General features: G+C 51.3%; 6 protein-coding genes and 1 long non-coding RNA gene across 22 annotated transcripts; 4 read left to right on the top strand and 3 right to left on the bottom strand.

Annotated features, from left to right (window-relative positions):
• The first annotated feature begins 12,069 nt into the window (after positions 1-12,069).
• On the top strand, positions 12,070-18,555 carry Pdrg1 (p53 and DNA damage regulated 1). 2 transcript variants are annotated; one of them, XM_046433894.2, is made up of 5 exons: positions 12,070-12,261; positions 13,715-13,790; positions 14,811-14,882; positions 16,895-16,975; positions 17,704-18,555. In XM_046433894.2, the coding sequence occupies exons 1-5, from the start codon at positions 12,175-12,177 to the stop codon at positions 17,784-17,786; spliced, it is 399 nt and encodes a 132-aa protein (XP_046289850.1). In that variant the 5' UTR covers positions 12,070-12,174; the 3' UTR covers positions 17,787-18,555. The 2 variants fall into 2 exon arrangements, with proteins under 2 accessions (XP_046289850.1, XP_046289849.1); XM_046433893.2 differs by having other exon boundaries at positions 12,074-12,261; positions 14,808-14,882.
• Positions 18,556-20,655: 2,100 nt separating this feature from the next.
• On the bottom strand, positions 20,656-77,170 carry Ttll9 (tubulin tyrosine ligase like 9). Of its 6 annotated transcripts, none has more exons than XM_058575698.1 (16): positions 76,879-77,169; positions 62,852-67,974; positions 62,513-62,742; positions 62,313-62,356; positions 60,263-60,355; positions 54,417-54,528; positions 53,313-53,498; positions 42,630-42,698; positions 42,175-42,249; positions 41,294-41,384; positions 39,980-40,020; positions 38,876-38,963; positions 28,993-29,051; positions 28,004-28,200; positions 26,501-26,614; positions 20,656-21,065 (listed from the first exon to the last, which is right to left on the bottom strand). In XM_058575698.1, the coding sequence occupies exons 5-16, from the start codon at positions 60,316-60,318 to the stop codon at positions 20,735-20,737; spliced, it is 1,419 nt and encodes a 472-aa protein (XP_058431681.1). In that variant the 5' UTR covers positions 60,319-60,355; positions 62,313-62,356; positions 62,513-62,742; positions 62,852-67,974; positions 76,879-77,169; the 3' UTR covers positions 20,656-20,734. The 6 variants fall into 6 exon arrangements, with proteins under 6 accessions (XP_058431681.1, XP_058431679.1, XP_058431680.1 ...); XM_058575699.1 differs by adding an exon at positions 25,272-25,396 and having other exon boundaries at positions 20,860-21,065; positions 62,313-62,742; positions 76,879-77,170; XM_046433972.2 differs by lacking the exon at positions 62,513-62,742 and adding an exon at positions 25,272-25,396 and having other exon boundaries at positions 20,860-21,065; positions 65,732-67,974.
• Positions 76,469-88,675, top strand: LOC124085924 (dual specificity protein phosphatase 15). Of its 10 annotated transcripts, none has more exons than XM_046433981.2 (8): positions 76,469-76,848; positions 77,511-77,544; positions 79,191-79,289; positions 79,384-79,477; positions 82,356-82,405; positions 83,317-83,391; positions 84,517-84,688; positions 85,481-88,675. In XM_046433981.2, exons 3-8 carry the CDS (start codon positions 79,207-79,209, stop codon positions 85,769-85,771), a joined length of 765 nt encoding a protein of 254 aa, XP_046289937.1. In that variant the 5' UTR covers positions 76,469-76,848; positions 77,511-77,544; positions 79,191-79,206; the 3' UTR covers positions 85,772-88,675. The 10 variants fall into 10 exon arrangements, with proteins under 10 accessions (XP_046289937.1, XP_046289932.1, XP_058431685.1 ...); XM_046433976.2 differs by having other exon boundaries at positions 76,469-76,922; positions 79,207-79,289; XM_058575702.1 differs by having other exon boundaries at positions 76,469-76,922.
• On the bottom strand, positions 80,488-85,407 carry LOC124085926 (uncharacterized). Its single transcript, XR_006849632.2, has 3 exons — positions 84,487-85,407; positions 84,209-84,266; positions 80,488-83,576 (listed from the first exon to the last, which is right to left on the bottom strand). It is a non-coding gene; the product is annotated as an uncharacterized LOC124085926 (long non-coding RNA).
• A 288-nt stretch (positions 88,676-88,963) lies between the features above and the next one.
• Positions 88,964-98,309, top strand: LOC124085923 (interferon regulatory factor 4). The gene is made up of 8 exons (XM_046433974.2): positions 88,964-89,363; positions 93,249-93,438; positions 94,026-94,123; positions 94,789-94,900; positions 95,013-95,078; positions 95,815-96,189; positions 96,804-96,922; positions 97,171-98,309. Exons 1-8 carry the CDS (start codon positions 89,133-89,135, stop codon positions 97,267-97,269), a joined length of 1,290 nt encoding a protein of 429 aa, XP_046289930.1. The 5' UTR covers positions 88,964-89,132; the 3' UTR covers positions 97,270-98,309.
• Positions 98,310-98,696: 387 nt separating this feature from the next.
• On the top strand, positions 98,697-101,358 carry Foxs1 (forkhead box S1). The gene has a single exon (XM_046433969.2). It carries the CDS (start codon positions 100,109-100,111, stop codon positions 101,111-101,113), a length of 1,005 nt encoding a protein of 334 aa, XP_046289925.1. The 5' UTR covers positions 98,697-100,108; the 3' UTR covers positions 101,114-101,358.
• A 7,777-nt stretch (positions 101,359-109,135) lies between these two features.
• On the bottom strand, positions 109,136-122,053 carry Mylk2 (myosin light chain kinase 2). Its single transcript, XM_046433968.1, has 12 exons — positions 122,002-122,053; positions 121,095-121,515; positions 119,807-120,105; positions 118,287-118,392; positions 117,606-117,699; positions 115,728-115,837; positions 115,506-115,647; positions 112,058-112,128; positions 111,816-111,944; positions 111,142-111,294; positions 110,935-111,067; positions 109,136-110,056 (listed from the first exon to the last, which is right to left on the bottom strand). Exons 1-12 carry the CDS (start codon positions 122,051-122,053, stop codon positions 109,976-109,978), a joined length of 1,791 nt encoding a protein of 596 aa, XP_046289924.1. The 3' UTR covers positions 109,136-109,975.
• Between the last annotated feature and the right edge of the window lie 254 nt (positions 122,054-122,307).

Below are 122,307 nucleotides of genomic sequence, written 5' to 3'. Positions count from 1 at the left end.
AGGAGGGGATAATAAATTCCTATTTTTATGTGTTTGTATATGCATAAAGAAACTTTCGAAATTTACATAAGAAAATAAGAGATTATGGGCGAGCAGGGTGTGGTGACACATGCCTGTCATCCTAGTACTTAGGAGACCAAGGAAGGAGGATCCCAAGGTTGAGGCCAGGCTGGGCAAGCCATCAAAAACCTGTCTCAAGGGGCTGGGGATGTGGCTCAAGCGGTAGCGCGCTCGCCTGGCATGCATGTGACCCAGGTTCGATCCTCAGCACCACATACAAACAAAGATGTTGTGTCCGCCAAAAACTAAAAAATAAAATTAAAAAAAAAAACCTGTCTCAAAATTTATAAAAATTTTTTAAAATGGTTGGGGTTATAGCTCTAGGGTAGAGCACCCCTGGTTTCAATCCCCAATGCCACAAATAAAAAGAAAATATATTACTGAAGGCGGTACTAGGTGCAGGGGAGGGGGAGGGAGAGGATGGGAAAGGGACTTCATTATTTGCCTACTTATAAATATTTTTGCAATCCTGTGAATGTATTTGCCTATTAATAAAATAATAATGGAGACAGCTGCTCTTGAGCTCCTGCAGGATATTGTAATCCAGGAACGGTAATCAGTGTGGACAGAGTTCCTAATTATTCAAGAGAAGTCAGAAATCTCAATTTTACTGTAGAATTTATTGAATATGATACATTGACTCCAATCTTTATCAGACACTTTTCAGGCCAGTAAATAAGTCAGTGGGTCAGACGTGGCCTGAGGGCCACTGGTTTTCGGCCCCAGCCCTGCTTCATGGCTTCCTGCTCCCAGCGCAGGGGTTCTCAGCATCCCAGGTCTCTGTCCTTGTGCAGGCAGCTGCAGGGCTGAGCAGCTTCTCGCCCTGTCCCTCTTTTGGCACCTTCCAACCCCTGCCCCTTGGGGCTGTGACATTTGGGGCTTTTAACTCAAGATCTGGAAGGCAGAGAGGGGTTATGAACTCTCCGATAATTCCCTCCCCTGGGGCACGGCAGGCATCAAAGCCCAGCTGCCTCCTGCTGCCCACCCATCTGTCCCTGGGAGATGGGGACAGGAGCTGGGCTGGCAGTGATGGGGGTGGGCAGGAGTTTCTGATTTGAGCTGCAAATTGCTGGGCTCTGTTCAGACCCAGAATCCAAGAAGACACATCTAGAGACTATTGGAAAAGGAATCCGTGGCAGGGGGAACCTAGTTGGTATATGCTGAGGAAATTCCCCAGGTTACCAAATTCCAAAACTGGAGAGGCCCTGAAAGACCATGTGGCTCAACTCCCTTGAACAGATAGGGACCAACCTCTGTGCTTCACTGTAGTGTCCCAGGCCAAGGGCTTGCCACCTCTCTCCGGGTACCTGGACTGCCCCGTCTCCTCACTGGACTCTCTGCAGCCCCCTCCCCCCTCCTATTATCTTATGTCCACCCTCAGCCAGAGGGCCTTTTAAAAAGGGAAAGCTGATCATGTCTGCTTAGAACCTTCTGACTGCTTCCAGCCTCACTCTGACCAAGTCTTCAGCCTCACCTGTCATCTCTCCTGCCCTCCTCTTTGACCTCATCTCCTGCTCTTTCCTTTGCTTACTCTATTCCAGCCACTAGGGCTGTTTGCTGTTTCTTTTTATTTTTATTGCTGTTGTTTGGTACTCAGGATTGAACCCAGGGGTGCTTAACCAGTGAGCAACATTGCCAGCCCTTTTTTGTATTTTACTTAGAGACAGGGTCTCACTGAGTTGCTCAGGACCTTACTAAGTTGCTGAGGCTGGCTTTGAACTCACGATCCTCCTGCCTCAGCCTCCCGAGCTGCTGGGATTATAGGCGCCCACCACAATGGCCTTGCCGTTTCTTTAACAAGCCAACCTTCTTCCTTCTGTGGGGCTTTTGTTCCTGCTGTTCCCCGCAAAGCCTCCAGCTTTCTCTTCTCTAAAATGTTGCCTCTTCAGAGGGATTTTTCTTGATCAGACCTTCCCCACAAATATGCACCCTCTTTATCCCCTCTCCTGCCTTCCCCCCCACCCCCCTTGGGATGCTGGGGATCCAACCCCAGGGCCTTGCACATTCAGGCAAGTCCTGAGATGCATCCCTAAGCTCCTGCCTTATTTTTTATTCGTGACATTTATTTCTCTCTGACATAGAAATGCATCTTCATTTGTTTCTTGTCTAGAATGTAAGGTCTGTGAAGGCACCAATCATGCCTGGATTGTACCCCATTGTCCAGCCAGTGCTCCGTGGAGCCTGGCACAGAGCAGGCACACAGTGATCCTGTCCCAGCTGCCACAGAAAAGGTGCAGGTCTGCAGTCCAGGTGACGGCCAGTCATGACTCTGCCATTGCCTGTTGGGTAGCCTTAATTAAGCAAGTGGCCCCGTCTCTTCAGGCCTGTTTCCTCTCTTGTCAGACCAGGGAATCACTAAGGCACTTTCAACTTAGAATCCTGGGGTCCTCTCCCTGCTTCTGTTTTTTTTTTTTCTTCCTTAAAGAATATGAAAGTCATTTAAATAAACACAGTTGTCTTTATTTATTTATTGAAGAGATAATGCACTCACAAGGTTAAAAACTTAAAAGTACAAAGTGGCACATTGAAAATCTCTCCTCTACCCTGTCTTCACCAGCTCCCTTCCAGAGGCAACCAATGGGATGAAGTATTTTTGTGTCTTTCTTTCCCCCTCTGCTGGTCTCTTTTCTCTCATTTATCCACCCCGTATCCCCACCATTTTAAAACAAATGATAGCTCAATTACATACAGTTAAGTGCTTGGCCCTTAAAAAAACATACCTTTGTTTTCAGAGATTAGTCTGTATCTGTGCACCAAGAGTGCTTTGTTCAGCAGGGCACGGTGGTGCACACTGTCATCCCAGAGGCTTGGGAGGCTGAGGCAGGAGGATCACAACTTCAAAGCCAGCCTCAGCAACTTCCTCCACTCCCCGAGACCTGTCTCAAAATAAAAACAAAAAGACCCTGTCTCAAAATAAAAAACAAAAAGGGCTGGGGATCAGGCTCCATGTTTAAGTGCCCCTGGATTCAATCCCCAGTACCAAAAAGAAAAAAGAAAAGAGAAGGAGAGTACTTTGTTCTCCTTCATGTCTCTATAGCATTTCATTGCATGCCTATACCATCATCCACTTCCCAAGTCCTCTAAATGACAGGCAGTTAGGTTGTCTTCAGCCTGTGACAGCAAGATTTCAGTGAGTCACTTTGTGGATCCACTGTTTGGATATCTGCAGAATAAATTCCTAACAATGGACTTGCTCGTTGAATAGTAGATGTGTTTATAATTTTGATGGATGCTTTCCCTAGGGACTGCACCAGTTTATCTTCCAGACATCAGCATTGAGAGTGGAGGTATGTGTCAATGGTGAGGTACTTTTTTGGGGGTGTATCAGGGATTGAACTCAGGGGTGCTCCAGCACTGAGCCACATCCCCAGCCCTGTTTTGTATTTTATTTAGACACAGGGTCTCACTGAGTTGCTTAAGGCCTCACTTTTTGCTGAGCTGGCTTTGAACCCACCATCCTTCTGTCTCAGCCTCCCAAACCGCTGGGATTCCAGGCATGTGCCACCGTGCGGGGGAGGAGAGGTACATTTAAAATGGGCTGTGGTAAGTCTTCCAGACTTCTTAAAGACGGGTATATCTGCCTTGCTAAGCCTTGGTTTTCTCTTCAGTGACATGGGTGTCCTATTTCAGAAGGGGAAATGAAATCATGCATTGAAGGTTCCTGGACACAGCAGGGCTTCCATAAATGTTTGTTAATCTTCCCCAGCTTAAAGTCATTATGTGCCACAGTAGCTCCGTGGGAAGAGGGACCTGGTCTGTCTGGGTTACTGCTATAACTCCCGGTTAATTCAAGGTTCCGATAATTGAGGATTGAGTGAACTGAGTCCTCTTTCTGCTTTTGCTCTGCCCTCGGGGGTTTGTGACCTACCCTGCCTACCCATTCAGCCTCTTCTACTGTTTCTCCCTTCTCCTGTGGCTCCAGGTACTCTGCTGCCACAGGCCTTTGCACCTTGCTGCTTATTCTAGATGACAGACTTTCCCCACTCTGCCCCCACCCTTGGTGCCTGTCTACTTGCTCGCTTTGTTTTTAGTCATCCTTGAGTCACTTTATCCAGAAAGCTTCCTCCACTCCCTGATTGAGCCTAGGATCACCCTCTATACAATCTCACTGGACTGAGTTTTTCTTTCAAGCCTTATCACAGAGAGGAGTAGTAAGGTCATAAATGCTGATCACATCCTTGTGGCTGAAAGCCCAGGAGACCCAAGATTGGTCCTGTCCTGTTCATCACTAGGTCCCCAGGGCCAGGCACTAAGTCGGCACTCAGTAACCCTTGCCCTGAGTAAATAAGTGGATGCAGACACCCATGACATAGAGGGGTTGAGCTGCCCATCTCCACCCGAGACAGGGGAAGCCCTGACTCCATGGCCCATCCTCTTTCCAGGGGAATAAGCTGCTCAGGAGGTTCTGGATGGCAAAGACCTGGAGGGAAGAGAGGGTGGAGAAGGAGCAGGAGAGAATTAAGGGACCCTCAATTTCCCTGCAGTTAGATTAGGGCCTTACTCAACCATTCAGCAGACTTCTCTTGGCACCCTCTGAGGGTCCTTGTCCTCAGTGGATTCCTGGACTTGCAAGAAATCCAAAGGCATTAAAAAAAAATTCTGGTCCAAAGCAGGAAAGTGATTAATGCCAGAAGAAAATGAGAATCAAATTCCTTTGGAAGACCTGCAGGAGAGCAAAGGGTATCCAGGTGCCTGCCCCAGGTCTTCTAGGAGGAGGGTCCTTGAGGAAGAGTGAGCACTCAACAAGTAGAGAAGGAACCAAAGGGCACGTGGGGGGAGGGCGCAGCCTGAGCAAGGCAGAGAGTTGGGAAAGCCGGGTACTTTTGGGAACTAGAGGTTAAGAGCAGAGGAAGACAAAGTGGGAAAGAATGGATCTCAGAGTCAAGGACACAGAGGTGAGTTCCTGAAAGACCCTGCAGCCAGTGCTTCTTAAGATCCACAAAGATGGAAGAGAACTTAAATGCCTGTCTGCATGAGACAGCAATATAATACGTACAGCGGTGACACTGGCCAGCCATAGGAAGCTGACTACACCCAATAGTGGTGAGGATGAGCCTCACAGAGAGGAGAGAGTTGTGAAGGAGAACAGCTGCTCCAAAGGGGAAGGGGGAAAAAGTGTGCATGTGCCCCATGACAGGAGACACCGCACCAGGATGTTTGGTGTGGTGCTGGGGGGGTTGATGGGAAGAGGCGAAGCAGTCCCCGAGTCATTCAGAGCTGCAGGAGCAAGGAACTGAGTGGGACAGATCTGAGAAACATCAAGAGAAGCTTTAAAAAAAAAAAGTAGGAAAAGTTCACAAACAGTACACTCATGGCTGGGTGCGGTGGCGCACCCCTCTAATCCCAGTGGCTCAGGAGGCTGAGGCAGGAGGATCACATGTTCAAAGGCAGCCTCAGCCATTTAGCAACCCGGTGAGATGCTATCTCAAATTTTTAAAAAATAATAAGAAGAAAAAGGGCTTGGGATGTGGCTCAGTGGCTAAGTGCCCTTGGATTCAATTTTCAGTACCCAAACAAATAACATTACACTTAGGTATGCTCCTTCCTTCCTTCCTTCCTTCCTTCTTCTCCTTCTCCTTCTCCTTCTTCTTCTTCTTCTTCTTCCAGAGATTGAACCCAGGGGTGCTTAATCACTGAGACACATTCTCAGCCCTTTTTATATTTTGTATTGAGACAGGGTTTTGCTGAGTTGATTAGGGCTTTTTTAAGTTGCTGAGGCTGGTTTTGAACTCGTGATCCTCCTACCTCAGGCTCCAGAATCTCTGGGATTACAAGCATGCATCACCACACCTGGCTTCCCTCTGTGTATTATATTACTATAAGAATTTTAAAAATACAGAAACACATAAAACAACACTATGTATTTTGCAAGATATCTTAAATATGTGAGGATGCACATCAAACACAGTAGAGAGGGTTTCCATGAGGTCAGAACTGAGTGGGGGTGGGGGACAAGGAGAAAATTATATACAGAAAGGGTCCTAGCAGGTCTAAAATGATTATCTGTTAAGAGTTGAGGGATGCAATGAATTCAACCCTCTGTACTTTGGTGCATAAAAAAAAATAAATGTAAAAATTAGATGAGAAAAATCAAGCAATGAACTATAGTTCCTTTACACTATAGAATGTTTCTAAATGCTTTTTTAGTTGTAGATGGATATAATACCTTTGCCTTATGTATTTATATTTATTTTTATTTTTATTTTTTGGTACCAGGGATTGAACTCAGGGACACTCGACCATTGAGCCACATCCCCAGCCTTATTTTGTATTTTATTTAAAGACAGGGTCTCACTGAGTTGCTTAGTGCCTTACTTTTGCTAAGGCTGGCTCTGAACTCATTATCCTCCTACCTCAGCCTCGGGAGCCCCTGGGATTATAGGTCTGCGCCACCGCGCCTGGCTCTTGTTTATTTATTTTTTTATGTTGCTGAGGATTGAGCCTAGTGCCTCACACATGCGAGGCAAGTGCTCTACCACTGCACTGTAACCCCAGCCCTATACACCATACAATATTTTGCAGCTGTTAAAGAATAAGAGAAAACTCTGAATGCACCAATCAATGACGGCTAAGAGCAACAGGTTTGGGACTAGGCCCTCCAACCTGCCTCCCTGCCCTCCACACACACTCAGCCCCTTTCTCTGGATCCATGAGTAGGTCTTTAAAGGCATATCACAGTTCTGAAAAGATACAACCAAACTAGGACTCTCCAGGGAACTGAGATGCAGTGTCAAAAAGTAGCTTTGATCTTCTCAGTAATATTGTCATTTATTTTTCCCCCAGTTCTAGAGATTGAACCTAGGAGTGCTCTATTACTGAGCCACATTCCCAGCCCTCTTTTTTTTTTATTTTAAAATTTTAAAACAGGGTCTGGCTAAGTTGAGGCTGCTGTCAAACTTGTAATCCTCCTGCCTCCACTCCCCAGTCTCGGGGACTACAGGCTTGCACTACCACCCCCAGCAATATTGATAAGAAGAACCTATTCATGGAATTTAACATGAATGAAAGCAGGTAGTAGTGAAGAGCAGCTCAGGGAGGCATGGACTGTTCTGGGCCTGCACCAAATCAAGCCATAGGTTCATCTGTTGCCTGGTGAAAAATCTAGGCGTGGGAAATTGGCAGACCTGTCCCCACCTGGTGTCCCCATCTGGCTGCATGACCTCAGGAAGGTCCCAGCCTCTTTCCTGGCCTCAGTGTCCGCATCTGCCCAATGGGAATCAGATTTCTGCATCACCCAGGGATGTGGGAGGATAAAGGGAGGGCACAAAGGGGAATCCCATGAATGTAAGAGATTATTCTCTGGGTCAGGGGAGGAGAGGAAGCGGAGGCTTCCCGTCCACCTGCCAAGCCCTCAAAGGCACAAAGGAAGGGGAGGGCGGGGCCAGGACCACCCAGGCAAGCACACAGCCATCTGCTGGACAGGCCGGTGTGTGTGGGGAGAGGCTGGGTCTCTTGGATCTCTCAAGGGCTGGAGCTGGCAGAGCCGCCACCCAGGCTGCCTGGAGAATTGGGATGTCCAGCTGGTTTCTCACACTGAGCCCTCTTAGCCTAGTCACCCTTTCAAGCCCCCAGCGTCCCCTCCCACCCCGACACACATACACACAACCCAGAGGACTGTACCACAGCAGCCCCTGTTAGCCCATCCTCCCACCAGAGCCAGAGGGGCTTCACCAGGCAAACCCAGTGATGCCCGTGCTTGCTCAAACCCTCTGACAGCTTCTCGTTGCTCTGAGAACAAACTCCAGAACCTTATTTTCAAGAAGACTTGGCCTGAGCTGCCACTTCCCTCTTCAGCATCTGCCATCCGTGTTAAGAGCCTGGACTCAGAAAGAATCCATTTTGGTGAGGATTTGGGCTCATCTCTTCACTCTTTTATTAAAAAATGTATATTGAGCACCTACTATGGGCCAGGTACTGTTCTAGGCATTTAAGACAAACATTCCTGTCTTCATAGCGTGTCCTTTACAGCAGAGGGAGGTCGACACTAAACTTAATCAGTAAGGAAATTACATAGCCTGCTGGAAGGTGACAGGCTACAGAAAAGAAGAAAAATCAGAACAGAGGAAGCTGATCAGAAGTACTGGGAGGGTGTAGGTTGCATTTATGATTAAGGTGGTCAGGGTGGGTCTCATTATGAAAGTGACACTTAAGCAAAAACTTATAGGAGGTGAGAAAGAGTCATGTAGGTAGCAGAGATAAGAGTAGGCAGAGGGGGCAGCCAGTGCAAAGGCCCTGGGGTAGGACCAAGTCTGACTTTTTTGAGAATCGCCAGGAAGTAGGAGAGAACTCAAGGAGGGAGGGTAGGTCATGTAGGGTCCTGTGGGCCTCGGTGAGGAGTGAAATGGGAGCCTTAGAGGGTTTTGACCATGAAGGTTTGGGGGAGACAGGACAGGGAAGAAGAGGAAACAGAGCAGGGTTGTGATCTCAGAAAAAGTTCTATGGGGGGACTGCTTTAGCCAGATCCTGCAGAGCAGCTCCAGGATGTAAGCTCCACCTCATTGCCACCCACCCCACCCCTGCCTTGTCACAGGCCAGGAAGATGGCTGAGATGTTAGGCTATGCTTGAAGGTTCCTCCAAGAGGCTCCAGCAGCCCGAGGGCAGTCCTCCCCAAGGAGAGATGGGGGTGGCTGGTCACTGAACCTACAGAAGTGGCTAAAAAAAAAGACTTAAGGAGAATAAATGGGCATTGTTCCTGTTGGCTCCAGTCCTCACACACCAAAGCCCCGGAAGCCACCTCCCTGGATTGGGATGGCTAAATCTGGGGACACACTCCAGAATTATGCTATGGAGGTTCTGGGTTAGAAAAGACCACCCTGCCCAGACCTTGAGCTCCTCTGCACTCTCCGGGCACCTGGTGGTCCAGCCGTGACTCCCCTGCTTGCCTCCTGTGATGGTGAGCTGGTTGCCCTGAGTTGGCTCTGTTCGTCTTCATATAGTTTGGATTTTAGGAAGTTCATTCATTCATTCCATAAACAGTGCACGAGTGAGTGCCTACTGTGTGCCCTACTGTGTACCCGGCTGCATCCTTGCATCTGGAGATACACAGTAAACATGAGAGACTCACTTCCCATCCTGAGGAGCTCATGGACAAAGGGAGAGATCCAGAGAAACAAAACAAAACAAAACAAAACAATCCATCTGATAAATGCAGAGATGGGAGAACCCAGGAAGCTGCAGGGGTCAGAAGAGATGCTGGCCTAGTGGGGGATTTGAAGAAGTTGTGCAGGTGAAAGAAAATCCATCCAGGCTGGTGGTGGAGTGTGTGCAAAGGCCCCACCATGGGTCACTGCCCCACTGTCCCTGGGTTCAGCAACCGTCCTCCTCTGGATGGTTGCAGCCACAATCCACAGGACAAAGACACCGGGAGGCCATCATTAATTCCTCTGACTTCTTGGTGGGGTTCCTTCCTGCAGGTGTTAACTCACCCGCATTCCCTACTTAACCTGCATCAGCAAGCAGAGACCAGCCACAGTCACAGGCTTGCGGTCCAGGGAGGAGTTTGTGGTTTGGGGCGGGACACTGACAATGCTGTCTCCAGCCTGGTATTCTCAACACCTCCATTCCCCCTCAGACCCCATCTCCTGCTCTCTCCCTCTCTTTCTGGCACTGGTCTCTCTGTTCTTCCAAAGGCTCATCTCAGGGCCTTTGCACTTGCTGTTCCTTCTACAGCAATGCTGTTCCCCCAGATAGCCACCTGGCCCACCATCACCTCCTCAGAGAAGCCCTCCTGAACCACGTGCAAAGTTCCCTCTCTACCTTGCTCAGTTCTGTTTTCCCCTCTAGCACTTATCACCACCTAATTTGAGGAACATTTACATGCTCCTTTGTGGATTATCTGTCTCACCCAGTGACTGGGAGCTCCTTGAGGGCAGGGACCATGTCTGGTTTTGCTCATGGCAGATTCCCTATCACAAGGCTGGGAAGTCAATACACATTTTTGAAATAAATGGATCTGAAACGTTAAGTGATCTCCAAGAGCCTTTCCGGGTCTAATCATCTTGAAGTTTTGGTTATGACAATGACTCACTTCCCCAAATTCCAGCGGCCAGGGGTGGCCTCTAAGAAACTGCTGATGTGGGAGCCTCCATCCACCCCTCTCCATGCAGACCCATCTGGCAAGGGTCAGGGGTCACCCTGTCCAGCCCTCATTCAGCCCCAAGGTGGGAGACACCTGGTGCTAGGGTACAGGCATCTCTGAGGCCCGGAAGTAAGGCTCGGCTCTCCTTGGCAAATGCCCTGCTTCCTTCCCAGGCCTGCGTCTGCATTTCTGAACCAGAAGGTGTTTACACAAAACACCCTGGGTTTGACGACAGATTCACCCTCGATGAAGAATCCTTAATGAACCTCCCTTCTTCCCCTCACCAGGCGGCTTCAGGGAGAATTAGCTGTGTCTCTGGTAGTTACAGGCAGCAGAAGGCCAGGCAAACAAGAGGTGCTACTGCGTTTCTGGGGCCACAATTTTGGCAAGAGTCCAGAGACAGCTGTGGAGTGGAGACAGCGCACTTCCAGACCCAGTCTGAGCCTGATTGGCTGTGTGACAAGGCGTTGCCCTTCTTGTCTTTTCTTTCTCTTTTCTTTTGTAACTAGGGATTGAACCCAGGGGTGCTTTACCACTGAGCCTCAACCCCAGTCCTTTACTTTTCACTTCTTATTTTGAGACAGGATTTTGCCAAGTTGCTGAGACTGGTCTCGAACTGGTGATCCTCCTGCCTCAGCCTCCCAAATCATTGGGATTACAAGTGTGCACCACCATGCCTGGTGAGGCATTGTCCTTCTGGCCTCAGTCTGCAACTATAAAATGGGGCAATAAGAATCCTGTCTAGGCGGGCATGGTGGCGCAGGCCTGTAATCCCAGCAGTTTGGGGCGGGAGGTGAGGTAGGATGATCGTGAGTTCAAAGCCAGCCTCAGCGAAGGTGAGGTGCTAAGCAACTCAGGGAGACCCTGGATCTAAATAAAATACAAAATAGGGCTAGATGAAAGAAACTCTTGCTTTCTCACTTTCCTTTCATTGGGGATGTGGCTCAGTGGTCGAGTACCCTTGAGTTCAATCCCTGGTACCAAACAAACAAACAAACAAACAAATCCTGTCTATACAAATGTTGCTGTGATTAAGTAAGACAAGAATGTGAAAGGGCGATGCTGCCAGGAGCCAAAAGAGGAGAATAAAAAGCTGGAATCAGGGAGGCAGGAGGTCAGAGTCTTCTCCTCTCTCTGAGCCTTGGATGTGGCTGCTATACTAATAAGGGGTTTAGGCATGGAGATCTTTAGGGGACTTCTATTATTTTGTATGTTTTGTTTTTGTTTTTTACAATAACAAAATGTTTATTTGGTAAAGCAAACAGACGCAGACCAAATACAAATGGCAGGAATACCAAAAGTTTAATTGACCATTTTATGTTTAAGTTCTAGATGTAACAGTGTAGCCGAAAGCCTCTGTCCTCCTCTTCTTCAATCCAATAACGAAGACAAGGTCTTGAGAAAAAGGGAGAAGAAGGTTTATTGCTTTGCTAGCAAAAGAGAAACAGAGGGCTGGGGATTAGCTCAGCTGGTAGAGTGCTTGACTTTCAAGGGTGGGGACAAAGAGATCATGAAACTGACATCTCATTAAAAGTCACATGATTCTGAAGACAAGAGAACATCATCTTTCAAGTGCTTTAAAAAAAAAAAAAAGTCAACCTACAATTCTAAACCCAATAAATTTCACTTAAAGAAAGAAAGTGGGCTAGTGGGCAGTGGCACACATATGTAATCCCAGCAATTTAGCGAGGCGCTAAGCAACTTGGTGAGACCCTGTCTCAAAAAAAGAAAGGGAAAAAAAAAAGAGCTGGGGATGCGGCTCCGTGGTTAAGCGCCCCTGGGTTCAATCCCTGGTACCGGCAACAGCGGCAGCTGGGAGAGTCGTGCCGTCCCGGCCTGCAGAGGGCGCTTCAGACCTACCCCACGCTAGGCCCCGCCTCTCGGCCCCGTGCGTGAAGTTTGCGCGTCACCGTTCTTTGAATTGCGCAGGCGCGCCGGAAGCCCTCTCCAGCGGCGCTTGCGCGGACGGGGCCTCGGTGCGGCTTGAGTGGAGCTTGGGGCCTGATCGGATCCGTGACCGGAGCTGTCAGGAGCCATGCTGTCACCGGAGGCGGAGCGGATCCTGAAGTACCTGGTGGAGGTGGAGGAACTCGCCGAGGAGGTGCTGGCGGATAAGCAGCAGGTGGGAGGCCATCCGCGGCCCTGGGCCCAGCGGCGAGGCCGTGCGGAAGTGCGCGGGGGGCAGTGAGTTGGCCTGGGCTGTGCTGTGGCCCAGCGGCTGCGCCGACGTGGGTCCGTCGCTCGGCCTGAGCCCTTTTTTGGCGGGCGTTGGTTAAGAGGGCATTCCCGTTCTTGTCCCTCTCTGGCCCCGCGGGCTCCCCAGCATCCCTTTCAAAACGCAGTTCTGAACCCCTTGGTGGATTTCAGTGCTGCACCCGATCAGGGCTCCGAGGGGACAAGACGAACACGGAAGAGGCCCGAGGGGCCTTGTGATTCGGCTCGAGAGGAAACGTTAGGGCCTGGTAGACCCGCACAGGGAAGTTTGGGTGGGTCTGGTTCATAATTTTAATGCTTGAAGGTAGTTCATAGGTTGGGGGTCTGGTAGGTTTTAAAGGATCCCTGTGACTGCTGCGTGCAGTGCACAGTATAGTGGGGGCGGAGACAAGGGTGGAGGCAGGGAGACCTGCAAGGGGCCGTCGTCCTAGCCCAGACTCGAGATGGATCTAGACCAGGTGGTGGTGGTGATGTTAAAAAGGGAATGGATCAGAAACATATTTTGGAGACGGACTCAGTAGGCTGTGATAATGTCTAGATAAAGGAGTGACTGAGCCATTGGAATCAAGTATGGTTCCTGAATTCCTCACATCTCCAGTGAGAACACATGAGAGGGGGTCAGGTATTCACTGAGAAGAAGAGGGGCTTGGGAAGAGCCTGTCAAATTACTGTTTAAAGGTCTGCCAAATGAGAATCAAAATAGCAGCTAAAGTTTATCATGCACTGTGTGCTAGGTACTGTGTTAGCTTATTCAATTTCTTGTTCAGGTACCTACAAGGTAGGTTCTGTTCATAGCTCCATTTGGTGGGGTGGTGCACCAGGGATTGAACTTTGGGGCACTCAATCACTGAGCCACATCCCCAGCCCTAATTTGTATTTTATTTAGAAACAGGGTCTCACTGAGTTGCTTAGCGACTCACAGTTACTGAGGCTGGCTTTGAACTGGTGATCCTCCTGTCTTAGTCTCAGGTGCTGCTGGGATTACAGGCTTGTGCCACGGTGCCCAGCTCTTTTATTATTGGGTTTCTTATAATACTAGATCAGAATTAACAAGAAGAGCTTTTCCGAAAACAGAGCTTCTTAGGTCTGCTTAATTACAATGTCTGGGGAAAAGGTTTCCACTCCATGGTAATTCTGATATATCCACAAGTGTGAGTGGATAATATAAAATCACCCACTTAGTCAGTGAATGTTTTCTTAGCACCTTCTGTGGGGACTAGATACCTGCACAAGGCCTCATCTTTAAAGACCTGGAAGTTGAATCCAGTTTAGGCAGGATGTTATCTTCGCAGCCCCTCATCTGTTGAGAAGAGACAGGTTGGGGCAAGAGACAGCTAAGTTTTAGTCTGCTCCTGTTTCAGATTGTGGACCTGGACACCAAAAGGAATCAGAACCGAGAGGGCCTGAGGGCCCTACAAAAGGATCTCAGCCTCTCTGGTAAGTTGAGACTTCCTTACCTGGAGATCTATTCAGTCTTTGAAGTCGTTCACCTTGTCCTTGTTAGATATGGGGCAGGAGGCCACAAATGTGTGTGATTCAGTCTCATGGGAAATTAAAACAAGTCTGTGGAGGTGAAGGAGCATATGTCACTGTTCGATAGGCCATTATTAGCTCTTGTCTCACTGATGATGGTAGACATTGAGACGGGGGATATATATAAAAATGACGGTTTAGGCCCTTGAGTTGTACAGATAAGAAAAACAACATAAGATATATAACTGGAAATTTTGCAAAAGCTAAAGACAAGATTGGATGTGGGTAGGTATTGAGACTATCCAGGAGGAAGGGAGGGGGTGATATTCTTTGGATAAGGCCAGATGGCTGTGGCAGAGTAAGTAAGAGGGGCAAGGTGTGAGATAAGCTTGGAGATGGGCAGCAATCAGGTCATAATGAAAGGCCTTGGGGCCAATGGATACATTTGCATTTTGTTTAAAGTTTAGTAGCATGTACAAAACCTTCCAGTTGCTTTCTATCTCACCAGAGTACCAGAGTTGTCCCTACAAGACTCCATGCAACCCAGCCCCCATAAACATTCCCCCCACCCCCACTCATTGACTCACACTGTCTTTGTTGTTCCTAACACCAAGCACACTACAGATCTTTGCTGTTCCTGTTTCCTCTGCCTGACTCTCTCTTCCCCAGATGTCTGCCAGGCTTACACCCTCACTTTCTTCAGTTCTTTGTCAGATATCACATCATCAGTGAGGCCTGTACCACCTGGTATGAGTAATGCATCCTCTCCCTAGTATTCCTCTTAACTGGCTTTCTTTTCACACCAGCTCTTATCAGGCTCTAACAAATCATAGTTATTCCCTGCCATCTACTATAACACGAGCTCCATGATGGTAGGAGCCCTGTCTTCTTTTGCTGTGTTCTCAGCATCTGAAACAATGCAGCAGATAATAGGTGCTAAAAATAAATACTTGTTAAAAAAATGACTCTTTTTTATTTCAGAAGATGTGATAGTTTGCTTTGGGAACATGTTTATCAAGATGTCTCACCCTCAGACGAAGGAAATGATTGAGAAAGGTAAGGCCACCAGAGGATAGGGATGTGGCTGCCTTTCACATCAGCTGAGCTTTAACCCAGGCAGTGTGATGGAGGGCAGCTCTGCTACAGGGTTCAGACTGATGTGTGTTTTCATCCCTGCTCTGTCACTATGGGCTATTTCCTCATCTGTAAAAGGGGACACATCCAAATAGCACAGTTAAAAAGTTGAGATGAAATAGCATATGTATAGCATAGTGCTTGTTTATAAGCTGGGTTACAAAATACAGAAGACCCAACAAATTGAGGCTTAAGGAACTGTGATTCTATTTTTCCCATGTAGGAAGTTGCCCAGAAGACTGCCACAGCTGCCCAGCAGTGGCACTTTAGTATATTCTCATGTCACCGTTATGGGCCTCATATCCCATAATGTGCCAGACTGAAGGAAAGGCAGATGACCCTCTACATATGGCCTTGCATTCTGTTTGGAAGTAAGGCCATCCTCCCCAGGGACTTCCTGACAATACCTCATTGGCCGAGGCCATCCATAGCTAAGTCACAAGCCTACTCATAGTTGCAAGTGAGCTTTGTGTTTACGTCCCCTGCAGTAGAGACTGGTTGAAAACAGAAGTTTGGGGAGAGCAAACCTCTAGTGTCTGCCACAGCCTGGGCACCTAACGTGTTGTTTCCCAAACCATGAAAATTCTGAAAACTCTGGAGAAACATCATAGAAGCCAAAAGGCTTTGTAAACATGGGTTCTTGACTGGGAAAACATTACACATATTTCTCCTTATCTTTGAAATCATATGGACCAACAGGATCAGCAAGGTTGCCTCGGTTCCTGAAGACAGAGTGTCTTCTTTATACATACCCTTTGAAACCAAAATTCTCAGGAAACTAGATCAAGTCTATAAGAGTTTCCAGCTTTTGTTTGAAAAACACAGTCACAGTGTGGTTAGATAAAGAGTTCCTGTGCTTGGTGGTGGGCCGGAAGCTGCTCAGGCTGAGCTTTCAGCAGGGCCACTTATCTGGGTTTAGGATCTAATTCTGGGTTCTGTTGGCCCACAGATGTGATCTAGTCACTGTACCTAGAGAGGTTCTAGGACATATCAATGTTCTCAGGGATATACACTGACTAGACGGACTCAGGAGACACTATTTCCTATTTACAATGAGAAACAGAACCATTGAACCAGATGCAGCGGTGCTCACTTGTAATTGCAGTGACTTGGGAGGCTGAGGCAAGAGGGTCTGAAGTTCAAGATTGGCTCAACAACTTAGTGATACCTTGTCTTAAAATTTTAAAAAAGGGCTGGGGATGGAGCTCCGTAGTAAGTCACCCCTGGGTTCTATCCCTAATACTGGGGGTAGGGGAAAGAATAAAGAGGATCATTGTCTAGAGCCTGAAGCTTGGCTGTCCAGGGCTTCTCCCCAGCCAAAAGATCGAAAGTCTGAGGGAAGACAGATTAGCCAGAAAGTTACCCATAGCAGGTGGGATTTCATAACATTTGATAGATGGTTAAAATTTGAGAGCTGCTTCTGTCATGTACAACTTCTTAGGTTCATGTCACCTAAGAAGTGAGTTGGGATCACTTTCTCTGTCCTCAAGGTTAATTATATTAAGCTGAAGCATTAGAGTTGCCCATTGATTGTTCAGGTCACACATTTTCTAAGAATCCCTAACCTTGATGGAATCGGGTTTGTAAAATTCGTCAGTCATCTATTTTCCAGCCATCAAGGTTGGCTAGATCCCTCATTTTGTTTCTCACATTTAAATCTTCCCTTGCTCACTGAGGGCCGGTGGCCTGCCGTGCTGAGGTGGCCTAGCCATCCACTGGCCACCTCAGTGTTCTTTGCATAACGAAAAAAAGATGATTAAACCAGGAGTCGGGGAACTGGATGCCTAAGCCTCGTCATGGGCAGGTCATGTTCGTCTTGCCTTTAGCCCTTCCTCAGTTGGTTTCTGAGGTCCCTTTTTCTTTCCCAAATTCTCCCATCTTGAGGGGGTTAGGGGGAGGCTGGGTTTCTCTCTAATACAGCCTCATTTTTTCAGATCAGGACCGCCTGGATAAAGAAATAGAAAAACTCCGGAAACAACTTAAAGTGAAGGTCAACCGCCTCTTTGAGGCCCAAGGTATTGCCCTAGGGGACCTGGAACCAGGAGGGGAGGGAACCATCAGTCACACTTGGAAGGACAGGATGGACAGTGATGGGAGCTTCATGTGCTGAAGTAGTGGTTGTAGCCACCCAGAGATAAAATGGATAGGGAGGTTTGTGGGTCTTTTAACTCCTGTCTTAGCTTCTTTTCCAGGCACCAGAAACTGCCTGGGGTGATGTAATATCATATGCCAGCACTTGATGTAGGGACCATGATAATTCTGACCCAGATAACTCAGGTGGTAGGCTGGGGCTGGGGGGTCAGTGGTAGAGCGCTTACCTGGCACATGTGACACACTGGATTCGATCCTCAGCACCACATAAAAATAAGTAAACAAAATAAAGGCCTGTGTTCATGTACAACTAAAAAGTCAATTAAAATTAATTTTTTTTTTTTTTTTTTTGAAGCTCAGGTGGTGAAGGTCAGAACTAAAATCCTAGGTAAACCTAAGCTTTTCTGTGATGGGGTCTGGCATAAATCTGTAGTTCTGTAGGCAGCAGCTGTGACTTTGCAGGTTCTTGAGGCCCTGGAGCTGTGTTGCTGTGCATCCTCTAGTGCGCTGCAGAACCCGAGGCCCATCCTGTCAGACAGGCTGTTTGGCAGCATTAATGCAGAGTTAGCCGCTTTCCTGGGCCTGACTCCAGAGCCAGCAGTAGGTTGGGCAGCAGGAAGCACAACTTGCTCATGAATTCTTCTCCCCCCAGGCAAACCGGAGCTGAAGGGTTTTAATCTGAATCCTCTCAACCGGGATGAGCTTAAAGCTCTCAAGGTCATCTTGAAAGGATAAGACTCAAGTACCAAGATGGGGGACCTATGGACCAGCATCCAACCCTCCAACCTTGAAACCTGCAAGGACAGGATCAGCCCTGTAAGGGCACGGGTGTCAGAAATATGGCTATGGCTCCTCTATGAAGCCTCTGTCTGCAGCACTTGGCTGCTGTGGGATCCCTCAGCTTGTCCCTCTCTACTGTCTGACCACTGAGGCTTGGTGGACACAAGACCTATTGACAGGCCCTTCTGCTACCAGTAGGTGTGTGGGGGTGTTGAATGACCGCAGCAGGCACTTCTCAACAATGGCCTGCTGTCCAGATGGGCCCTGGGTAGGGAGAAGGGAGAGGTGGAGCGCAAGCTCCTGCCAGCATTCCTCTAGAAGGGGGGAGGCCTTTTCAGGCAGCATGTGTAACAATGGAAGGAAAGCAGGAGGCTGGGCTGGCAGGTGGCTTCTGAATGAAGCTCGGACTCTGTTCATCACCGCCATCCATGAGGCAGACCCATGTTTCCCCCACCTCCAGTTTTGTCCTTCCTGCTGGCTTTCTGGAGCAGGTGCTGCTTATCAAGCCCCACAGCTGCTCTCAGTGGGGCCTTGCAGAATGCATTAGGGAGAGCTTACCTCCTAGCTCATGTTCATATCTAGTGCCTCTGAAAGCTTTTAAAGGCAGTGGTGCTGCTCAGACTTGGCTTCTTCCTGGCCTGAGATGTTAGGATAGCTGTGCTGTGAGGACAGAACTGTCCTTTGTGTTTATTGAAGGATCAATAAATGTTAGCTGTACAAACAAGTAGTTTCTAGTTGTCACTTCATTCAGTCTTTCACTGAGGACATAGCATTCCTTTTAAAATATAGTTTATGAAGGGAGGAGGCCCTTCCCTTAAAATGATACCAGGCTCAAACAGGTAAAAAGTAACAAATGAGGTGTTGCACTTCACACGGTCCCCTCGCTCCACTTGGCCCCAAGTGATGGAAGAACATGGGCCAGTATGGCCAGATCATAAGACTTCCAAGAGGAGCTAGAAATCAGGTGATTAGGTTGAATCTCCTGTTTTTTAAATATTGCTGATCAAATGTTTAGAAACTTGAGTTTCAGTCAGGTAAAACACCTTATGGAAGCCAAATCTGACCCAGACCTGCAATTCGCATCTCTGTGTAGAAATCCCTGTTTTCCCTGTAATAACCCTGAGACGTAAAAGGTGGAGTCGAACAAGCTCCACGTCTGTTCGCAGGGGACTAGTTAGAGGAGTGAGTAGTTCCAGAGTGGATAGCCACATGGCTGTGAGCAAGGAGAGGGAACTTGGACCCCAAGGTAGAACAAGTAGCAAGCTACACTAAGAAAAGCAAGAGGCAGAACAGGTGTGTCCGGCTGTGTGTCGACACTATGTGGTTCCCTCAAGGAGAAACTAGGGTGGGCACAAGGGTGGGAGGGAAGGTGTCACTGTTTACCCTTTTTTGTAGATTTTGAACTTTATGTAAATATATTGCATATTTTAAAATAGAAATGTAAAGGTAGGAGTTGCAGAATTAACTTTGGTATATGCCGTCTGGTATGACTATCTGGCTTACAGTGTCCCCTTTGGAACATTGCTCCTGCTTGCCTGGTGGGTGGGTGCCCCAAAAAGCCAATCAGATTCTTTTTCCTGGAAACAGGAAACCTGGAGCCCATGCCTTGAGTTACACAGCCTTGCCACTCAGGGATGAAGGGAAGTTCCCCTCCTCTGGAGGCAGAAGGTCCAAAGCTGGGTTCTTGGCCTTTCCAAGACCAGTTGGCTCACTTTTTGAATTGCTGTTATTTTTCTTCCCCACATTTGCAGCCAAAACAACCCAGAAATGGAGAGTTAGAGGGAGCCACCTGGATCCCTGGGTAGGTAGGTCCCCATGGAGCAGTTAGCCGACCAGTCAAGGTTGTTGTAACCCCTCTGAAACCAAGAATAGAATTTGGACTGGAATGTCGAAGGCGGGGGTGGGTAGGGATGCAGAATATTTTACTTGTACCCAGTTCCCCAGGCAATCTTGTTTACCAGCCCAAGGATTTCTGGTTTTCAAAACTCAGCTCCCAACTCAAATAGGAAGCCCCAGATAGGTGCCTAAGGCACCTAGATGACAGACAAAAGCATTTTGGGGTGAAGGGGTGCTGGAGATTGAACCCAGGGGTGCTTGATCACTGAGATGCATCCCCAGCCCTTTTTATTTTGAGGTGGTCTTGGATAAGTTGCTTATGGCCTCACTTAGTTGCCGAGGCTGGCTTTGAACTCAAAATCCTCCTGCCGAGCTTCCTGAGCCACTGGGATTACAGGCATGTGTCACCACTCCCAGCCACAAATGCATTTTTGAAGAGGCACTAAGCAGCTTTACCTTCCCAACCCTCATCTTTTCCATCTGAAAAATGGGCATACTGGCTTTCAGATGGTGACCAGGGAAATCCATGGGTTCCACTGAGAAGCAAGGTCACTGTGTTGCAAAAAGGAGGGCTCAGCACTTCCCCAGACACCTAGTAAACACAATCTAATAATTGCTTGCTTTGCAAGAACAGTTTAAAGAAATTCCCTGGAGCCTGAACTCTTGATCCAAGGGACCCTTCCAGCATGATCTGAGAGGCACCAAAATGCCAAAGCCAGCCAAGCCTGGTGGTGCACACCTGTAATGCCAGCTACTTGGAAAATGGAGGCAGGAGCATTGCAAGTTCAAGGCCAACTTTGGCAACTTAAATAGACCCTGTCTCAAAATTAGAAAAAAAGGACTGGGGATGTGCTCAGTGATAGAGCACCCCAGGTTCAAGCCCCAGTACTGCCACATTAAAAAAAAAAAAAAAGCCAAAGTTCAATGAACCTGGCTGCAACCAACAGCCTCCCCTGAGCCAGACCCAGTACCCAGTGACTTTCCTCCAAGTAAGGCCTGTGCTCATTTATTAGATGTGATCTCTCTGGGGTAGCAGAACTTGCTGCACTTGTCTTCTTTGGGTCCATTCACCAAGCCAGTCTGTCAAGGTTAAAGCCCCTCCAGTCCCAGGGATTGGCTGTCTCCTGGTGCAAAGAAGCCGCAGGGTTGGGGTAGGGATCCAAGGGGCCCATCCAAGCAGCAAGCAGAGGCTGCTTAGCCAGCAAAGCTGCTGCCAAGCTGGAGGGAGGGAGAGAGGGAGGGGGAAGGCCGCAAGGTACCACTGTGCTGGAATCTGGGGTGGCACCTTGCAGGGCCTCTTGGCTCCCCATGGCAGCTGGGGTCAGCTGGATGCTTTCTTCTGGGCTTGGAGGGAGCGGAACAGCTGCCTCAGCTGTTTTTTCCGATCGTTGACGCAGCCTGGAAGGGAAGTGAGATGTTGGCTGGGATGCTGTTCTTGCGGGGAGTGGAGGGCCCCATGCACCCATTAGGAGGGAAGAGGGGACAGCAGGAGTTGTGCAGCCACACGTGGCCAGGGTTTGCATCCTGGCTCCACTCCTGAGCTGCCAGGGCCCTCAAGCAGTCATTTACCTCTGTGAACGTCAGTTTCCTCAGTCAGGACAATACCACCCACCTTGCAGAGAGAACATAAGGACCCGGCAGCAAGAGCTGAAGCTGGCTGGCCTCCAGCCAGGTGCTGCAGGTGTCACACACGCATAAACATCTTAAACCCTCACAGAGCCATATGCAGACAAGAAAGTGGAAGCACAGAGAGGCCATGTGCCCCAGCTCACACAAGCGGCCCCGTGGGGACTTGAACCCGGGCTCTCTGGTGCTGGAACGAAGCTCATAACCACTGTCCCACCCACACTCACTTTAGTCCTGCTGTAGCTCAGTGAAGATGCATAAGGCTAGCACAGCATCTGAAGCCCAGGAAATGCCAGCTTTCTTGCCCTACCCAGCCTGTGTGCCAGGCACAATTGGCTAAGAGATGCGTTGTCCCCCACAAGTGGCCCCTGGCTCACCAGAATGTGTCCCTGGGCAGTCCATGTCGAGGCCACCTCCCAGCATGTTCACGGCGTGGCCTGTTTCTGCCTGCTTTCACAGCTGATCCTTAAGGCACCTCCACACTCATTTAATCTGTGCCAGGCATATTGATGGCACTCATCAGTGCTGCCTGAATGACTTGGCCACAGTACTGACCTGGAGGTACCTGCCATCTTAGCACTCAAACCCCTGCCGGTCATCAAGGCCTCCCTGAGCTGAGAGCCCACTATGTCTATCTGGCCTTAGGATTTTCCAAAGTGAGTCCCCTGGAACCCTACCTTAACTGTCTATCATTGGCTCATTCATCATGCCAAATCTTCCTGCCAGTGCAAACCCCTTTTTACAAGTTGCAGACTGATCTCTTATCTGCTGACCTTGTCATCCAGATATCCCTGAGCATATCCCTAACTCAGTCCTCAATTATCTTCCTCCTGCCCCCAACCCCCACCTCCTGTGTTTACCACCACCCACCCAAATACTCAACTGGAAACTTGGAATAATTCTAGAGACTTTTAAAACAGTGGCTCTCTACCTGCACTGAGTCATTGGGAGGTTTTTAAAATGTCAATGCCCAGTCCAACCATATCTTTATTTCTGATAGGCATATATTTTTTAAAGTTCCCAAGTGGTTCTGATGTGCCACTCAGGTGAAGAACTACTGTGCCCTCCCTGGGCTACCCAAACAGGTGCCCAGGAGCCAGCAGCACTGGTATTGGGAGTGTTTTGCCCACAGAGATGGCTGCGATTTTCCCCATTGCTACACATACCTCTGTGAGGTGACTGCCACTCCTCTCATCAAGAGGGGGTCTATTTCCTCACTCTGCAATTCTGGGATGGCAGAGCAAATTGAATTGAGCAATGGATGGCAGCAGAATGCCAGTGTGAGATGTCCAAGCCTCGTCTCAAGAGGCTTTACCTTGTCTTCTCTTGGAACCCTGGGACTACCAGGGGAAGAAGCCAGGGACAGGCTGTTGGCCACATGAAAGAGGCCCAGCTGACAGCTAGTATCAACCCTCAATTGGGATAATAAGATTCTCCTGGCTCATTGTGTCCCAATAAAGCTGCCAGGGGCCTGCAACCCATGAGTTACCCCAGGAGAGACTTGAAGAATCATGAAGAAATAGTCATTTGAAGCCGCTGGGTTTGGGGAGGGCTGGTGACAGCATAGTTAACAGAGCATCACCTGAGAGCCTTTCAAAAATGCAGCTCTCAGGCCCCAGTCCTTACTGAATCCTAATACATATTTTAACAAGATTCCCAGGCATTACAGTCTCCACCAACAAGGCAGCACGGCAGACACTGGGGCTCCATGTGGAAAGGCTGATCACAAGCCCCCTCATCTTTGCCTTCATCAAAGCAAACTGTTTGTTCCAAACTTGTAGCTGGGGTGGCCATGTGACCCAGTTCTGGCCATTAAGATGCCTTACAGGTCCCTGGAAGGGCTTCCCTTTTGGAATAAGAAGTTGATGCCTTTAGGACTTTTCTGTCTTCCCTCCTGGGACAAGGCACACAGTGTCTGGAGTTGGTGCAGCCATTTTTGCAACCATAAGACAATAACTATGAACACCAGACCAACTGGTTAGTATGGCAAGGCAGAAAGAAGAAAGAGCTGGATCCTCAGGGTATCACACAGCCATGTGTCAGCCCTGTGTGGCCTACCCAAGACTTCTGTGGCTCAGACAAGCCAGCCCCTCTCTATTAGTTGGCTTTTTAGTTGCATGCAGCCAAACCTGATCCTAAGTCCTACCTACCTAAGTCCTAAAAAAGATAAAAAGTTTCATCAAAAAAGAAAAAAAGTCACCATGAAACAAAACTTTAAAACAAATGACAAACCCAGGGAAATCTTTACAGTAAGTTTGACACAGGGGTAATGTCTCCAACACATTAATATCCAAAGCTTTTATAAATTGAAAAAAAAAAAAAGCTATAAGCAACCCATAGAAAAATAAAGAGCATGGATAGCTTACAAAAGAAGAACTGCAAATTTAAGAAACTGAAACCTCACCGGGATCAATGGAGTGCACATAAAACAATAATGTGCCACTGCTTTTTACCTATCAATTGGGTTGGCGGAGACTTCTAAATTACAAACTGGCAAATTGGCGTGATCTTTCTGGAAAGCAGTTCGGTTGTAATACGTTCATTCCTTTGGCCCTGTAAGTCTGCTTCTAGGAATCTGCCCTAAGGTAATAGCCAGAATTTCAGTTGGGTTATGGGAGAGGAGTCCATTATGATATTATAAAAGTAAAAAGTTAGACTTGTGCCAAATGGCCAATCAGAAGAGACTGGCTTGGTGAATTTGGGCACACACGCAAACTCAAGTATTTCGCAGCTGTATGGGAGTTTTAACTAAGAGGTCAGGAGAGTCCAGCAGTGAATGTTCGGGCCTTGGGGTCACTAGAGTTCAAGTCTGACTCATCACTTAAGACTGAGGCCTCCAGCAACCCATGACCCATCTGGAGACCATTTCCTCATCTGTAGAACGGTAACAAAACTCACCTAAAGATACAAGATAATGTGTGTAAAGGGTTTAGTCCAGACCTAGCCAAAAAATTCTTCCAAATGGGAGGCTTAATATTCTTGAATGGGAGATGCTGGACTCAAAATTCCAGCCCAATGCCAATTTTATAGAAGAAAAAGTATGAATATATGCATTTTTTGTAAAACTCAAAGGAAACACGCCAGATTGTTAAAGATGGTTATGTCTGCATGTTTTTTTTTAATTTCCTTCTTTAGTTTTCAAATATTCTACAATGAGTGTGAATATATATGTGTGTGTATGTGTGTGTGTGTGTGTGTGTGTGTATTTTTTTTCCCCAGTACTAAGGATTGAGTCAGGGGTATCCTAACCACTAAGCTACACCCCTAGCCCTTTTTATATTTAATTTCAAAGCAGGGTCTAAGTTTCCCCCACTGGCCTTGAACTTGCAATCCTTTTGTCTCAGCCTCTCAAGTCACTAGGATTATAGAGGTGCACCTGGCTGTGTGAATAATTTTTGGTCTTTTTTTTTGGGATTGAACTCAGGGGCACTCAACCACTGAGCCACATCCCCAGGCCTATTTTGTATTTTATTTGAGACAGGGTCTCAAATAGTTACTTAGCGCCTCTCCGTTGATGAGGCTGGCTTTGAACTCAGGATCCTCCGGTCTCAGCCTCTTGAATCACTGGAATTGCAGGTGTGTGCCACCATACCTGGCTGTGTGAATAATTTTTATAATCAAGAAAAAAATTTCACTTTTTAGAAACTAGCTTAAAGCCAAGGCCTGAGGCCCTTAATTTCTCTTAATGACATTATGCATTTTTTCCATTGGTTTTCCACTTAAGCCTTTTGAGATCCGCCTCCTGACAGATTAACAATGTCTCGCTGTGTGCCAGACAGTGTTCCAGGCATACACGGGAACTGTTCCTCTTAATTCCACAGATGAGGACCAGGCAGGTTGACTCCCTTGCCTGGGGTCACAGAGCTGGTGAGGAGCAGACTGATTCAGACATTCCAACTGCTCCTTGAGGCTGCCTCTAGACAACCCACCACCTCCTGGCACAGCCCTGGTGCCCACGCCCCACCTGGCACGACATACCGAGGTGTGTGTTGGTCACAGAGTTTCCCATCCCTGACAGGTCAGCAGCCCCCTCCTCTCTGCTGACAGGGCCATCATTCCACATAAGGTCAAAGCCTCCGACTCGCTTTTCCCTTCCTGTGAGCCTGCACAGGCAGAGACACGAAGGTTAAAGAGGCCAGGACCCAGCCCTCTCTCAACCCCACTGGTGTCCACCCTGTCAGAAGCCCTTTTTTTGGTCCAACCATTCACTGTCTGTTCCCTGGACCCCACAGTCTCTAAGAGGTTGAACTCTATTTTTATGCTGAGGTCCCCACACTTGCCCTCAGGAAGATGCACCCAGTTGTGATTTTCAGTTTAAAGTCTGTTTTCCTCCCCAGACCATAAACACCACAAAGCCAGGGGCCAGGTCTGCCATCTTCATTACCGTATTCCTAGTGTGTGGCCCAGGGTCTGGCACACAATAGAGTCTCAAATGTTTATTGAATGAATAAGTAATGGTAGGTTTAGTGGATGCCTGAGGTTTTCTCTGCTCAGCATCCATTTCACTTTCTTTCAGTCCAGTGGTGCCTCTGCTTTTCTTGAAGAGTCACCCCTCTCTCCCTCACCCCTAGGCCTCAGGTGGGTTGCTCCTACCCCCTGGTCTATCAGAGTTACAGTGATTGGTTCAGGAATGGGCATTCTCACTTCCAGCATTGAGAGTTGGCCCTCCAACTTTTGCTGGAATAATTGGGAGAAAGCTGATACAGAAGAGTGGAGGTGGGCAGAGAACAAGTGTGTGAGTGTGTTTGTGCAAGAGAGGGAGGGAGACCAACCAACTAACATTGACTAAGTACCTGATGCACCCATTCCTGAAGCTAACCCTGGGTCCTTCCCATTACATAAACATTGTTATAACAATAAATAGTCTCTTATTGGGGCAGTTACTGTGAGCTAAGCATCTTGCAATAAATGATCTTAGTAAATTAAAATAACCCTGAGGGACAGTCATTTCCCATTTTACCTCTGAGGAAACTGAGGCTCAGAGAGGTGAAGTGATTGGTCCAGGGTCCCATAGTTAGGAAATTTTGAATAAATCCTGCTAGACTGAGTCTCAGAAAGCTGCGGATGGCCTTGCTCCCTTCTGGAGAGGCCGAGTCCTTGGGCCAGGACCTGACCCTGTGTGGACATCCATAAAATGTGGGGCCATCCAAGGGCCTGAGTTCTCTTCCCTGGTGGAGCGCCGGCTGCCTCGGCCAGGGCTGCCTCACCTGGCCTCCATGTCCACCACGTGCAGTGTGTCCTGCAGGAGTCGGGTCTTGAGCTCATAGTCCTCCTGGCTGCTGGCCGTGAGTGACGGGGATGCGTTGACCTCCAGGAGCCACCTGGGGAGGAACGGGAGGGAGAATCTGAGGATTTCCCTGAGGCTAGATGCGGTGCCTGGGACCCACTGTCACTCCACCCAGGCTGCTCCGTCTTTCCCTCTGAAGAAAGGGAGCTTAGAGCAGCGGAGCCGGCCCTGGGCGAGGGGGACCGTGGGGCCCTCCTGCTGGTGATGCTTTTCCTTTTCCAGTGGAGACGTGAGTGCAGGAAGATCCCTTCGAGAGGGAAAATTTGCCAAGGCTGGCAACTGACCTGCCGGGTCAGGGGCTAGGCAGGCGGGGATGGGGGTGGGAGGTGGCGGGAGACGGCATCTAAAGGGAGAGCTGTGGGCAGCTGCAGGACAGCGTTGCCCCAGGGGAGCGTGAGCCCAGAATTATGAGATCATCTGATTTTTCTAGAAAAGCCCCAAATCCTGATTTTTAGGTAAACATCTCCCAGATTTTGTCAAAAAAATTAAACACAGAAACATTCTGAAGATCAAACCTAAAATACCTGTATCTGCAGGTCCCAAACAGCCCAGGACCTCCAGTTCCCTGGAGCCCACATGGGTCCGGAGGTTTTGTGCAGCCTGGTCATTTTACAGACAGGAAGCTGGGGCACAGGAAGAGCAAAGGGCTCCCCCCCTCCCAGCTTGTTCCCGCCTCAGTCTACCCTAATGATGCAGCCAGAGCTCGCTGCCAGGGGCAAAGGAGAGAGACCGCTGGGTGCTGGGACTCAGTGTCCCTTTAGCCAGGAGCTGACTCAGGTGTCACTACTCCTGGCTCTGAAAGCCCACAGCACCTCTGGAGTGACCTTGGGCAGGGGAGTGGCCTCCTGCATCCAGCAGTGCTGGTGGGGAGCAGCCCAGCCCGGGCACTTGATCCTGAGCTTCATTTTGCCCTTGACTCGCCGCTGACCTCCCCCTCCCCCAAGCCGACAACCCACGGGTTCCCATGTCCTGTCGTGTCATGTGAGGCCATCGCTCTGGTCCCTGCCAGCTCTAGCTTGTTCTCCTCGCCAGCTCAACCCCCTCCATGGGCAAGAATGCACCACATTCTTGGCAGGAACAGCCACCGTGACAATATTCCCTTACGTGGCACTTCACATCCTCCAAGTGCCAAGACTTCCAGAGGGGAAGTGTTTTGCCGGGTATGAGGGGAGCACCCCTCACTCTGCCCACCAACAGGACAGGCTTCCCAGAGCCAGCACCAAGCCCCGTGTCCCACAGACAGCTCATTTGTCCCTCCTAGAGGCACAGCAAGGTGACCAACCCTGTTTTACAGACTGGCAAACTGAGGCACAGAAAAAAAGAAGTGTGTCCAAGGTCACACAGCCAGGAAGTGGCCGAGCTGGGCTCCCAGACCAGGGTGCCCGCGTGTAAAGCCAGACCCCAGGCCCGGCCGCCCACTTACGGCTTGAGGTCCTGGTCGATGAGGATGTCGTAGCCGTACAGCTCGAAGCAGTGCTTGTCGCTGATGATCACCTTCTGCACACTCTGCAGGCTCTTGATGAAGATGTTGTCCATGTCGTGGAAGAGCGCCTCCACCGCCTCGGGCCCGTGCCTGGACGCCAGGTACTGCCGGAAGCGCTGCAGCATCCACTTGCAGCCCTGGGACCCGGGCAGTGGGGTTGGCAGAGGAACTTGAGCCACCGGGATCCGCCTGCCACGACCCTCCTGCGAGCCCATCGGCACTACCCTAGGCCTGGGCAAGGGGGGCCTAGCCCTGAGTCCCAGGATTAGAACAGCTAGAGTGTACCCCCCTCGTGGGTGGAGATTCTGATCACCCATAACTGGCTACCCAGGCCCCCAGAGGCCCCTGCCCTGATGGCCGGCACAGGCCCTCTCCCTGGGCCTGCTTTTGAGGGCATCTCAAGGCCTAGGATGGTCAATGGGCTGCTGGTCACAGGGTCGTGTGTGTGTGCAGTCCCCCTGTGTGGGATGGAGGCACAGGACAGAAAAGAAGGGAGCAGGTGTGAGCTGAGGCTCACTCTCCCGTGGCCCTAGATCAGGCCCTTCACTCCCAGAAGCCTGAGCTTTCAGCATTTCAACCTGGCTCTGCAGGTTACTATATAGATGACAGATAGATAGATAATAGATTGACAAAAAGAATGTCTATATGATACACCAATCAATGGATTGATCAATAGGAGGTCTCTGTCGGATGGAGCACATTTTCTTTAGGGGTGCATTTTTTTGACCCGAACTTTTAAATATTGAGGTACATGGTCCATGGACCTCTGTTGTACCTTGTCCTGGGCTCTGCAAATGGCAAGGGTGGGCCTGTCCTCGCTGGTGAGCTATGAGCCCAAGACAGGCCTGTCCTGGGTGCCCTGCCTCTGCCCTTCCCTCCCAACCTCATCCCAGAAGGCTGCCAGGGAGGGTAGAAGCCCAGCTTCTCACCTTCTTTGGGTGGTAGTCCGGAGATGTCTTTTGCACAGCGACATTGGTGAGGTGAACATCTGGCAGAGGTTGGTGGTCAAGGACAAGTGTGGACAGGAAGGACAAGACACCCTCCATAGTACCCCCAGGACTGAACTGAGACCGTTTGGGAATTGATGAGGAAAACTACAAAACAGCTTAAAGTTCACATATGTGGGCTGTGGAGCCAGATGGGCCAGGATTCAAATTCGCCTGCCTCTTTACTACCCGTGAGCCCCTGAGCCTGGGGCCCTTGCCCTCTCTGAGCCTTTCTGCCCACCTATTATAGTATGTTGGCTTCACAGGATTATTTGAAGGATCAGATAAAACACTGTATAAAAATGCCTCTTAGCCAGGTGTGGTGGCCCACGCCTGTAATCCCAGGTACTTGGAAAGCTGAGGCAGGAGAATTGCAAGTTCAAGGCCAGCCTGGGCTACTTAATAAGACTCTGTTTCAAAATAAAATTCTAAAAAGGGTTGAGGATGTAGCTCAGAGGAAGAACACTCCTGGGTCCAGTCCCCGGTCCCCACTCCCAACAATCACAAGTGCCTCTCACAGGGCCTGGCAGAGCTGATATTATGATGATTTTTTTTTTCAACTCAAGAGAGTTTTTTAACAAGTAGAGACACCAAATGTAGCACAGTCATCTCAGGACACACTGAGCTCCCTGTCACCAAAGGAGTTTGGACTGGGTGGCCACTAGTAGGAATACTAGAGAAGGGATTCAGCATTGGGATGGGGTCAGGTGGCCTTAAAAGGCCCAGCCCTGAGAGTCTGCTTTTGGTATAATCACTGTTGTTACCTTCAAATGACATCAGTGACATGGTGCAGCTCAGAGTTCACACACATCATCTCATTTGTTCCCAGATACTTCCCATCTAACACATGAGACTTTGGAAGCTCACAGAAGGCAGTGACAGCCATTTGAGATACCCCTTCCTCAGCACCCTCCCCCAGGGAGCAGGACGGACACCTGAACCTCATGAAATGACCACTATATGCAGCTTCCTCCAGGACTTCATTGGGAAGGTAGAGGCTCTAGGTCGCTGGCTCAAGTCTAGTTCCCCTAAAGCATGCTTCTCCCTGTCTGTCACATATGGGACAGGGCAGGGTGGCTTCCACCTCTTTGAGAAGGTGGGTTTCCTTGTTAGTGTCTTTTTCCTAGAATGTCATCTTCAGAACTTTTCAAAGACATTTTTCCTTTCATATTTGAAAATTTTCCTGCCTCCACTTCTAAAGAAGGAGCACACAGACAATCACTCCATAGGATGGAGCCCTCAAGCCTGTGTCCAGGTCATTTTCCAAAAGGTGCTGGGGCGATTCAATAGGGTGTGTGGGGGGGTGTCTTTTGAACAAATGACAAATGGAGCAGGAACTCCTGGATATCCAGGTGCAACAGAATAAAACAGAACCCCTTTCTCATACCTTAGACCTACATATAAGAGACAAAACTAAAAATTCTTAGAAGTATACATAGGAGTAAGTTGTACATTGGCCTAGGCAGAGTTTCTTAGATATGACACCAAAAGCACAAGCAATAAAAGAAAAAATAGATAAAATGGGCTTTACCAGAATTAAAAATGTTTGTGCTTTAAGGGACATTATCAAGACAGTGCTAAGACACCCCACAGATGGGAGAAAGTATTTGCAAATCACATATCTGATGTGGGACCAGCATCCAGAAAACATAAAGCATTTTTACAAATCAACAATAAAGAGACCAACCCATTTTTAAAAGAGCGAAATTTGAATAGACAGATCTACAAATGGCCAACAAACCCATATGTGTCATGAGGGAAATGCAAGGTAAAACTACTTCACAACCACGGGGGCTGCTGTAATAAAGTGGTTAGACGATATTGTGTGTTGGTAGGAGGTGGGGAAATCGGATTCCTTCACAAAATGCTAGTGGAAATGAGAGATTGTGCAGCACTTTGGAAAACAATTTATCAGTTCTTCAAAGGGTTCAACAGAATTACCACATGGCCAGCAATTCCATTCATAGCCATGTGCTCAAGAGAAAGAGAATAGCCCATAAAAAAGTTTGTACCTCTCTCTCTACTCTTTTAGTACTGAGGATGCAACACAGGGCCTTGCACCTGCTAGGTCAGGGCTCTGCCACTGAGCTACACACCAGCCCTTTTGCACAACAAGTTCTCAAAGCAGCATTTTTTCCATAATAACCCCAAAGGGGTAACAACACCCAGTGTCTATCAATAGGCAAATAAGTATCATGCCCCCTTTATTGGAATAGAATATTATTTGGCATCAAAGAGATAGGAAGCTTAATCCCAGCTACTTGGGAGGCTGAGGCAGGAGGATGGCAACGTTCAATTCAGCCTGGGCAACTTAGACCCTGTGTCAAAATAAAATAAAAAGGGCTGGGAGGCAGCTCAGTGGTACAGCACTTGCTTAGCGTTTGTGAGGCCTGGTTCAATCCATCTCCAGTACCAGAGAGAGAGAGGGGAGGGTATTGGTACATGTTACAATAAGAAAAATCTTGAAATCATCATGCCCAGTGAAAAAAAGGTGGACACCAAAGACCACACACGATTGATCCCACTTACATTAAACGTCCAGGACCTTGCACATTCTGGGCAAGCGCTCTGCCACTGAGCTACATCCCTGGGTCTAGGAAGATGCCTGGAGACAGAAAGTGTTAGGGTCTGTAAACAAGTCAAGATGGCACCTGGCATTTTGCCAGAGGGAGTGGTTTGTGAAGTAATGCCAGTGAGCCATTAAGTGTGGAGATTCCTTATTGGTTGACTGCTGTATCTAGTTTATGTTAATTAAGATAAGCTGTGTGGAATGTATATATACCCCTCCTGTCCTACAATAAAGGGCTCCCACTCCAGCTGTATCAAGTTGTTCATCACACCCACCCCCCCCCCTCCACCCCCCCCCCCCAGGTTATTTTGCTGCAGCCGGACTGCGGCAAGAAAGCAGTTACAAAGGGCCGGGAGGGGAGTCAAGGGGGCATGGAGAGTGCTGGCTAGTGCGTGTGCGATTTCTTTTGGGGGAAGATGGAAATATTCTTACTGACTGTGCTGATAGCAGTTTGATTATGATACACACCATTCCTTTGCTTGCTTTATCTGGGTGAATTTCACGCTGTACAAATTATATCTCAATGCTAGATATAGATCTCAGTATATAAATAAGTTGTAAATAAAGCTCAATTATATCCCAATAAAGCTGTTATTAAAAAAAAATAGGAACAAGAGGAAGCTCAGGAAAAACAAGTTCCTGACGACGATGCAGGGGAAGAAAGCTTGGCTCCCAGCTAGACCCGCTTCCCTCTGCTCCTTCCTGCAGGGGGGAGGAAGCAGGGCTGAGGGAGGAGAGCCAGTGGGCCAGCCTCAGCCCTCGCCTCCACCGGCATCCCCAGATCAAGTCCTGACGGACCCAAGAGACAAGTAGCAAGGAGCAAACAAGCCATCAAAATCAATCTGTGAGAGGTGCAGCTGTTGTAAAGTCTTTAGGGGAAGAGAACTTCCCTCGCCTAACGATGACAGTAGAGATGACAGCGGATCTCAATGGACAGCGACGGAATCAGCAGAGTGCAAATGGAAACAATCACATCAGGACAAAAATTAAGGGGCAAACCCAATGAGAGACTATGGCAAATGTGACAGCCTAACGTTTCTGCCACATGAAAATCTCCATAAATTGTCAACAGTAAAACGCTATGTCCCTAATAAATAAAGGCTGTGAAAACATAAAAGAGAAACTGTCCCTGGTAGAAGGCCATCTGGGAAAATGCTCAAAGTTTCTAGTAATAAAGGATACACAATGTAAAAGGAATGTAAATGAGGGGCACGGAAATTGATGAGATCCTGAGGCAGAAACCTCCTTCCTCATCAAGGCAGTTAGTTACACCTTTGTGCTTTTTCATTCTGGAAAATTTATAATTCAGAATAGTTGCAGGATAGCGTCACGAAGGCCTGGGGATTCTTCACCCAGTCATGCCCATTGTCTTAGAAATGGCTTTTTAAAATAACTGTCCCCAACAGTGGGGACCGGAGATGAAATGAGTGTGTTGGGGTTGGGGACATAGAGAGCTCCTCTGGAAAGAACCCGGTCAGATGCCCTTGACCCAGTATTTACTCCTTTGTCACATCATCCGAAGGGAAAAAAATGCAGTAAAATTGTTGACCAACAAAGTTGTCCCTTTCTCCTAGAAGACAATGTACGGTCGACACTACAATGTGTAGGTGCAGGTGCGACTTTCTCAATAGGACCCTAAAGCTCAGGAAGTAATGCCAAGAGTTAATAAATGGGATGGTATCAAATTAAAAAGCTTCTTCACAGCAAAGGAAACAATTAAGAATGTGAAGAGAGCCAGGAACAGTGGTACACACCTGTAATCCTAGCAGCATGGGAGGCTGAGGTAGGAGGATCGCAAGTTCAAAGCCAGCCTCAGTAACTTAGAGAGGCCCCAAGCAATTTAGTGAAAGCTTGTCTCAAAATAAGATATTTTGGGGCTGGGGATATGGCTCAGTTGGTAGAGTGCATGTCCCACATGCACAAGGCCCTGGGTTCAAACTGTGGCACCACCACACACAGAGAATATATATATATATATATATATATATATATATATATAATTTTTTTTTAAAGGGCTAGGGATATGGCTCAGTGGTTAAGCACTGCTAGATTCAATCCCTGGCAACAAACAAACAAACAAAAAAATAATGTAAAGAGAACCCATAGAATAGGAGAAAAATTTCCCTAGCTACTCTTCTGATAGAGAATTAATATCCAGGACATAGGGGCTGGGGCTGTAGCTCAGTGGTAGAGCACTTGCCTAGCATGCATGAGGCACTGGGTTCGATCCTCAGCACCACATTAATAAAATAAAATAAAGGCATTCTGTCCATCTAAAACTACAAAAAATTTTTTTTAAAAATCCAGAATATATAAAGAACTAAAAAAAAAAAACTAACACCGAGGAAAACAAATAACCTAATTAATAAACGGGCAAATGAGTTAAACAGACGATTCTTAAAAGAAGAAATACAAATGGCCAACAAATATATGAACAAATGTTCAACATCATTAACAACTGGGAAATGCAAATCAAAACTAGACTGAGATTTCATCTCACAGCCAGAACATGAACATGAACATGAACATGAACATGAACATGAATAAGCTGGGCATGGTGGCGCACGACTGTAATCCCAGCAGCTGGGGAGGCTGAGGCACGAGTATCAGCCAGCCTCAGCAAAAAGCCAAGGTGCTAAGCAACTCAGGGAGACCCTGTCTCTAAATAAGTACAAAATAGGGCTGAGGATGTGGCTCAGTGGTTGAGTGCCCCTGAGTTCAATCACCCGCATCCAAAAAAAAAAAGGAAAAGGAAAATAAAAAGAACACGAATAATAATAAATGCTGGAGAGGATGTGGAGAAAAAGGGACACTTACACTGTTGTGAGATTGTAAATCAGCACAACCATTACAGAAATCAGTATGGAGGTTCCTCAAAAACCTAGGCATGAAACCACCATATGACCCAGCCATACCATGCCTCGGAATTTATCCTAAAGAACTGAAGTCATCATACTATAGCTATGCATGCACACCCGAGTTTCCAGCAGCACAATTCACAATAGCAAACTAGGGAGCCAGCCTAGGTGTCTATCAACAGGTGAATGGATAAAGAAAATGTATCTATATACACAATGGAGTTTTATTCAGCCACAAGGAAAAGTGAAATCATGTCATTTGCAGGAAAATGGATGGAACCTGAGGATGTTAAGTGAAATGAGCCAAACTCCCAAGGTCAAGGGTTGCATGTTTGCTCTCATATGTGGAAACCAGAGAGAAAAAAGGAAAAGAAGGTGTGGGGGTGGGCAGGCAACTCATAAATATGGAAGGGAGGTCAGTAGAGTAGAGGAAGGGGACCAGGGGGAGAGGGGAAGAAAGAGAAAGGGGAAATATCAGGGAATGATATTGGCCAAAGTATATTGCATGTACAAATGTGTATCAAGTCCCACCATGTGTACAACTATAACACACCAACAAAAATATAGGAAAAAAGTTCCCTTGGAGCTTTGTATGTTATGACAGTAAGGAATTGAACAGTTCCCAAGTGCCCACGGCATGGAAGATTAGTACACCAGTACGTCCACTCAGTGGGATGTTTTATAATTTAAAAAATGTGCACAAGGAAAATACTGATGATAATGTTTAGTGAAGAAAAATTTATATTTATACACATGGGATCACTCATATATAAAATGTAAATGACAGCAAGATTTTTAAAATGTTCTACAAATGAGCCTGGAAGAAAATACACCAAATGCCAAGTAGTTTGTTTCTAGGAAAGGACACTAGAGAAGGTTTTTTCCTCTCTCTCTCTCTCTTTCTCTCTCTCTCTCTCTCTCTCTTTGTACTTTCTTGAATTTCCTGATTTGTCTTTAACAAGCTATACTACTTTTAGGATGAAACCCATATTATTGTTTTTATTATTAGAGTAAAACGTGTCAGTTGCAGACACAATTCATACTGTAGAGAAATGTATGAAGCTGAAAGTCAACGTGTCTTTGCCTGATTCTCATCCTCTGTAGTGTTCAGAGTTCCTAGATCAGTAACGATGAACTTCCTTTCATACATGTTTCCTAAACAGGAACACACATTTTTAAAAGCAAAAATAGGATTGCAAACAAACGGGCACTACAGCTTGCACTTCTTTCCACTTAGGAGTCTGTCTTGCACACCTTTCCATGTCATGACATTTCTACTATAGACTTTTTTTTTTTTGTACTAGGAATTGAACCCAGTGGTGCTTAACCACTGAGCCACAACCCCAGCCCTTTTTATTTTTATTTTATTTTGAGACAAGGTCTCACCAATTTACTTAAGACCTTGCTAAGAATCTTTGAACTCTCAATCCTCTTGCCTCCGTCTCCTGAGTCGCTGGGGTTACAGGAGTACGACACCACACCTGGCCTTTGACTATAAACTTTATTGTTCTTAACAGATGCACAACATTAGTAGGTGCTTTATAATTCAGTTCACCATCCCTCGAGGATGATTTAGATTGTTTTTACTTGATCATTATTATATACAATGGTTCAGTTAATATTTTTATAATTTGTGTATGTTTGCATAGGTGTGTATTTGAATAACTGTGTGTAAACTATATGTAAATATAATACATATGTTAAAATCAGGTTAAAGATATTTCCTGTTATTTTGTGATCCAAAAATTTATCTGCTTTTTTTTATATTATTTTTTAGTGATGGACACAACCTCTTTATTTATTTATTTTTATGTGGTGCTGAGGATTGAACCCAGGGCCTTGAATGTGCTGGGCGAGCGCTCTACCACTGAGTCACAACCCTGGCCCCTTATTTGCTATTTTAAAGTTGGCATTGTGGGAGCTGAAGCAAATGGGTAAAATATTAGAGTAAAATATGATAAATCTGGAGGGTAGATACATAGGACCCTGCTATAGTCTTTTCTGCAGTTTCTACACATTTTAATATTTTTTTCCAGATTTAAAAATCAAAAACAATTTAAAAGAAGGGGTGGAAAATAATGCGTATTCACTCCATTCACTCACTGTGAATGTTTAATGAGCACAGGCTCATTAAATAGAAACTGGCCCCGGGAGAGGGCTCAGTTTGCTTAATAATCCCTGAGATGCCTGGAAATGTACAAACACTCATGAATGTGGTGGTGCGGGGGTGGGGAACCCTGAGTTTACCCAGGGTCACTCCGGCAGGCACAGTTCTGTGTGCTTTGTACCCATTATTTAATTTTAATAACAAAAGAGGTGGCAGTAAAACTAAACTAAATTTGATGACTTGCATGTGATAAATGTGTGTTAAAATTATACAATAAACATGCAGAAAATGAGGTCAGCAAAGTAGGAAAAAAACAATTTGTGAAAAGTACTCAGAAGGGCCTGAGGTGGGTCCCTTGTTGAGGCAATGCCAATGCATGACCCTAGACAACCTCAAGTTAAGTGACAGAACCAAGGCAGAGAGGTGGGTTCTGAGATGTTTGGGGGGGCACTGGAGGTTGAGCAGGGGACACTACAGCTGAGCTATACCCCAGCCCTTTTGATTTTTCATTTTGAGACAGGGTCTAATTGCCCTGCCTCCGCCTCCTGAGAAGGAGAGATGAACTGACTAAAAACATTGCCTGGGGTTCCCAAGCAGGAAACTAGGCTGCATCGTTCTCTGTTTCCAAACACAGATTGTCTTCCACATGCAGGTAATCTAGCTTCTAGACCTTTCTGAATTGACTCTCCATTTTCTTCTAATCTCAGGCCTGGAAATCTTAAAAAGTTTCTCCTTTTTTGGCACCTGGGATTGAATCTAGGGGTGCTTAACCACTGAGCCACATCCCCAGCCCTTTTTATTTTTTAGAGACAGGATCTTGTTCAATTGCTTAGGGCTAAATTTCTGAGGCTGGCCTTGAACTTGTGATCCTCCTGACTTGGTCTCCTGAGTTGCTGAGATTACAGGCATCAGTTGTGCAGTACTGTAACTGGCTAAAAGCTTTTCTTGATGTGTATCATTTTATAGCTAATACATTCACATGACCCAAAAGTCAAAAAGTGCAAAATATATAGAAGAAAAAAAAATCTCCTTTTCACCTGTCCCTATCTACACATTTCTTCTCCCAGAGACAACTTTTCTTCCTTTTCTCTCTCTCTCTCTTTTTTTGTGGTGCTAGGATAGAACCCAGGGCCTTGTGTGTGCTAAGCAAGTGCTCTCCTGATGAGCTACACCATTAGCCCTGTTTCCAGTTTCTTGTCTGGCCTTCAGAGATATCTACGCACAGATAAACAGACATATATAGATATATAATTTTTAAACATAATTGGGAACATGATTTTTGCTATTCTATACTTTGCACCCCACCCCAGGCACCTATCAGTACATAAAGCACTCTCCCCTTTCCATTTTAATGGTTGCATAGTACTCCGCAGTATGAGTACACCATTTGCTTCATTGTTGCCTTCTTTTTTGCTCTCACAAGTGAGGCTGCAAAGTGCCTGACCTTTAAGCCTGTCTTTCTCTATATTGTGAGTATACCTGTAGGATGGAATTTCAGAGGGAAATTGCAGGATCAGGAGGCGTGAGAATCTGGCCTTCATAGATTTACCAGATTGCCTTCTAAGGGTTTGTGCTAATTTAAGCTCCCACCAGCAACAGAGGGATTCCCCCAGCCTTGCCAAGTCAGCGTGTTTTCAAAGTTTTGGTCCCTGACAATCAGATGGATGAAAATTGAGTTGTATTTGAGCCAACCACCAGGCATTAAAGAAAAAGGCATGCGCGCGCACACACACCCAGAATGCAAACATTTTCGGGGGTGATGGGGTGCTAAGCTGTCTGCTATTTTGCATATGAATAACATAAATCTTAGGCATCAGTCAAAACCTGCCTCAAGCCTGGCGCAGCGGCACGTGCCTGTCATCCCAGCGGCTCTGGAGGCTGAGACAGGAGGATCAAAGCCAGTTCAAAGCCAGCCTCAGCAACAGGGAGGCACTAAGCCACTCAGTGAGACCCTGTCTCTAAATAAAATACAGAATAGGGCTGGGGATGTGGCTCGTTGGTCGAGTGTCCCTGAGATCAATCCCCGGTACCAGAAAAGAAAAGAAAAGAAAAAAGAAATGCACCTGCCTTAAGCAAAGCAGTCTGCTCTGAGCTGCTTTGCGCCGCTCCCTCCCGTCCCCCCCAGCCCGGGATGCCCCGATGGAGAGGCCCGCGCCGGTCCTGTGCCTGTTCACGCTGGTCCCCCCCGCCCCCCCAGGCACCCAGCAAACATCGATGGGGTGAAGAGGCGCGGGGGCTGGCCCCTGGGTGGGACCCCAGGCTGTGGGCGGTGGCTGCTGGGACCCAGGATACACTGGTCGTCGATGCTGTTCAGCGTGAAGCGGGTGTTGGAGAACCGGGCGAAGCCGTCGCGGTAGAGCCAGGCCCGCAGCGGGATGTACTGAGGCGGGGGCGGGGGCGGAGGTGACCCGGGTGCCCGCTGGCACCCGGCACACCTCGAGCGTTGGCGCCTTGGGGTCCTCCACCTGGAACCGCCCCCTCTTCCTTTCTACCTCCTCCGCGAGCGCCGCGCTAACGTCACCCCTTGACTCCACCCCGTCCTTCCCTGGGGCGGTGGCATGCAGGAGGGAACCAAGGTGCTGGCCACCACGTATGACACCCCGCCAGAGTGAGAGGTTCAGGAGGAAAGGGGCCAATCCTGTCCCAATCCGTCTGTGGCCTTGTGCCCAGGGAGGAGTGGCACACCGAGGGCTTCGGCGTTTGCTGAATGAATGAATGAGTGAGGGGCGGGGGTGGAGCGAGGTCAGCGACTCCCTAGTTAAGAGAGCAGCCTGGAGCCAGGCTGTCTGGATTTGAACCCCAGTTCTGCCATTCACTCGCTGTGTGCCTTTGGGCAAGTCACTAAACCTCTCTGTATCTGTAAAATGAGGATAATAATAGAACCTACTTCACTGTGTTATTGGAAGGACTGAAGAGATACAACCTGCTGGGTACTAACTAGGGCCTGGTACTTAGTAGGTGCTCACTACATGTTCACTGTGGTTACCAGGGATGACTGAATGATAAAGAAGGACAGGCAAGCAGGGCATGGTGGCTCAGGCCTGAAATCCCAGTGACTCCGGAGAAAGGATCATGAGTTCAAAGCCAGCCTCAGCAACGGCAAGGCGCTAAGCAACTCGGTGAGACCCTGTCTCTAAATAAAATTCAAAATAGGGCTGGGGATGGGGCTCAGTGGTCCAGTGCCCCTGAGTTCAATCCCTGGTACCCCCCCCGCCACCCACCCCCCAAAAAGGACTGGCAAATCCAGATGTTGGAACACCTAGGATAGTGAAACTGAGGTGTATCTGGTGGCCCACTCCAGCCCTAGATGTCCCCTCTGAGCTCTCCTGGGCAGAGAGAGAGGCTCATACAAGCTGCTCTCAGGCTGGCGCCCTGTCCCCTGCCCTGGTGACTCACCGACATCACCAGCACATAGACACGCAGGTCAAACTTGCGTCCTGTCAGGCAAAGAAAGAATTAATCAGTGGAGCGAATACTGGTTACCAGATGTTGGGGTGCAGCAGTGCACAGACGGAGCTCCCCACAAAACACATGAGGTGCCAGGAGAGAGGAACTGGGGGTCCCTGTTGGGGAAAAACTTGTGACTTAGTGGCCAAGGAAAGCCCCTTGGGAAGCGGTGGCCTGCCAGTGAAGAAGGGGCCCACCTGACCCAGAGGGGCACAGGGCCTTCGGGCAGGACAGAGGCCCTGAGGGGGCAGAACCGGGCCGAGGGAGAGACAGGAAGGGGATGAGGGGCGTACGGTTGGTGGGGTCCCCACGATCTCTGGGGTTTATTCTACAAACCGCAGGAAGCTGCTGGAGGGTGTCTGATGCCTCTGGCTATTGGTGCCGCTGTCCAGGGAGAGGACAGTGGCCAGGATCGAGATGGAGGCAAGAGGGACAGAGTGAGAGGGGTGGCAGACAGCTGTGTGGGGGCTGGGGGTGCTGCTCAGTGGTAGAGCACTTGCCTAGCATGCATGAGGCCTGGGTTCCACCCCCAACATGCAAAACCAAAACCAAAAAATCAGACAGGATGGGGGGGGGGGGCGGGAGGGGAGGAGAGACCCAGGGGCTGCCCCCTGGGGAGGGTCATTGGCCCAGGAGATAGGGGAGGGGAGGGGCACTAACTCTGTTGCAATGAAGTGCCACCTACAAGAGCCCCCAGACCCTGTCCCTTCTCCCCTGTGTGGGCAAAGGGAAGAGGCTCCCTGGGCCTCAGAGAGGAAGCCGGCTCCACCAGGAGCCTTTGTCCTTGCCATTCCCTCTTCCTGTTTTCTCCCTCCAGTTCTACCTACAGATGACTCCCAGGTGTCACTGAGTCCCCTGACCCTGCCTGATTTACTTCGAAATGGCTGCAGCTGCTTGGATTCTTGTATTTCTTTGCTCTCTGGCTTAAGGCTGTCCCCTCACCTAGGGTAAAAATAGACTCCACAGGAGCAGAGCCACAGCGGGCACCCAGGCCAGCGGCTGGCACTGAGGAGGGGCGTCATACTTGTTGGGTAAAAGCATACGTGAAAGAATTGGTTCTCAAAGGAGAGTTTTCATGAATCCAGAGCGGGAGGGAAGGCACGTCAACCACAGGGAATCTATGGGCAGCAGCCAGGACAGATCTTTCCTGTGCATCCCCCTGCCCTGAATGTGAGCCTGGGCCCTCAGTCACAGCTAGTCAAGGTTTGCTGAGTGAGTGAGTGACTGGTCAGAAGGGCAGGGAGCTGGGCACAGCCATCTCACCTCCAATCAGGTATGGATTTTCGATGTAACGCTGAGCTACGTAGTTCTCCACAGGGATCTCATCCCTTTGGTCATCAGAATTTCTTGGGTCCTAGTTGCAATAATATTATTAACATTTATTGAGCACTCTTGTGTACAAGGAATTACGTTAGGCACTCTACTTGGGATATCTTTTTTTTTCTTTTTCTTTTTGGTGCTGGGGATTGAACTCGGGGCCCTTAACCACTGAGCCACGTCCCCAGAGCCCTATTTTGTATTTTATTTAGAGACAGGGTCTCACGGAGTTGCTTAGGGCCTCATTAAATTGCTGAGGCTGGGTTTGAACTCTCGATCCTCCTGCCTCAGCCTCCCGAGCCACTGGGATTACAGGTGTGTGTGTCTCTCCGTGCCCGGCCCTTTCACAATTTTTTGAAAGGAAACAAACAAAAACTTTAGTCCTTCAGTATCAGTGGCCACGGGACAAGTGCTCGATATGATGTCCACATGTGGCCAGTGGTCAGATACTAGACAGCTCAGATATGCTCTGTTGCCATCACTGCAGAAAGTCCTGTCAAGGTGCTGCCACAGGGCATCAGCAGCCCCTGAGGCCCGGAGGCCATCCCTGGCCCTTCTCCACTTGCCCACTCAGCTGGGGACGATGCCATGCTCTCACACAGGTGCACAGCCCTCCAGGTCTGCAAACTTTTTTACCCATTGTCCCCTTCACAGTCACCTGATGAGGAGCCCAGGCTCAAAGACAAGGGTCACATACTTCCTGGGCTCACACAGTGGCCCTGTGCTGGGAACGCTCTCCTGAGCAGACTCCCCGCAGACCCCCACACTGCTCCCCACCCCGACAGCCAGACTTCCCTCCAGGGACCTCGGCCACCCCCTCTACTCACATGGCTTCCAGAGGAATTGATGGAGTAGCAGGAAGGCTGGGCCTCGAAGCCCTGGAACTTCTTGCAGGCAGTGCCCTGACAGGTGCCCAGGGAAGAATGGGGACGCAGGCAGCAGGGGGAAGTGCATTAATTGAGCACCTGCTGTGAGCCCACAGGAGTCAGGTCCTCCAGCTCCCCCCACCCACCCATCATCTCACTGCCACGGTTCAGAGGGCTTCAGTGATTTCCCCAGGGACACATGTCTGTTGAGAGGCCGAGGCAGGATTTGACCCAGGATTTCTACTTGCCCAAGGTCACACAGCTATTGTTTGCAAGGTCAGAATTTGAACCCAAACAATCTGGTTCCAATAACCCTGCTCTGTGGGCAGGCCTGTGCTGGCTCTCTGAACTTGGAAGGGAGAGGAGGCGAGAGGGCAGAGGACATGTGGAGAGCAAAGGGAAAGAGGCAGACTCACCTTCCTCCAGTCCATGATGTCCTTCAGTCTCCGGAAGAGGAAGATGCCCTTGCCCTGGGACCGGGCTACCTGAGGGAAGGGGTGGGGGACACGGAAAGGCCACTGTCAGCTTGGTAGTTTCTTGTTGACCTCAGTACCTGGGAGCCCTCCCCAGCGTTTCTCTATGTCCTTCCCCCACCCCAAACCCCTCAGGCCCAGAAAAATGGTCCAGGACCCCCCCCCCAAGGCCTGGGAGAGCAAAGATGCTAAACACAGGAGGGAGCTCAGACAGGAGGGGGAGGAGAGACTCCTCTGCGCACAAAGACGCGCATTTGCATGAATAATGCAGAAGAGGAGACAATTAAAAAGCCATTCCTACAGTCCTGGGAACATATCATCCAATTCTTTTTTTGGAAATCAATTTGCCTTCCTAATTAGGTTTTGCTTCTGCTAATACCGCAATCAGTGTGCCTGTGCTGAGCTTCAGCATGGAGAATTCACAGCTCACAGGGGCTGGGGCCCAAGGATCTTGACTGCGCTGCAGAGTGGTCCTCCTGTGTGTAAGGGGGCCCCAGCGGCCCTTCCACCCTGGTCACCTGTCAGATCTTGCACATCCACAGTGCCCAGCAGCTCAGTCACCCTCTCCTCACCCCCAAACACAGCCCATCTGTTACAGGATAGCTTTGCAAAGTGTTCATCCAAAATGTATATATTGGGTGCCTACTGTGTGCTGGATGTTACGCAATAGCTGTGACAGACGGCAGGAAGTGTTCCCAGTCTAACCTGTTTTGAACTGAAATTTGCCAGCCAGGCCTGGCTTCTAGGGCCTCCTGGAGCAGGTCTGATTCCTGGAACCACCCTATGGTTATCTGTGGCTACTGAGCCTGTCCCCAGAGTCACCTTTATTTCAGCACAAATGCAACCAGCAAGTGCAAATTCTCATCTCTCTCTGTTCTCCTCTGAGCATGGGCCACCTGGACCGCCAAGGCCTTCTCTATAAACTCGGGGTTGGCAGAGCTGCCACAGGGCTGTAGGTTGCCCGTCGGTCGTGCTGAGGCCCCCTGCCCTGCCTGCCCTCTGTGCACCCGGGTTCAGGGTTATGTGTGCCCAGAAAACAAGGTGGACACAGTGAACAGGTCCTGGGCTTCCCTAGCCACCAGGGAGACGCAAACGAAAATCACACTCCCTGAGCAACAGCAAGTGCTGGTGACACTGGAGAAGCAGGAACTCCCACATGCTGGACAGACAGGCACATCCCTAGGAGGGTCACAGGGCGGGTCTTCCGGGAAACTGAGGCAGTGTGAAGACCCCCCTTCAAACCCTGATTCTGCGATCGAGTCAGAAAGATTTCAGACATGTCACTCGGAGTAACAGGCGGGAGTTTATTAAAGGGATAGGGAAAGGGATACTCCCGCGGAGAGAGTGGGTCCTCTCTGAGAGGAACAACGTGGCTCCCCTGCACTGGTTTTCCTGAGATCCCAGAGAAGTTTCCAGAGAGTCCCGCCCAGGTCCACCTCTTGGCTTTTGACTAACAGCAGCATGACATCACACTTTCAAGTCCCCACTGCCATGACAACCCTAGGCACTTTGTCCCATGCTGATGGGTTCTGGTTTGTTTTTTTTTAAATATTTTTTAGTTGTAGATGGACACAATGCTTTCTTTTGTTTATTTATTTTATGTTATGCGAAGGCTCGAACCCAGGGCCTCACACATACTAGGGAAGCGCTCTGCCACTGAGCTACAATCCCAGCCCCCTAATTGGATTCTTAGCCATATATTCTTACAGGTTTTATGATCAGGAGGAATTATGCTTATCTCCCTGAGTTTCGGGATCTGGTCTGTGGAAAGGGTTACAAAAATCCCCCCCTCAGGGAATTTGGTTCCTTTATTCAACATTATTTCGGGCCTGCATTTCTCCTGCAGACAACAGGTAGTTTGCTGAGGAATGTGACAGAGCCTGTCCACCTAAGCCAGGCAGGGCTGCAGGGAAATTGCTTCTTGGAAAAGAAAGCATGTGGGGGTCAGCACAGCGGGGCTGTCTTATATAATTATTCCCTTAACCTTGTGTTCCCACCAGCCTCATCTGTCTGTTACATGTCAACAGCACCATTCATAAAAGTGCCAACCTTGGAAATACTTTCTCAGTGGAACAGTATACAGCAATGACAGTTAGCAATTCCCAATTACTTACACCCGTAGGGTGAATCACATGACTAAACTGTTGAGGGAAAGAACTAGAAACTGTGGAAATATTCGTATTCTGAGTATATCGAGTACAGAATCAGAGAGAACAAATCTGTGCCGTCAGTGGCTTAGGGGGTCGTGAATGGAGGAGGTCAGAGGGGAAACGCTGAGGGGCTGGTAGGGTTCTGTTTATGACTTGGGTGCTGGTTACTTGGATGTGTTTACTTTGTCAAAATTCATAGCAGACCCCTATAACGTGGGCACCTTTAAATGTTTATCTTCAATTAAAAAGTGTCTTTTAGGGGCTGGGGTTGTGGTTCAGTGTGAGGCACTGGGATAGACCTCAGCAACACATAAAAATAAATAAATAAAATAAAGATATTGTGTCCATCTGCAACGAAAAAAAAATCTTTAAAAAAATGTGTCTTTTAAGGCATCTATGTACCCTTTGATCTCAGAGCCCCTGTCTCACCCCGGAAGCCATTCTCCCTCTCTTTCCTTGCAGGCAAAGTCCCTCTCTCTGTGATGGGGCTAGAAAGGCTTCCTGCTGGTTTTCCCAGCTTCCCTTGCAATTAGCATGAGCCAGTGTTGGGCTAATGAGACCTAAGGAGACATCTTCTTATCCATTCTGGGGAGATTTTCCTCTGTGTTAAAAATATAAAGAGAGAGGGAGGGGCCAGGTGCAGAGGCTCACATCTGTAATCCCAACTACTGTGGAGGCTGAGGCAGGAGGATCGCAAGTTCAAGGCCAGCCTCGGCAACTTAGCAAGACTCTGTCTCAAAATAAAAAAAAATAAAAATAAAAGAGCTGGGGATTTAGCTCAGTGGTTAACTAACCCTGGCACCAAAGGAAAAAAAAAAAAAGAAAGATAAAAGAAAAAAATTAAGAGAGAGAGCAGAAAGGGAACACAGGGAGGGAGAGGGGGCGTCAGAGAGACAGGGAGAGAGACGAGAAGAAATGTCTGGCCCTTCCTTCTTTTTTGCTTTTTTCCGAGGAGGTGAGGTCTGCAGTCACAGCAGCCATCTCATAGACATGAGGTGACAGATCTGATGACTAAACACAGGGAGGAAGCAGAGTGGACAGGGAGAAGACCCAGGGGGCCCTCAAGGCATCGCCATGCACATGCCCCAACCTGGAATGGCCGACCTCCAGCTCTCTTGTTGTGTGAGATGATGAAATGTCCTTATCGGTTAAATCACTGTAGTAACTTGACAAACCTGTTCCAAGAGATGCCCCCCCCCCAAGGGAATAATCTAAAAGTGAAAATAAACTTCCTGCACAGTAATAGATCAGGGTTGTTAAGACTGGAAGTCACCTAGAGCTCCGGCAGATGGTGTTTCCAAAACCAATCACAACATCTCCAGTCCCGTATGTTCTCTAGAACCCCACCAAGAGGTAAAGTCAATGTCCCCTCCCCTTGAGTGGGGGCAGGGCTTCAGTACGGTCACAGTTAATGGTGTGTGGAAGAAGTGGCAGGGTGAGAATTCTAATGAGGATCAGGAAAGACAATGTGGTTTCTACCCAGCCATGATGCAGAGCCCAGATGCCATGCTGTGAGGAAGCCCAAGTCACATGAGGGGCCCACAGGGAGGACAGCTGAGTCTTCTAGCCCTTACCCTGGCTGGGCTCCCAGCCAGCAGCCAGCACCATCTTGCCAACCCAGCGAGTGAGGCCAAATTGGAAGCATCCTCCAGCCTCAGCAGAGCTGCCCCAGAGGATGCTGGTGCACAGATGAGCCTTCCCTGTCAAGCTCCAGTTGGAGGCTCATGAGCTAAAAACAAGAGGTTATTATTGTTTCAGGGCCTTCCATTGGGGTGGTTTGTTACTCAGCAATAGGTAACCAGACTTATTACAATGATTATGTTCATGGCTGATACTTACCAGTTTACCTTGTGCCAGGCTTCTATGACATGGGCATTGATAGTATTCCCATTTTCAACCAAGGAAACCAAAGAACAGAGAGGCCAAGCATATTGCCCCAAGTCATCCAGCCAGCAGGTCATAAATCCAGGATAGTGAAATCTGTGCTACACAATTCCGGGACTCATGTACCTCTTGCAGAGTGCCATGGGATACACAGAATCACACAGCAAGCATGGGGTAGCTTCTGGGAATATTACTTGATAACTTGGGAGAAAATATTTTTACATATAAAGATACATTTATGATTGGAAAACATTTAAATGGATCATTAGAATGAAACATAACTTTGGTTTTGTACCAAATGTGGCCATTCACAGTCCTTGTCCCCTTGCCAAGAACCACATTTGGGTCACCCTGTGGGTTGTCCAGCCCTCTGGAGAGGTCTGAGCCCTCATGCTACTGCCATGGGATTGGATCAGGCGTTAATCTACAGCACGGGAAGTCTGCTGCTGAGACTTCTGGGAAGAGTTTGTGACTTCTTCAAAAGTGACACAAAACCAGGGCGTTCCTGTATTCCCATGGCATGTAGAGGTATAAGGAGGTGAAGGTAGAGCTGTGGCAACCACATTGTGCCCAAGAGGAACCATCTGCCTGTTGGGCTAGGAATTGATGGGGTTGTCGAGCTGCCCAAAACCATCCCCTGTCCAGCTATTCTTCATTAAAGGAAATTCCCCTGGACCTCTGAATTTGAATGAGAAAAACAACATCTTCCCTTTGACACCCTGCCATGTACCCTGTGTTCCCTTCTATGATGAGTGTGGTCAACACATCATAGGAGTATCTGCCATCAGAAGCAATCACAGCTATTTTTATGTATCACATTACAATTGTTGCTGATATCTCAAGATGCTGTTTATGCACCTGTGGTTTTGAAATTATGATAGTGCGGGGGTCTGCTGTTAATGAAGAGCACGTATATTCTATAGCACAGAGGGTCTTTTAATAATGTGTGTGGCAGCCCTGAGAACACACCTCACAGACCTTCAGCTGCAGGAGAGCAAGGCCCTGAGGGCGCCAGCTGCCGCCTGCTGACAGGCGCTGTATCCTGACCTCCTGTCCAGAGGCTGCTCCCAACCAATGACTGGCTGGTTCCTGAGGCACAGGGGACTTCTCTGACAGCATGAAGCCTCCCAGGTCTGGCTGGACTTTGCTCAGGCTGCTCATTGCTAGGAAGTTCCACTCAACCTCCCTCCTCCCTCCCCTCAGCCCTTCCTTCCTTCCTTGCCTCCCCCTTCACTGAGGTCCCACAACTCCCCCAGCCTCTCCCAGCTCCTCCCCCATTTTCTCTCACAGGCTAAGCTCTGGCAGGTAGAGTCTTGTTTGTCATCTATTTCTTGGGGGACCCCCAACTAACACACATACCTAGTTTTCAACATAGTTGTTTTTTTTTAATATTTATTTTTAAATTGTAGGTGGTGGACACAATGTCTTTATTTCATTCTTATGTGGTGCTGAGGATGGAACCCAGTGCCTCACGTGTGCTAGGCAAGTGCTCTACCACTGAGCCCCGGCCCCAGCCCTAGTTGTGTTATTTTGTAATCAAACATGTTTAGATTATGCCTGTAATCCCAGTCACTCAGGGAGGCTGAGGCAGGAGGGTCCCATGTTCAAGGCCCCTCTGGGCAACTTAGTGAGACAGAGTCTCACTAAAAAAATCAAAAGGGCTGGGGATGTAGCTCAGTGGTAGAGCACCCCAGGGTTCCATTCCCAGTACCTTAAAAAACAAAACAAACTAGTCTTTCATGGATATGTACTGTACATACTCAGGTTCGAGCTCATTCAACTATGTACATCAAATGTGTGCAGATTTTATGTTGATCAGATCTCAATAGTGTGATTTATTTTTTTTTTAGTTGTAGATGGACACAATACCTTTATTTTGTTTGTTTATTTTTATGTGGTGCTAAGGATGGAACCCAGTGCCTCACATGTGCTAGGTAAGTGCTCTACCACTGAGCCACACCCCAGCCCCTCACTAATGCCATTTTACATAGGAACACTGTTCTTATATTTCACCAAATGTCAAAAGGTCCGAGGCATTAAAACAGTTCAGAAGCCCCACCCTCTTGTTCCAGGAAGCCATATTGGTTGGGTTTTCTACTATTTGCTGACCAAAGCATCCCAACTCTGAGAGGGTTTGGCGGAACAGTTTGAGATGCTCTGTTTGGTGCACACAGTGTAACTGTATGTTCAAATGCGGCTCTTCCTGCTGGTGGGTTGAGAAAAAAACAGCCCAGGGTCACCAAGGATACCCACAGCCCTGTGAAAAGGGCTAGACTGGCTTGGTGGACACACAGACTGATGGACAGGCTGGTCCCTGACCACCGAGCACCACAGAAAGGTGGGAGCAGTGGGAGTGGGCCATGTGGTCTGCGCCCTGCCACCTCCCACACCCCACAGGCCAAAGCTGCAGGGAGAGCAGAGTGCTCAGGTGGGAAAAAGGATGTTCATGCATGTGCTTTTTACACTAGACTGGACATTTTTTCCCCCTTTGCTCTGAATCAAACCTGGGGCCTTGCAGGTGCTCAGCAAGAGGTGGCCACTGAGCCACACCCTAACCCCTAAGCTGGACTTTAATGGTCAGATCTGTTTATTCTTATTCTCTCCAAGATTGACAGCAAAGCTGGGAGATGGTTTGGGCTCCAGCCCCATAGGAAGAGGGTCCCTGAACAGCGGCAATGGGGGACAATGCTGTCTCTGCCTTTCTGATCCAATCTGCCCTCTCCCTGGCTGTTCTGCCACCCCTCCCTGCAGAGGAAAATGAAGGGTCACAGGCTCCAGGGAAACTTCAGGGAAGACTTGGAAGGACAGGGCTGCCAGAGACTGGCCTGGCCACAGCAACCCCCTGAGAACTTCTGCCTGTGAGTGGACAAGGACCAACTAGGTCACAACAACAGGCCTTATGGGAAGAGCAGAGGGAACCAGGGGACGTCTGTTTCCCAAATTTAAAGTAGTGTTCTACCTTTTAACATTCCCTTCTCCCCAGTAGTATCCAAATAATAAGATCCAGAACTAACACTCCAGGCCTCTGGTTCTCAGAGTGCCGCTGGAGCAGAAGAGCCCTCAGACCTGGTGTGACCTTTCATCTTACGCATCAGCCAGGTGAGTCTCTGCTGCCTAGTTGTTTGGTCAAACACTAGTCTAGGTGTTGCTCTGAAGATTTTTTTTTTTTTTGCAGATGTGAGTAACATCTGTAATTAGTAACTTTAAGTAGAGGTAGTGCCCTCCATGTGGGCCGGGCTCAACCAGCCCTTGAAGGCTTATTAAGAGCAAAAACCGAGGCTCCTTGGAGAAGAAGAGATTCTGCCTAAGACTGTAACAAAGAAATCCTGCCTGAGCTGCCAGTCTGCTGGCCTGGACTGTACATGTTGGACTAGTGGCCCTCACAGTATTGCAGAAGTCAGTTCCTTAAGCGCCGGCACACACCCTGCGGGCTTCGGTTTCTGCAGACTGCACAGGCTGATGGGGTCCGGGGGTACTTGACAGGCAGCACATATTTGCTCACAGGTTTGCCCAGGCCTCCGGGGTCAGCCACTCAGGTGGACGCGATGTACGGCCTCTGCCAGAGTCTGTCGTGCCCCAGTTTGGGAACGGCTTCTTTCCAACCTCACCAAAGTATCACCTGGGGACCAGGGACCAGCAGTGATGGCATCCCCTGGACACAGCTTCTCAGGCCCCACCTAGATCTGCTGAGTTGGGCTCTGCATGTTAGCTAGATCCCTAGGGGGTGCGGGGACACAGAAAGTTTGAGAAACACTGCCCTAGTGCTTCCCAGCGGCAAGAAGAAGAGGGGTGTTTCCTGGACTCTTGGAAAGAACAAGAAAAGTGAGCCAATTATTGGGCACCTAACGCCAAGCCCTTGATAGAATTTGGGCGATGTATGGGTATAACATGCACAGCTTCTTTGAATTCTCCACTACCCCGTCGGGCACGTCCGCTCAGTCCCGGTTTACAGACAAGGAAGTGGACTGGCTGGGGCTGAAACCTGCTGGGGTCACGCAGGGGGAAGGGGTGGATCAGAATTTGGCCCCCGGCCACGCCCACTAGCCCTGCTACTCTCCCCGGCCACGCCCACCAGCGTGCACCCTCCAGCCGCCCAGTCGCTACTCCCCGCCAGCCACATCCCACCGCTCTTCCCCCACAGACAGTGCAGTGCGCCTCTTCTCTTCAGGGCGGAAGACGCACAACCAAGATGCCACCCCTTAATTACAGCTGTCTTGTGTCTGCCGCTAACAAAGGCCGTGGGCCGGGAAAGGAATCAACCTAATATGCAATTGCTCATTCCCAATTAGCACAAATTATCATTTGTCTGAGAGGATAATGCTGGGAGCCCGACTCTGTCCCTGGTGGGTGTCACTGTTCATCTGCCTAATCCCTACTCCTCCAGCCCCAGCCGCCTCACCGTGCCTCCCAGGACGCAGAGGTGGTGAGAGGGTCTGGGTACATCAGGCATCCCTTGTGCCCTGCACTGGGTCCCCCTCCAGGCACCCATGCCAGCTGACTCCGTCCACGCCAGCCAACACTGAGCCACGCTCTTCTGCTCCACGGGAAGGCTGCTCACTCCTCCTCACACCCAGCTCCTTTCCCGAAGCCTGGCCTTCTCAAGGGGCTTTGATGATGCCCTTTGAGGCTTTGGTGGTGTCATGGTTTGGATCTGGAATGTCCCCCAAAAATCTCTGCAGCAATGTCCAGAGGTGGGGCTTTGGGAAACCATTGGATCATGAGGGATCTGGTCTCATCAGTGGATTAATCCATTTGATGGATTAGTATTTTGAATGGACTACGGAGAGGTGGTAGTAACTACAGGCATATTGAAGGAAGTAGGTCACTGGTGCAGGCCCTTGGGGATGATACCTTGTCCCTTGCCTCCTCTCCTCTCTCTCCTTTCTCCTTCCTGACTGCCATGAGCTAGGCAGCTTTCCTCTGACACAGCCTTCATTCACACACACACACACACACACACACACACACACACACACACACACACATTTTTAATGCAAGTGCAGTAGAACTATACCACCAAGCCACATCCTTATACCTTTTTATTTTTATTTTTTATTTTATTTATTTATTTATTTATTTTGAGAAAGGGTCTTGCTCAGTTGTTGAGGCTGGCCTTAAACTTGGGAACCTCCTGCCTCAGCCTCCAGTGCTGCTGGAATTACAGGTGTGAGCCACTGCATCTGACCAGTGTGATAGTCTGATTCTGCCTCACCTCAGGCTCAGAGCGATAGGGCTGCTGACCACAGACTGAAATCTCTGAAACCATGAGCCATAATAAACCTTTCTTCCTCCAAGTCACATCAGGTAATCTGGTCACAACAATGAAAAAGCGGACTAACAGGTGGCATGTGGCCGAGAGGGTAGCCCGGGCACAAGGAAGGGCTGAGCGCCATCTTGCCCTGTTTCTTGACCCTGGAAGGGTTGTCCAGAGCAAGGCTTCACACATGCAGTCCCCTCTGCTGGAATGTTCTTCCCTACCTCCGCCTTTCTCCAGGCTGACTCCCAGGCATCCTTCAGCTCAGAGATCAGGACTAATTCTTATAGTCTCAATAATGACTATCATTTATAGAGCAGGTACTATATGCATTAACTTGTCTACTGCACAATACTATGCAATAGGTACCACAGTTCTTCTCACTCTGCAGACGAGGAACTGGGGCGCAGCAAAGTTGAGTAATCTGCCTGAGGCCACACAGTAAGTGGGATGGTTAGTGTTTGAACCAAATTTGACCTCAGATCTCAGTCTCTCACTTCTGAGTAGCTGCCTGGCTGGGGAGGTCCCTCCCCCACTTGTTCCCTCTCCTGACACCATTCTCCTTTTTTTTTTTTTTTTTTTTTGGTACTGGGGTTTGAACTCAGGGGCACTTGGCCACTGAGCCACATCCCCAGCCTTATTTTGTATTTTATTTAGAGACAGGGTCTCACTGAGTTGCTTAGCACCTCACCGTTGCTGAGGCTGGCTTTGAACTCACGATCCTCCTGCCTCAGCCTCCCAAGCCACTGGGATTACAGACGTGTGCGCCACCGCACCCAGCACCATTCTCCTTAAGGACACTCAGCACACCGTAACCATGCAACACATGTATCCTCTGCTGGCTTATTGTCCATCCTCAAAGACAGCAGAGACCACGTCTGACTTGCTGAGAGCTGAATTCCCTGGGCCTAGGTCTGTGCCTGGCACATGGCAAAGGCCCAGTGAGCATTTGTGGGATGCTTGAATAAATAGGCCCCAGGCCTCTCCATCCTTAAAATGGGGCTGGTGAGGCCCACCCCAAGGCTGATGGGCAGTAAAGCACTTGGCTGGTTCACCCACTGTTTTCTTCCACGTTAGGAAGAAGGGCTCTGGACCCCTGCCTTGTCCTGATGACCACTTGTGCATTCAATAAACGCTTATTGAGCACCTACTACGTGCCAGCAGTCACAGCCACTGGCTCTACACACTGCCAAGAAAAGGAACTCAAGTGGCCCTTTAGGGACGGCAGTCAGTGCTTCTAGCAGATCACCCAGGCAGAGCCAGTCCCTGTTCGGGTGCCTAGGGCTTCCCAGGATCCCCACTGACTCCCTCCCCCAGGCCCCTGCACCAGGCACTCACAGGCTTCATGATCCAGGTGATCCCCGGGTTTTTGCGAAACTCCTCCACAAACAGGTGGTACTCGCAGGGCATCTCAAAGGTCTTCGGGAAGAAGTCGCACTTGGCCGCCTCCAGCTTCCCTCCGTCGCGCTCCAGCTGCTTCCGGAAGCGCTTCAGGTTCTTCACCATGTAGTTCTTGCGGGTCAGCTGGCAGCGGTGGGCAGGCTGGGTGAGCCTTCAGCTCCTGCCCGGCCCCAGCTCCTGACCCCAGCCCTGCCACCCAGCACACCCCCAGCCTCCTCTCTCTGGCCACAAAATAGCAGGAACAGTCAGAGCAACCCAGACCGAGAGCCTCTAGTCTATGATTGTCCCACGTCCCAGGCCGGGACACGGAGGCAGGGCAGAATGCAGCCGGTTGCCCAGAGCGCCAACGAACAAGTGGCACATCCAGAGTTTGATCCGGCCTTTTCTGACTTGGAAGTTTATATTTATTAACCATTAAGCCACACTAACATTTTATTTTTTATTTATTTTTGGTACTAGGGATTAAATCCAGGGGCGCCCAACCACTGAGACCTATCCCCAGCCCTTTTTATTTTTTATTTTGAGACAGGGTCATGCTAAGCTGCTTTGGGCCTAAATTGCTGAGGCTGGCCTTGAACTTGCGATCTTCCTGCCTCAGCCTCCCAAGTCTCTGGGATTACAGGTGCGCGCCAGCTACGCTAACATTTTAAATCCCTCACCACTGGTCCTCCAGGTCTCTTTGAGGTCAGGTTCCCTCCAGATCTCCAATCTATCTCCAGACCCAAACTTCTCAGCTTGCCTGCACCCTGAAGTCCCTCAAGACTCATGCTCCTTGCACCCCCAAACCAGCCTGCCCCCCATAGCCTGTGTCCTTAATTCTGCATCCTCAAACAGGCTGCTCCTCAGGCTTTAGATCCGCACAACCTCTAACCATTGAGCTTGCCAGATACCTAGGCCACATGTCCCCCACCTGGCATATACCCCATCATCCCCTTATATTTTTCTCTTCTGGTCCTTGTCCCTCCCAAACAAGCTCCTACTCGTCACCACACCCAGTAACTTGAGTTGCGGGCTGGGTCCCCTCTGACCGGCCCGGCTCACCTCATAGTGGTTCCGAAAGTGACAGATCCGCACATGCTCGTCCATGTAGGTGTGGTCAAAGTTCTCCCGGAGCCAGCTGACGTCACACCAGTAGAAGTCCCACTCCCCTTCACTGGGGTGAAGAGGCAAAGGTCATGACCTGAGGGCCTCAGCACTGCTGGGGTCTGGGGCCCCGGGACATGCAGCTGAGGGGCCCAGGGAAGGGCGCGTGGCAGTGCGTCCACCAGGAGTCCCTTAGAGGCCATGGGCACCACCGTCGGCAGATTGTGCCTTCCCTGAGCCCTTAGCACATGTGGGCACACTGAGCTCAGGTACCAAGTGGCCGCAGCTTTAGGCAGGGCCTGCCTGTCCAGTCACAATCCACACCAGGCCCTGCAACACGGGGCATAGCTGTCCACACCACCTGCCTTCCTCCTCCACAGCCCACGGTATGAAGTGATGGAACGGCTCACGCCTGAAAGGTCTTCCCAGTTCACAAAGACCCCTCTTGCTAAGCCTCAGAGTGGCCCTAAGAGGTGACAACGATCATTCCCTCAATTCCAGGACAGGACAGCCTTGTTCACCAAAGACACGGCACCCCCAGAACTCCACCGGGCTCCACCAGGTGCCACGTTCTGACCCTGTTCTTCACCACCATGCCAGAGAGGGGGACAGGAAATCAAGTGATGGACTAAATCCAGGGACTGGAGCCAGGTGCTGGGAGCTGGGGTGCTCAAAAGAGGCATCAGGAAATAAAATAGTGCTGCCATGATTATGCCACTTTTTTTTTAAGTACGTATAACTGAAGGTCCCTGTATATCCCTGCATCTATCTCCTCTTTCTGCCCCAGAGGAAAACCAGCCTGGGTTTGGTGGCTTGTCATCTCTTCACAGTGTCTGGATGGCTTTCCTCTGTCTGGACATGGCCTGTGACATTGTCTGGCGTGTTTTTTCCCAACTTCCTTCTTGCTAATCCTTATGGCTCACCACCCTCCCGGCGCTGTTCTAAGTACTGTGCAAATATGAACTCATTGATCCCCACAGCAACTCCAAGTTCTGTCGTTATGCCCATTTTACAGATGAGGGAACTGAGGCCCACCCAGAGAGGTTAAGGAGCTCACTGAACAGAGGCCACTGGGCTCTGGCCAGAACCACTGCAATCTGCTTCCTTATTTGACACATGGGGTCTAATTCAGTCATCTTAACCACCACGTTCCACTTCCTTGAGTGAACACACTACAGTGTATCCATTTTCAAACTAAGAGGTGTTTGAATTGCTCCCTGCTTTTTTTTTTCCCCTACTATGGATAAATGGACTGAGTTTTGAAAAAAAAAAATCTTGGGGAACTTTGAGGCAGAAACTGAACAAGAAGTGGGCAGCTACAAGAAGGGTGACCCATGACCTTGGCCTGAACATGACCAACTGTGGGAGAATTCTGTGGTGGACTGCAATTCTAAGAGATGCCAACATGAGCCAGGAGTGGTGGCACATGCCTGTCATCCCATTGGCTTGGGAGGCTGAGGCAGGAGGATCATGAGTTCAAAGCCAACCTCAGCAACTTAGCAAGGCCCTAAGCAACTAAGCAACACCCTGTCTCTAAATAAAATATGTGTGTGTGTGTGTGTGTGTGTGTATATATATATATATATATATATATATATATATATATATGAATGAATGTTGCTCAGTGGTTAAGCACCCCTGGGTTCAATCCGTAGTACTGGGGTCAGGAGGAGTTTAAGAGCCATGTCCCTGCTTTAATGTCAAATGGGGGGAAAATAAATCAATAGCAAGACAAATGCATAATTCCACAGATGCTTTCATAGCGATATAAAAGTTCCTTTACTTAAGTAAAAGGAGTGAGTCAGCTTGAGGACAATCCTAAGCAAACACCACATGCCTGCACAGGTGGTGACACAGGTGGTGGCAGCAATGGAGCGACATGAGTCAGGAATCACCCTTTTCCAATTCCATCCTGAGTTATGAATGAAAACCTGGGCCTGGGCCTCCTCCAAAGCTTCTCTCAGGCTGTTGCTGCACACACAGCAGTCGTGAGCAATGGCTTCCGTAGCGGATGGAAACCCCCTGGGGACATGGCCATCTGCCCTCCAAACCCTTGGTCACCAGACAGCCCCATTCCAGGCTGGCCGCCCGGGCCTCATCCAGCTCCCTGTCCCTCTCTACTCTGATGCTTGCACTGGGCCACATCATGCAGGAGAGAGAGCCCCTATTCTGGTTCTGCCACAGGCAATGACTCTTACGTGACCTTGCCCTCTTCTCTGGGCCTCAGTTTCCCTACTAGAGAATCAAGGAGTGGATATTTCTGCTCAAGATGATGGATATCAATGAGCCAGACCAATACTAAATAAGTAAGAAGCAGGAGAGAAAAACTATTTCCTTACAGAAGAACCCTACCCAGCCGGGTGCGGTAGCACATGCCTGTAATCCCAGCGGATGAGGAGGCTGAGGCAGGAGGATCGTGAGTTCAAAGTTCATAGCCTCAGCAATGTCCAGGTGCTAAATTATTTAGAGACCCTCTCTCTAAATAAAATACAAAATAGGGCTGGGGGTGTGGCTCAGTGGTTGAGTGCCTCTGAGTTCAATCCCCAGTACCCCCCCCATAAAAGCTGATCTTCACTGGAGAAACACCACCTCAACTTAGCGACCCAGGTAACACCAGTGTAAGACCGGCTGGGCCCATGAGCCCCCTGATGCAGTTCATTGGGGAGGACACCGCATCACTTTGTGGTGTTCAGCCCTGTCAGACAAATCCCAACCCAGGGACATTCTGTAAAATAAAGAGTCCTCTTTGAATGTATCAAGGGCACATTTGTGGATATAAAGATCAATTAAATGCAATGTGGACCTGGAATGGATTATGAGGCAGAAAGAGAATATTAGTAAAAAATACTGGTGGAATTCCAACGATGCCCGCTGCTTGCTTCATAGTGTCTGTTCACTTCCAGGCGTGGACAGACGTACTGGTCACATCAGCAGCTAGAGGAGGAAACTGGGTGAAGCTGCTAAAAGAAGGAGCTGTGTCCTGAAACCAATCCCCCTCGTCACCAAGGGACAACTGTATTTTGAAGCTTTCAGTTTAAAATGATTTCAAATAAAAAGTTTAAAAATTACATTGAAAAAGTTAAAGTTGGATTCCTAACTCACACCATATTCAAAATCAAATCAAAGACCTACACGTAAGAGTTAAAAATATAAAAAAAAATCTTAGAAGAAAACATAAGAGGGCTGGGGTTGTGGCTCAGTGGCAGAGCGCTTGCTTGGCATGTGTGAGGCCCTGGGTTCAATTCTCGGCACCACATATATAAAGGTATTGTGTCTATCTACAACTGAAAAGGTTTTTTTAAAAAAGAAAGAAAATATAAGAGTAAAATTTTGTGATCTTGGATCAGGCAATGCTTTCTTAAATATGATACCCAGAGTACAAGCAACCAAGAAAAAAATAGATAAATTAGACTTTGTCAAAAATTAATTTTGTGCCTCCAAAGTCACAATGAAGAAAGTCCACAACATGAGGGGAAATGTTTGCAAATCATGTGTCTGATAAGGGTATAAAGAATACTTACAACTCGACAATAAATCGACAAAGAACTGGGTTTTTCAATGTGCGATAGGTTGTAATAGTCACTTCTCCAAAGATTTACAAATGGCCAACAAGCAAATGAAAATATGTCAAGCATCATTGGCCACAAGGGAAAAGCAAATCAGAATGAGATGCCACTTCACACCGACTTGGGATGGCTAAAATTTTAAAAATATCAATGAGTACTGGTGAGAATGCCTAAAAACTGACATTTTATACAGTCCTGTTGGAAATGGAAAATAGAGTCCAGCGGTTCATCAAAAAGTTAAATATAGAGTTACCATATGACCTAGCAATTCTACTTCTAGATGGAGTTTCTCCCAAGAGAAAAGAAAACACGTTCCACTCAGAGTTCATACATGCATTTTCATAGCAGCATTGTTAGCCCCAAAGTGGAAGCAATCCAAGTGCCCCTTCACTAATGAATAGATAAAGCATGGTATGTCCATACAGTGGAATAGTATACAGCAAATGAAGGGAGTTGGGGGTCTAGCTCAGTAGTAAGGGTGTGTGTTTAGCATGTGGGAGGCCCTGGGTTAAGAACCAAAGGAAAAAAAAAGAAAAAGGAAATTCAAAGAGGGCAAATCCGTGGTAGCTGCCATCATCAGCGTCATTATCCTTGCTGTAACAGTCCCCAAAGTCCCAAGGAGAGTGCTCTGTATTCACTACCTGTACCACAGCTTGCCACCGACAGCTGACTCCTAATTTCTTGTGGGTTATTTTAAGTCAGTCTCGCTGCTGACTGCAGCATCAGGATCCGGAATATTCACTCATCTTTCCTTCCCTCTCTGAGAGCCTACTGAGGGGGGCGGGGACAAGCCTGTGACTCTGCAGACGTGCACACCAGCTGCAAATCCTAGCCTTACAAGCGAGGGACCTCTGAAACATGGCATTTTCGTTACTCTGTGCCCAGGTTTCTTATTGGTAAAGTGGGATTGACAGTAGCACCTACCCAGATTTTGGGGGGATGGCTAAAAGAGATCATGGATACCAAGGACTACAGTGTCTAGCAGGGCTTTTTTTTTTTTTTGGTACCAGGGATTAAATCCAGGGGCGCTTAACCACTGAGCCACATCCAGGGGGGAGGAGCATGCCTTTTTTTGGAGGGGAGTATTGAGAATTGAGCCCAGGGCGCTTTACCCCTGAGCTACTTCTCCAGCCCTTTTTATCTTTCATTTTGTGACAGGGCCTCGTTAAATTGCTGAGGGTCTTATTAAGTTGCCGAGGCTGACCTCAAACTTGCGATCCTCCTGCCTCAACCTCCCGAGTTGCTGGGGTTACAGGCGAGTGCCTCTGTGCCTGTCTGGCATGGCTTCCCTGCCTCCTTCCGGCCTCCTGCTGTGTGGAACGTGAAGGTGGGCTGGAGCTCCACTTGGCACTGAGGACGAGGGACTTGCTCAAGGCAAAGCAAAACAAAGAGCCGGAACTAGCCAGGCCCCTCATTTCTCTCAGCCTCCTGGCCATCCTGGAATTTCCTATTTACGAACCTCAGTGGAGGGGCGGGGGCCAGATAGACGGGCTTCTAGCCCATCAGAGCCTCTTTGCTTCAGGTCCCTGGCACATGCATGCCAACCTCACCCCTCCCTCACGCAGCCGGGGTCGTATATTTATTTTCCTCCCTCGGCAGCCCCAGGGCCCAGCACCAAGGCAGAAACGTAGGCCTACAGGTCAAGTCACTTGTTCTAGGCCACAGAACTAGTAAGTGACCAGCTAGGTTAGTCCTTGACCTGGGCCCATCCCGGGAGGACTCAAGCCAGCAGGTCTGTGCTGCCAGCATCCCTCTGTTTCTCCAGAGAGCCACAGGACACCCCCGGCATCAGTCAAATAGACTGGGCACCTACGTGCTGTGTGACCTTAAGCAGTTGGCTTAACACCCCTGAACACTGTCATACCTGATTGGATGGTTGTAAGGCTTAAATTAGAGACAGAGACGGTGTGAGTGATTTGGCCACCACAGTGTGGGTGCTAAATAAATGTCAGCGCTACTTTAGGGCAAGTCCTAGTGGCTACTGGGCTGGGGGGCTGGGAGAAAAACCAAGGCAGGCAGGAGGGGGTGAGGAGAGGGAGGGGGTGAGGAGGGGGAGGGGGTGAGGAGGGGGAGGGGGTGAGGAGGGGGAGGGGGCGAGGAGGGGGAGGGGGCGAGGAGGGGGAGGGGGCGAGGAGGGGGAGGGGGCGAGGAGGGGGAGGGGGCGAGGAGGGGGAGGGGGGCGAGGAGAGGGAGGGGGGCGAGGAGAGGGAGGGGGTGAGGAGAGGGAGGGGGTCTTACTCTTTCACTTCTACCCATCCCGGCCTGTGGCGCAGGACATCCATCAGAGTGTTCATAAGGGTAGTCTTGAACCGGATCAATGCTCTCTGTTCTCTGCAAGACAAGGCAACAAAACACTTGCTGGAATCCAACTTTCCTAGCACGCTCCAGGGATAGGATAAAGGGGGAGGAAGAAAGATCAAAGCCACAGCTAGAAATGCCGAAAACAGAATCCCCGAATTTCAGAGTTTAGCATCAGAGCGTGACAATCCCTGAAATAATCAAATTGAGCATTACAGAAACTTTGAATCATCAAAAAACAGCAAGCGTTTTGTCCAGAGCCTACTATGTGCTGGGCACGACCGGGCTGCTCCACGTGCACCATGACTAGCTCTCACACTCCATGCAACACTCCCCTTCCTGACATCCATCTGGGAAGATGGAGCAGATGTCATTTCCCCTATTCCTCCTACGAGGGCACTGAAACCCACTGTATAAAACAAACATATGGTGGGGAATTCCCTGGGTTTTCTTTGGGCTTCCATATCCCAGGTGTGGAGATTAAAAAGCCAGCCAAGGGCTGGGGCTGGGGCTGAGCGGTGGAGCGCTTGCCTGGCATGGGTGAGGCCCTGGGTTCCATCCTCAGCAGCACATAAGGATAAATACACAAAATAAAGGTATTGTGTCCACCTGTAACTAAGAAAAAAAAAGCCAGCCAATGGCCACCCAGACATGCCAATGGGCACAGTCTTAAATAAAGCCCCAGCAGAAGCCTGCTCTCTTTAGCCACAAGAGCAGAGCCCCCCAGCAGGACGCAGGGCAGAGAACAACTGCTCCATCAGCCAAAGCCCGCAGAAAACATCTGCGTCCCCCACTTGTGCCAGCAAAGGCCAGGGAGTCTAGAAGCGATGCCTCTGCCCCTGTGGTGTCAGAGAAGGCCCGGGACAAGGCTGGGGCTTCCTCCCCACCCGGGAGACCCCGTGGAGAGCCTGGACCTCCTCTCCCACCCCCTCAGTGACCAGCTGCCCTCTCGCTCTGGGGTGATGTCATAGGAGGCCTGGTGGAGAGGAAGAGATCAATACAATTGAAAACAGGAAAAAAAATCAATAAAATAAAAGGCTAATTCTTGGGGAAGATCAAATCAACAAAACCATTTGTCAGCAAGATGACGAGAGAGAGAGAGAGAGAGAGAGAGAGAGAGAGAGAGAGAGAAGATACAATTACCTAGGAAGGAGTGACACAGGCCCTGCTGATGGGAAAAGTACAGTTAGGAGCAGGCCAAGGCCCCCGCACACCTGCATGTGACGACCCACACAGGGTGAGCCCCGAAAAGCACTCGGCACCATACACACCTAATGTGAGACAGGTCATTTAAATAGCTCTGTGACTATCGAGGAAATAGAATACATAATTTTAAAACTCCCAAAAAAGACATCTTCAGGACCAGATGGTTTCACTGGAGAATTCCCCCAAACATATAAAGAAACATTAACCCCAGTTCCACACAATCTCTTCCAGAAAAGGGAAAAGGAGGGAGAGCTTCCAAATTTACTTTGTGAATTTAGTGTTCACCTGCTATTAAAGTCTGGTGAAGAAGCTGGGTGTGGTATCACATGCCTGTAATCCCAGCGGCTCAGGAGGCTGAGACAGGAGGATCACAAGTTCAAAGCCAGCCTCAGGAATTTAGTGAGGCTGTAAGCAACCTAGTGAGACCCTGTCTCTAAATAAAACACAAAAAAGGGCTGGGAATGTGGCTCAGTGGTTAAGCACCTGATACCCACTCCCAGAATAAAAAACATACCAAAGTAAAGCACAGTCAGGTTGCTGGAGGCCAGGAAGAGTTACTGCCAGGGGTGGAGTGGGGAGACAGAGACTGACTTCTGACTTCTAAGAAATAATGTCAGTCTGAAGACAAGGGAATGTCATCTTTCAAGTATGTAAAGAAAAAAGTCAACCTAGAATTCTATTCCCAGTGATATGGAAGGGAAGAGGAGAGGGAAGGGAAGGGAAGGGAGGAAGGAGGAAGGGAAGGAAATTCGTTCCAATAATTGGACGGAGAGGAACCACTCACCGCTCTTTTCCTTTTGAAAATCCATGGCCCTTGTAATTTTGATTCTGTAAGGAGAAAAGGAAAATGATGTCACTGGTTTTGTACATCCACCTGCCTTCCCAGCCCACACTCAACCATGCCTCCGTCCTGAGACAGGAAGGTGCAACCTGGTCAGGTTCTCATCCACCATCAGGTGCCCAGAAAATCAGTGCAGAACTTACCTGGTACCCTTAGGGTGAATTCCCAAGCAGCCCACTGCACTGGAGGCTTGTTCCATGAGCAACACCCGCAGAGTGAATGCCTGTTTTATTGGCGCTCCAAAATTCGACCCTGAACCCCAGTTTTGAGAGCTCAGTTTATCAGGCTCTGAGTCTATCCTAATTTGGGGGGTGTGTCTCAGCGGTAGAGTGCCTGCTAAGCACATGTGGAGCACTGAGTTTGATACCCAGCTCTAAAAAAAAAAAAAAAAAAAATTAACTTTGCATGTTTGATTGGACCTAGAATCCAGGAAAGGGCTGTATCAGACTCAGCAACATGAATTCCTTTCACCCAAAACAGACCTTTCAAATCCTCAATGTGTGTGTGGCTGGTGGAGAGGGGTGTATTTCAGCTCCAACCATATCCAAAACAGCTTGTCCCCTCAGTCCTGGTAAGACTGATCCCTAAGGCATGTATGAAAGAGAAACTGATATTGGCCCCGTGCAGCCAACCTTTACAGTTGGGACAGAGCTGTGATCCGCATTCATTTTCCGCGACTGTGTAATAAATTGCTATAAATTGAGTGGTTTAAAATAATGCACATTCACTATCTCATCGTTTCTGTGGGTTTGGAATATGTGCACAGCTTAGCCAGAATGTCTGCCCTGGTCTCCTAAGGCTACGTTCAAGGTGATGGCTGGAGTTATGGTTCTCATCGGGGCTCATCTTCAAGCTCATTCACATGTTGGCAGAATTTGGTTGCTTGGGGTTGTAGGACTGCTGCCCACTGGGTCTGCTCCCAGTGTCTAGGGGCTGCTTGCTATTCCTTGCAAAGTAGCTCCGTAGGCAGTTCACCACACGGATGTTCTTCCTGTATGCCACCCTTAGCATGTCCCTTGGACTTCCAACCCACTGCCTCCAAGTCAGCTATGATGGTTTCATATAACATAATGTCATCATGGCAACAGCGATGCCATCAAATTCACCCACACTCAAGGGGAGGGAATTATTATTATTTTTTAAATAATTTTTATTTATTTTTATTGTTTAATTTTCGGCCGACACAACCTCTTTGTGTGTATGTGGTGCTGAGGATCGAACCCGGGCCGCACGCATACCAGGCGAGCGCGCTACCGCTTGAGCCACATCCCCAGCCCCAAGGGGAGGGAATTATGCATGGCATGTACACCAGGCATGGGGACCTTGGGGGCCATCTCAGAATTCTGCTTACCACATTATCATACCCCTCAAAGAGCCTGTGGAAGGGACCGTGAGATAGCGCTTTCCAAAACAAGTGGTTAATTCCCCCGCAAAAGAAAATGAAATTGTGTCCTTCCTCCACCCAAGCCCTGCCTACTCGCCCAGCACTAGTCAGCTCACCCTATATATCTTTTTGAAAATCAGATCTTTAATCCTCTCTCTTTTCAATTCCACTTTTCATGGGTTTATCCAGTTGCTCCAGAGTCCTTGGTTGCAAATCGTTTCCTTTCCTTACCAAATTGCACCGGCATGTTTGTCAAAATTCAGTCGACCATGACCACGTGGGTCTGCCTCTGGACCATATTGGGCTCTATTTACTTGTCTATTCCTATGCCACCATCACATGTTCTTAGGTACTGTAGTTTTCTAGTAAATCGTGAAATCAGGCAGTGTAAGTCCTCTGGCTTTGATTTTTAACATTGTCTTTGCAATGAGGTGCCATTTGCACTTGGATATAAGTTCTTCTATCTATCTATCTATTTATTTGTTTGTTTGTTTATTTATTTATTATTTATTTATTTTTGGTGCTGGGAATAGAAGCCAGATAAGCATGGCTAAGTGTGCTGTACCACTGAGTTATACTCAACCCAACAATACAAATTTTAGAATCAACTTGCTGATTTCTACTAAAAGACATGCTGGGATTTTGAGAGGAGCACATTGACTCTAAGATCATTTGGGGAAGAAATGGCATCATAAAGCATTGACTCTTCTAATCCATAAAATGTGCTTGTTTCTCTCTCTCTCTCTCTCTCTCTCTCTCTCTCTCTCTCTCTCCCCATTAATTTAAGTCCTCTTTATTTTTTTCTCAATGGTTCTGGTTTTTAGTAGAGAAGTCTTGCACATTTTTGTGAGGGTACACACAATTTATTCTGTCCTTCTCTCTTAAGAAGTTCATATACCCAATTTCTTGGGTCATTTAAAAGAAAGCATAGTCCTACACCAGGTCTCTTGCCTAAATCTAGAAAGTTAAAGGCAGAAGCCTTAACTTAAATCCAGGCAAGAGGCCCTGGATTTGATCCAAACACCAAAAATAGGGGGGACCTTCTTGGATGTGGGAGGTGAATGGGGAGGAGTCAAGACAGAGCCCCGGGGTTTGTCCTGAGCAGCTACCGGAGTCCTCCACCAGTAGCCATTCAACAGTGATCAGCGTATGTCTGCTCCCTGCAGGAGCCGGCGTTAAGGCAGGGAAGATGGACCTCGAATAACCATCAACGGGAATTATGACTCCTGACAAAAAAAGCGAAGTTCATGACACTCTGAAAGCAGATAAAGTTGTTTTTTGTTGTGAAAGGGAATTTTAAAAAATGGAGATGCCCTTCTTGAGAGGTTGGAACCTGAGATAAGAAGCAGGTTGGGGCAGAGGAGCTGGACTCTTCAGTAATTCATTTCCCTTTTTGCGCCTCATCTTTCCTAGTCTTAAAATGAGAGTTGGCTGGTCGGTCTTAGAGAGCAGGGTTTTGCCTGATTCACCTCTGTGTCCCTTGGTCAGGACTGGGTTCGGCTTGGAAAAGGCACTAATTAGAGTTTTACTGTTGTTTGTTTGTTTGTTTTAATGGGCCACGGGGAAATCTGAACCCTTGAGCTTCCCACGGGTCACAGAATGTCTATTTTTATTTGTTTGTTTGTTTGTTTTGTAACAAGGATTGAACCAGGGGCGCTGAGCCGCATCCCCAGCCCTTCATATTTTTTAGAACATGGTCTAACTAAATTGCTTAGGGCCTCGCTAAGCTGCTGAGGCTGTGCTTGAACGTGAGATCCTCCTGCCTCAGCCTCCTAAACAGCAATCTTGGTACAGCTTAGAACCCGGTCCTGTAACTTTCCTGCCAGAGGGTCTGCGAGCAGCCGTCGGGCCTCCTAGTCTTGGGTCCCATTTGGACCTTTCCTTCCTGGGTCCCAACGCCCCGTGATGACTCGCCCCCGGGCTCTGAACCCCGTGGCTTCCCTCCCTCTGAAAGCCTCTGGCTCGGTGCCACTCCTACCTTCGGTCGCGACATGACGCGATTCCCGGGGCCAGATCCAAGCCGCCACTACGTCCGGCTAGAGCCTGTCCGTCCCGTTGCCAAGGTGACGAAGGGACGCCCGGATCCGCCGCTCTGATTGGACGAGCCAAAGGCGCGCCTCCCGGTGGAGTGTCCCCGCTCCCGCCCACCGAGGCCCGGCGCTCCCAGGGCGTCCCGCACCCAGGTCCTCGACCTTCTCGACCTTTCCCTCCCAGTCCCACCGTTCTGCGACCTTGGGCACACGCGGCCAGAGGATGGCTGCCCGCCGCGGGCACTTACTGCCCAGCACCGCCTCCAGCCAAGCTTCCTTGATCTAAAAATGCTGCTTCTGAGAAGTTGTCACTTTTTGATAAATGCAATGGTACTGCTTCCTTACTCAACCACCACTAAGACACCTGGTCAGTTGGTAACGTCACCAGTTCCCTCTGCTCTGGCTTCGATCCTCAGCACCTCATAAAAATACATAAAACAAAGGTTCATCGACAATTAAAAATTTTTAAAATTAGTGAAAAAGTGGAAATATCACAAATGTCCAACAAGTTGCAGTACATTCATACTATTCAGCCATAAAGAAGAATGAAAGAATGAAGTATTGATACATGCTGATATTTGGACTATTTTTAAAAATACTTATTTTTTAGTTATAGGTGGACACAATATTTTATTATTATGTGCTGTTGAGGATTGAACCCAGTGCCTCATGCATGCCAGGCGTACCTAAAGAACTACAAACCTCAAGGAACAGAAATGTCCTTTGCAACTCTCTTTATAATGGTGGAAACTATTACACACAATCTAAATGTCCATTGGGAGGATGGTAGATGAATAAAATGGGGTATATTCTAATAATAAAATATAGCATTGTAGGGCACTGGTTCAATTCTCAGCACCACATAAAAATAAATAAATAATACAATAAAGGTATTCTGTCCATCTACAGCTAAAAAAATTTTTTTAAATACTATACAGTGATTAAAATGATTCAGATGTCCCCCAAATTTATTGTTCAGTGAATAAAAGTTACAGAATGATACATTTTATAAGGTTATAATTTGTGTTAACTATAAACATACATATGAAAGTATGTTTCATATTCTTATGGGTACATAGGTGTGACAAGCTTTAAAACATGTCTCAAAAGATACACATCAAGCACATAAGAATTGTTATATCTGGGGAGAGAGGAAAGGAATTGGGGAGAGGAAAGACAACTTCAACTACTCAAGTTTATTTGGAAAGTTCTATTTAAACACCACAGTTGAAGCCAGTAGGTCAAGCAGTTCCTTATCTGGATTTTAGATTTTTTTTTTTCTTAAATGAAAAAAACCCTCAAGTCCTAGTAATAATATGATAGAGGAGTTTAGGATGTTTGGGAAATGTATAACAGTGTAGTCTAAACAAGTCGACATGGGGTCAGTAAAGACTTTCAGGAAGAAATAAGAGTTAGCCTGATAAAGGGGATGGGAAGAGCATTGCAGGCAGAAGGAACAGTATGTGCTAACTCAGAGAGTATGGAGTATGTCACAGGAAGAAAATGCAGATGAGGACCAGGAAAGGGTGTCAAGGAGGGGAGAGAGGAGGCCATTAAGCTTGAATGCTTTTGTTGGTTTCCTTTTTTACAGATTTGGTAACACATTTTTTTAGAGACAGGGTCTAACTAAATTGCTTAGGGCCTCACTGACTTACCTAGCTATTCAATATGTCGTCTCATTTAATCACATAAAGATCCATGGGCCTTTCCCCTCCCCCTCTCCTTATTTATTGATGATAAAACTGAAAAGCTAAGCAACTTGCTGAAGATGCTCCCGGCAGAAGACGGGGCCCCTGAGGTCATGCTAAGCAGCCTGAACTTTTTTCTAAGGGCACTGGGGAGCTCACAAGTTTCCAATTGCTGCTTGACATTATCAAAAAATTAGTGACTTGAAATCACCCAACGGTATTATCTTACAATGCTGGAGGTTAGGAATCTGACACGGGTCTCACTGAGCTAGCAGGGCAGAGTTCCTTCTGGAAGCTCCAGAAGACAATCAGTTGCCTTGAGGTTTCCACCTGCATTCCTTGGCTGGTGGCCCCCTTCCATCTTCCAAACCGGAAGTCACAGCGCCCCACCCTCTACAGTCGCATCCCTCTGACCCTCACTCTATCCCTCTTTCGCTGAAAGGACCCTTGTGATGAATCCAGGTTCTCTCCCCATCTCAAAATCAGCTGATCTTGGATTCCATCTGCAGGAAAAAACAGACATAATTTCATCCATGGTATTACGTCCCCCTTCCCAGGCAGCATAACGTTCAGCGTTTCCGGAACCTAATATATGGACATCTTTAGAGAACCATCATTTTTAACAATAAAAATTTAAAAAAAAAAAAGAGAGAACCATCATTTTTGCCTACCACGGTGAACCATTGAAGGGTTGGAAGCCAGGGAATGAGAGGGTGAGACCTGCAATTTTAGCATCTTCATATACCTGGCTTGTAAAACAGTCACTTCATGACTGAAGAAAAACTGGGTTTTACAATAAGAAACATTTTCAAAGGCTGAATAATACACAGCTAATGAAATATTAAGTCTAATAATGATATCTCTCCTTTCTTTGGGGCTTTGAACAACAGTTCTTTCATACATGTGTCTAGATCATTCCCCCTAGTGACCAAGTGAGGGTGCACAGGACTTATAATTGTCCCTGTAGGGATGAGAAAAGAGACCCAAGGACACTCACCTGCCTAGGTTCACAGAGCTGCTACAGCCAGGACTGGGATGGGGACCTAATCATCAGGGTCCCTTATCATTCCCCTCCCCCTCCTTCCCTCCTTTCTTTCTGTCCTTCCTCTTCCCACCACCCCCCGCCCCCCATACTGGGGCTTGAACCCAAGGCCTCACACACGCAAGGTGAGCACTCTACCTCTAAGTACAACCCCAGCCCTTTTAAAAGTTTTATTCTGAAACACGTTCTCATTGCGTGACCTAGACTGGCCTTGAACCTGTGATCCTCCCACCTCAGCCTCCCAAGTAGACAGGTGCTGGGAGCCATTAGCCAAGTAGGTATGACAATTTCCTTGCCAGCATACCCCATGTTGCAGTGACATTGAATGTACGTGACCTTGCTCAAGGACCAAGGCAGATTAGGGTGTTCCCGGTTTTAAGATAATCGTGTTTAGGGCGTTCCCAGTTTAGGTTCCAGGTTTAAGGTTTAAGATTATTCCTGCTGGGGATAGGGCATATCCTGCTGCCTGAGTTCCCCTTGAGTTCTCACGGATTCAGACAATATATTTTGGAGATAGAAGCCCAGTGGAGGTGGATTTGGGCAGAGAACGTGGATTTGGGCAGAGAACGTGGATTTCCCCAGAACGTGATTGTAGAAGGCTGGTGTGAGTTCGGGAATAAAGAGTTGCTGTTTGAATCTACAAGCTGTGTGGTGGCTCGTGATTGTGTGCCCAGCCAGACTGCGGCATTTGTGCCCAGCCAGACTGCGGCATTTGGTGGCCCGTGCGGGGAACTTCTGAAGCTTGGAGGTAAGTGAAATTGCTCGCCCTGAGGAAGAGCGAAAGAATGGGTGACCAACTCAAAAAACAATGTGTTATTGTTTTGATTTATCTTGTTTTTGTTTCAAGCTGCCTATCCCTAGAAATTTCTCAGGCAAACTGGAAAAAATGGTTGACTAAAGGTTTGAAGTTTGTCGGCCCTGAGGAAGAGAAAATTGATACAACGATTTTTTATTCCGTTTTTGTTTCATTCAGTTTCGGCTTTGTTTTGTGCTATCTTATTGGGTTGCGTTATCTTTATAGTAGATTAGAAATTAGTAAAATACAAACCGAAAAGATGTTAAGTAAATTGTTAGAGGTTCAGACCATGGAGAAAGACATTTTAGATCAAACAAAAGAGAAGGTCTCTCGAGCTAGTCAGACAGAGGAAGAAAATTTAAAGGAAAAGGGGTTATTAGGAAAAAGGCCACAACAGGAGGCTGTTACTAACTCCATTTTATCACAAGAGGGCGTAATTCAACCAACAGCCCCACCGATGGAGACAGCTGAGTGGCCCTCAAACCCCGTAGTTGATAAATGGGATCCTGAGACAGGACCTCAAAGATTAGCATGCCCTGTACTTGAACAGGCAGGAGGGCAGCGAATTCACCGTGCTTTAGATTTTAAAACAGTGAAGCAGTTAAAGGAGGCTGTAACAACCTATGGTCCCCAAGCTCCCTTCACGGTAAGCATGGTTGAGTCCATTACTAACTTGGACATGACGCCAGCAGATTGGGCTAGCATGTGTAAATCTGTACTAAATGGAAGACAATATTTGTTATGGAAGGTTGCCAATGAGGAATTTTGCGCGGAGACAGCTAGGCGAAATGCAGCAGCCGGTTACCCTCAAAGAAATCTAGATATGTTGTTAGGAAAAGGACCTTATGAGGGTCAACGGCAACAAATTGAATATGATCCTGCTATATATGCACAAATTGCTGCAGACGCAGTTAGGGCATGGAAGACTTTACAAGGACATGGAGATTTACAAGGTCAGCTATCTAAGGTAATACAGAGAGCTAATGAACCTTACGCTGACTTTGTAGATAGGCTAATTCAAACAGCTGCCAAAATTTTTGGGGATACAGAACAAGCAATGCCATTAATAAAACAACTGGCTTATGACCAAGCAAATCGTTGCTGCAGAGAGGTTATTAGACCATGGAGACATGAAGATTTAAACACATATATTAAATTATGTAGAGATATTAATGAACAAGGGCAAGTCTTGGCAGCTGCAGTACAACAGGCTTTAGATGCCAGGCCAAAAACATGCTATGATTGTGAACAAACAGGACATTTTAAAAGGAATTGCCCCATAGGAGGAGGGTTTAACAAAAGTAGGTATCAAAGGAATAGAATACCGGGTATTTGCCCACGATGCCGTAGAGGGAGACATTGGGCTAATGAATGCCGTTCTCAAACCACCATAGAAGGTACTCCCTTATCAAAAAACGGACAAAGACCAAGTATTTATCCAAGATATCGTGGAGAAAGGCATCAGGCTCCATTGCCAAAAAACGGACAGGGGGGCCCAATGCTCCGGGGCCCACAACCACAAATATACGGGGCAGTGGAGGATCCCAGCAACACCATCAGGGTAGTGCCCAGGACACATTGTCCATTAAATCCCTCATCAGACAAACCCGAGGGAGCGCAGGGTTGGACATCTGTGCCTCTGCCAGAGCAGTATTAACTCCAGAGATGGGAGTTCAAATCATTCCCACAGGAGTAAAAGGACCTCTTCCCCAAGGAACAGTAGGCTTATTATTGGGACGTAGTTCATCTACATTAAAAGGACTTATGATAAGTCCTGAGGTAATTGATCCCGATTATGTAGGTGAAATAAAAATTATAGCTAGTTCTCCAAGAGGTATATCAGTAATTTCACCTGGAGATAGAATAGCACAGTTGTTAATAATACCCAGCCTACATAATAAATTTCCTAGTCATAGTGTAGAAAGAGGTTCCAGGGGATTAGGCTCCACAGGTGTAGATTGGGCTATGTTGTCTTTAAATTTAGATTCTCGCCCAATGCTAAAACTAAATATTCAAGGTCATGAGTTTAATGGACTACTGGACACAGGAGCTGACCTTAGCATCATATCTCGTCAAGAATGGCCAAAACATTGGCCATTACAACAAGCCACTCAAACGCTTCGGCCTAGGAGTGGCGACTAATCCCCATAGAAGTTCTATGATATTAGATTGGACATATTGCTGGAATGTTATGCCACACTTACAAACTTATTAAAAAATTATAATCTAGAGATAGCAATAGATAAAGTACAATTGAATTTTCCAATTAATTATTTAGGAGTTCTACTATCCTCAACCATGGTCCGTCCACCAAAAATTCAAATACGAGTAGATCAACTCAAATCACTTAACGACTTTCAAAAGTTATTGGGAGACATAAATTGGATAAGGCCTTATCTAGGTATACCAACAGGAGAATTGGGACCTTTATTTGATATTCTAAAAGGTCCATCAGATCCAAATTCACCCCGCATGTTACTCAAATCCATAACAGCTGATATCCAGAACTCCAGCTTGGCCATTCTTACATCTGTGACAGTGATTAACCAGGATGCTTTTTTCAATAGCTATTTTATTATTGCATTTTTCCACATCATAAGGTTCTATTTTTATTTTTTGAGCTCATACAAACCTAGGTTAATGTTTTTCTGATCAGTTTTATTTTTTGACTGTGGAGTTTTTAAACATTGCAATGGAGATTTCACCCAGGTAAAGCTACAAGGCCTTTACTATTTTCTTATGTGTTGTACGTTTGTGTACACTCTTGTGTTTTGTGTTATATGTCTGTATGTGCGTATGTCCATATTTCTTATATGAGGAGCGCTCATGAAAAAATGGATCCGAATTATTATTTTTTATTCACGTGATTTAAATGGTTTAATTTAAATTAGGTAAACAGCTGTTAAGGATTGTTTTTAAAGGTGGTTAACAGATCTGTTTGTTTACTAATTTAAATTAGGTAAAAAGCTGTTAAGGATTGTTTCTAAAGTAGGTTAACAGATCTGTTTGTTTACTTTCACCTTTCCTTTTCATTATATTTAATAATTCTTTTCAGGATAATGTCTCTTTAGCATCATTGCCAGAATTCCTATCTCCATCCCAGTGCCGGTGAAGAACTCAACAAGTAATGCTCAATCAAAGAGTCAACTTACTTTGGGAGGAAACGGATTTGGGGAGGAAATGGACATATTGATAGATTCCTCTGCTTTGAACTGCTTGCAGAACTTGCCTGGACTATGTAACTATCGTTTGGTGCAGCGAATTGTGGTAATGCTGGCATATCTTTGCTGATGGTGTCACTAGTGATGCAATTTTTCCCAAGGAGCCGTCAATTGGCTTGGTGTCGTGGCATTTCTGTATCCTCCTCCCTTCTGCTAGTGATGGTCTAAAATTTGGGGGCCAATGGCTTATGCTGGACCGGTAGTCAGTGACGGGTATGATCCAATTGCAGTGGTATCAACCTAAGACAGGAGGCTGACGCCTAAAGGTCAGTTTTCCGATGACGGGTAAGAACCATATGTTGAATTGGACAACCTACCAGGCACGGTCCATAAGCCACATTAACCTCACTCCCCCACTGGCACCAAGGCCAAATTTGGGGGCCAACAGAGGTGAGGCAAAGAACCTCACCCCCCCACTGGTGCATAGACCTATCCACAAGTATGGCTGTATGCTGGACCGGTAGTCAGTGACGGGTATGATTCAATTGCAGTGGTATCAACCTAAGACAGGAGGCTGACGCCTAAAGGTCAGTTTTCCGATGACGGGTAAGAACCATATGTTGAATTGGACAACCTACCAGGCACGGTCCTTAAGCCACATTGCTTGTTGTTTAATTAATCAGAAGGGGGGAGATGCTGGGAGCCATTAGCCAAGTAGGTATGACAATTTCCTTGCCAGCATACCCCATGTTGCAGTGACATTGAATGTACGTGACCTTGCTCAAGGACCAAGGCAGATTAGGGTGTTCCCGGTTTTAAGATAATCGTGTTTAGGGCGTTCCCAGTTTAGGTTCCAGGTTTAAGGTTTAAGATTATTCCTGCTGGGAATAGGGCGTATCTTGCTGCCTGAGTTCCCCTTGATTTCTCACGGATTCAGACAATATATTTTGGAGATAGAAGCCCAGTGGAGGGGGATTTGGGCAGAGAACGTGGATTTCCCCAGAACGTGATTGTAGACGGCTGGTGTGAGTTCGGAAATAAAGAGTTGCTGTTTGAATCTACAAGCTGTGTGGTGGCTCGTGATTGTGTGCCCAGCCAGACTGCGGCATTTGTGCCCAGCCAGACTGCGGCAGACAGGATCACAGGCGAGCGCCACCTCACCCAGCTGTCAGCATCTCTTTATTCCATTTGGAGTGGGGCATTCTGGGAAACTCAGTGTCAGCGCATCTTGGGAACAAATTTCCAAGCGTAGTTGGGCACCGGATAAACATGTGTGGAGCTGGTGAAGAGCCTGCTTTTATTCCTGCGGCTCAGATAGTGACTGTCAAGGCAGGGCGCCTGAAGCCATCCTAGCATTCCTTCCTTCCCCCGGAATATCAGCTGCACTCTCCAAACCGTCATCTATGCTGAGTACCCACCTCCTTCTTCCCAGCTTCTTCGTCCACTCAGGGCACCATCCTCTCTTGCCTGGGTGGCCACAGTCGACTTCTCACCAACTTCCCAAAGGGAAGAGTTAGTAAGGGTAAGAGAGGGACTTAAAATTTAAACCAGATGACCTGGCCTCCTGGGGTAAAGTGTCCTATGCTTTCTGTCACATGGCAGAGAAAACAATGTCAAGGCCCAGTCATGGTCATTGATGGTCCTGCGTGCTGGGCCCCCACTCCACTCTCTAGCCCCATCTCTTACCACCTCCCTCGGCTTCCTCTGCTCTAGCTCTTGACAAAGGCCACATTCTTGTCACCATGGGTCCTTTGCAGTGCTGTCCCTTCTGTTGGAAATACTCTCTCCACTCTTGTATCCTTATATCCCAGCTCTCCTGTCCCCCCTTCAGAGAGGTTCTCCCTGCCTCCCTTTGTGCCTTTCATAGAAAACTTCCCCTTTTGTGAATGTATTATTTGCTCTTTGCTTGTTTCGTTTGCCTTCTCTCCTAGATCTGAGATGCTCCCTGTGCACCTCCTAGCCACACTTGGCCCCTTAAACATTTGACATGTAGTTTGTCTGAATTGAGATGAACTCTATGCGTAAAACATATACCAGATTTTGGAGACAATACAATAAAAGTGATATAAAGTACATGAATAATCCTAAATATTCTGTGCTGAAATTATAATATTGTAGAAATAGTATGTTGAATAAAATCATTAACAATTAATTTCCTTTTACTTTTTAAATGTGGCTACTAGAAACCTAAATGACACATGCGGCTGGCGTCCTCTTGGGCAGTGCTGGTCTAGATTGTTAGCTAATGAAGAGAGGAACCATCTCCACCTTGTCCACAGATGTGTGGTACCTAGTACCTCGTACTCAGCAAGTACTTGCTGAATAATTGGGTTTGTATGAGGAAACTCAGTGCAGAGAGAACTGAGGCAGGCAGCCTGATGTGTGCTGTGAACTTGAGAAAGAAAGAAAACATGAAGAAAAGGTTTTTATCTCCAGTCACCGCATTTCAAGTGGACTATGTCCTCTCTTTGTCCTGCTGTGTGCTGACACTTCCCCACAGTCACCTAGTACTACAAGATGGAGAGACAGGGTGATCCCTGGAGGATGCTTTAGCTGCTTCTATGTCAGTCCCATAAATGATGTCTGGTCTCAATTATGGTATATACTGGGACCTAGATGACAGAGTTAGCTGGGACCCCATGGGGATTTCCCCAGGGTTGCTCATTCACAAGTCAGAGGTGAACAGGGTCTTGAACCTTGGTCTTCCAGGACTCTTGCCTCTAATTAGATCCTATTTTAGTTTCCTAACCCAGAACCCAGGTGATTTGAATACTCCCACATCTCCCTTCCCCTGATTTTATCTCTAATTTTTGGGATCCCCAAAGTAATTATGCCTGGTCCCAGGAGAGCTTGCCCAGCTGGCACCATCTTCAGAGGGGTCAGAGTGGATGAAAGGAAGGGACGGGAGGATGGATGGATGGATGAATGGGAGAAGGGATGGATGGATGGATGGATGGGATGATGAATGCATAAGTGGGTGGGTGGATGGATAGTAGGATGAAAGGATAGATGGATGGATATGTGGGTAAATGGAAGGATGGATGGATGGATGGATGGATGGGAGGATGGATGGATGGACAGGAGGAAGGAGGATGATGGGAGGTGGATGGATGGACAGGAGGAAGGAGGATGGATGGGAGGATGGATGGACATGAGGAAGGAGGAAGGATGGGAGGATAGATGGATGGACAGGAGGAAGGAGGATGGATGGGAGGATGGATGGATGGACAGGAGGAAGGAGGATGGATGGGAGGATGGATGGATGGACAGGAGGAAGGAGGAGGGATGTGAGGATGGATGGATGGACAGGAGGAAGGAGGAGGGATGTGAGGATGGATGGACAGGAGGAAGGAGGATGGATGGGAGGATGGATGGATGGATGGATGGACAGGAGAAAGGAGGATGGATGGGAGGATGGATGGATGGACAGGAGGAAGGAGGATGGATGGAGAATGGATGGATGGACAGGAGGAAGGAGGAAGGATGGGAGGATGGATGGATGGACAGGAGGAAGGAGGATGGATGGAGAATGGATGGATGGACAGGAGGAAGGATGGGAGGATGGATGGATGGATGGACAGGAGGAAGGAGGATGGATGGGAGGAAGGAGGATGGATGGGAGGAAGGATGAGAGTGCAGAAGGGCTAATGGGTGAGAAGGAGGGTGGGGACGCGGATGAATGAAGAGTGAGAAAGGCAGAGGGCTAGCGGAGGCTGCTCGGACCGGGTGATGTAGCAGAAGGAAATCACCCACTTTTCTCGTCGCGCACACAAACTGAAGAGCTGGGAGCCCTTCGCGACCCAAGTCCAGGCGCCTCGCGTTTGGCTGGAGACCCGGGGCGGGGGAGCGGGTGCTCTGCCCAGGGGCGCAGGGCGGTAGGGCGCCGCGGGAGCCCGATCTCCGGTGGACCCTCCGGGGGCTCCCTGGACACCCCTCCCCGCCCGCGCCTGACGGTGCCAGGGTGGGGGGAGCGCCCCGCCCCCACCTCCGGAGGTGGCGCCCCACGCGGCCGCAACAAGCTGCCGTTGTCCCGCGGGCCGTGGGCCCAGCACACTGGGGCTTTGTCCGGCCCCCGCCACGACCCACGGGGGGCCCCACATGACCGAGGGGGTAGGAGGAGCCTGCGGCGGCGGCGGCGGCGGCGGCGGCGGCGGCGGCTCCTTCGTTTCCCTCCAGGGCCGGGGGTCGGCGGGCGGTGGCCGCGGCGGCGGGACCAGGTTGGGTAGGGCCGCGGACGCCAGGCCCCCGGTTCCCCGTCAGGCTGCAGGCTCCGGGTCTGGGCCAGCAGGGCAGCTGTGACCCGAGCGCTTTCCGGGCGGCGAGCTGGGGGTGCGCCCCGACCCCCGCCCCCAGGATCATGGGAAATGGCATGACCAAGGTAGGGGGGCGGCGACCGCGCATCCCTCACCTGGCTGTCTCCAGCCCTTCCGGCAGGCCACCGGCTGCGACTAGGTCGGTCTGCCCGCCTCTGACCTTCTGGTCCCTCTCTGAGCCCTGTGTGTCCACACCTCTGTGTCCCTGAGGTTCCGAGGCCGCGGTGTGTTCTCTCTTTGCCTGTGTCTGTCCTCTGTGCGACTCTGTGTCTTGCTGTATCTCTGTGGCTCTTACTCGGGGATACCTTGCCCTGGCTTGCTGTGTCCCTCTCCCAGACTCCCCAGACTCTGGTGCTGTTTTTCCGACCCTCCCCACTCCGCCCCTGCATGCCCTACACCTGCACTGGCCTTGGTCCTCCAGCTCCCAGCCCACTCCTCGGCTGCTCCTCCCATTCCCCCTGGGTCCTTTGTCCCCTCCCTCTCTGTCCCCTAAGCCTCCCTCCTCTTCCCTCTCGCTGGTCCCCAAGCCTGACTCTCCCTTGGTTAACTTGCTGGCCTGCTCCCCCAACCTCCCCAGAGCCCCAGACTCTCTCACAGAGGGCCCAAGCCTCAGCGATTGCTCCTGTGGAACCCTCATGGGACAGAGGGGGGCTGTGAGTCTCCCAGCCACCAGAGGTGGGAAGTGGTACGGCCCTGCCCTGCTGACCCCTGCCTCTTCTTTCTCTAGGTACTTCCTGGACTCTACCTCGGAAACTTCATTGGTGAGCACTGCCCACTCTGTCCCAAGCCTGAGTCCACCATCATACTCTGGCCCACACACCAGAGACAGGATGGGGCTAGAGGTGGGGAAGCCACACCAGGCTGGGAGGAGGAAAGGGGTCCTGGGGGTTGAGGGGGTGCTGGGGGGAGGGGGAAGGGGCAGCCATGGAGCGCTGGGGTCTGATGCTGACATCTTCCCCATGCCAACCTCCACCCCTATTTCACCACAAGGCCAAAGGGCAAGGTTCATGATCTGAGCTGGGACCATGTGGCAAGTCTGCTCTGCACCTCTGCCACCTCCTTGGCTCAAGGCCCACCAGCCTCTTCAGGGCCCTTCTGGCCCTGAGGTTCTGAGCTGAGGTCTGCTTGAGGGTGTGTTTCCACCTGGGAATCCAGGAACCTTCCCCCATCCCCTTCTCTCCCGAGGAGGCGTCTTGGGCCCTCCTGTAAGCACAGACCCATCATCCAGCTGAGGCCAGGGTGGCGAGTCTATAAGCTTCTGCCCTCCCTGTTCTCTCATCCAACATTTCCCAACTTTCAATGGGAGATGGGGACAAAGAGACAGCACACACACCCCCATCCCCCTCCTCAGGGGCTTCCAGGTGGCAGCAGGGAAGCAAATCTAAACAGAGACGATCTTTGACTGTGAGGGAGGAAACAGGCTGAGGCAGGTGGTCCAGGGCTTGGGGGATTCAGAATAGAAAAGTCACTTCAGTCTACAGTGTTGAAAGGGAGGAGCTCAGATGTTCTACCCTCATAAGCCCTGGTCCCTTTTTTCCTGGGACCCCTGTAGCTCCTGCCACATTGATTTCCATATTTGGGTAGATTAAGGTCTGAATCCTCTTTAAGTATATAAGTCCCATGAGGATAGGAGCCAGGGAGTTGACCCCCAGACCCCAACGGCTGCATACCATATGCACTCCCAAGATGATTGTTGAGTAAGGCATGGCCTTGTGGAGATGAGGGCCATGTGCTATTTATTCTGATCCTAGAAGGTCTGCATGGGCTAAACATCCAGTCCCTAGAAATGGCTACTGTGGGACCTACCCCTGAGTAGTTTTCCATATATCTTTGTAGATAAAAGATATAATATTTCAAACAAAATGGAAACCTATCCTGCACACTGTTCTGGAATCTGAACTTCCCACTTCAAAGTCTATTGTGTGCATTCTTGCACATCAGCACAGAGATCGTTTTAATGTCTGCACAGTGTTCCAAAATATGAGTATGTCACTATTTACCCAGTCCCTTTCTGATGGACATGTGGTGGTTGTAATTGTTTAACTATTCCTGATATGAACCGCGTTGCAGAGAACACTGTCTGCCACACAACAGCTTTCTGTGTGTACAAATGCTTCTGTCCCCAGATTCCTAGAGGTAGAACTGCTGGGTCAAAGAATGTGCTGGGCAAGGGTGTTTGGGATGGAAAGAACAGCGTGAGCAAGGGCAGGGAGAGGCTGGGCTGTGTCCTCTGGGTGCCCCAGAGGCCATTCTGAGCCTCAGGGTGTACAGGACCTGGGGAAGAAGCCGCAGCCAGGGGAGGAGGGGCCCAGCGGGAGCGAAGTGGTGATGTGCAGAGCTGGGGTGGCGGCTCTCGCTGTACTTAGCCTCAGTACCCAATAAGTCATACTTGCCATATTGGCGCAAGCACCTGTTTCTTTCAGATGCCAAAGACCCGGATCAGCTGGGCCGGAATAAGATCACACACATCATCTCTATTCATGAGTCACCCCAGCCTCTTCTGCAGGTATTCTGAATCCCCATCCCAGGGCTGTGCATAGGTGGGGGATGGGCTCTAGATCCCCATAGCACCCATTTATCAACTACCTACCATATGCCAGGTCCTGTCTTGTCTTCTTGACTCGTGCTTATGCCTTCTTCACCATTGGATTGGTTTATATTATCATCTTTATTTGGCAACTGAGGCCCAGAGAGGTAAATTAACTTACCTAAGGTCACACATCTAAGAAACTTACCAGCTGGGATTTGAGCACAGGCCATCTGGCCCAAGAAGTCTCTCCTTGATGCTTAAAAAGGCCCTCACAAAGCCACAAAGGCCCACACAAAGGCCCTCACAGTGGCGCATGCCTGCAATTTCAGCTACTCAGGAGGCTGAGGCAGGGATATTGCAAATTTTCTTTTTTAGAGAGAGAATTTTTAATATTTATTTTTTAGTTTTTGGCGGACGCAACATCTTTATTTGTATGTGGTGCTGAGGATCGAACCCAGGCCGCATGCATGCCAGGCGAGCGCGCTACCGCTTGAGCCACATCCCCAGCCCAGGGATATTGCAAATTTGAGGCCAGCCTCAGCAACTTAGCAAGACCCTGTTTCAAGACTGAAATAATTAAAAGGGCTGGCGACATAGCTCAGTGGTCAAGATTCCTGTGTTCAATTCCCAGTACTGGACAGGGGAGGGAGGACAAGATCTTCCCATTACCTTACTGAATGGATGATTCCAAACAGATGATTCTGGGCTGTGTCTTGCTATGCAACCTTGGACTGTGACTTCACCTCTTTGGGCCTTTGATTCCCAACCCTGACTGCCCCCAGAGGGCTGTTGTGAAGATGCAAAGAGAATGCAGGGTGGTGAATCTGCTTCCAACACTGCAAAGTGTGGTCCCCACTGCAGGGGCTACATTGACATGGAATCCTGGGAGACAGGAGGTGAGGATGTCAGGACTGAGGTGAGAAGCAGTCAGTCCAGACCAAAGGCCCCGCAGTAGGAGACCTGGGTTCTCATCTTCATCACTTATTCTCTTGCTGACCTTGGGCACAAGACTTCCTACCTCGGAGCCTCAGTTACCTGACCTACTAAATGGAATTTTTTATATCAGTACCTACCTTGCTGAGTGGCTGACAGCCACATAATAGATGCTCAACAAATTAAAACTGATATAATACCAAAGTTTAAAATATTCTTTTTTTTTAAAGAGAGAGAGAGAGAATTTTTAATATTTATTTTTTAGTTTTTGGCAGATACAACAACTTTGTATGTGGTGCTGAGGATCGCACCCGGGCCGCACGCATGCCAGGCGAGCGCGCTACCACTTGAGCCACATCCCCAGCCCCCAAAAATATTCCTATCACATAAACAGAGCCTCCTCCTCTGTTTATAAGTCTGTGTCACCAGGCGTGGTGGCACATGCCTGTAATCCCAGCGGCTTGGGAGGCTGAGGCAGGGAGATCTCAAGTTCAAAACTAGCCTCAGCAACTTAGCCAAGCCCTAAGCAACATAGTGAGACCCTGTCTCAAAATAAAACATAAAAAAGGAGAGCTGGAGGGGCTGGGGGTATAGCTCAGTTGGTGGAGTGCTTGCCTTGCATGCACAAGGCCCTGGGTTCAATCCCCAGCACCACCACCACCACAACAACAACAAAATGCTGGGGAGCTGGGGACGTGACTCAGTGGTAAAGCGGCCTGGATTCCATCCCTATTACCAAAAAAGAAAATCTGTTCTGCCACAGATGTGCTATGTGGGGTAGGGTCCTTTCCCTCTCTGGGCTCAGTTTATTCAATTTGGGGTCCTTTTTTGAGGTGCTGGGGGTCAAGCCCAGGGCCCAGACATACTATGCAAGTGCTCTTCTCCTGACCTACACCCCAGCCCCAGGCCTCCAGGTTTTCATGTGACAGATTTGATAGTCTCTAAGGGCAACCTCCAATAATCTATGACTTTCAGTGTCAAAGAAGAAATTTCCAGGCCATTGGGAGTGTGAGTTTGCTGGATAGGGCAGCCTCGTTTTAGAGTATTGAGAATATGCAGTCTAAATAGACTGCACAGGGAGGGTTGTCAGGTCATTAATTTATTTACCTGTGAGGTGACTGCTTACAAAAATTAGCCTGTGCCCCAGCGGCCCTCCCTCCTGTCACTAGCCTGTCTCCATCCCAGGCACCAGTGAATTGAGCAGAGTTTGATAATACCATGCAAACCCAAGGCCAAATGTTTTGCAAAGTGAAATTGCAAACCTTGCAAAAGATGCAGGGTTTCACGACCTTGGGGAATGTGAGCTGGGTAGAGAAGGGCTAAGACTTCACACAAAGCCCTGGGCAAATGAGGGCCTAGTGGTGGGCCACTTAAACATCAAAGTATCAAAGGAGGTCCTCAAGAAAAGCAATGAGGTCCTCAGGATGTGAGCAGAAATAATCTTGACAAAATTATGTGGAAATTAATAAGCATGAAGCAAAGGGCATCACAGCAAATGTGTTGGAAAAATTACCCACAGTTTATTCCTTGACTATTATGTAAATTTGGTTTTATAATTTTTACGTCTTTTCAAGATAAACAAATCTGCTTTGCCCTTTTTACTATGTCATTTTGCAATCTCCACTTGCAGGGGAGACACTTTCCCAGGCTATTGGATAAAAGATTTGCCAAGTCCTTCTTATCAAGTCCTCATGTCCAAGTCACCTATGAAGTTAGGGCACTGTCTGCTCAGAAAGCTCTGAATCACAGACAGAGTTGGGAGGCTCACAGAAATGGTATCTACTTTCTTTGGACAGAAAGAGAAGAGTGGCCCAGAGAGAGGCAGGAACTGGGCTGGGGTCACACAGCACTTGGGTTGCTCAGGCCAAGGAAAGGGGGTGCAGGCAAGGTCCCCACTCCCTTAGTGTGGGTTTTTGCTTGTTTATGTGCTATTGGGGATTGAACCTAGGGGGACTCTGCCAATGAGGTACACCCCCAGCCCTTTAAAACAAACAAAAAAACCTATACTGAGAAAGAGCCTTGCTAAATAGCCCAGGCTGGCCTCAAACTTGTGTTTCTGCACCTCAGCTTCAGAGTCGCTGGGATTCCAGGTGTGCTTTGTCTTTGCAGGATATCACCTACCTTCGCATCCCGGTGGCTGACACCCCTGAAGTACCCATGTAAGTTTCCCTGAATGGACCAACAGAGCTACCTCCTGCAGTGGGGGAGGGAGGCCTGAGGAAGGACAGAGAATATTCAAGCCAGATAGCTGTCACAGGGCACCTCTACCCAAGTTTGACTCTGTCTCAACCATGCTCTTGTGGTAGGTCCCCATCCCTCTTTCCTGAGCCTCAGTCTCCTCAGCAATGAGATGGGGACAGTTCCCTGCCTCTAGGGATCAGGTGCACCAGTAGATTCCAGAAGGTGAGGCTCAGCCTGTTCTTGGCCTTGGAGTTAAGACATCTGGGTTCCAGCCAGCCTTTGCCATTTACTGCTGTGTGACCTTGGACAAATCATTTCCCATCTCTGAGCCTCATCTGTAAAACAGGGTTCTGACCAGAGGCAAGGAGGCTTTCAAAGGTCTGATGACATGCCTTAAGGATCTAGGACAGGACCTATTGTGTAGTGGGGGCTCAGGAAAACAGACATTTTGCTGGGGTTTTTCGCATCCGTGCCCTTCAACTCGGGATGGACCCAGGCTAAACTTCTGCCCCATGGGGAATTCTGCTCCCAGCCCACGGCTGACTGTCATTGTTCCTAGATGTTCTTATGTGTGGCCTTTCAAGGACATAGGTAGGAGGAGACCCCAAGGTCCCACTCTTGAAAGACCCCTGAGAAGTGGGACCCCAGGGTCTCCTCCTATTTCCTTGAAAGGCCAAAACCCGACCCCAGGACCCTGCAGGGATGCTCTGCGGGATGGCGGCCCCTCCCAGCCTGGCCTGCCACCACGGCTGCCTCCCACACCTCCCCCTGCTCCCTGCAAACGCTGGCTGCCCTGAGCGCCCAGGGCTCCTTGTCCCTTGCTAGTCCCATGAGGAAAGGGCTCCCGGGGAAACGCCCCATACTGGCTCCTCTGTCCTCTCTTCTCCAGCAAAAAGCACTTCAAAGAATGTATCAGCTTCATCCACTGTTGCCGGCTCAATGGGGGGAACTGCCTTGTGCACTGGTGAGTTGAGGGGGAGCTGGTGGCTGTCCTCCATCCCCAACACACAGCCATCCCATGGGCCACAACACCCACAGTCCGCCATTCATCCAGAGGAGCCACCACAGGCTCAAGTCAGGGTCCTGTTCTTTACCAGCCCTGTGGTCGTAGCCCAGCAGTTGTTTCTCCCTGAGATTCAGTTTTGACATCTGTAAGATGGGGAAAAGGTTATTGAGCTGACAGGGCTGTTGAGCTGTTGAGAGAGAGAGAGAGATGACCCAGAGAGGGGCAGGAACTGGGCTGGGGTCACACAGCACTTGGGCAGTCCATTCCTCCTGGCTCCCCCTCTCCTCCCTCCCAGGCTTGTGAGGTGGGGAATCCAGGCTAGGAGAAGAGACTTTTGATCTACTCGTTTACCCCAGGCCTTGCCTATGTCATTCATTCCATAACTTCTCAACAAGCACCTGTCCTGTGCCTGGATGGGGCTCTGGCAGAACCAGACTGAGCCTGGCCGGCACTTCTGGAGCCTCCATGAGACCACTCTCTCAAGCCTTGCCTTCTCTCTCCCTCCTTCCCCTGTTCCAGTTGCACTAGACTCCCATATTTCAAATCCACCAGACTTCCACCTTATGGTCTTGGTGCACGCTGCCTAGAAACATGGTTGGCTGACCCTTACCTATCTCTCAAGACCTCTGAAACCTCTTCCCTGACCCTTCCTCATCATCCCCACTAGATCAACACCTCTTCCTCTATGGAACTCCTAGGCCCCAGACTCATCTTCAACACAGTTACAACCACCTGAAATCATGTCTCTGGTTAGTGTCTGTCTCCCCCAACTTACTGAGCTCCAGGACAGCAGAGACCATTGCTCTTTTATTCCCTCCCTGTATCCCCAGGACCTGAAAAAGGAAAAGATGATGAGGAAATATTTTTTGAATGAATGAATGAGGTTTCGCCCAGGCCCTTGATGTGGGAGAGAATGCCAGGCAGAGGGAATCTCCTGGGCAAAGACCTGGAGCTAGGAGGAGAGGTCCTGGCCACTTGCTTGTGGTTGGAGGCAAGGGCAGGGGCACTGCAGGGGGCAGGTGCCTGGGAGGTATGGGGGAGATGGAACCTTACCTGAAGCCTGGGGGCTGCTGGGGACCCCAGCTTTGCAGGCATCTCCCGCAGTACCACCATTGTGACAGCATATGTGATGACGGTGACGGGGCTGGGCTGGAGGGAAGTGCTTGAAGCCATCAAGGCCACCCGGCCCATCGCCAACCCCAACCCAGGCTTCAGGCAGCAGCTGGAGGAGTTTGGCTGGGGAAACTCCCGGAAGGTAAGGGCTGGTAGGAGTCGCTTGGACTGGGGGGGTCCGGGACCCTTCTTTCCCCTTGAACCTGGGCAGGATTGGGAGGAATTCAGCCCAGGCTTCAGATCTGGCAGATTATCCTGGGGTCTTGAACTAATCCAGCTCCTAAATTTAGTTTGTGTTAACAGCCAGGTGGGTTATGGGGTTCATTGGTTTGCTTTTAAACTTAGAGTCTGGCTGCCCCTAGACCAGTCTGTAGGCCCTTCAGTCTGGCCAGGTGCCCAGATGCCCTCAGGCCCCATCTATCTGCCTGCCACCTAAAGCTCTGAGGGTTTAACCTCTTGGGGGAAAACTGGCCTTGCCACACCCCAACGTTGGATCTTTCTGAGGTCAAAGCAATCCGCTTCCTTATCTCTCCCAGAATTTCAGGAATTGAGGTCACCCCGGGCACAAAGGGTGAGAGAGGAGGGAAGAAAGAGGAGAGAGCTGGAGACAGCCTGAAAGCTCCCAGCAGGGTGACAGAAGGGTCCCCAGAGGCTTATCTACAGGGCTGTGCTAGAAAGAAGCCCTGGTGAGCGCAGTTGCTGAGACCACCGATGTGGTCAGAGGCCAGAGGGAGGGGTTCATGCGCTCCCCGCTGTGTAGGTGGGGGTCACTTTAGCAAATCTGGAAAATGGAGGGAGTTGCAGAGGGAGAGGGACCCTCGGCGGCGCCCTGGAACTCCAAGAAGGGAGGCCAAGGGATGCTCGCGGGGGCGGGCGGGGTGGGCAGCGGGCCGAGGGCGGCGGACCTGGGGCGGGACAGACCCTGACTCCGCAGCGGCCACCCCAGCTTCGCCGGCAGCTGGAGGAGCGCTTCGGGGAGAGCCCGTTCCGCGACGAGGAGGACGTGCGCGCGCTGCTGCCGCTGTGCAAGCGCTGCCGCCAGGGCTCTGCCACCTCGGCCGCCTCGGCCGCCCCGACCGCGCCGCACTCAGCCTCGGAAGGGACCCTGCAGCGCCTGGTGCCGCGCACGACGCGGGACGCCCACAGGTCGCTGCCGCTGCTGGCGCGCGTCAAGCAGACTTTCTCTTGCCTCCCGCGGTGTCTGTCCCGCAAGGGCAGCAAGTGAGGACCCCGCCCCGAGCGGCTCCCCTCGGCCTCCCGCTCCGCCCCTTCGGGGGCTATCTGGGCCCCCCACAGTCAGGACGGGCCCAGAGGCTGTGGGAGCCCCGCAGAGGCCCGATCCCTGCCCCCATGCCCACCTCGCTTGTCTGCGTCCGCGGTCAGTGTGTCCTCCCTCTGTGCGTCTGTGTCCGGGCCGGCCAGCTGCAGCCACCTGGTGCCTTAGTCCTTGGGCTGGGGGAGGGGCCCCGGCTCCACCCGTAGGGGCGGCGGGAGAGGGAAGTGGGTAGGGTAGGGGTGGACGGGGCTGGAGGGATATTAAAGAGACACGAAAGCTGCCTGACCCCGGGCCTGTCATTCAACAAAGGCCAGACCCTGGTGTCTGGGAAAACAGGGCCAGGTGTGCGGTGTGCAGCCGTCGGGGCGGAGGGGCCTAACCTCCTCAACTGCGGTCTGCAGAGCTGGATTCTGGGACCGCGAACTCCTTGACACCGCCCCTCATCTCTCCCAGAGCCCTGATCTCCCTCCTGAGAAGTTCCTAAGTGCTTCCTTCCATCTCTCGAAGCCCCCCACCTCTTCTCCATACAGGCACTGGCCAGTAAGGTCCAGTAGTGCCTCCCCAACACCTGACCTCTCACTGCTTAAGTTTACTTTATCCTAGGGGAAGATGTAAGCTTCAGAAAGGTCAGGCAGCTTGCTCAAGAACACACAGCTAGAACTGGGGAGCCTAAGTCTCATGACAGTTGGTAGGAAGTAGCTCCTGATTTGGCAGGTTTCTGGTGGGGAGAACCCACCTCCAGCTAGTGGGAATCATCCTTCCCAGCTAGAGTTTAAAAGCAAGAGCAAGCAGGGACTGACCCCAAGAATGAATAGAGGTCATCAGAGCTGAGGAGTTTGAAGTAGCAATAACCCAACAGCCACTGCTATGGGCTTCTAACTTTGTACCAAGCCCTGGGTGTAGGGGGCCTGAATGAAATGACCTTCCTGTCATCCCAACCTTCTATTTCTCCTTCATTTACCAAATGTTCATTGAGCACCTACTATATGTCAGGAACTGTGTTGGGCACTGGATTTACAGCAGTGGGTAAGACCTCTGCCCTCACCTTGCTGATGTTCTGGTAAGATACCAGGTAAGCAAAAGGAAACATACCAGGTGGTGGGGGAGTGGACCATTTTGCTACTGGGGAGTGTAGGGAGCCTGTGTCTTCTTGGATGGTTTATGGTACTACCGTCCAACTGGTTTAAAACATTCAGATGGTGTCTTTCCCTATTTAAAAACCTCCACAGGCCCCATCACCTGGAGGACAAAACAAAGCCCCCTGATCTGGTGTTCTGTGTCCTTCAACATGCTCCCTCCCCTTCTAGCACTCCTCCACTGCCTTGGACTCACAGCACACCACTCCTTTGTGTTTGCGCTCACTCAGGCTGTATGCTAAACTTTCTACCTGCATCTCAGGCTATTCAACAGATGAGGAAACTGAGGCTGGTGCCCAAGGCCATCAGGTAGCAGGTGGTGGGGAAGTCTGTCTGTAGACCCCACCCTCTAGACACCACCCTCTGCAACCTAGAAAAATGAAGGGGTGGCCCAATACACTGAGGACTCCTGCTTAGTTGTACAGCCTGCCTCAGACTCTGAAAATTTAACCAAACTTGGGCAAAAAGTGTCTGAAAAAAAATCGCATCTGTATTGAACATACACAAACTTTTAATTTTCTTGTCATCGTTCCCTAAACAATACAGTTTAACAACTATTTACACAGCATTTACATGAGAGGTGATTTAAAGTCTAGGATATACGTAGGTTATATGCAAATACTACATTATTTTATATAGGAGACTTGAGCATCCATGGATTTCAGTATCCAGAGGGGTCCTGGAACCCATCCCCCACAAATACTGAGGGTGACTGTCATTATTCTTGTAGCTAATCATATGAAATAATTTGTGCTCTGCTCCACTGGAGTCTAAACCCAGACTGTGGCTACGGAAGTGCTGCTGGCACATGGAAGGGGACACAGGTGCACATGAGGGACAGTGCTTGGGTCTCTGGTCAGTGCTGGCTGGAGCCCCGCTCTCTGCCTGCTTCCGGAGAGGATGTTATTCTCTCCACCCTGTTTCACCAGGGGCTGGAGCAATCTGAACTTCTTAAAATCTTTCAGGTCAGGAATCCCCTTTTGACAATTGAATGAAAGAAACGTAAAATGCATAGATGTGACAAAATTTATGTACTATTTCACAGGATCACAGACCTCACCAGGAATCCATAAATCCCAAGTATAGCTGCCAGGAGGTAGGCTGCAGCACCATTTAGGTCTCTGGAGTCTCCCCAGTCAGCTTTGAATGCTGACTCTCCCACCAGGCTCTGGGACTTTGTTACAGGGCTTCAAACTTTCTGAGCCTTGGTCATCTTCATGTTAAAATAGGTAATGAGGCTGGGTTGAAGCTCAGTGGTAGACGGCTTGCCTAGCTTGTTTGAGACCCCAGGTTCAACCCCAGCACCACAAAATAAGCAATTAGACTTGTCTCCTGTGCTCTTGTGAGAACCAATGTAGGCACCATAGGGAAGGGTTCAGGCGCAGCACCACAGTGAGCAGTGGGTAAATGGGGATTCTCAATATCTGAAGAAAGAACTGTGGTCTCTGGGCCACCTGCATCAGAATCCTTCCTTCAGATTCAGGTTCCTGGGCTTTTGGGGTTTTGGGGTCGGGAGTGGGCACCAGAAATCGGTTACTGCCTCCCAGTAGGGACAGGAAACAGTTTGAGAAGCACTGGCCTTTCCAACCTAACCAGTCCAGGTTCTGAAAAGAGACTGAAAGCCAGGGGAGGTGTGGTCCCGGCCACTGGGGAGGTTGATCCAGGAGAATCCCTTAAGCCCAGGAGTTCAGGGGCCAGCCTGGGCAATTTAGGGACACTCAAGGGGTGGGGGGCATGGGAAGAGAGGGAGAGAGAGAAGGAGGGAGGAAGGGAGGGCGGGCAGAAGGAAGGAAAATCAGAGACCAACAAGGGTCCAGGGGGGCTAGGCAGAGCAGACCACGGGCGCAGGAGTGGGGCAGGGTTTGTTCCCTGGGTAGCAGTCGAGCACCTTCCTCCCAGACCCAGAGCCCAGGCCACCCACCGGAGCGCTCCTTGGGTCTTGGCAGTCCGGGGCGCCTCTCTCCAGCCACCACGTGAGGCCCATCGCCCTCGGGCCAATCTGTCGCGGGGAGGGGCAAAAGGAAAGCGAGAGGGGACGTAACAGAAAGCGAAACCCTCGCTCAGACTTTCACTTCCTTGGGCTCCGCGCGCCATCCAGGGGCGCGGTGATCCCTTAACCTGTGCGGGTCCCCTTCTATGCCTCGGGATCCAGCCCTCACTTCACTGAGCTCCAGATGGCCAACGGCCCCTGGCGGAAAGAGGAAGAGAGGGTCCCGATCAGCAATGGACCTGTGTTGAGAACTGGGGGTCCCCTGCGTCTCCGCGACTGGCTAGTGGCACAGATCGAGAGCGGACTCTACGCCGGGTTGCGCTGGGAAGACCCGGACAAGACCCTCTTCCGCATCCCCTGGAAGCACGCAGCCAAGCAGGGCTACCAGGCGCAGCAGGACGCAGCGCTCTTCAGGGTAAGGGTCAGGAGCCTACAGATCCCAGCCCGGGGGACGGCTCTTGCAGCACACGGTGGCAGCGGACCAACCCATGAGCTCTGTGACCTTGGGCCACTCGCTTGGCCTGGAGAACTAAGGGTAGTGTCCTCCATATGGGAGAACCTCAGACACCTCCTAAAACAGAATCAGTCAGGCTGGCGGTGGACCTGCACCATCCCCATCTCCTCCCATCCCATCTCCCAATGAGATGCCTCTCATTCCAAACCCACCAGACCTTGGGCTGGGATGTAGCTCAGTGGCAAAGCGTCTGCCTTGCATTCGCAAAGCCCTGGGTTCGACCCCCAGTTCCAAAAAAGACAAAAAAAAAAAAAGAACCCCACCAAAAAAAATAAATAAATAAGACTAAAAAAAAAAAAAAAAAAAAAAAAACCAAACCCACCAGACCCTGCAGCTTGGGAGCCTTCTCCGTGCTCCCAATATTGGACCTTTTCAAGGCCCCTGCAGGAAGAACTCCTTCCGCTTGGCCATCCTTAACTTTCTCCAAGTTGACTCCTTTCCATGCACACTTAAACTCTGAAATCTCTCCCCAAGCAATAAGTAACCAACTGCACACCAGGCCATTGTCACCACTCCAAACACCCAGGTCACCTCCAGCTCCTCCTTCTTTAGCTTCACCTCTCCCTTCACACCAAGAAGCACATGCAATGTTCTCTTCATTTATCTCCTCCTTCCTAGTTCCCCCACCATGCCCCAGCACCCCCATCTGCTTTCTGTCCCTCCTGCTAATGTCTCTAGTTGCCAAATCCTGAGATACATCCCAGCCTTCACCTCCTTGACTTCTGTCACCTGGTGGACTCTCCCTTCTCCCAGAATCACTCTCACTTGTATTCCAGAATCTACCCCTCTTGTCCCGACCCCTGCTGCTGCCATTTTCCTCCCACCTCCCAGGCCCCTGTTGCTCAGCCTCATATCTCCTCCCCTCCTCTGTGGGGGCTCCCAGCACTCCCTCTGGATCTCCCTCCTCAGCCTCAGCATGGAGGCTCCAGGCCTCCCCTCCGAACCTCAAGCCTGCTGATCTTGCAGTCTCCCAGATGCTGTCTCCTGGGTGGCCCCCAGGCCCCTCAGATTCTGCCTATGACTGTACCACACTTGTCAGCTCACCCCCCACAAAATTCTGCCACCTGGGCACCTGAACCCTAGCTGCTCTGCAACTTCCAACCTCATAGTATCCAATTAGCGAGGCCTGCTGGCTCTTCCTGCAAAATATCTTAAACCCATTTCTACCCTCTCTCCCAGGACAACTGCAGTGACCTCCCTGAGCTCCCCCCTCCCCCACCCCCGGCCCTCAGCCATCCCCTCAGTCCTTTCTAAGTGCAAAGATGTCCTCCTCAGAATCCTTCCAAGGCTCCTATTGCCCCTCACCCTGTCCTCAAAACCCTGCAGAACTGCCCTTCCCGGGCCTCCTCTCTGGCCACTCCCTTCCCTCCCTAGCTTGGGTTCTTTCACTTTCTAAATACTTTGTGTGTTGCCTTAGGACTTTGTACATGCTGTTCCCTCTTCCCCCTTGCCTGGCCAGCTCCTGTCAGCCTCAGCTCAAACATCTCTTCCTCAAGAGAGTCTTCCCTGGTGCACTCATTAATTTAATGCATTTATTAAGCACCAACTCAGTGGTCTCCCAAGTCATCCCCATGGGAGCCAGTATGAGTTCCCCATGAGTTTTCCTGCCTGAGATGACTGTCTCCTTACAGCAGACTATGAGCTGCACAGTGCCTGGCATACAGTAAGTAGGTGCTCAATAAGTGTTGAACAGGTAGATGCATGGCTTATCCCTTAAGCTTTATTCACTGTAGTTCAAAAGAGGGGGATTCTGGGGGCTGGCCCTCCCTATCCCTCAACCCACCACTAATATACATATGTGACTCCGTGGCCCCAACAATATGTGACTTCTGGTGCCCTGTACCCATGGGATAAAGCTTGGCCTTCAAGGACATTCATAATCTCTCTTCAACCCGTATCTTCTTCCTTAATTCCTCTCCCCTTTCCCCCAGCACATACAGTCAAATATGAATTCCATATTTGCAAATTCTCCTGCTTGCCAAAATGTATTTGTATTCCCCAAATCAATACTTGAGGCACTTTTGCAACCACTCATAGATATGCACAGAATGACCAAAATGTCAGTTGCCCAGTGGGGACATCTGAAGCTGAAAGCACTGCCTTCTGTCTTCAGTTCCCACACGGTGAACATTGTCCCTTCCATAGTCTATGTAGTGCCATATGTTTAATATTTTGTGAGTGATGTTCCTATTTAGAATGACCCCCAAGCATAATGCTGAAGCGCTGTCTAGTGTTCCCTAGTGCAAAAGGCCACCATGTGCCTTAGAGAGAAAATTCATGTTAGATAAGCATTGTTCAAGCATGAGCGATAGTGCTCTTGGCCATGAGTTGAATGTTAATGAATCCAGCGTATATTAAAGAGTGTCCTTCAACAGAAACACATTAAACAATGTTATGGACTGGTCAGTTGAAGAAAATGCTGTGACCAGAGAATTGCAGAAACTTAGCCCTGTATTTCCCCATGTGTGTGCCTTAGAGAGAAAATTCATGTTAGATAAGCTAATAATGGTGTCATATTGGCTAATTCAGTGTTTGTGAAGACTTAACAGAACATAACTAACTTGCATAACAAGAATCTGCACTGAGGCATACATGCCCAACCCCTTGCTGATGTCAGACATTGCACTGTTTTTGCCATTGGTGTCTATTATTTTTGTTTTCGTGCTGGGCATTGAACCCAGGGGTGCTCTATCCCTGAACTACATCCTCAGCCCTTTGTATTTTGTATTTTGAAACAGGGTCTTGCTAAGTTGCTGAGGCTGGTCTCAACTTGCCCTCACCCTGCCTCAGCCTCATGAGTCACTGAGATTACAGGTGTGCATCACCATGCCTGGCTTCATGCCTATTAAGTTTTGCTTTTGATGTGTTCTCTGGACTGTCTCATCTCAATATCCTTAGTTCAAAGATAGGTGTACAATAAAAGAGTAACAGAGAAGAATGCAGCAGATATAATGCAAACTGATGTCTCTGGTTCCATATTTTGCCTCAAGAATCTCTCATCTGGGGGCTGGGGCTGTAGCCCCAATGGTGGAGAGCTTGCCTAACATGTGAGAGGCACTGGGTTTGATCCTCAGTTTCACATATAAATAAGTAAATAAATAAAGCAAGCTAAAAAAATACTCTCTCATCTGAAAAGTAGGAGGCTAATTAGAACCAAGTTTATTTATATTATTAGTATTTATATAATGTGACTCATTTAATCTTTTGGATCTAAATTCCCTTTTATAAAAGGAAAGAAGATTAATTCTTAAAGTCCACTTAATTCAATAATTCCATGGTTCTACAATGGACTCATATACTTGTAATAAAGATTTGTTAATATTTTAAAAAGAGATATTCTCTGCCTCTGGAAGATTTCTCCTGTTTTATTGTCTATTAATCTTATAGTTTTATCTCCTACCCATGTTTTTTTAAATTATCTGGAGTCCACTTTGTTGGTGGCAACAGGTAGGGACTTAGTTTCATGATGATCCGGATAGCAAACTATTGCCATTATTGATATGCCATCACTTTATTTATTTATTGTTATTTATCACAATCCATAATTTGGGACATGACGATTTCTGATCAGCTGATCACAGCTGCCCTCTGACAGGATTGAGTTCCTTGAGACCCAGGCTCATATGTCTTGCTTCCCATCAAATCCACAGCTCTTGCTAGAATATAGTAGGAACCCAAAGACTATGGGAGGGGGAAAGGGAGAGCCCCAGAGAAGGATTCAGAGCCAGGACAGTCTCTCATCCCTCCGCACGGCCCCCCAAGTGCCCCCGCCCTGCTCTCCTTCAGGCCTGGGCTGTGTACAAGGGCAAGCACTTGGAGGGTACTGACAAGGAGGACCCCTCCACCTGGAAGACGAGGCTCCGCTGTGCCCTCAACAAGAGCATCGACTTCCGCGAGGTGCGCGAGCGCAGCCAACTGGACACCTCCCACCCCTACAAGGTCTACCGGCTGGTGTCTGACCACACCTCCCGCCCAGGTACCACCCTGCCCCTAAGGGTAGTAGCCGAGGGTGGCTCTCTGGGCAATGATGGACCTGTTGAGCTTGAACTCTGGGGAATTTAGAAGGCGTTTAGATCTCCCAGTTTCCCTGTTAGAAAAGGGGGAAGGGCTGGGGTTGTGGCTCAGCGGGAGTGCTTGCCTAGCATGCGTGAGGCACGGTTCCATTCTCAGCACCGCATACAAATAAGTAAAAATAAAAGTCCATTAACAGCTAATATATATATATATATATATATATATATATAGAGAGAGAGAGAGAGAGAGAGAGAGAGAGAGAGAAGGGGGAAGCAGGGGCTGGGACTGTAGCTTGATGGTAGAGCGCTTGCCTAGCACACGTGAAGCATGGGGTTCAATCCTCAGCACTCCATAAAAATAAACCAATAAAATAAGGCATACTGTCCATCTACAACTACCAAAAAAAAAGAAAGAAAGAAAGAGAAAAAGAAAAAGAGAAAGAAAAGGGGCAGGTCCCGCAGTGAGCTGCTGTGCTCTTGACTGGGGTGACCTTAATTGAGGGGTCCTTTTGGGGCCCTGGGAACAACAAGCTGTTCTTGCTCCATTCAGTTTCCAAGGTCCATGCTTCTCCTGCAAAAGAGGGCACTCCCTCAAGTCAACAGCAACCCCCTGGAGAAGCAACTGGGCCTCCCTGCAGGGGACATCAGGTCAGTGTGGCCTTTGAGCCCCTGAAGACTTGTGGGCTCAGTCACTGCTCAGCGAAGCCACCCCGTGGCCTTCTCTCTCTCTGTGATCTCCAGCAATATCATTCACCTCATCCCTCCACGAACCCCACCCATCCCCCCACCAGCTCTGCTTTCTTGGTACCTGTGGCCCCCCTCCCCCACCAGCCCCAGCCCCATCACCCTTTGACCTCCCCACCTCTAGTGTGCCCACTGTCCCCCCCCACTCCATCTCCATCATTCTGTCTGATCACCTCTGTTATCTCCTCCCCATCACCTCTCCCCATCATCTATGGGTCATTGCTCTGTCCCCATTCCCCTGTCAGCTCTGACCCTTTCTGTGTCCTTAACGTCCCCATCAGCCCCTGTTCTGTGGCTCTACCTCCCCATCTCCTTCATCTCTAGCTCCTTCACCTCCATGTTCACCTCCAGCACTTCTCTCCCCAGCTCTGATACTATCACCTCCAACACCCCTATCTGCTCTTTGGAGTGGGGAGGGTCTTGAGTTCTGAAACTCTAAAGTTCCCATCAGCCAGAGCTGGCCTTCAGTCTGCCAGACCTCCCCCTCTCCAGGTGGCATCAATCTAGCAACCTTGGGGCCTTGGGTCTCCTCTCTACTTTCATGGCCAGCCCTTTCTTCCAATGCTCAGGATGGCTCCAGATTAGCCACAGAGGATGAGGACAAGGAGCAGCCCCCAAGGCTGGCCCAGGAGGGCTCCTTGCCACCAGCCGCCCTCCTCCCAGACCCTTTGGCTGACCACAGTAAGGACTGGGTCTCCTCACCCGCCCCAGCCTCCTCCCTGGCCTCCCCCTGGATCTCCAGGTCCAGGAAGTCAGGGTGAGGTTGTGTCTGACTGCTCCCCTCCTTCCCCAGGGTACCAGGCACAGGACCTTGGACACCCCTGGAGCCCAGTGCCCTGTGAAGACTTCAACAGCCCTGGTAAGGAATCTAAAGTCCCTCTCCTAAAATAAATAAATAAATATCCTCTCCTCTGACCAGTGTGCAGAACTGGGGAGGTCTGGGGATAGGGCCAGCTAGCTGTGTCTCCTCCCCCACCGGGACTCCCCAAACAGCCACAACACCTAGCATTCAAGGACTTAAGTTTGTGTCAGGCGTCTTTCTAAGTTCTCCCTATAGACCTGCAATATAGAGGCTGCCATTGTCCCCATTTTACATATGCAGACGCTCGACCTTGCTCAAGGTCACACAGCTAGTTACTAAAAGGTCACAGCTCCTAAGGGGCAGTGGGAGAATCGAATCCAAGGGCTGCAGAGCCCGCAGCCCGAACTAATATTGAACTGTACTCCTGCTCCTCCTACCGCTGTGTTATTGCCGTTGCTGTTATTATTTCAACCAGTAATAAATCTTTGCTGGGAGATCCTAGAATCCCGAGATCTGGGCTAGGAGAGCCTCAAGGCCATACCCTCCTGTACAGGCGGTCCCAGACCCTGTGCTTTAACCACAGAGCTCGACTACCGGTTCGTCTCCACTGGAAGCTATCATTTTACTATCACCACTGCTAGAATATTATTGTGACTGATTGGGAGGGAGTGACAAATTCCCGAAGTGGGAGCCAGAAGGACCTCCCGGTGCGCCGACCGGCTGTGTAGGCTGGTGGCAGGGGAAGAGGTGGCCTGCCAACGCTCCGCCCGCGCCCTCTCCCTGGTGCCCGCAGATTACTGGCTGCACGTGCGTCTTTTCTATGGTCCGGCGCTGGTGCGCGAAGCCACCGCGCGCACCGCGGAGGGCTGCCATCTGAGCCCCGGGACAGCCGCCTCCGCCGCCGCCCAGCGCCTGCTGGGACCGCCCGCACGCTTGGCGCAGGTTCACTTCCCCGAGCCGCCGCCGGGCGCCCGCGTGCTGCGGCGCCTGCTGCCGCACCTCGAGCGCGGCGTGCTGCTGTGGGTGGCGCCCGAGGGCGTGTTCGCCAAGCGTCTGTGCCAGGGCCGCGTGTACTGGCGCGGCCAGCTAGCCCCGCACCTCGCGCAGCCCAACAAGCTGGAGCGCCAGCACACCTGCCAGCTGCTCGACACGCGCCGCTTCCTGGAAGGTAAGCGCGCTGTAGCTCCGCCCTGGACGCGGGACAGAGGGCTGGGCCGGGGGCGTGGTCACGCGGTAGCCAAAGGAGAGTGGGCATCCGAGAGGAGGATGCCGGATCTGGGCCCAAGCGTCCTGGGCTTGGGGTGAGCATCGAAACAAAGGTCACACAGCTCAGAAGCGCCAGGGATGGGAAAGAACATGGACATCAAGAGGGCTGGCCACAGATCCCTATCTAGGTCTATAAGGGGCGTAGGCGCCGGCATACTGAGGCCCTTAGATCTGTGACATAAGCCTAGGACTCAGGTACGTTTATTGGCATAAGAGCGCGGGGCATGGGGTGGGCATCAGAGCACTGGGCAGACATAGGTGAATAACAATAAGCATGGAGTAGGCCTAAAGACCTGAGAGTGGGCATAGGGACACCAGGGAAGGGACATGAACGCAGAAAGTGGGTGCAAATGTGGGACATAGCACAGGCACAAAAAAGCTGGCCTAGGACATGGGCACCCAATGGGGATGTGAGCTTACAGAACCTGGGCTCAGGATACAAGCACAAGGTGGGCACCGGGTGGGACGCCTGCTCGGCCAGCCACAGTCCCAGCCCCACAGTCCTGGTGCTTGCAGAGCTGCACGCCCACCTGCAGGATGGACGTCCCGAGCCGGAATACCAGATCCGCCTGTGCTTTGGCGAGGAGTATCCGGGTCCCCCAGACCAGCCGGAGGAGAGGCTTGTCATGGCTCACGTGAGTCACTCCCTCCATCCCAGGGAAGAACCACACCCTCCAGGCCCTCCTGTCCCTCTCCATACCCAGCCCCACCCCACCCAGACCTGTATGGCCCTCTGAGATATATATATATATATATATATATATATATATATATATATATATATATATATATATATATATATAAATGGGTGTGGGGACAAGGCTGTCACTAGGGCTGTGACTTCCCATGGAAACAGAGAGTTGACTGCCTCCGGTCCCCACAGGTGGAGCCGTTCTTCGCCCGTGATCTGCTCCTGCATGCCAGGCGCCTTTGCCCTGGCACCCCGCGGGGACCCCAGCAGGGCATCCCGGATGGCCTTTGACAGTCAACCCTAATCGGGATGCTTCCCCCTCTCCCACACACTAAAGGAAGCCCCACCACGGGGTGAGACACCCCAACCCTGCCCTCACTGAACCAGTGGACTTGGGGCCTCCCCCACCTATTGCCCTGATAGCGGACAGCTTAGGCGATGGTGGCCTTAACTCTCCCTGAAGGGAATGGATCCTGGAACGCCCAGCGGGGCGGAGGCCCGGCTGCTGGGCGCGCAGCATCAGCGGGAAATAGAATTCGACCTTGAGGCCCCAGGAAAAACAGTAATGGGGTTAGAAATAGGACTAAATCGCCTGTTGAAAGTCCAACACGTCAACAGCTGCTTAGAGCTAGTCTTATGGTGCCATTGGGTTCATTTGCTTAAAGCCTAGTTGACCTCAGGGTGGTTCAGAGTGGGAACAACCAGTAGCAGTTGCTTGGCCTCTGAGGGACTCTGGGCTTCCAGATCCTTCCTCCCAACTGCTGCTAGTCTCATTCCTTTATCTGAGGGACAATGAGGGGGAATCCCGAAACAGAGGATTTGAACCCTGGGTTTCAGATGCTAACCACTGAACCACCAGCACAGTCTTTAGAGAGTGAGGCAGGATCCCAAACATAACCCTAAGGCAGAGGCCACAGTGGCAATCCAGTCCCTCCCCCAGCCCCACTCATCTTCACAAACTGTGAGTCGTGGAGAGGACTGGGAGGATTCCCAACTGGAAGACTTAACCTAGATGTTAAATCCCCCCGCCTCATGGGTAAAGCAACATTTTTCTTCCTTTTCTGATTTCTGACTTTATTTATAGGAATCCTCTTACAGATGCCAACATAATAAATCTTTTAGTGATGCATTAATAAGTGCCTGTGTGTGTGTTGCTTCGGATTTTGCCCAGAGCCTCATACATGCTAAGAATGGACCGTATCAGAGCTAAACCCCCAGCCAGTAAGTTACTTTCATGGGAATAAAACTGTAAGATTTAACAAGGACAAAAGTCAATTAATAGCTGGCACAGTGGTGCATGCCTATAATCTCAGCAGCTTGGGAGGCTGAGGCAGAAGGATCATGAGTTCAAGGTCAGCTTCAACAATTTAGCAAGGCCCTAAGCAACTCAGTAAGACCCTGTCTCAAAATAAAATATTAAAACAGCTGGGAATGTGGTTCAGTGGTTAAATACCCCTGGGTTCAATCCCTGGTATTTAAAAAAAAAAAAAAAGTCAATTGTTGCTGGTTTTTCAGTCACTAAACAGACTTTTTCTTTTTTTTTTTTCTTTTCTTTTTAGTTTTCTCTGTCTTTTTTTTAGTTGTTGATTATATGCGGTGCTGAGAATCAAACCCAGTGCCTCACACATGCTAGGCAAGCACGTACCACTGAGCTACAGCCCCTCAACAGACATTTTTTTGAACACCTATTCTGTTCCAGGCCTCTTTCCAGTGTCCAGTGCTGAATACTAGGGATAGAGCAAAAATAGCACAATCCCTACTGTCTTGGGGTTCACAGCCTATATTCCTGTGACTGTCCCCTAATCTCAGGAGAGGCAGCCCTCTCAGAAAGGGTAGTGTTAAGGAGTTAAAGAATCCTGAATTCAAATCCTAGTATTATCATTCACTAACTGCGTAACCTCAGAAAAGTCACTTAACTTCTCTGAGCCTTAGATCCCTCTTCTATTCAAAATAAGCTATGAAGACCTCCAGATCAGAGTTGGTCCAAGGAGTAAACATAGTGAGGGGAGTGAGCTGGCCTGACACAGAGTAGGTGACCACTGTCTTGGCAGTGGGCAAGAGGGAGGATACTGACCCATCCTCAGAAGAGCTGTCCTCTGGGCCTGAATGGTGTCTGTCCTCCTGGACCCCAGCTAGAGGCTGCAGCTGGGGTGCCTTGGTGCTGCCTTCTGTGTAAGAGAGCCTGATGACCCCTCACTGTGGCCCAGATTGCTGAAAAGTTGCCAGCTCCATTTTAGAGATGGAGAAACTGAGGTTTGACCAGCATTTTCCTGATGCCTCCTGGGAGGATCTCTCTGCTCAAATGTCTGTCCTCCCCACACCTGGCACTAGAGGGCGCCAGGGCTCACAGAACTGGGCTCTGCCTCTGCTGGACGCCCTCCCCCAGGGCTGGCCGACAGGGTATGTGTGGCCTCCGGGGCTCTGGGTGGCGGGAAGGAGGTGATAGAGGAGGAGAGGAGAAGCTGGACCAGCGGTGGGGACTCAGGGACCCCTGTGGCTTCTCTCTGTCACCCTCTACCTGTCTCTGGTGGTCTCAGCAGCGCATACCCTACCCGACCTGGCATCTCTACCTGTCACTGTAGTCCCTGCTTCCTCTCTGTCTCTGAGGGTCTCTTCGTTTCTCTTGGTATCTGGCTGATTCCAACCCACCCTGTTGGCCACTTGCCTCTGTGTAGCCCGGGTCTCTCCCTGGAGGTGTGTCTGTGCATTTTGTCTGTCTGTACCTCCATCTCTGCCTGCTTCTCTCTCCCCCTCTCTCCCTCTCTCTGCTTCTCTGTTTCTGCCACTCTCTCTTTTTCTCTGTCTCGCTCCATCTCACATCCTGTCCCTCCCTAGCTGCTACCACCCAGCACATGTGGGCTGAGGGTCTCCGTCCCTTCCCTCCCACCTCCTCACCCCTGGCAGCTGCTCACAGGCCTCTCCTGCCAGCCCCTCCTGGGGCTTGCAGGGGGCGGTGAGGGAGGAGGGCCCGGTAGGCTGCTGGGCCCACCCCTTTTTGCCTTCCCAGGCCAGGAGGCTGGGCCAGTGGGCCTTTTAACCAGCCCGCACAGGCTGCTCCCGACGCCAGCCCTGGAGGCCGTGCCTGGCCTCTGTGGTCTCTGCAGCCACCAACCCAGCCAGCCTGGCCAGCATGCAGCAGCCGCCGCCACCACCACAGCCTGGGCCCTTGGCCCCGGCCACCGAGCCCACCAAGCCCCCCTACAGCTACATTGCCCTGATCGCCATGGCCATCCAGAGCTCACCGGGGCAGAGGGCCACGCTCAGTGGCATCTACCGCTACATCATGGGCCGCTTTGCCTTCTACCGTCACAACCGGCCCGGCTGGCAGAACAGCATCCGCCACAACCTGTCTCTCAACGAGTGCTTTGTCAAGGTGCCCCGCGATGACCGCAAGCCAGGCAAGGGCAGCTACTGGACCCTGGACCCCGACTGCCATGACATGTTCCAGCACGGCAGCTTCCTCCGTCGCCGCCGCCGCTTCACCCGTCGGGCAGGTGCAGAGGGCACCAGGAGCCCTGTCAAGGCACGCCGGGGACCCGTCAGGGCCACCAGCCAGGACCCCAGAGTCACCCACACCACGACCAGCAGGCAGTGCCCATTCCCACCAGAGCTGCCAGATCCCAAGGGCCTAAGCTTTGGGGGTCTGGTGGGGACCTTGCCAGACAGCACGTGCCCAGCAACTGCTGATGTCACCAGGCCTCGGCTGCCCGTGGAGCCCAAGGAGATGTCCACACCCAAGCCTGCAGGCCCAGGGGAGCTCCCAGTGGTCACTTCACCCTCCCCGTGCCCAGCGTTTGGCTTTCCTGCCAACTTCTCTGAGGCCGAGGGCTTTAGCAAAGCCCCCACGCCCGTCCTGACCCCCGAGGCAGCCGTCGGGAGCGGCTACCAGTGCCGACTGCAAGCCCTCAATTTCTGCATGGGCGCCGACCCGGGCCTGGAGCACCTGCTGGCCTCTGCAGCGCCCTCCCCGGCACCCCCCACCCCGCCAGCCTCACTCCGGGCTCCACTGCCCCTGCCAGCTGACCCCAAGGAACCCTGGGTCGCAGGAGGCTTCCCTGTCCAGGGAGGCTCCAGCTACCCACTGGGGCTGCCCCCCTGCCTATACCGGACACCAGGAATGTTCTTCTTTGAGTGACAGCAGCCTCACCTCTGTAGGGCCTCTGCCAAACCAGTGCCAGGCTGAGCCTGGCTCTAGGACCTGGAGAGTTCTCAAAGGACCAAGCCCCGGCTGGCCAAGCGCAACCTGGACGGGAAGCCAGGACTGGAGCAGCGGCGTTCAGCTGGGCCCTGGGGGCCCCTGGAGAAACTTGGGGGTGAGGGGGCCGGGGTCCTTGGGATTTGTTCTGTGGCTCTTGGGCCCAATAAAACCAGTGTGATGAAGAGGGGCAGCTTGCTGGGTAGTTGGGGTGAGGGCCGGAATGCTGGGTTCTACGTGTGGCGGTGGAGTGGTGCCACAGGGGCTGGGGACCCCTAATGGAAATGCCTCACTTGAGGCTTTCTCCTGCTGGGGACTTTCTTGGGGAGTTTCCCAGGAGCAGAGAATGAGGGCAGGCACAGGAGGGACTCAACCAAGAGACACCAGGCAGGGCGTGAGGCGGGGCTGGCCTAGGGGTCCGTCTCCAGCCCGAAACCGAGAGAGACTCAATGCCCTCCGCCCTCCATTAAGCGTTAAGCATAGCTATAATACTTAGGACCCTTTGTGACATTTCTTCTGTCCCAGGCTTGTATCCATCATCTCACCAGGGTGCCACAGAATGTGAGCCCCAATTCCAGTAACAGAAGCTGAGGTTCAGAGGGTCTGGCGTCCTCGGGGCTCACCTGAGCTAGATGGCAGATGAGTGACAGAGAGGAGATCTCAGCCAGGCCCGTGGGCTTTGACCCACAGTTTAAGGGAGATGCGGGGAGGAGAACCCCGGTTCCTTCCTCCTCCGAGGAGGAAGGGCTTCTTTGAGACCCTGGATTGTCAGGGCTAACAAGGTGCCCCTTGTCCCTAGTCCAGACAGGGACCCCTGGGCTTGAAAGCAGTACGGACCCCATTTTGTGGATTTCCCACATGAATGGGGACCTCTCCTGGGTTTCCTGGTGGCTCTTTATGAAAGCATTTCCCTGGGGCTGGGGCAGCCTTCCTGGCTGACCTGGGTACTGATCAGAAGTAGAGCTTGGCCCTTTCCAGTGTCCCCCTCCCATGGGAACAGGAGACATGAAGACACTGGTGGCACCCATCAGAGGAAGAGGCAGGGGAACCTCACTGTCGCGTCTGTCCTGAAGGAGCAGGCAGACGGTGCCCTCCCAGAGCCTGGTCCTCCCCTCCAGATCATGGGTACAGGGAGAGGAGAAGGAGCGAGGATGTTGGGGCACCTTGGTGTTGGCGTGGGGCCCTGAGGGTCTTCCGTCCCACGAGGTGACATCCAGGGTCCTGGAGATCCTTTCACTGGGGAGGTGGCCCGGTCTTCTCCAGAGCCCTCCCTTGGGCAGCTGGCCATGCTGACTTCAGCCCAAGTGGCTCCCCCCTCCCTCAGCAGGTCCCCTGGGGCCAGGGAGGAAGCGAGCCCGGCTGGACAGCCTGAAACGTCTGGTTCCCACAGACTCCAGAGCCGAGGTGGAGGGGGGACCTGCAGGGCGGGGGCTCACTGCAACCAGAAGGGGCTGGGAAAATGCCTGGCCAGCTGCAGGGGCCCCTTCTCCCCACGCCTGTCGCACCCCACCCCCAAGCCACCAAACAGTGGGGAGAACCATGAGGGTCTGTCCTGCCTCATGCGGACAGCTTCATGAGTTGGCGGGGGGTGGGGGGCGGAGAAGGGTCCTTTGGTGCCGGGGCATGGCCCAGGAGGGGGAAAGAGACCCCAAGGTGTTTGCCCACGGCAGGAGGTATGTGGCCATGCACGTGCTCTGTCACAGTTGGGTCGAGGAAGGAAGCCTCCGCTGAGCACCATTGCCCACTGTGCACTCCGGTGGGGCCCTGGTGACCCCAGTCTCCTCCCAACCTGTGTCCTGAGCTGGCAAGAGGATGGGAGGCCGACATCCTGTTCCCCACTGAGGAGGGGAGTCCCTTGGGGAAGAGGCCTGAGTCCCTGCTCACTCCCACCCTGGGGTACCCACCGCATCCAGCAGCCAACTCAGCTCTGGGCGGGAGCCCCCTCTGCACCCCTCCCTCTGACCCCTCAAAGACTCCTTCTCTGTCAAGAAGTGAAGACAGGCCCCTCAGCTCGAATCCCCAGGCAGGACGCGGGCTCGGCGCCTGCTTGGCCTCACTGCGAGCTGGACTGGCGCCCACCTCTCTGGGCCTTGGTTCTACTCCCTTTGCCCAGAGGGTGGGGGATGGGCAGCCTGACTCTGGGTCTGAGTCCCTGGGGAGGGTCTGCCCTGGGGGGTGGTCTGGAGGAGGTCCCATCCCCAGAGGAGCTGTGCCTGGAGGCCAGACACCATGATCTCATGTTGCCCCTGCTCACTGCCCAGCCCAGGGACCCCACCCTCTGGGCCTCCTGCCCTCACATTCTTTCCATGACCAACAGACACCTCTGGCTCCCTCCTGGCCACCCCCTTCTGGGTGGGCATTGACGGGGTGGCAATCTCCACACGGATTCAGACACTGAATCTGGGTCACCCAGAGAGAGCCTCCTGGCACACAAAAGGAGAGACTGAGGCCAGAGAAGGTGAGTGACGGCCGGAGCTCACACAGCCAGGCAGGACAGAGCTGCCCAGTGGGTCCATGGTCACGTCCCTCTGCGAGGTTCTCAGGGGACGGTCGGAGCCATTGGGTCTGACTGCACCTCGGGTGCCCTCCTCCCAGAGGCTGGTCTTTCCCAGGTGAGGACCCCCGGCCCCATCCCTCCCCACAGGTCGGAGCAAAAAAGAAGGATCCTGAGCGACCTTGCAGAGGGAGCCTGAACCAAACCCTAAAATGGCAGAATCGTGGTCTTTAAGAATATTCCAGAGTTCTTAATCACCGCGGCTCAGATTCTTGGAATATTGGAGTTGGCCGGGCGGCTCCTGCCGTGTTTCTGACTCCCCTCCCTGACCCCACGGAGGCTGCCAGGAAGGAGGAGGCCCCTTCCCATCAAAGCAAGGACTGTCAGGAAGCTCCTCACCTGCTGAGAGGACTCCCTGCCCGCCAAGGCCACCCTGCCCACAGGCCCGGCCTTCCTCAGCCTCCACGGGGCCTTATCTCCTCTCCCGCCCACCGCTTCCTTCCCTGGTTTATGGCATTCCAAGGCCGGGGTCACTGCTCCTTCCCACACCCCAGGAGCGCCCAGGCCAGCCGAGACCCTCTCCCCCAGAGGGTGGGGCACCGGGAGGCTGCCACAGTGAGCAGGAAGCCGCGATCAGTCTGGTGTGCAGGACCAGGAACCCAGGCCTGGGCCCAGAAATTGCACTCTAAGTGTTTGTTAAGTGAAATAAAAAGGCATTTGGGTCCTGGGCATGTCCCCCTTAACCTGACTTATCCCCCACCTGGGTGGTGTCTGGTTGCTGTGGAGGGAGGAGGACAGGATGCAGAGGGTTCTGACTGTGACCTAGTCGGAACAAGGCTTTGCCTCAATTTCTGGCCTCTCTACTTCCCTGCTGTGCAACCTTGAGTCAGTAGATTCACCTCTCTGAGTCTCGTTTTCCTCATCTGTGAAATGGGAGTAATGACTCCTACCCCGAGGACTGGTATGTGGGAAGTCCCATCCTGCTGGGATTAAAAGCAACCTGCCGGAGGACCTTCTACCCGGGCCAGTCCTCTCTGACCCTTCCTTCACACATGGCAAAAACCACATCCCTGAAGGTCCAGAGATGCCTCGTCCCTGCTCCCGCCCTGCGGTGGTAACTGGGTGGTGACTCAGGGAGGCAGCTGGTGGGGACGGAGGAAGCGGTTCCATGGCTAAAAACAGGCTAGAGGCCTGTTCCGTCCCCCATCAGCCCGAAGGCCAGGGCTGCCCCCTTAGGACCACGTCCTAGAGCCAGCCCTGAGGTCCCACTGGTCCCCCTCGGGTGCCAGGGAAGCCGGCCCTTCTGCTCCCTGAAGACAGCCTCCTCCCTGTTGGGCTCCCTTTCCATCCCTAGGGCTTTGCACTGGCTGTTCCCTCCCTCCTTCTGGAATGTTCCTCCCCACTGGAGGACTTCTACATTTTTTAAATTTTCTTTTCCCTCTTTTTTTTTTTTTTTTTTTGGTACTAGGGATTGAACCCGGGGACATTTTACCACTGAGCTACACCCCCAGCCCTTTCTGTTTGTGTGTTTGTAAGACAGGGTCCCGCTAAGTTGCCCTGGCTGGCCTTGAATTTGTGATCCTCCTGCCTCAGCCTCCTGCTGGCGACTTCTTAAAATCTAGAGCCCAAGTCAAACATCAGCTCCTCCAAGGAGGCTGCACACCCTGGGCTACTCCCCCTCTCTGCCCCTGTCCTTGCCATCCGGTGGCTTCTGTGTGCGCATATTCATGTTCCGGCCTCCACCTGAGGATGCAAGACTCAGCCCACCAGGTGGGGCCTGCCTTGTTCCTTTATCCTTGAGTCCTGGTCACCTAGTCCAGGCACCAGGGATTATATCTCAAGGACCCCCCAGGGCCCCCTCACTCAGAGCAGTAGCCCCTGTGGGGAAAGGCCTTGAGATCTGGCTGCGACTCCCTCCTCCCTCGCCCTCCAAGCCTTGGCCTGGCTCCTCCTTCTGCCTAGACCCGTCTCCCACCAGGACCACAAGGTCCTCTCCTTCACATTGTCCTTCAGTCTCTGCTCAAACGACCGCCATCCTCGCCTCTCCCCCAAGAGCACGTTCTACCTCCATTGCTGCTGGTCAGCTGCCGGCTCTGGAAGAAGCTCCACCCAGGCCTCTTATCTTCTGTTTGTCCCCAGCACCTAGAACAGTGTCTGGACCCAGCACGGGCTCAGGGAACAGCTGTGTGACAAAGGGCTCAGGAGCCTGCACCAGGCTCCACCCCCACACCTCATGCAACTTTGGCATTGACCCTGGGAGGCAGGGTCTATTATCATCCACCTTTCCAGACAGGAACTGGGGCTCAGAGAGGACCCATAATCGATTTGAATCCTTTCTGTTTGACCTGGAATTGGTCACTTGTTCCCAGCCCGTCTGCTTAGAGATGTCTGAGCTCAATACTTCCCAGCTCTCGAACTCAGTGGCCTCCTGAGAAGACACTGCCTGGCCTCCCCTGCTCTCCCTTCTCCAGTCTCCATTCACTGACCCGCCCAGATGCAGGAGTCCTTTTTAGTGCATGAATGTGATCATGTCCCTCCTCTGCTCACAACCCTTCATGGCTCCCTACTACCCCGAGTCAGCCTGCCCTCCAAACTTCTTCCCAACTTCTCCAGACCTACTTCCTGCTTCACCTTATACAAAAGCCCTACAGCGCCTGGTGCTCCATAAACACCACCCTTTAGAGTGAAGGGAAGAAGGGGGGAAGGAAAACAGGGGGGAGACGGCTGCCAGGTGGGATCGTGGGCCAGGTGGGCACCTCCCTCAGGACGGCCCCGGCCGCCTTACACGCCCAGGGCGGCCCCGTCACTGGCCGAGTCTTTTCCCACCACTGCCTGGTTGGGTCCAGGGTGGCTGGTGGAATTCAAGGCCACTAGACCCAGACAGGAAAAGGCAACGTCACCAGTCCGGGTGTAATCCAAACCAGATGTGGCCTCAGTGGCTTCCAGGCCCATGGGGGTGGTCACTGTGGGCCTGGCCAAGGCCCAGAGGCAGGAAATGGTCTTGGAGGAAAGCTTTCTGGGCTGGGGCCATCTGGGAAGGGCAGCCCCACTGAGGGGGTTAACCCTTCTCAGCCCGCGGGCGGGGCGGGGGAAGTGCCCCAGCAGCACAGCCCACCTTGAGGGGCCACAGGGATGGACACTGCGGGAGGCGCCCTGTCCTGGCATGTGGGCCAAGCGAATCATGCAAGGAAGAGGGCAGTCCACAGGCTGGCACCTTGGGAACCGCAAGGGACAGAGCCTCGGCCCGACCCTTGCTCAGGTTCCAGCTTGGCCCAAACCAGAGACCCCCTCCCTCCATCAGGGCAGCTCCCCGAGTGGAAAGCCTTTTGTCCCCGTGATCACCAGGGATGAGAGCCCATGAGAGGGCAGGGGCCCAGGCCGCCCAAGAGGTGGCCCCAGCTCACACCTGACTGTGCTCTGCAGCCCCAGAGAGAACAAAACCTCTCTGAAATCGTCTTTTCCCACCCACATTCTCTGCCTCCAAGGAGCAGGGGAGGCTCAAAGGAGGCCCCCAAATAACCCAAAGAGCTTTCTAAGATGCATTCCTGGGAGGAGATGGAGATGGGGGCCATCAGCCCTGTGCCATCGTCCTGTGTTGGCTTCTTGCCCAGGACTTGTTCATTTGCTGTGTGGCCTTGGGAAGGTCACTTTCCCTCTCTGAAGCCTGTTTCCTTACCTGTGAAATGTGCTAAAGCCCACCCCAGCCCATCCCTCCACTGTCCTAATGGCCGTAGGGGTGGCAGAGGAGAGCCTGAGGCTGCCATGGTCACATTACAGAGGAAGAAACTGAGGTGTGGCTGGGAGTCTGGAGGCCTGGGTTCTGGTCCCAGCATCAAAATAGTGGATGAGGGATCTTCCTCCTTTGGGCCTTGGTTTCCCTAGCTGGATCCGAGCCTTGAGTTTCTGCTTTGGCTGGACACGGCCTCCTCCCCTCCCCCTCGAGGTGACTCATCCCTCATCATCGTGTTGTGTGGCCGAGGCTCAGCCTGTGTGGGGGCCAGTGAGGCCAAAAGAACCACTCAGAGGAAACCGCAGGCCTGGCCCAGCTGGCAGGTGGCAGGGGACGGCGGGCTCCGGGGCCCTGGGGCCCCGCCCACCAGCAGGCCTCCCCACAGAGCCCACGCCAGGCTCCTGGCCCAGGTTCCCAGCCTCAGGAGTCAGGCACAGGTCCCAAAGTCCCCCAGGCCCACCCCGCGGGGCACCTGCACAGCGGGACTCTGCACCCACCTGCTGGAGCAGGGCGGAGCGGTCAGGGCCCTGGCTTCAGCCTCCAGGGCAGTGTTTGGAGAGGGATAGAACCAACTGCTAGGGCTCACCCGGGGTCAGGTCCAAGGTTGCTCGAGGCAGGCAGAGCAGGGTGAGGAGCAGGGCCCACCTCAGTCGGGTTTCAAATCCTGGCTCCACCACAAGTGTGTGACCCTGGGCCAGCGGCAGACCCTCCCTGGGGCTCCCCCCCCCAGCTGGGAAGCAGCAGAACACTCACCCGCTGGCCCCGAGAGAGGCCCAAATGATTGGAATGGGGCTCAGGGCACCTCTGCCACCCCGGGGGACCTCTGAGCCCCTGCACGCTGCACCACTCTGACCCAGTGGGGAGGACTACCCTACCAGGCTCCGACCTCCAGCTGTCCCTGCCAGTGGAGGCAGCCCCCTGCCCTGCTCCGCTGCCTGGCAAGTGGGAGGGACAGAGGGCAGGACTCTGCCCTGGGTCCCCTGGATGCCCTCACCATCGCAGGCACCACAGGCCACCACATCTGCCCACGCCTTGATTCTGCAGGCAGCAGGGTGAGCTCCTGGGCAGAGCCTCGCTCTGGAGACAGAAGAGTCCATTTCAAGCCCCAGCCCCTGACCCGCCTTCCAGCATCTTCCCCTTTCTGAACCGTCTCCTCATCTGACAGCAGGTAAGAACAGCTCCCTGAGCCAGGCAGTGGCCCACACCTGTCATCCCAGTAGCTCAGGAGGCTGAGGCAGGAGGATCGGAGGTTCAAAGTCAGCCTCAGCAACTGAGTGAGGCCCTAAGCAACTCAGGGAGACCCTGTCTCTAAATAAAGTACAAAATAGGGGCTGGGGACTGGCTCAGTGGTTGAGTGCCCCTGGGTTCAATCCTTAGTACCAAAAAAAAAAAGACGACGACCCCCCTGTGCCACGCTCCTGGTGCCCCAACCTGACAGAGGCAGAAATGATATAGTCTCGATATGAGGACTAACGAGATAACATATGCAAGCACTTAACCAAAGCCTAGCAATCACTGCCACCCAGTCACTGTGGGCTGCTGCTGTGCCCTCCTCTTCTGTGCCCTCCTCTGCTGCGACCTCCCTGCCACAGGTGAGAAACCTGGGTGCAAAGCAGGAACGCCTCTGGCCCAGATGGCGCGCTGGGCACTCTGGCTCCTAAGCCTGTGGGGGTGCCCAGCGCTCAGATGGACGTTGGAGAGCGCCCACCCGCAGCCGCGCAGAGGGAAGGAGGCCACGTCCGCGTCCAACCTGTACATTTATTTACAAGGCACAAGCTGAGAGCAGGTTGGGGGCTGCCCAATGGCCTTCGCACTCCTCCGGGACCTGCTGACCCCCTGCATCTGAGGCCGTGGGTGCCCCCTGGGATGGGTCCAGAGTGGCTGGTTGGGGCGGGCTTGACCCTCAGGCAAGCTCAGGGGTGGTCTCCTGTGTCCCCCAGCCTCACCCGGCCCCCTGCCAGGCCTGGGAGGGGCATCCCCCTCTCACACAGTTCCTGTGTGTTGGTGGTCACCAAGAAGGCGGCGGGGTGGCCAGATGGTATGTGCAAGGCCTTATCTGCTGGGAGTGGGCGGGGGGGCATGAGGTCCTCCTTCCAAAGCCTGCTTCTTCCGGGGCAGCTGGGCCTGAGGAACTGGGGGCTGCCTTCCTGCCTGCTCCAGGGGCCTCCGTCCATGACTGCAGGAGCCCCCCAGCCGTCCCACCCCAGCTAGGAGCAAGCCCAGGCCGGGGATGCCCCCAGTGGGCAGAGCAGGGGCCACCAGGGCAGCAGTTCAAAGGGAGCCAGTGGGGAAGGGGAGCGGCCGCAGTGGCCCTTGGTGGGGTCTGGGGTGCGGCGGTCGGCCAGAGCCGGTCTGGGGGGCGTTAGCTGGATGGATCTGGCCACACTCCGAGCGGCTCAGGTCGGGGAAGCGTGACTGCGCGCAGGGGCGTGGGGAGCCCCGAGCCTCCCTGCCCGGCGCAGCCTTGTCCTGACCAGCCCGCCCAGGGGTCTGGCCTGCCTTCTCGGGCCTTCTGGACTGTGTGGCCTCAGCCCTGGCCACTGTGCGGCTGCGTCCGGGCCTCAGCTGCTCCGGGGGCTCAGACCCCTAGAGCCATCAGGGACCCTGAGCTGCTGATCTTCTTGAAGCGGTTGGCAGCGCTGACAGCGATGAAATTTTTCTAGGGTAGGAGAGACAGGGGTCAGGGAGATGCCGTGAGGAAGCTGAGCGTCCTCTCAGGGTCCCCTTCACTCCAGGAGGGCCAGAGGATGGGGTGGGGACTGCCCAAACCAGCCACAGGATTGCTTCCTCCATTCATTCATCAGACTAAGTCAACCAGGCCAGAGCCCAGACCACTCTAGTGGCTCTAAGTAAAAAACCTCTTGTGGTGGCAGATAAGTCCCTTTGTCCCTGTCCCTTTGTTTCTCTCTGACCTCATTCCTACCCCCTCACTCACTCTACTTTCAGCTATACTGGCCTCCTACCTGTTCCTTGAACCCACCAGCTGGCTCTGCCACAGAGCCTTTGCACTGGCTGTTCCCTCTGCCTGGAATACTCTTCCCTCAGTTCTGGCACAGCTCACTCTGTATCTCCTAGAGGGCTCCTCAGCGATCCCTCCCTGACAGCTTATTTATAAGTGCAGCCTCTCTCCTGGCACTGCAGATTGCCCTCATTTTTTCCTAGAACCCATCCAGCCTTAATCCATTCCAACAACTCTCCATTTTCCACCCAAGGTACGTCCACAAGGATTGGGATCATGGTCTCTTGTGTCCACTGATGCCTAGAAGTAGTGGCTGTTTGATAAATATTTGGAATATGACCCCACACAGTGACGGGGTCACAGACCACTTTCCTGAGCCCCGGCCCCTGATGAGCCCCTCCCCAGATGGAGGGGTGGGCAGAGGGCCCCACTCGGGGGCAGGAGCCAGCCCAGGACGCAGAGAGGGAGGCCAGCCCTGTTTTCCAGGCCCTGGTGGAGGAAATGTGCCGAGGCCGGGCTGGAGGGGCCGGGATCTGGCACGGGGACTCCTCCCGCCCACCTCCGGTGCCCGGCGGTACCTTCCAGCGCCTCTTCATGAGGTATTTCTTAAGCAGGATCTGGGACTTGAGGCGGCGGTTCCAGCGCTTGGCTTTCTCGGCCAGGTTGTTGAGCCAGGGGTGGGCGAGGCACCGGGCAGCGCTCATGCGGGCCCTGTGGGAGGGGCGTCAGCAGGGTGACGGTGGCACGGGCCCCACCCTCCCCCGCACAATCACACGGAGGCTCACCCCTGATCCTTGACGATGAGCTTGGAGACAAAGTCTTTGGCCTCATCCGATACGGCCTCGAAGGTCTCCTCGTCAAAGTACCAGTTGGCAGACAGGACGTTATTTAGGGTCTCTGTGTCATCATCTCCCAGGAATGGGGAGAGGCCGCTCAGCCTGGAGGAAAGAGGTGGCAGGGGACCGGGAGGTGAGACTGGACCTGCAGAGTGGGCGGGGGGTGGGCAGAGCCTCGGAGGCACACCATGTGCTGGAAAGACCCCCGGCTTCCCGAGTGGGACAGACCTGGGTTTGGATCTGGCTGGGTGACTTTGGGTAAGTCACTTCCCCTCTCTGAGCCTCACTCTTCTCATCTGAAAAATGGGCATGATCATCCCAGCTCCCCAGGGAAGATGAGGAAGGACGAGTGCAAGGCCCGGTGATGAGCGCACAAAAAGTATCCACTGCCCCTCTGCCCCGCCCGGGTCGCCTGCAGCCTGCCGTCCAGGACCCTGGGCTGAGATGCTACGCCTCTGGGGGCCTGGGCTTTTCCATCTACGAAATGGGTACAAAAGCCCCTTTCCTGGTTCTCCCAGTGGGTGGGCCCATCTCACCAAGACCCCGGGGCCCACCTTGGCCTCTGCTGCCCCTCCCGTGTACCCCAACCTGCCCCACAGTCGCCGCCCTCCCCCGGGGCTCACAGCATGTAGGTGATGACCCCCAGGCTCCACATGTCTGTCCTGTCGGAGATCTGGTCATAATTCACCACCTCAGGTGACAGGAACTCCGGGGTCCCAAAATTCACCTTCAGCTTCTCGTTGGGGTTGTACCTGGGGGTGCGATCACGAACTCAGAGCCCCAGCCTGCTCCAGGCACTCTCTCCCCTGCCCTGGCCCTGCCCACTCAGAGGCCGGCCCTGCTGTCCCCCGCACCCAGGTGGTACCTCCGTGCCAGGCCAAAGTCGATGATCTTCACCAGGTGGCCCGTGGTGTTGACACACAGGATGTTCTCTGGCTGCGGAGACGGGGTGACCTGGATTGGCCTCTGATCCCGCTCTCTGTCCCTCTCCACCCAAGACCAGGCTCCCCGACGCGAGGCCCAAGTTGCCAGTGTGGGCAGCCATCAGGGGCCGTCCACTCTGACTGTCCCTGCACAGAGAGGAGGCTGAGAGCCCCAGGGGGCTCGTAGGAAGGCTCAAGGCTGGAGAACACTCGGTGGGTTTGGGTTGACTCCCCTCCCTCTAAGCCACAAAGAACAACGTCCTAGCGATTCTGGGGGGGACTGAGGTCTGCAGAGGAGAGAGGTATGCCCGGGTGGGTGGCCAGGGCAGGGCCACCTCCAGGCTGTGGAGCGCCAGAGTCCCAGACCAGAACACACCAGCCCAGGGCTCCCAGGGCTGTTACCCCAGGACGCAGCCGCCATTCACCCCACTTTATGGCCGAGAAAACTGAGGCTCAGACTCAGAAGTGCCATGGTGGCCCAGAAATAAGTGACAGAACCAAGATCTGAGCCTGGATTGTCAGACTTCAGCACTGGCCTCCCGAGGTCCCCGCCAGCCAACAAGGTCCCACGTTACACTCTACAGGGTAGGCCTGGGGTGCATGAAGTGCTTGTGGGTTGGTGCAGGGCAGGGACCATCTTCTCCCAGTCTCCTTAGTCCATCAGTGACTAGCCAAAGCATTCAGTAGGTGCTCAACAAGGCTCAGAGGAAATCTGCTTGTCCAGCTCCGGTGAGTGTGAGGAGGATGCTCCCCAGCCTGTTTCCTCTTCCTAGAACACCACCCAGGACTAAGCCCAGTCCAGGGCAGACACAGGAGGGTCCCCGTGGCTTAAGGCAGGTTCCACATAAACCCAGCACCTCCTGGAGATGGAGGCCCAGCCACAGGGGCCTCCTGCAGTAGAGGGAGACAGGACCAAAGTCCTTGAGCCCCCTGGGTCTTCGCCACAACCTGTCACTTGGTCTCTCTGGGTGTCTGATTCGAGGCCTTTAACCAAACGCTTCCTGAGGCCTTTGCAGAATCCATGGCTCACTCCGCCAGACACAAGTGACCTCCACGGTTGGGCCGGGTCCCACCAAGACAAGGAAAAGAAAGGCCCCAGGCAGCAGGCACTTGAGGGAAGAAGCAGACTCAGACCTCCTTTTGGAGATGCTCAGGCCACACCCAAGAGGTCCCCAGAAGCCCTGCAGCCACGAGTCCTGGAGAACAGCCTTGGGCTGGGGAGCACCCCACTCTCTTGATCCTGGCAAAACCCTTTTAGATGAAAATCTTATTGTTATCCTGAAAACCACACTGCGGGTCGACCTTCCCCGGAGGCAGTGCATTTGATTGGGGATCCTGTTCTAGTCCCCAAAGGAATTGGCTTTCAGAGGGGAATGGCAGACCTCCAATGTCCCCACGCAGGGACCAGTTGCCCCCAGTAACTCTGGAGTCACCTTGATTCTTTCCTGCCCCTGCCCCCACTCAAACCATCAGCAAATCAGCTTGGCCCAGGCCCCATCCCTCTCTGAGGGTCTCCCCACAGTCTCCTGAGCACCCCACGCCTGCCCTGGCCCCATGGAGCCATCTCTTTACCCTCCTCCCTCATCATCACAGGATGGTGACAGGGCACTTTCACTACGCGAGGCCCAAGAGGCAGTTGGAAGGATCCCATGACCACGCGGCTCGGATCGAGCCTGTCATGAGGCGACCCCAGTGGTGTCAGAGCCGCCTCCTGCCACCCGCTCCCGACCTCCCAGTCTCTGGCTCTTGCCTGTCTCTGCCCTCACGGGCAAGAGGCAGAGAGCCACGCTTCCTCGTTATTGTTGTGCACTTTCCTGTAACACTTTTAATAATATTTTTATGGGTATAGATGTATATATGTATTAACCATTTCTTCTTTTTGGGGGGTTGAACTCAGGGACCCTTAACCACTGGGCCACATCCCAGCCCCTTTCTCTATTTTATTTAGGCCCCATCTCATTGAGTTGCTTAGGGCCTTGCCAAGTTGCTGAGGCTGGCTTTGAACTTGCGATCCTCCTATCTCAGCCTCCAGAGCCACGGGGATTACAGGCATGTGACACTGCACCCGCCATAGTAACCATTTCTAAGTGTATTCTTTTTTTTTTTTTTTTTGCAGTGCTAGAGATTGAACCCAGGGCCTCGCACATTTCAGGCAAATGTTCTACCATTGAAATACACCCCCCAGGCCTCCGCACGTTCTGAATGGTTTATAATGCTAATTATCGTCATTATTATTAGTCATGTTATGAATGTCCGTTTCCCCCACTAATCTGTAGGTTCCCTGGGACAGGTATTCTGTCCTTTGTGGTCCTTACGGGAAGACCTGTGTTAGGGGTAGTCTAACCTGCTACTGGGCAGTCCCTTCCCATCGCAGATACTCGGCATGTGTTTATCAAGTGAATGAATGAAATCCACCCGGCTGGTGGCACTGAAGCACTCGGAATTAACATTTCATCTCTGCTAGCCTCGCCACTTATCCCACAACATTAGCACCTGCTGTAAGGGTACCTGGTACTGGTGCTGCCCCTCCCTACTCCACACCCGGGCAGGTGTCACCAAGCTCCGGGCAGCCACTACCAGCCAACAGGAGTTGATGTGGTACATGATTCCAGGTAACCTCCCGACCTACTGCATGCCTGGTGCCGTGCCAGGTCAGAAAGGGACATAAATATTTTCCATTAAACTGATGGTGACACCCACATCTCCTGCATTGGTGCCTGGACAATACTCTCATTGGTTAGCTCCAAGAGGGCAGGGGTCAGTCTTTATTTGGTTCAGCCTCAGATCTCCACCATGGAACGCTGGCTGGCAGACAGCAGGCCAGAGACACATATTCGTTCTTTTGAATAAATGAACAAGTGCTCATAGTACCTATCACAGGTCAACACGGAGGCAGCTGCTTAGCCACCTGAATGTGAGACACGCCGAGCCTGGAGCTCACGGGACTGTAGAGGATCCTTTAGCATCCAGGCCCGGTGGTGCACACCAGTAATCCCAGCAGCTCGGGAGGCTGAGGCAGGAGGATCACGAGATCAGAGGCAGCCTCAGCAATTTAGCAAGGTCCTAAGCAACTCAGTGAGACCCTGTCTGTAAATAAAATATAAAAAGGGCTGGGGATGTGGCTCAGTGGTAAAGCACCCCAGGGTTCAATCCCCAGTACCAAAACAATAAAAAATATTCTTTAGCAAATACTTAGCACCGGACCAGAAGTTCCATGAAAACTGGAATCACAGGACCCCCAGCTCCTGGTACTTAGTAAGTATCCAATGCCCTTTGAATCTGTTACTGGAACGATGGATGGAAGTGGGGGTGGAAGACCACTGGTGACAACGCGGACATTGGGTGTTAGTGGTTAGTGCCCCATCCCTTTTGGGAGCCCCCGCCCAGTACCTTGAGGTCCAGGTGCAGGACCCTCATCTTGTGCATGAAGAGGATCCCGTCACAGATCTGCCTGACGAACACCATGGTATCCACCTCGGTCAGGTGGTAGTCTTCATCCACGATCCTCTCGAAGAGCTCGCCACCCTCGATGCTGCGTGCACAGACCACAGTACAGGCTCACCCTGGGGGGCCGGCACCCACCCCCCGACCCACCCCCCAGCTGGTACTCACTACTCCATGAACAGGACGATCTCGTTCGAGGTCTCGATGGCCGCATAGAGCTGGATCAGATTGCGGTGGTTGAGCTGGTTCATGACCTCGATCTCCAGCATCACCATTTCCTGGGGACCGGTCAAGCAAATCACTCCCTGCCTCCAGCCCCCAGACCTCACCCTTGGCCAGACCTGCGGGTCCCTGCCTGGACCCCTGCCCAGCCTCCTTCCCTGCTGGCCTCTGTGCCTCTGTCTCCCCACTTGCTGAGATCTCTCCTTGGAAGTCCACATCGACGTCCCAAGTGTCTACTGCCTGCAGGGGTCTGTTCCCAAACACACATCTTGGCCTCTGACCCCGTCCTCCAGCTCCACACCCCAACACATCAGCGGCCTGCCTGCCCTTCCCTGGGAGGACTGAGAAGGAGCGCAAACCCATCGTTCCCCAGAGGAAGCCATGGATAGCACCTTCTCCACAGCTGATGGGCCCCGGCTTGCTCGCAGCAGAGGGGCAAAACGTTAGGAGCCACCTCAGCTTCCCCTGTCCCTCGCTTCCTCATGCCCCACATGGGAGCCACTGGTAAGTCCTTCAGTACAGGCCACTTTCAAACTAGATGATGTGCCGGTCATTTCTCACCTCCCCACACCGCCTTCTTAGTCTAAGTCACCAGTATCTATCACTTTCAAGAAGTGTGCCAGCCTGTTACCACATTGGTAGGTTGGTATTGGCTCTGGGTAGGGATATTCACACCGCGGGAAACCTCAAATGCCACCCATCAGCCGGGCGCAGTGGCGCACACCTGTGATCCCAGCAGCTCGGGAGGCTGAGGCAGGAGGATTGTGAGTTCAAAGCCAGCCTCAGTCACTTACGTAACTCAGTGAGATCCTGTCTCTAAATAAAATACATAAAAAGGGCTAGGGTTCGATCCCTAGTACCAAAAACAAAACAAGAAAAAAATAATGCATTCCTTGCTACCATGCTTAGAGCCATGAAGGGCTGCTGTGCTCCAAGCTGCTCCATGTGCACCTGCTGTGCTCTGGGCCTTTGCATATGCCACACTTGGTTGCCTCTGCGGAAAACATCATAACCTCACTTCTTAGCACCCCCGCTATTTCTGGTTCTTGGTGCTTACTTTCCTCTCATGGTCTCTCTCCTCTTCCTCCTCCTTTTCTTCCTCTTCCTCCTCCCCTGTGCTGAGGATGGAACCCAGGGCGTGGTATAGGCAGGCGCTCTACCATGGAGCTACACCCCATAATGCCTTCTGCCTGAAACTCCCTCCTGCTCTCTCCTCCAGAACATCTCACTCTGAAAAGCCCTTGCTCAGGAGAAGCTGGTCCAGGAAGCCTCCCTGACCCCATGGCTGAGTCAGGGCCTCCCTGATCCCACTCCTGAGCCCCCGACTCTCCCGAGTTGCGGCTGTGAACACCTGGGCAGGAGGCCATCCTCACCCCCACACCAGCCCCTGCTCACCACCTGTGCCCAGCTGCCCGCCCATTCCTGGGACAAACATTACTCATGGCCTCTGCGCTGGGCCCAGGCTGGGGACTAGAGACGCTCTACACTGGGCCCTTCCACCTTGGTGGGGACAGGGACCGTAGCCACACACTTTGAGACTCTAGTGCCCAGCACAGGTCCTGGCCCAGAGCCCAGCCTCACCAGCAGGGTTGAACTGAACCCGGGGTCATGAAGAGCCAAGCCTGGAAGGGGGGAGTCCCCAGAGAAGTTCACTAACTGAAAAGTCTGGTGTGTGGTGAGGGCCCCGGGCTCCTGCAGCAGAGCTGTCTGTCCCTCTGTCTGTGCGGCAACTTCAGTGCAACGATTTTCCCACCAGGCAGAAGGCGGTGAGAGGTGCCCACTCAGGCACTGCCCGCCCTGCCAGCCAGCCCCCGCCCCCGCTACCTTGTCTTTGGGGGTCTGTTTCTTGATGACTTTGGCTGCCAGCTTGAGGCCTGTGGCTTTCTCTGTGCAGGTACACACGGCGCCAAACTTGCCTCTGGAAAGACGAGAAGCCGGGAGTGAGGGGCTCTGAAGGGCAGGGGGTCAGCAGGGCCCTGTGCACTGCTCCTGTCTTGGCCCCAGACCTGATGGTGACTCTGGATCCTCGTCTGGGAGGTAGGAGCCTTGGCCCAAGCCAGCCCTGCTGCCCTCCGGGAGCCGGGTACCGGCTGAAGGCAGGCTGTGCTTAGGAAGGGCAGCTCCTGGGCAGGATGGCCCTGGAATGAACCCTTCCAGGCTTCGGAGGGGCACCCTGGGCCCTGGGGAGGCACCTTCAGGCCTCAGGGAGGGAGCTGGCTCTTTAGTGGTACCAGACCGAGCCAGGATTGTTACCAAGCAGGAACTGCAGGGTCACTGTGGTCCTAGAGACAGACAGGAAAATCCTGTGTATTTCCTCTGGGAACACTGAATGACCAATGGTGTGTCCATGAGAGGGACAGTGTCATCTGTATGAGACAGCCTGTGCACGTGTGGGCACATAGAAGTGACCGTCTCCACGTGACCTGTCCCCTAGTGAGCTGTGTCTGGACCAGGGTCTGGGTGCCCACCCACCTCTGGGTCCCAGTTTGGGGTCTCAGCTCTCACCCTCCCAGCGCCTCCTTGGAGTTCATGCTGAATTCACTGCTGACATTTCCGGTCCTCAGCTCCACAATGCGGTGTGGGAAGGGGGCGGGGGGTGGTGGGCAATCATCTGGGGAAGCAGAGCAGAAGGTCAGTGTCAGGACTGCTGAGGATGAACTCTGTCACCCCTTGTCCGCCTGCCTGGGTCCCTTCCAGGGAAGGTAAGTTCACTGAATGATCACTGGGACACCAGGAGAGGTGCTAGGGGCCCAGTTTCCAATCTCCAGTTCCATGACACCTAAAATCATCTTGGAAGAATCCAGTGTGCCTGGGCAGGACCATGGGAGAGCTGATAGGACTTCTGGGACCCTCCTACTTTGTAAGGTCGGGTACTCCATCCCGAAGTGTCTTTGTTTCTATTAAAACAACCAGTACAGCAGCCGCCAAGTGGAATCCCAGACAGTGGGGCTGCTGGTTGGGGCTGGGACCTGCCCTCCCTCGCGGCTGATCTCGCCACCCGGACCCGGACGGAGCAGTTCGGTGGGGGATGGCGCCACCTAGCGTCCCCACGGGGAACTGCGGGCCCCGCGGGCCTGCGGGCTGAGTCATCGGGAATGGAAACCTCTTTATAAATAGCAGGAGGCGGCAGGGAAGCCGGCCGGTGATAAATCAGACGGCCCTTGGAGGAGGTTCAGGTCCCGTCTCGCCGAGGATGTGATCTCAGGGCGGGGCGGGGGGGGGACGGAGGTCTGTGCCACCGCTGGGGGCAGGAGGCAGGGCTGCTGGCCGCCGCCCAGCCGCCAGGTCCTCCCACCCAGTCTGGGTGGCACTGTGCCGCTCACCAGGCAGGCTGGCGGGTCTCCCGGGGCACCTCGGCCGGGAGGGGGTGCGGGTGGCGTCCGGACACTGGGCTCTCCTGACCCCATCTCACCCACCCCAGCCCTGTAGCGTCCCTGTCGGGGCCCCTTCCCTCTTCGCCCCCTCCCCAGGTCCACTCATACTCAGGGCTCTCTGCTGCCCACTCACAATCGCCCCTGGCTCCTGGTCCGCAGTCCTGCCCCATCTCATGCACAGTTCCGTGGTCCCTGGTCCCACACACAGACACCGGTGCTCCTCAGCTCATGAACCCTCTATGGCTCCCAGAAGCCCTTCCCCCCAACCTGTAGTTGACCAAAGCCGGGCATTTGAGCCCTTGTACAGATTGACCCTCAAGCCACACTGCATTGCAGGTTCTTGCTCTAATAACCTGCCTGACTTTTTCTTTCTTTCTTTCTTTCTTCTTTTACTTCATTTTAGTCAAAGTAGAATAAAATCTAAATTGGGAATCAGGCTGCCTTCGCTTATGCTGGGGGGCGCTTGGCTTCCTCTCTTCCATTTCTATCCAAAGGAAATACTTCCTGGGGCTACGAACATTCAGTCTGGTGGGCCTGGGTGGGGCATGGCTCAGGGCCGTTCAGTCCCCTGAATGGGGACTCTTGGGACTGATGGGTCCCTTCCCTCCCCCCACCTCTAGGGCAACCCCAGTCCGCCTGCCCCTGGCCTACCCAAAATCTGGAAGCAGTCCTCTTCCCTGGCTGTCAGACAGAGGGCCTGCCCCACCTCCGATCTCTCTGAGGGAACAGCCTGGAACTCGATCCCCCTCGAGGTGTCCCCTTGCACCTTAGCCTGGCCAGCCTGGCCTGGGGCTTTGTCTTCGGCTTCCTTCTGGCTCCCTGCCTGGATGTTCTTCCCTCCTTCTGCCTTGGCTGGCCCAGGATCTGTGGGGTCAGGGGTCACCGGCACCCCTTCAAAGATGAGCTCTGATACCTCGCTAGGGGGCTTCTCCACGAGTGGCTTCTCAGAGCTAGAAAGTAAGAACAGAGTTGAAGCTCCCGGCAGCCGCCACCCTGAGCCTAGGCAGTGCTCCACGCTTCCAGAACCTACCTCACCTGCAGCGCCCGCCCCTGCCCCCAAATACATCCAAATTCACTTTGTGCAAAATCAAGGAATGGTCATCATCTTGACCATCAACCCACTAATAGGTCATTATTAACTATTAATGGGTTGCTGATATCATGTAGATACAGCTAAGGAGCTACGTAGCTGGGAAGGGGGGTCCTAGGGTTGGAACCCAGAGCCCCGAGCAGGCCAGCCAAACATTCTACCGCTGAGCCACATCCCGAATCCTTTTTCTTTTTTCTTTTGAAACAGGGCCTCAATAAATTGTCCAGGCTGGCCCTAAACTTGCCAGCCTCCTCCCTCAGCCTCCCAAAGTAGCTGGGATTACAGACGGGTTCCACCTCACCCAGTTAAGTAGCTCGTGATTCTTAAAAACTGTGACCATGAAATTGACATTACATGATTATCAGATTGCTATGGTGTGATCCCTGTGATGGCAACACATCAGGAATGACTTCAGGTGTACACAACTGATTGCAACATGGGACCTGTGCTGTATGATGGTTACCAAAGTATTAGCATTGACTACCAAGCTATTAGTCATCTTTTCATATTATACCAATAAAATTAGAATAAGAAGGGTTATCCTTCCCCCAAGGTCTTGGCCAGACCTAAGTCCACGGAATAAGGGGGACTCTTGACCCCAGATGCCTAGAAAAGGAAAGAAAAATTCAGCCTAGGTGCTCTTTGGGGATATCTCCCACCTAACATTCCAGGTCTGGTTTGTGCAGGGACAAGATGTTTAACCAATGCCCAGGACAGAGGGACCTGGACATCAGAACTCCCCTCCCGGAACCGAAGATGATGATGTCCGTGGCCAGCTAGGGGACCTGAGCATGACCCCGGGGGTCAGAGCCACCGCCCCCTCCCCGCTCCCAGGCAGAGGGTGTTCACCTGGAGATGGCCGCGGGGCAGCTGGGGCTGTGCAGAAAGGCCGGGGAGCCCCTCCTGGCGGCGGCCTGGCCCTCGGCTGCCTTCCTGCCCATCTTGGGCTCTTCGGGGCCCTGGCTGCCCGAGGGTCCCTGCTCTTCACTGGACTTCTTGACACTGGCCTCGGCCGTGGCCGTCTGCTGGGGCAAGGCTGCCGGCTGCCCAGCACTGCCCTCCGCGGGCCCCCCGCCCCCATCCCCCTCTCCCCCGGGGCCCTGGCTGCCGGCTGAGGGTTGCGCGGGGGCGCCGTCCCCTTTCTCTGGGGTGGGGGCTTTGGTATCTCCCTTTGGGGGGCATGGGTCAGGATCTTTCTTGGGGTCTGGGGGGCCAGGGTCCTTCTCTGCAGCCGGAGGTCCTTCACCTGCAGCACCTGTGGGTGCCTCTTCTGCAAAGAAGGTGAGACACCCATCAGGACCTGCCCTCCTGGTCCTCCCCCCCAGTCAGCTGGGCAGAGACCAGTTCTGGGCTCAGGTCTCCACTCGGAAATGGCTTGCAAATGCTGGCCCCACTGGGCCTAGGGGCCACTTGGTGGGCCCTAGAAATGAGTGCCAGGACCTCGGAGGCCTCGGTGGGAGGCTTCTGTCCCTTTGGGTGGGCCTTGCTGTCCCTCCCTCCACTCCTTGCCTAAGGTGTGTAAGTGGGTCCCCAAGAGCCATCCACGGTGGCTTCACCCCTCCTGGTCTCTCCAGGAAGGGCTTCCTGCAGGCCCTGGACCTAGCCCAACCCTACCCAGAGATCATCCTGATGTCTGAATCCCCATGCACCATGCAAAGAAACTTCGGCACAGAACTCCCTCCGAGGAACTGCCCAGCCCTGGATTCAGACACCCCTTCCCAAGCTCCTCCCTCCATCTTCGGCCCCAGCTTGGCACCTGTTGATGGGCTCTGGATTCCCAGCTCCACTGCTCCGTTTTCTGTCGCCATGAGGTAGGGAGGCGTGTGCTTCTGTTTGTCTAACTCAAGTCTTTCTAGCTGCACAAAGAAGAGTGAGGTATGTCGAGCTAGTGAATACCTCCTGTGGTCTGGCTGTGGCCAGAGGAGGCCAAGGCCAGCTGACTTGAGGGTAGAAACATACCTGGAGCAGAGAGGGACAACCTGGTGGCTGCCCGTCTCGCAGCGGCTGCTCGAGAAGAGTTCTGGGGAGGTTGTAAGGGATTGGGCCCGGTGGGCAGAGGCGG

Source organism: Marmota monax, unplaced genomic scaffold (genome assembly GCF_021218885.2).
Source record: "Marmota monax isolate L192 unplaced genomic scaffold, Marmota_monax_Labrador192_F-V1.1 WCK01_AAM20220418_F8-fsc00014, whole genome shotgun sequence".
NCBI lineage: Eukaryota > Metazoa > Chordata > Mammalia > Rodentia > Sciuridae > Marmota > Marmota monax.
This window is presented reverse-complemented; position numbering and strand designations above follow the sequence as displayed.

Excerpts from the sequence above, each read along its gene's own strand:
- LOC124085924 (XM_046433985.2), top strand. The coding sequence starts at position 76,828 with ATGGGAAATGGCATGACCAAGGTAGGGGGGCGGCGACCGCGCATCCCT. Across the intron at positions 76,923-77,510 it reads AGGCCACCGGCTGCGACTAG|GTACTTCCTGGACTCTACCT; the intron begins GTCGGTCTGCCC and ends TTCTTTCTCTAG. Across the intron at positions 84,689-85,480 it reads GCTGGGGAAACTCCCGGAAG|CGGCCACCCCAGCTTCGCCG; the intron begins GTAAGGGCTGGT and ends CTGACTCCGCAG.
- Foxs1 (XM_046433969.2), top strand. The coding sequence starts at position 100,109 with ATGCAGCAGCCGCCGCCACCACCACAGCCTGGGCCCTTGGCCCCGGCC.
- Pdrg1 (XM_046433893.2), top strand. The coding sequence starts at position 12,175 with ATGCTGTCACCGGAGGCGGAGCGGATCCTGAAGTACCTGGTGGAGGTG. Across the intron at positions 14,883-16,894 it reads GAAGGAAATGATTGAGAAAG|ATCAGGACCGCCTGGATAAA; the intron begins GTAAGGCCACCA and ends TCATTTTTTCAG. Across the intron at positions 16,976-17,703 it reads CCGCCTCTTTGAGGCCCAAG|GCAAACCGGAGCTGAAGGGT; the intron begins GTATTGCCCTAG and ends TTCTCCCCCCAG.
- Mylk2 (XM_046433968.1), bottom strand. The coding sequence starts at position 122,053 with ATGGCGACAGAAAACGGAGCAGTGGAGCTGGGAATCCAGAGCCCATCA. Across the intron at positions 121,516-122,001 it reads AATCCAGAGCCCATCAACAG|AAGAGGCACCCACAGGTGCT; the intron begins GTGCCAAGCTGG and ends CCTTCTTTGCAG. Across the intron at positions 117,700-118,286 it reads TCCAAGGAGGCGCTGGGAGG|AGGCAAGTTTGGCGCCGTGT; the intron begins GTGAGAGCTGAG and ends TCGTCTTTCCAG.
- Ttll9 (XM_058575696.1), bottom strand. The coding sequence starts at position 62,398 with ATGTACAAAACCAGTGACATCATTTTCCTTTTCTCCTTACAGAATCAA. Across the intron at positions 41,385-42,174 it reads TCAATTCCTCTGGAAGCCAT|GACCCAAGAAATTCTGATGA; the intron begins GTGAGTAGAGGG and ends TATTGCAACTAG. Across the intron at positions 40,021-41,293 it reads AAATCCATACCTGATTGGAG|GACGCAAGTTTGACCTGCGT; the intron begins GTGAGATGGCTG and ends TTTGCCTGACAG.
- LOC124085923 (XM_046433974.2), top strand. The coding sequence starts at position 89,133 with ATGGCCAACGGCCCCTGGCGGAAAGAGGAAGAGAGGGTCCCGATCAGC. Across the intron at positions 94,124-94,788 it reads CTCCCTGCAGGGGACATCAG|GATGGCTCCAGATTAGCCAC; the intron begins GTCAGTGTGGCC and ends TCCAATGCTCAG. Across the intron at positions 96,923-97,170 it reads AGAGGCTTGTCATGGCTCAC|GTGGAGCCGTTCTTCGCCCG; the intron begins GTGAGTCACTCC and ends CGGTCCCCACAG.